The sequence below is a fragment of the Phocoena phocoena genome, chromosome 19 (genome assembly GCF_963924675.1).
Source record: "Phocoena phocoena chromosome 19, mPhoPho1.1, whole genome shotgun sequence".
Classification (NCBI taxonomy): Eukaryota; Metazoa; Chordata; class Mammalia; order Artiodactyla; family Phocoenidae; genus Phocoena; species Phocoena phocoena.
This window is the reverse complement of record NC_089237.1, coordinates 17,597,433-17,738,357: the sequence shown is the minus strand read 5'-3', so window position 1 is coordinate 17,738,357 and position 140,925 is coordinate 17,597,433. Positions and strand designations below refer to the sequence as shown.

General features: G+C 48.0%; 5 protein-coding genes and 1 non-coding gene across 8 annotated transcripts; 5 read left to right on the top strand and 1 right to left on the bottom strand.

The window, feature by feature from the left end:
• The first annotated feature begins 47,192 nt into the window (after positions 1-47,192).
• Positions 47,193-62,109, top strand: MEIOC (meiosis specific with coiled-coil domain). Its single transcript, XM_065897768.1, has 8 exons — positions 47,193-47,258; positions 47,811-47,945; positions 51,672-51,829; positions 53,849-53,953; positions 56,109-57,978; positions 58,483-58,617; positions 61,264-61,444; positions 61,880-62,109. Exons 1-8 carry the CDS (start codon positions 47,193-47,195, stop codon positions 62,107-62,109), a joined length of 2,880 nt encoding a protein of 959 aa, XP_065753840.1.
• Positions 54,164-54,293, top strand: LOC136139605 (small nucleolar RNA SNORA11). The gene has a single exon (XR_010657125.1). It is a non-coding gene; the product is annotated as a small nucleolar RNA SNORA11 (small nucleolar RNA).
• Positions 62,110-66,496: 4,387 nt separating the features above from the next.
• On the bottom strand, positions 66,497-75,567 carry CCDC43 (coiled-coil domain containing 43). 2 transcript variants are annotated; one of them, XM_065897589.1, is made up of 5 exons: positions 75,293-75,567; positions 71,331-71,418; positions 69,522-69,657; positions 68,159-68,217; positions 66,497-66,990 (listed from the first exon to the last, which is right to left on the bottom strand). In XM_065897589.1, the coding sequence occupies exons 1-5, from the start codon at positions 75,494-75,496 to the stop codon at positions 66,803-66,805; spliced, it is 675 nt and encodes a 224-aa protein (XP_065753661.1). In that variant the 5' UTR covers positions 75,497-75,567; the 3' UTR covers positions 66,497-66,802. The 2 variants fall into 2 exon arrangements, with proteins under 2 accessions (XP_065753661.1, XP_065753662.1); XM_065897590.1 differs by lacking the exon at positions 68,159-68,217 and having other exon boundaries at positions 66,954-66,988; positions 69,520-69,657; positions 75,293-75,496.
• Positions 75,568-86,911: 11,344 nt separating this feature from the next.
• On the top strand, positions 86,912-87,433 carry LOC136138261 (protein tyrosine phosphatase type IVA 1-like). 2 transcript variants are annotated; one of them, XM_065896903.1, is made up of 2 exons: positions 86,912-87,247; positions 87,305-87,433. In XM_065896903.1, exons 1-2 carry the CDS (start codon positions 86,912-86,914, stop codon positions 87,431-87,433), a joined length of 465 nt encoding a protein of 154 aa, XP_065752975.1. The 2 variants fall into 2 exon arrangements, with proteins under 2 accessions (XP_065752975.1, XP_065752976.1); XM_065896904.1 differs by having other exon boundaries at positions 86,921-87,016; positions 87,110-87,433.
• Positions 87,434-90,296: 2,863 nt separating this feature from the next.
• Positions 90,297-116,548, top strand: DBF4B (DBF4B-CDC7 kinase regulatory subunit). The gene is made up of 14 exons (XM_065897968.1): positions 90,297-90,324; positions 90,763-90,954; positions 91,446-91,508; positions 98,860-99,002; positions 102,235-102,420; positions 103,043-103,093; positions 103,883-103,970; positions 105,151-105,224; positions 107,217-107,250; positions 108,697-108,742; positions 111,049-111,165; positions 114,406-114,514; positions 114,653-114,777; positions 115,609-116,548. The coding sequence occupies exons 1-14, from the start codon at positions 90,297-90,299 to the stop codon at positions 116,546-116,548; spliced, it is 2,196 nt and encodes a 731-aa protein (XP_065754040.1).
• A 6,483-nt stretch (positions 116,549-123,031) lies between these two features.
• ADAM11 (ADAM metallopeptidase domain 11) lies at positions 123,032-140,170 on the top strand. Its single transcript, XM_065897699.1, has 26 exons — positions 123,032-123,098; positions 123,560-123,735; positions 131,928-132,004; positions 132,153-132,219; positions 133,220-133,305; positions 133,387-133,462; positions 133,849-133,915; positions 133,984-134,051; positions 134,395-134,469; positions 134,550-134,621; positions 134,822-134,988; positions 135,531-135,615; positions 135,739-135,829; positions 135,946-135,997; positions 136,513-136,612; positions 136,695-136,766; positions 136,875-136,967; positions 137,340-137,420; positions 137,964-138,014; positions 138,113-138,176; positions 138,402-138,501; positions 138,710-138,829; positions 138,921-139,089; positions 139,179-139,293; positions 139,381-139,471; positions 140,122-140,170. The coding sequence occupies exons 1-26, from the start codon at positions 123,032-123,034 to the stop codon at positions 140,168-140,170; spliced, it is 2,331 nt and encodes a 776-aa protein (XP_065753771.1).
• Positions 140,171-140,925: the final 755 nt, after the last annotated feature.

Here is a 140,925-nt window from a genome sequence, read left to right as displayed (position 1 = left end):
AGTGGACATGTAAGCAGGTAATTGCAATGGAATGTGACACAAAAGGCAGACACTAGGGTTGCCAGGAAGAAGACAGGGGTCCTCTATGCAGAGGGAACAACGTGAGCAAAGCCATGGGAGAACATGGCTTCCTGATCAGGAAACAGCGAGGACAGTGGGCCTGGGGCATAGGCTGAGTGTGGAGGAGAATGGCAGGGCCCATCTAAGTGAGGATTTGGGCTGATCCCCAGCAAAATTTAAATCTCATGGTGGCTTGGGCCTGTAGCACATGTCTGAGCCACCCCTGCTTGGTCTTAACACCAGATCTCATTTCTTTGGTGATGTAAGCCAATCAAAATCAGGAAACATTCTCTCTCTCTCTCTCTCTCACATACACACACACACACACACACATACACGACATGTTTAACAAGACATGTTAAAGTGAAATGTTAGTGGGTTTGGGATCTATGGCCTCTCTCAAGTCAGAGACTGGTTCCATCCCTGCCAATACCCCCTTTTGACACAAGTAGGAGCAAGAATGATCAGTGAATTAAGGAAAGAACTCTAGGGCAGGACTTTGGGTCTCATCTAGAGATGGGGGAAGGCATGGCTACATGTATGTACCAGATCTGACAGTGTGACTGTGCCTGTGTGTGTGTGTGTGTGTGTGTGTGTGTGTGTACATGTATATGTGTGAGTGTACACATGCCACACCTCTGGGGAGGGGTAGGAATTCATTCCCTTGAAATCTCAGGAGATATCATTCCAGTTCCTTGTCAGAGAAAGAGCGATAGACTGTTCCATTGATGCCCCTCTAAGGTTTATATGGGAAATTTACTTGGGGCTTGAAAAGTGAGGTGACTTTAATACATAACTTCAAGTTCTTTGACACTCCTCTTGAGAGGTGGAGTCTATGTTTCCTCATCTTGAATCTGGGCTCCTTTGAGCAGTTGAGTGTGATGGAAGTGATGTTCTGTAACATGCAAGTCTGGGTCACAAAAGACCCCTTGCCTCTTGAGTGGCCTGAGCTGCCATGCAAGAAGTCAGACTAACCTGAGGCCGCCATGATAGAGAGGCCAGATGTAGGTGCTCTGGTTAATAGTTCTAGCTGAGCCCAACTTTGCAGCCATCCCTGACACACCAGACATGTGGGTACAACCACCTTGAATCCTCCAGGCCAGCCTGTCCTCCAGCTGGATATCATCGTGTCCTCAACGATGCCATGTGGAACAGAAGAATTACCCAGCCAAGCCCTGCCCACATTCCTAACCCATAAAATGGGTGAGATATACTAAAATGGTTGTGGTTGTAAGCTACTAAGTTTTGGGGTACTTTGTTATGCAATGGATAACTGAAACAAGTGGAAATAATAATAATTAAGTTTATTAAGTACTTACTATGTGTCTGGCACTAAGTATTTGACATGCATTAACTCTTTCTTTCCTAAGAAGAGGATTCCTAACTCAAGGGAACGGCTTGTACGTGGGATCCCTTAGAATTGAACCCAGGCAGTCTGAAACCAGAGCCCATGCTCTGAACCCTTACCTTAGACTGTAGAATAGTAGAGATTAAAAGGATCTGAGGACTTCCCTGGTGGCGCAGTGGTTGAGAGTCCGCCTGCCGATGCAGGGGACACGGGTTCGTGTCCCGGTCCGGGAAGATCCCACATGCCGAGGAGCGGCTGGGCCCGTGAGCCATGGCCGCTGAGCCTGCGCGTCTGGAGCCTGTGCTCCGCAGCGGGAGAGGCCACAACAGTGAGAGGCCTGCATACCACAAAAACAAAAACAAACAAACAAAAGATCTGAAAGATCACATGACCGAACTCCTTTATTTTACAGATAAAGAATGGAATACCATTAAATTCACCCTTGTAATGTATATAATTCAATGATTTTAGTATCTTCATAGAGCTATACAACCATCAGCACTATCTAGTTCTGGAACATGTTCATCACTCCCCAAAAAGAAACCCTGGATCTATTAGCAGTCACTCCCCAATTCCACTCTCTCCTCCTCGAGCCCACTGACATACTTTCTGCCTCTAGAGCGAGCCTCTTCTGGACATTTCATATGAATGAAATCATACAACATGAGGCCTTTTGTGTCTGGCTCCTTTCACATAGTATCTTTCAAGATTCATCCATGTTGTTTCATGTATCGGTACTTCATTTATTTTTATTGCCCAATAATATTCCATTGTACGGACATGTCACAGTTTATCTACTTAAGAGATGGAGAACCAGGAGAATTAAAAGAAGAACCCTAGGATCCCACAGTCTCTTTGTGCCAGGTCAGGACCAGATCCCAAGTTTGATGACTCGGTCTATGGAAAAAAACAGAATGGAACATTCTTCTATCTCAAAACCCCCTTTCTTCTGGACCACAGCAATTGCCTCCTATCCCAGGGTCACCTTACCAAAAATCTTGGTTTCAATCTCTGCCATTCACTGTAGATGTGCAAAAATGACTAGCTCCTTCTCAGGACTTCTGGGTACGCACGTGTACACGTGCACACACACACACACACACACACACACACACACACACATTTTCATCAGAGCTAGGTAAAATCTCTGTTGATACCATCTCAGTGATGAAGATTTTTGCTTTCAAAGGTATTAACCTGGTTCAAGGTCCTGCACTAGGAATTTCTCTTGTCCTTCTCTTCTTTCCCATTCTTTCCTCATGTCATTTAAAGTGGAAAAACTCTATGACTACATGTGGTTGTCAGCTTCTAAGTTGGCCCCCACTGATCCCTGCTTCCTGGGGTTCATGTCCTTGTGTAATCTCTTTCCTGAGAGGGACTGAGGCATGTGAATGAGCTTGGAAGCAGATTCCCTTCCCCCAGCCCTGCCCTAATCAAGACTTTGAATGAGACCACAACCCCAGCCAGCAGCTGGACTGCAACCTCATGAGATATGCTGGGCCAAAAACACCCACCTAAGCTGTGCCCAACTTCGTGACCCACAGAAGCTGCAAGATAATAAGTGTGTGCTGTTTAAAACTACTAAGTTTGGGGGATTCCCTGGCGGTACAGTGGTTAGGACTCGGTGATTTCACTGTGGGGGCCAGGGTTCAATCCCTGGTTAGGGAACTAAAATCCCACCAGCCGCATGGTGAGGCCAGTAAAAGGAAAAAAACAACTACGTTTGGGGATAATTATTTACATAGCAATAGACAACTATTACACTGCATATTGAAGAAACTCGGGGGTACAAGTGATGTATATGCTAAGTAAGAAATAGATATAAGAGAATTCTTTCCTCAGTCCATCTATCCATTCCTTCACTCATTCTTTCAACATGCTTTACTTGCTTTACCTCTAGGGACACAAAGATGAATGATACCATTTCTGTCCCTGAGGAACTTCCAGTCTAGTGGGGGAGGCAAACTTTAAATGAATTATTAAAATTTTAGTAAAAAATGCTAATAGAGGAAGGTTCAAGTTACCAGGGCAATACAAAAGAGGAAGAAAATAATTCTCCCTGGAGATATGAATAAAGCTTTGTAGGAACATTTGGTTGGTGTTTTGAAGAATGAGTAGGAGTTTGCCAGACAGGCAATGGGAGGAAGAGCATTCCAGAAAGCAAGAGCTATAAGCACATATACTGAGAGACCAAGAAAGCCCAGTATGTCTGGGGACTCACAGGTCATCCCATGTGGCTGGATATTAGACCACTAGGTGACAGGGAAGTCTGGCAAGGGAGGTTGACCAGGCAGTCAAGGTCCTTGGTACCAGCCTCAGGTTTTTGGCTTTTATCCTGAAAAAAAAAAAAGAAGAACAGGTGGAAGTCTTTAAACCAAGGCATGTTGTGGTCAGATTTGTGTCTTAGAAAGAGAACTCTGAAGGGTATGGAGGGTGGCTGGAGAGAGGAGGCTGAAGTCAGAGAGGTCAGGTAAGATGCTGATTCTAATCCAAGGGAAGGGTGATGAGGCGTAGATGAAGCATTGTCTGTGAAATCAAGAGGAAGGCGAAGGAGAAAGGAAGAAGGAGCTTAAGGTGGTTTCTAGCTGGGATGACTGGGTGGATGATAAACCACTTACCAAGAGAAGGAATAAAGATTACAATGGGGCAGTGGAGAATCTCTTAGCCAGGATCATGTAGATTATGCCGCAGTAACAAATAACCTCAAAATCTCACTGGCTTAACAAAACAGAGGTCTCTTGTTTCCGGCCTCATATTACAGATCCCATGTGGTCAACAGGGGTCTCTATTCCATGTGATCATTCAGAGATCGAAGCTGACAGGGGCTCCCCCATCTTGTAGCTACGTCATGTGGAACACGTGGCTTCTTCAGACACCTCTTCAATTACACGGCAAGAGAAGAGAGAGATACTAGAGAACTGTGTATGGGTTTTTTACTACTCCAGCCCAACAATGATGCACATCCACTTCCACTCACATTTCATTGGCCAGAACAAGTCTTGTGGTCTCTCCTAACCACAGAGGGTTGGGAAGTACAGGAGAGCACGTGGGATACTCGGTGAGCACGATCATCTCTGCCACGTGGAGGTGAGGAACTCAGTTTTGAACACATTTACTTTTTGTTTTTTGCGGTGCGCGGGCCTCTCACTGTTGTGGCCTCTCCCGTTGCGGAGCACAGGCTCCGGACGCGCAGGCTCAGCGGCCATGGCTCGCGGGCCCAGCCGCTCCGCGGCACGTGGGATCTTCCCGGACCGGGGCACGAACCCGTGTCCCCTGCGTCGGCAGGCGGACTCTCAACCACTGCGCCACCAGGGAAACCCTTTCATTCTTTTCTTTCTACCTTCCTCCCTTTCTTTCTTCCACCGGTGTGTGGTTAGTATATACCTTGGCACGGGCGTTCAGGAAACAGCGGTGAGCAGGGCAGGCTTGGTTCTTGCCCTGTTGGAAGTGTGCGCCCTACTGGGCGGGACGAGGTGAAGCACCAGGTCATGAGCACCGTGCTTCTCAAGTCCAGGGTGCTATGGGAATTCATAGAAGAGGCATCAAACCCCAGCTTTACGGACCCCAGAAGACTTCCCGGAGGAAACATCTAAGCTGAGGCTTGAAGGATGATTAGAGTATTGTGAGCAGTCACCTGTGTAAAAGCTACAAGGCAAGAGAAAGAATAGTGCTTTCAAGGAACTACAGGAAGTTCAAAGTACTAGTTCTGCTTGGCTGGAGCACAGAGTGCGAAGTGGCTGCAGGCCAGGCGGGGCAGATCACGAAAGGCTTTGTAGGCTCTGTTAAGGAGTCCAAACTTTATCTGGGAGCACTGGGCCATCACTGAGGCGCTTTCATTAGAAGAGCAAATGAAGTCTTGGTTTATTTTATCTATTATTAAATTTGATTGTGAATCATTTTTTAAAAGGCATTTTAGTTTTGGGGTAGGTACACACATGGTACAAAAGGGCACATAATGTATAGAAATGCATACCTTATTATATTAATTTAGGTTTTTTTTTTTTTTGCGGTATGCGGGCCTCTCACTGCCATGGCCTCTCCCGTTGCAGAGCACAGGCTCCGGACGCGCAGGCTCAGCGACCATGGCTCACAGGCCCAGCCGCTCCGCGGCATGTGGGATCTTCCCGGACCGGGGCACGAACCCGTGTCCCCTGCATCGGCAGGCGACTCCCAACCACTGCGCCACCAGGGAAGCCCTAGTTTTTGTTTTTGTTTTGGGGCCCCCGGGAAGCCCTAGTTTTTGTTTTTGTTTTGGGGCGGGGCATGCCACGCAGCTCGCAGGATCTCAGTTCCCCAACCAGGGATTGAAGCCAAGCCACGGCACTGAAAGCCTGGAATCCTAACGAGTAGGCCACCAAGGAACTCCCCTGTATATTAATTTTGTATCCTGCCACTTTACCCAATTCATTGATGAGCTCTAGTAGTTTTTTGGTGGCATCTTCAGGATTTTCTATGTATAGTACCATGCCATCTGCAAACAGTGACAGTTATACTTCTTCCTTTCCAGTTTGGATTCCTTATTTCTTTTTCCTGTCAGATTGTTGTGGCGAGGACTTCCAATACTATGTTGAATAAAAGTGGCAAAAGTAGGCCCTTGTCTTGTTCCTGATCTTAGAGGAAATGCCAAAAGTGCATGTAATGAAGCACAGTTCTCCCTGGCTCTCCTGTTCCTGACTCCCCATAGGTGTGGCTTTTAGAATGATCGCTTTGGCTTCCAGGTTAGAGAATTTTTAGGAAGGTATTGAGCATTCCAGGTAAGAGAGGATGGTAGCAACCACGGGAATGATTAGAGAGACGCTGAGGAAGCGGAAACAATGGAACGTAAGCATTGATTAGACATGGCGTATGAGAGAGGAAGGGATTAAGGATGACACACCAGGAAGGAGGAAAGTTCCCTTCAGTGAACCAAGGGGGAACGAGAGGGGGCACAGTTAGGGGAAATGTGGTGAATGGTCTGCAAAAATGGCCACCAGCAATGCCTTCCCCGTGCTTTCATCTATTTTTCTCTCTCCTTGAATCCAAGTGACCTTGGGACTTTCTTTGACCAACGGGATGCAGCAGAATTGATGCCCTGACAGTTCAGGTCTAAGTCTTAAAATGCTTGGCACAGCTTCCTCTTTTGCCCAGTCACCATGTCAAGAAGTCCAAATACCCTGCAGGAGAAAGAGAGGCTACATAGAAAGAGAGGGAGAGAGATACCCTCTGGAGGATGAGAGACGATGAAGAGAAAGAGAGAGGTCCAGCCAGCCCCCATCTCTTCCAGACACACCAGCCCAGGCTTCAGCCATGGAGCTGTGGTGAGCTGTACATACCAAATCCCGCCTGAACTGCAGCATTGTGGGCAAATAAAAGATTGCTCTTGTTTTAAGTCACTCAGTTTGGGGTGGGTTGTTATTCAGTAGACAGCTGAAAGAGGTAGGAAGGGGTGGGAGAGAGAGAATATGAGTTCAGTGTCTTGCCCGTCTCTACCTTAGAGTTCCATAACCATGGTCAGCTGTTTTCTTCTTTTCATTTTTAAAATCCCCACTATCTCTGCCGAACACCTGCAGCTTTTTTTTTTTTTTTTTGCTGTACGCTGGCCTCTAACTGTTGTGGCCTCTCCCGCTGCGGAGCACAGGCTCCGGACGCACGCGGCATGTGGGATCTTCCCAGACCGGGGCGTGAACTCGTGTCCCCTGCGTCGGCAGGCGGACTCTCAACAACTGCACCACCAGGGAAGCCCCCACCTGCAGCTTTATAGTCTGGAGCCTTGGTCTAGGAGGTTCAGGTGTCCTGGTCTGTTGTTTCTCCAGTGCTCACATCAACAACTCTGACATCCATCGCAGGTTGATTACTGTTTCCTTAAGTCAGCCTAGGGTTGGTTCCAACTCCACCTTTGGTTTTGGGGAAGGAATTTTTTTTTCTGACATCATACCCCTGGAGGAAATGTTATTTCTTTGTATTCCTCATTTTCGAATGCAGGACTGAATACAAAGTAGCTGTTTGCTAAATGCTAGATGAATGACTAACGAGGTTCCCTTGGAGACCGTCCTAAACGCTGTCCAATTCCTGAGTTTCTGTCCCCAACCCAAACCCTTCAGTTTCTCTGTTTATACGAGGAGAAGGTCTCGCCTCTCCCTCTCGCTCCAACTCAGGAGCTGGTCCCATAGCTGGGGGTGGAGAATGGGGTAGGAGATGCGTAGTAAGGATGAGTTAAAGGGCTCAGACACAGTCAGAGAGCTGTCCCCTCTGTGGCCCCGAGGAGAAATAGCAGGGGCCACGAGGAAGCAGGTGATGTGACGTGGGCAGGTGATTGATGGGGACAAAGACCTGAGAGGTCTGTCTGCATTCCTCAGCAGGGGCCCGAGGAGGAGAGCATGTGTGTTTGCTGTGTGTACATGACTGACCCCAGGCTCTCTGTCTCAGGACCCTCTTCTCCCCTAACACAGGACTGCCACCAAGAACTCAGCCAGCTAGGAGACAGTCTGGCATTATCTGCCTCCCTGTCTAGTGGTTCCCCGGGGCAGGGACCACCCCACTTTCTCCGAATTGCCCCTCCAGGGGACCTTCCAGGCAGTCCCTGTTGACTGCTCTTTGTGGCCTGCCCAGATCCCATTTCTCCACAGCTCTGAAGGGACGGAGCATCTTCTTTGTGTCCTCAAATCCAGCTCTAGTCACAGTGGAATCTAAGCAGGGACTCAGGTAAGACTAGTGCAACCTTCTCATATTCAAGATAAGGAAACCAAGGCCCAGGTCAGGGAAGTCACCAGTCCGAAGTCCCCAGCTGGCTCATGGCAGAGCTGAGGCCAGGACCCAGTTGGTTCCCTTGGCGGCCTCCAGCCTCTAGTGGGGCTCTGCTCTCTCTGAGTTCCCTTGTCTCTTTACCACTCTTTCTTCTCTGCTTCTCTCTGTCCCATGGCCCAGGAGAGGGGCACTTCCCATGGGGGAGGGAAGGCCAGCAGGCAGCCTTTCCTAATCAGTGTGGAACTTACGAACCCCACTTCTGCACACTAAGAGGTGGATGTGTGCATGTGTGCACACACTCGTCCACCCGCAAACACCATCAATAGTGCCATTTAACACAGCTGCTCGAGCTTGGGCACAGAGACACATGCACGCCCAGAGAATCATACACACGCCTCTACTGGAGTCACCTGTGCTCTCCACAGTCCCCCCCCCACCCCATGCCCATGGACCCTGGCACAAACACAAGTCACAGGACTCCTCGCCTGGCCTCAGCCCCTGATGTCCCTCCAACTGGCCCAACTGGTGGCCCCTGAACAAGGACAGCTGAACCATGGGTCCTGGCCCCGGATCCAGAGGTGGGAATGAGAAGACAGGTGCAGAGCGGTCATCAATACAGGCACGGCTTTGTCCACCCAGGACTCCTGCCACTGGGTCCCTGAATGTCCCTCCCTGAGTGGATAATGAGATGGTGAGGACTCACTTTCCTTCTTCTTCCTGCTCCCTTTGCCACCCCCTCCCGCTTCTTGATAAGAATCTGTGAATGAAGCTCCTGCCAGGACACAGCTGGATCTCTTAAAACACAAGGGGAGATGTTTACCTTTCCTCTCAGCCTTGCCCTGTCACCTCCCCCTGGGCACTGCCAGCCAAGGGCACTGCCTGGTGAGACAAATTAGGTAGGACAGAGCTGGGCCCCTGGAACCTAGGGCTCAGAGTGGGAGCCGTGTTGGCGGGGGAGGGTGGGGGAGGGTAGGCAGCAGAGCGGGAGAGGGAGGACAGGTAGGGCAGGAACTCCTGAGGTGTCCCTTCAGAGTTTGTTCACCTCTTCCCACCTCCTCTCCTCCCCAGCCCAGCCCAGCCCAGCCCCGGCCCCAGCCGTTCCAATGCCCCCCACCTCTGGAAAAGCCGAGTTGGGATTCGATCCCCAGCCAGTTGCTGGAGTTCCGGAGCAGCTGTCCCAGGCTTGTGGGGGAGGGGGCCAGGAATGCTGGGGCTGAGGCCTGGGCCACCCCAGACAGAGCCGGCTCTGAATTCTGGGAATGTTTGTGCAGCTGGAGCCCATTAGGGGAGGGAGCCGGGCTGCTTATTAATCCCAGCCTTGTTCCCCGGGAGGGGCCAGGGCCCTGCACACGAGTGGAGGGGGTCGGGACTCTGCTCCAGGCAGGGTTGGGGGGAGGAGGCCAGCCCCCAGTCCCCTGCTTGGTTGAGTCTCAGACAGGAGCTTGGAGATCTGGGGCCCTGCACCTCCTTGTGTGTATGGATGGGGTGTGGGCACATGTAGGGGGCCTTGGGGGCCATGGTGAGGCTTGACCGAAGTGCTCCTACCTGGGGAGCTGAGAAGCACACAGTGGTCCTGGGAGGGGCTGCTGTGTACTCCTCAGGGGTCCTCACCAGCGGGGGCAGGAACTCCTGCTGGCTGGCACCCTAGCTAGTGAGAGAGGAAGAGAAGGAGGGGATGAATCCCTGATGCCCCAAGTTCTTGAATGTGTGCACAGAGGGCACTGAGGCGTGAGCGTGGAGGCAGCCACGTGAGTCACATCCTGCCACAACTCCAGGGGGTGCCATTTACCAAGGAGCACCTCTGGAACCGTGCGGTGTGTGACCTGCTCAACCACGCACGGCGATCCTGTGTGTAGGGAGTCTGGGGGCCTGGTTTTGGTTCCAAGCTAGCACTGCTATAGGATATGGTACCCAAAAAGGCCTGGCGTGGTGTTCCATCTCCACTGACTAGCTGTGGGGCCTTGGATACAGTTTCTACGTCTCTTTATCCACAAGCTGGGATAGGGTCTGTCTTATGCACCTTGTAGGGTTATATATAGATTGTATGCCTTTGCCTGTCTGTGTATCCATCCATCCGTCTATCCATCCATCCCACAGACCTGATGGCTACCATATGTCGTACACTCTGCTGGTTACCAAGGTCACGAAAGTGAATAAGGACCCTGACCGTTAAGAACTCACCCTTAATAGCATGGGCTGGGGTGGGGTTAGTCACACACACACACGCACACGCGCACGCACATACGCATGCGCGCCCACACGCACAGTGTGAATGTGGGCAGTGCTTTAACTCTGCCACAGACAGTGGAGGAGGAAGCAGTACTAGCCAGCCTGTCACCTACTCGTTCTCAGGATGACATCAGTGAAGGTGCCCCGTGTGCTGCTGTAAGGCCCAGCACGGTGTGGGAAGAGGCTCTGGCCGGACCCTCTGGGACGGAACTGAGCTCCCCCGTATTGACTGCTCTCACTGAGGCCGCGCCACATCGCTGGCCTGAGGCTGGGGCTGTTAGATGCACAGGGTGATAATTCCAGAAAGGTTCCAGAATGAACGCTGCTAGAGCTTTGGTAGGTTGGGAGCTGTGACAAAAATCCCAGCACCCTCTTTAGGGAGCTGGCAGGAAGGCTCTATGATCGATTCCTTAGAGAGGGTTAGCTTTGATGTCTTTGCTGAACTATAGTTGCAACTCACCAGTCATGGGAGATGGTGGGGAGGGTCTGGGGCAAACGAGAGAGGGAAGGTCACTGAGGGGCAGGGGCCTGGGGAGATATGGGGAGGGGTCATCTGCCTCAGCCATCCCGAGGCCTTGGCCAAGGGGAGAAAGGAAGACCTCTCCTCTCCCCCTCATTCCCCACCGGACTCCCTCAGTGTACAGGGTCGGCAGCTTAGGTAGGGTGAGCTCCCTTCAAAGTGTAGAGAATTTCCCGGGAGGGCTGGTGGGACAGGAGCCACAGGACACCAGAGCTGGGAATTCGTGTGACAAAAATTTGGAATCTGGGGATGGGCAAGGAGTGAGAGCAGCTGTCTGAGAATTCCCGGGTCCCGAAGCGGTGGCCCCAATGGCTCCAGATGCCACCAGCCATTTCAGGCAGGGATGGTCTGTGAACGGAGTGCTTCTTATCCAAGGGCCTCTCTGTTCTTCGGTCCCAGACCACATGGCTAAGGGACTAACACCAGGCTGTGTGTGTTAAAGAGAATCATGGAAGTGAGAAGGAGGCCCACAGAATTCTGGAGGCTCAGTGTCTGCTTTGAGGAAACCCCATTCTAATAGGGGAGACGGCCCCTGCCCTCAGGGCCCCTTCCTGATGGAAGGGAAGCATTGTTTGTCCTCTAGGAATGCCTAGACTGATGGCAGAGACGTAGGCTCTATCCTTGGGAAACCCTCAGTCTGATGGTGGAGGCAGTACACACACACACACACACACACACACTCCTAAGCTACAAAAAGTTATAAACATGGAGTGAATACGAGATGACCTAACGAACTTAATATCAGTCGTGGGCAGGCAGGAGTAGTAGAATGAGTGATAGGGGAGAAGAAATACGCAGTTCACTCAAGGAAGACCCTGTATGATGAAGTGGACTAGGGTCGGTTGGGGGACGACGCTTTCCGACGTACAGGTACCCTGACTCCCTCCCCCTTCTGGGGGAGGGGTGTAAAATGTCCACACTGAACTGGTTGATCCCTGAGATCCCTTCCAGCTCTAACAGCCTAGACTTCCTGACCTCAGCCCTCTCACCCCTGTTTCCTTTCCCTCAGAGCAACCCCACCCCTGCCCTTCCTCTCCGCCTTCCATTTGGTCTCTCCTGAGGCAGGTGGTCCAGCCAGCTGCTTGGCCTGTGTGGAGATGAGATCCCACCCACAGTGTGGGGTGGCGTTCAGTGGGGGTGGGCTGTGGCCTGAGGAGCTGACAGCTGGGGCTGGGGCTCAGGCTGGGGGCACTGGGGTGAGGACATGGCTTGTGACAGTTTTTCCCAATCCCCTCAAGAGGGGAGGTTTGCGGGGAAGGAGAGGAGGGTTTGGGAGATGTCATGGGTCCAGGCTGTGGTAGGTCTGGGAGGGTCATCAGGGAAGAACAGGTTGAACTCCACTTCCCCGGAGCTCGGGGACGTTGGGGTTAGAGCTGGGCCAGGCTGGGCGCTTCCTGCAGCTGCTGGGTGAGCTGGGGATGGGGGGGGCGTGTGAGGTGTGGATTGGAAAGGACAGCTGGATCTGCCAGGAAGCCTCGCCTGCCACCCCTCCTGAGACATTTCCCCTCCCCCACCCCACACACATGGGCTAGGATGGGGGGGTCCCAGAACAAGAGGCCAGACAGAGGCAGGGGAGAGGCTACGGTGTTGGGGGGAGCGCGCTGGGCCTGAGGGAGCCACATTATTTCCATCTCTGTGCCTTTCCCTCAGAAAGGCTTCCGTGAACAGAGTATCCAGCAAGACGGGATGGCTGGATGGCTGACCCGATGGACGGATGAGGATTCGACTCCTATTTTCACAGATTCAGCCTAGAGCACTTCGCACCCCTCTATACTGCTGGCTTTTAGACTTCAGCAGTGCCTAAGAGTCACCTGCTGGGGTTGTTAAAACAATGCCGCAGAGGCCACCTCGCTTCAAGGTTTTGCTTCAGTAGGTCAAGGGTGGGGCCGAGAATTTGAATTCCCAGCAGCTTCCAGGCGAAGCTGATGCTCCTGGTCCGCAGGCCCTGCTTTGAGCAGCGCTCTACTCCTTCTTTCTCCCTCCCTGCTCAGCTGTCTCATCCTTCTCCCAGCCCCGCCCCCAGCACAAGCCACTCCAGCTGTTAGGGGCTAAGCACATGGCTGGGGTGGCGGAGGGCCAGGGTCAGACGCTGCGGGAGGAGAGTGTGTGGAGCTCAGCTCAGCTTGGCTTTTTCTGTCTGACCCAGACGCTGGCAACACACTGAGGTGATTCTCTACCCCTTCCTTTCCTCTCTTCCCCAGCACAGTGACCTTCAACCTGTGGGTGCCCTGGGAATTCATAAGCAGACCCAACAGAATCTGTAGATTGCAGATTTCCCACTGTCTCCCAGATCTGTGTACTATTTTTTTAAAATAAATTTATTTATTTATGGCTGCATTGGGTCTTCGTTGCTGCACGCCTGCTTCTCATTGCGGTGGCTTCTCTTGCTGCGGAGCACAGGCTCTAGGCGTGCGGGCTTCAGTAGCTGTGGCACTCCGGCTCAGTAGTTGTGGCTCGCGGGCTCTAGAGCGCAGGCTCGGTAGTTGTGGCGCACGGGCGTTTGCTCCGCGGCATGTGGGATCTTCCCAGGCCAGGGATCGAACCCGTGTCCCCTGCGTTGGCAGGCAGATTCTTAACCACTGCACCACCAGGGAAGCCCCCAGATCTGTGTACTATTGTTCTTCAAATATGTGTGGATGTTGTTGTGGTGAAAAAACACAAAATCATTTAAAAGTCTTAATGAATGTGTGCTTTCTTAAACAATCATAAAATATATCATACTTACAAAGCATAGTGGCATTTTGTCTAGACAAATGATCCTTGACACAGCCCAGGAGAGCATGCCCAGCTTGCTGCAGCCCCGTCTAAGTTCCCTCTCTCTCCTCACCACACAAGCCTTTCTTCAGTTACACAAATGGACCTCACTCCCTCTGGCCTCAGGGCCTTATCACACGCTGTTCCCTCTGCCTACAACAATCCAATAATCTGTCTCACTCCACACCCGCTCCCTCCACTCCTTGGCCTGCTTAACTCTTACTTTTCCCTCCAACCTAGACTAATCACTTCCTTAGTGAATCTTTCTCATCCCCTGACCATGTTAATTCCCCCATTAGAGGCTCTCACAATACTTATATGTACTACGTATTCCTCTCTCCGAAGCCCTCAACGGTTTTTTTGTTTGTTTCTTTCGGCTGCGCCACACAGCTTATGGAATCCTAGTTCCCCTACCAAGGGTTGAACCCCGGGCCCTTGGCAGTGAAAGCGCAGTGTCCTAACCACTGGCCCGCCAGGGAACTCCCTCAACATTGTTTTAATTTTATATTGTCTACGTGGCTTTGATTAATTTCTGACTCCCCTATCGGTCTGAAATTTCCATGAGGAAGAGCTCATTTGTTGTAGTTCTAGAGCCAACCATAGTGCCTGGCACAAACCAGGTGTTTAATGAACATCTGATAAGTGATGGAGTCAATTATCAACAGAGAAAAATCCCCTGCATTGCTGGAGGCACCAGTCAGGGGCTTCTTAATAACAACTGGTACACCTGTACTGCTGCTTATCGGGATTTTCTGACCACCTGTTCTCATAGGTGGACCATGGCTTTGGCTTCTGCAGTGGAGGTCAGAGAGAAGCAGAGGTGATTGGCAGGCAGCCAGAGTAGCAGGAGTGGGGAGGAAGAGAGGAAGTTGGAGGGAGAAGGGCAGAGAAGGGAGAGAAGAGTGATGGAAAGGAGAAAAAAGATCTGAAGAGAAGCAAGAGGACAAAGCCCTCTTAGGACAAAGTGAAAGGAAGAGAATTTCCAGAGATCAGGATGGGGTCATCGGGTGGGGTCAAAGGGGTGTCATTTGACTACCTTGCTCCGTGACCTCCTCCACCATGCTCAGCCACCTTCTCTCTTTCCCCATGCCCCGCTCCCTCCCCCTTTGCCCCAGGAGCTGGGCTAGTTTATTTTCCTTGGGAAGGCTTCCTGAAAGGGGAGCCTGGTTTTCCTGACACATGAAAAGTGTCTCAGACTGCCATCTGACCCTTCCTGCAGAGCCCCAGCTCCAGGGAGTTTGTCTGACATGCAGTCACACACGTGGACACATGCGCATATCCTGGCATATGGCACCCACATACACCCAGGGACCCCAGGGTAAGTCTGGAAGTTGTGTGACCACAAATGTGTATGCACACAGGCACCCCCTCGCGTATAAGATGTAATGCACATACACCCAAATCGTATCCCCCGCATGCGTGCCTGGGACCTGTGTTTGTATGCTCAGCACATCATCTCGCTTGTTCACACCTAAGACGTTACTCCAGACACCCTGAGTGTGCCCATTTCCACTCTTTGCTGTACTACTGGGGCAGGAAGCGTCAGAGTGATGAAGACGTGGCGTGGCTGGTGGTGTGAGGGGCTCGTGTGGCCCTGGGCCAGCTGCAGCTTCTCTCTGAATCAAAGGAGGAGCTGGTCCAGGAGACCACCCATGGCGTTGCAGTGGGTCCTCCCCCTGCCTGTGGGTGGGAAGTGGGATGTCTGTGTCCTCAGGGCTCCCTGACTTCAGGCTCTTTTAGAGTCCTCTCGCCATCTGTACTTCCACAGAGGGTCCCTGGGAATTGGAAGGGAGTTCTCTCCGACACACGCACACGTGCGCGCGCGCACACACACACACACACACTGGCTTGCTGACTCCGCCTAGCCTCATTGCCCCCCCTAGCCCACTCCACTGGGCCAAGGGCTCCGGCCCTCTTGAGAAGACCCTTGTCGGGGAGTGGAAAGCTCGGGGATTGCTCTGCCCCCTACCAGTTATGGGACTGTCCAAAAATAATAATCTCAGCATCTACTACATACCTCTTCCCACGTATTTCATGAACCATATCTTACTTAATACTTCCAACAAGCCTCTGAAGAGCCTTATACCCTTCCTTTAGGGATGGGGAAACTGAAGCTTTGGGGGATAAAAATCTTGCCCCAGTCAGAGAGCTCATGAAGCCGAGAGCTGGGATTTGGTCCCAGGTCTGTCTGCTGCCTAAGTCCATGGTCTTGAACCCTGTGCCATACTACGTCCAACTTTGCTTGCCTCACCTTGTCTTCGGCTGTAAAGATACCTATTTCAAAAGCTTTCCAGGAAGGAATTGAGATGACTTTTGTAAAATGGCCTAGCACAATGCCTGGCACATAGGGTGCGTTTGAAAACTCAGTTTTCTTTCTCCTTTGGGTTCCTGTATGGAGAAAACACTCCCCGGACTTGTGGGAGGGGGCTTTGGCAGCAAGGAGTGAGGTGGGCAGGGTAAGCAAAGAGGCAAATTAGAAGCAAAGCCCTCCCACCCACCCTCTGACCTCCAGAACCGGGCCCTGGTGGGAAGCCGGAGAAACCAATGGTCATCATTCCGTGCCCGCCCACCCGCCATGGAAGGGACATGGCTGGAGAGGACAGGGAACCTCCCAACCCACAGCTTGTCCACCTTCTCTCTGACACCTCCAGGGAAAAGGAGGCATTCCCAGACTCCCAGACAGAAGGATGAAGGGGAGGGACTGCGGGGGAGGGGAGGAGGGGCCACCACACACTGAAACCTTTGTGGGATTCCCAAGCATAGAGGTGGAAACACTTCATATATCAAGTGTGTTTGTCCCTCCCTGGGGAAGGTGGAGGCAAGAGGGAGGGAGGAGGGGGTGGAGGCCAGGCGATCGGGCTAGGGCTTAGGGCCTGAAATAGGAAACACCAGTGTGTAACCCGAGTCAGGGGAGAGGGGTCCGCCCAGAACATTTCTTGAGGAAAGGACCTGTTCTTGGCTCCTGGGATCCCCATTCGAGGCTTTCACTCCCTTTCTCCAGGCCTCTAATCACTGTGCAGAAACACACACACCCGTCACTCCTTCCAGATCCTGTGCTCTTCCTGCCAGGCTCCGTAGCTCCCTCCCCTGCATCTTACTTTGGCTAACTCCCTGGCCTGCCCCTTGGTCCTCCCAGAACTAGCTCTTTCCTCCCCTCCCCATCCGCCACCCTAAGCCTGGGTCCCCTCCCTCTTCCTCTGTCTTCCAAATCCAGCTCTGGTTGAGCCTCTGAGACCCCTGGCCTCCATCTCACCTGGATCTCCTCCTGGACCTCACACTCTCTTCAACCACAGCCTTGCCTCCTTCTGCCCCCAACCGGTCCAGGATCCTTGCTCAGTCTCCTCTCTAAGTCTTGACACATTCCCTGCCTCTGTCCTCTGACTCATGGCCTTGACCCAGGCGACAACAACGTGATGATAACTGGGGTGCTGGGGCTGCACTGGGAGTCACTGTCTCAGGAACCTTGTAATGGATATGACTGTGATTGGTTTTGGAAGTTAGTGCTATCCATTTGCTTATTCAAGAAGTATTTATTGGGCTTCCCTGATGGTGCAGTGTTTGAGAGTCTGCCTGCTGATGCAGGGGACGCGGGTTCGTGCCCCGGTCCGGGAAGAGCCCACATGCCGCAGAGCGGCTGGGCCCATGAGCCATGGCCGCTGAGTCTGCGCATCCGGAGCCTGTGCTCCGCAACGGGAGAGGCCACAACAGTGAGAGGCCCGAGTACGGCAAAAAAAAAAAAAAAAAGTATTTATTGAGCGCCTACTACATGCCAGGTCCTCTGCTAGATGCTGGATGCCTCGTGGAGCTCACAATTAGTATACATCACCCTTAGGCTCTAAAAAAGAAGGTCCTCTGTTCTGGGAGCCTCCCGTTGCTCTCTACCCCACAGAACAAAGAGTCCATGGGATGCGCCTACCCAGAGCCTACAGGGCCCCCTCTACGCTCCCTTCTAGATCATGCTCTGGGTTCCTGGCCAAGCCCTGTGTGGAACTATATTGAAACAGAAAAAAACAAAAAAAAAAACAGTAATACCGATCCCATCTTTATTAAAAATTTTGATATTTTGTTTATTATGGGTCTTTTACATTAATTTTGATATTTAAAATATCGCATGAAAGTATTATTTATCATTATTACTGAGTTTCTTGGCATCCTTAAATTTTGTCCCTGAGCTGAGGGCCTCACTGATCCCCAGAATTTCCTATCTAAGTGACCCCAGACTGTTTCCAAGGCCTGCAGAGCTCCTTCCCCATCCATCCTTCCCACGAAGGGCAGGCCAAATACAAGTGTGGATACCCTCAGGGTTGATGGTGGTCAAGGGCCGGCTGGCTATGGGGGTGGGTGGAGCTTGCACATGTGGGCTGTGGAGGTGTCCTCACCTGAGCAGAGCAGAAAGGAACTGCTGGTGGGAAGAGAAAGTAGGTAGGCGGGGCAGCGCCACCACATCCCAGCACTAAACTCCAAAGTGATTTTGAAAGTAGGTTTGTCAAGGTAAGAGATAGGTCTTATTTAACATTTGATTTATAATTTGTATTTTTTTAATTTTTATTTTATATTGGATTATAGTTGATTAACAATGTTGTATTAGTCTCAGGTGTACAGCAAAATGATTCAGTTGTACATATACATGTATCTATTCTTTTTCAAATTCTTTTCCCATTTAGGTTATTACAGAATATTGAGCAGAGTTCCCTGTGCTACGCAGCAGGTCCTTGTTATAACTTTTATTTTGTTTTCTTTTTATTTATTTGTTTAGTTTTTGGCTGCGCTGGGTCTTCGTTGCTGCGCACGGGCTTTCTCTCTAGTTGCGGCAAGCGGGGGCTACTCTTCGTTGTGGTGTGCGGGCTTCTCATTGCAGTGGCTTCTCTTGTGGCGGAGCACGGGCTCTAGGTGCGCAACTACTGAGCCCACGTGCTGTGCAATAGTTGTAGCACGCGAGCTCAGTAGTTGTGGCACACGGGCTTAGTTGCTCCGCGGCATGTGGGATCTTCCCAGACCAGGGATCGAACCCGGGTCCCCCGCATTGGCAGGAGGATTCTTAACCACTGCGCCACCAGGGAAGTCCCATAACTTTTAAATATTTAGAAATTTTGTTTGCAGCTTTTTATTGGTCCTCTTGCCCCAAGATTCGCAGATGTTAAGGGCAGGCCTGCTTACGGGGATGGTGAGTGGGCGGACAGAAGTTATCAGGATGGAGTAGACCAGTCTGATCTCCTCACTGCCACTGAATTCCCACCTGTGTACCTTTGCTCCTGTCCTTCCCACCACAATTCTTACCCACCCGTTAAATCCCTTTCCTCCCTCTGCAAAGTCTTCAGGCATTCCTGCTGTCCTTGGTGGCTTCTCCCTCCTCCAGACTGTGACATTTACTGCCAGTACCACACCCTGAGCCCTCCTTGCATGTAGTACCTGGCATCAGCAGCCCTCCAAAAGCTATTTTGCGCTGTCACCTAACTTTTAGTGTGTGTGTGTGTGTGTGTGTGTGTGTGTGTGTGTGGTGCCCAGGGTTATCAGTGTTTTACTGGTGCTGACGCTATATTATTTTATTCCTTAAGTTCCCTACAGTGTCAGACTGGAAAGAATGGGTTTGAAATTAACCAGAGACCTAGGGTTGATGCTGGCCCTACCCCTTATTAGCTCTATGACCTTGAGCAAGTTAACCTCGCTGAGTCTCAGATTTCTCCATATAAAACAGGATAATAAGGCTTGCTTGGCAGGGTGTTAGGAGCACAAGAGTTAATCTATATAAAGGGCCTGACAAAGTAGGCAGTCAATAAAATGTTAACCGTAATGATTATATTATTACACGTAATATATTACTATACAGTTTATATTTATTATGTGCCTGCTGTTATGCAGTTCATAGGACAGTTATAACTGTGTATTATTAAAGGCATTACATAAACCAGATGATTGAATGGAATGATCGGCAGGCCCGAGAAACCTAAGGGAACGGAAACAGAGCCCTTTTGACTTGAGGCTTTCCTGACTGAGAGGGACTGAGGACATCTCCGGAACTGGGCTGCTTTGGTAAGGGGACCCTTGGAACTCACGGTTCCTCTCCGGGCATCAGGCATAGGAGTGAGCAACACGGGGCTGAGAATCAATCCTTCCGCGTGGCTAAAGCCTCTCGACCCCGAGGCGCTTCATTCAGCTCCACCAGCCGCACCCTTGGCACAATCCTGTCCCTGCCCTGTTAGCAGAGGCAGCTGTGTACCAGGCACCACCTCCATCTGCTGCGAAGTTGGCCAGTCTTACCAAGTGAGTCCCCTGCCCCAATACACCCCAGAGTGCCTGCCTAGGAGAAACCATGGGAACGGAGGGCTGGGGGAGCAGGAGACATTGGATCCTAGCTCGCAGGACCACCTACCCTGACCTCCTCCCCTATGATTATTAAAAGCATATTTCCAAAGGATTAGCAACTATGCCAGGGATGTTGAGCGCTAACCCTCAGTCCAAGCGACAGTTTTAATCACTAGCTGTAGCCACATTAACATCACTAACTAATGAGAGTCTGCAAGGCGGGGTGGGCGTAGAGTGGGGTGGGGAGGGAGGCACCTGCTATACCATGGAGCCAAGGGGACCACCCTGGGACAGAGTGGCTCAAAACTGCATCCCCCCCAATCAGAAGACCAGCTCCTTAGAGCATTGAAGACACTGGCTTAGGGATGGGGAGCCTGTGTCTAGGCTCTCTGAATTACCACATCCCGGGGAACCACCAGTTAGGCTCCCTGTGGGAGAGTCCACGGAGCAAGGAGGTCACCTGTGCTCAGCCAAGTTCTTAGACTGGAGCTCCTGTAAAGACCTAGCTCTTTGCTCACAAGCATGTGCAGAATGCAGGAGATTCAGACTCAGAGACTTTGCCATTGTCCGGTGGCAGGGATGATGGCTAAGTCTACTCCTAGTCTTACCTCCACCTGTCCCAGCTGGGATCCCATTTTTAGCATGTGATTGTGATGGTAAAGAATTTGTCCAATGAGGGTGGGGGCACTAAAGGTGGCCATTGGTGCACTCAAGTTAGTTCCCTTTGAGGGAGCAGATGGGAAGTTAAGAAGGCAGGAAGGGCATAGCCCGGGATGATGATAGGAGAAAGAAACAGAGGTAAATGAGGTGGTGGAGAGAGAGTAGATAGGTTAAGGAGGGTCTGGAGACCCCTCTGGCTCTTAGGAACACCCCAGGAAGAAGGTAGTTGACCCAGAGAGGACTTTGTCCTTGTAGCTCATGGTTGGAATTTTTTTTTTAATAGTGATAGTTTCTTTTAATTACATTTTTGGCTATGAAAACATCTTACTTCTCTCTCTCTCTTTTTTATTTTCCGCACTGCACAACTTGTGGGATGTGGGATATTAGTTCCCCGACCAGGGATTGAATCCAGGCCCTCAGCAGTGAGAGCACTGAGCCCAAACCACTGGGCTGCCAGGGAATTCCCCTGGTTGGAAAGTTTTCTGTTCAACAACTGGTTACCAAAGACCTGGCCCTGTTACTGTCCTCTTCTCTCTCTCTCTCTCTCCCTCTCTCTCTCTCACCTTTTGTTCATGCTCGGGCGAATGGCTAAGGCCTAGAGTTGGCTTCCTCTTCACTCAGTGCAGATTTGTTCCCGGGGCCAGTCCTAGGAGCTTACCTCCACCCAGGCCACCAGCCCTGCATCCTTTGCTATCAGCTTCCCTGAAAGCAGCACCTCCAGGCTTCCCTGGTGGTGCAGTGGTTAAGAATCCACCTGTCAGTGCAGGGGACACGGGTTCAAGCCCTGGTCGGGGAAGATCCCACATGCCGCGGAGCAACTATGCCTGTGCGCCACAACTACTGAGCCTGTGCTCTACAGCACGCAAGCCACAACTGCTGAGCCCGCATGCCACAACTACTGAAGCCCGCACGCCTAGAGCCTGTGCTGTGCTGCAAGAGAAGGCACTGCCATGAGAAACCTGCGCACCGCAACTAGAGAAAGCCCACGCACAGCAAGGAACACACAACACAGCCAAAAATAAAAATAAACTAAAAAAAAAAAAAAAAAGAAGCAGCGCCTCCATCCGCTGTCTGGACAGAGCATCCCTCTTCTCCGTGTGCACACACCCTGCCAGGTGCTGGAGAATGGGCCATAGGAGGGAGGGGTTCTGCTCTAACCTGCAGGAACTCAGAAGTAAGAAAGGTGCGGATTCAGAGCCTAACGGAGCCAAGCGTCTGTCAAATAGCTGAGTACACATTCAGCCAATCAGATTAAAAGAAAAGCCGTAAAGACTTAAAGAAGGGGAGGAGGTGTTGAAGGAGCTGGGCTCCAGGCCCGGGTGCGGAGGGGCTGAGATGGTGAGGTGTAGAGGGGAGCGCTGTTTGCTTGGAGTGAGCCTGTGGATTCTCAGGTGAGGGTTGGTATGGGGGTTGTGCTGAGGTGGTGTAGACTTGACCCCTGGAAGCCCAGACTGAAATGTCTGGCATAAATTTGAAGGGAATGGAGGCTTCTCTGCGGGGCCCTGGGCAGGTGAGAAGGCAGCTACCCCTTGTGCTCTCCCCAGGCAGAGGCAGGCATGGGAGACACAGTGTCCCGGGGACAGTTGCCCTAGACACTCTCTGGTAGCCCTCCACCCAGGCCAACCCGATGGCTCTGAAATCAAGGGCCCCAGCAGCCCCTCCTGTCCCACCCCGCACAGCCAGTGACAGCAGAACCATCTCTGAAATAAACACCATATAAGAACAACAACCCCCAGAAACTCCAAAGGGGCTTTGATGTTGGGGCCAAGGGTTTTGACTAAACAAACTGGAAGCGATTTAGGCCAGAGAATGCTGGCGGCGGCTCTGAAGCCACTGCACTAGAGAACTGAGTCAGGTCGCTGGGAGCTAATAGGGGCCTCTAGCCTCCCCACCCCCAATCAGCCACCCTGGGACCTCAGAGACCAGTCCAGAGAGGCGAGGGTGTGTGCATTTCCCCTGCTTCCCTCCTTCCTCCTTCCAGAGGGGCTGGACCATCTAAGGACAACATATCCACCCAGCGAATGCTGGGCTGTGAAGCGGACCAGTTGGAAGTCTCCCCCTCCTCCGCCTCCAGCCCCAGCGCACACAGTCACTGCCCTCCACTTCCCCCCACGTCTTCTCTTCCCCAGCCAGTCCTTATCTCAAATGTCCTTATAAGGAACAACTAATTCTAGGAGCAAATCTTGCCCCAGTCCAAAAAATCCCTGACTCTCTAACAGCCACGTTGCTCTGGCACTGAGTGGGATCAGTCCCAAATAGAGTGACGAGTTCAATCCTCAGAGAGTTACTGACTCCCTCCCTAGCGGGTGGCCTCCAGGAGGGCAGAAGCTACATCTGGCTCGTCTGTGTGCCCCCCATGATACCTAGCATCCTGCCTAAGGAAGACAGGTGTTCAGTACCTGTCTGTTGAATGAACAAATGGATTATCACTTGGGGGGAATCATGGAAGGTTAAAGAAGAAAAGAGTCCTGGTTCTCTCATAAGCCTCAGTTTCCTCTGCCAAGAGGTATGATCCAGCTCATAAGTGGTTCTATGAAATCATACATGCATACACACACACATATACATACATACATATATACACATAGTGTTGATACAAAAAGTATGCCCAGTGTTGCAGCCCAGGGTCCAACATGCAGCAGGTACACAATGACCGGGTGCAAGTGTTATGACTTAGGCTACTTGCCAACTGGTCTGTATCTCACCTGTAGCCCAAAGAACTTACATTGGTGAATGTGCATAGAAGGGCTTAGAAGAAAGTGGCTGATAATCCTTCCAGGGTGGCGATTCGGGCAGGAAGGCACTAGCAGCTCCCTCCCCTGCCCAACCGTGGAAGTGTGGAGAAAGCTGAACCTCTCTGGAAGTGCACGGTGCCTTTCTCTATTAGAGAGGTTGGGGGGAGGGGCTGGGGTTTTATCTGTACCCCTTAAAAGAGAACCTCTGCTCTCCCTTCTGACTCTACTCTGGTTATTTCTATCCCTCATACCCTTTCCCTGAAGGCCATCTGCCTTCCTGCCTTTTATTTTCTTATCTTAATTATTGTTTTACATTTAATCACCAAGTCTTGAGTAATAGGATCCTAAAGAGTTAGTGAGATCTCCCCAGGCTGAACTGACTCTCACAAAGGAACAAAACAAAACAAGGGAGCCACTCACAGAGAGCCAGACGCGTGCTTACACACTTTCTTACACACACACACACACACACAGAGTCCTATACACGAACAAAGAAGTACAAGGAACATGGGCGTGCCGCACACTCAGACACATGCACTTAGAGGCATACACACGCTGTCTCAAACACAGATGTCTACACACACACATACATTCACCACTAACAAAGAAACTCCAACAAAGCAGCGCACGCGCACGCACACACGGACTTACAGGAGACCGGATGACTGTACTTCAAGCTTCACCTCCCCAACCCAAGCCCAAAAATCTGTCTCCAATTATCTGGCCCGTGTTGGGAGCAGCAGGAAATCCAGAGCTGCCTCTGTCTTCTGGGGCAGATGCCGGGATTTCAGCCATTTCTCCATCTTTGGAAAACAAAAGCCTTCTGGTCTTGCCTCCTTCTCCCTGCTTCCAAGGCAGCTGGGGCTAGGAGGGTGTGGGGTGGAGGGAAGTGTAAAACTCGAGCCTAAGAACCTCTTGGGAAGAACAGCCTGGGAGAGCGGCCAGGGGTCTCTGAGCCCTGAGTATGAGCCATTCCAGCTTCCTCCCAAACACTGAACAGGGCAGCTGTTTGGGTCAAGGATAGGGGCCTATGGTGGGGACCTCGGAATCAGCAATGACCCTAGGCACCAGCCTCGTGGGGTGACAAGGCACAATAGTGCCACAACCACTAGGCTTCCAATCAGAAGGCCTGGGCTTGTGTCCCAAATCTGCCGTGAGGCCGCTGCCAGCGCCTTCACTTCTCAGAGCCTCACTGGGAAAATGGGGGTAAGAACACGCCTTACGGGGTGGCTGTGAGCAGGCAGCGAGCTGGTCCAAGTGCCTGTGTAGCTCTTGCTATGAGATGGTGTCCCAACACGTGTTAAGCGGCCGACCTCCTCCCCAGATAGGAAGCTCCTCTTTGTCTCCCCCAGATACACTTGGCTATTCCCATAGAAGAGAAAATACTGTTTCAAGAAACCTGAATCGGCTTCTTCCCCCCCCCCCCCTTATTAGGTAGAGCAAGTCTTCCCATCTTGTAGCTTTCCTAGTTGACCGCACAGCCCGTCTCCCACCACGTCCACTCCCAGGTTTCCTCACATGATCTGAAGGCAACGGAAGTGGCTTGGGGCAGGGGAAAGACCGCTGGATTCGGGGATCTTGTTCTTTATACCTGTATTTATTGATTTATTTTTGGCTGTGTTGGGTCTTCGTTGCTGCGTGCGGGCTTTCTCTAGTTGCGGTGAGCGGGAGCTGCTCTTCGTTGCGGTGCACGGGCTTCTCACTGCGGTGACTTCTCTTGTTGTGGAGCATGGGCTCTAGGCACGCAGGCTCAGTAGTTGTGGCTTGCGGTCTCTAGAGCACAGGCTCAGTAGTTGTAGCGCACAGGCTTAGTTGCTCCGCGGCATGTGGGATCTTCCTGGAGTAGGGCTCGAACCCGTGTCCCCTGCGTTGGCAAGCAGATTCTTAACCACTGCGCCACCAGGGAAGTCCCCGGGGATCTTGTTCTGAAAGACACCTAACCCAGGGACAGCTTCCCCAGTGCAGCCCAGAGTTAATTTCCCTGGATAATGGACACTCTGCCTGGCTTTGCTTAGGGAGGGTTAGAAATTGTGACCGCATACATGGGATGGTTCCCACGAGGGCTTTAAGGAAGCCTTTTGAAGGACTCTTGCCACCATCTCAACCACTTTCTGGAGCTTCAGTGTTTTGTAGGCTTTGCAGCTGGGAACATACTGCTCTGGGAAATAGTATTTCACTATTTTCATCTAAGTTCCTCCACCAGACAGGGACTTCTGGGTCACCCTTTCAACACCCCAGTCCGCTCCTAGCCCAAGCACACAGGGAGAGTGGACTTGTGATGTGCTAGAATTGCAGAGGGAAATGATTCAGCAGCCCGTCCCCAGGCCCCTGAGGTGGGACCATCTTTTTGGAGATCCAGACGTCAATGGATGCTCAAAACAGAGGGAATCCTAAACCAATTGAGTAAGATAGACGTGGAAGGCATTCCCCCCCTCCTTATTATTATTTTTTTGTCCACTAAATGCAACTGCAAACACATTCAAATTATGATTTATTGTTTTCCACTTTTTTTATTGGGGTATAGTTGTTTTCCCCCTCTCTTAAATCTTTATTTATTTATTCCTGGCTGTGTTGGGCCCTCCCCAGCTGCAGCGAGTGGGGCAGGCTCAGCGGCCATGGCTCATGGGCCCAGCCCGCTCAGCGGCATGTGGGATCTTCCCATACCGGGGCACGAACCCGTGTCCCCTGCACCGGCAGGCAGACTCTCAACCACTGCGCCACCAGGGAAGCCCCACCTCCTCTCTTCTTTATATTGTGAAAGATCTGATGGGCTGATGTAGTGGATGGGAAACAGTAGGATGATGGGGAGGAGGAGAGAGGAGAAGAAAGGCATGTGAGTGCCACAGGTCAAGAAATAATCTTGAACATGGGGAAGAAAATAATGAGAGAGTGCCTTGTGAGGGCACGGGAAGCGGTCTGCTCGATTCTCACTAACTCCAGAGCTGGAGTCTGTGTCCCCACAGCCAGTCAGCAGTGCCCAAATCTTTTTTTTTTTTTTTTCCGTGCGCTGGCCTCTCACTGCTGTGGCCTGTCCTGTTGTGGAGCACAGGCTCCGGACGCGCAGGCTCAGCGGCCATGGCTCACGGGCCCAGCCGCTCCGCGGCATGTGGGATCTTCCCGGACCGGGGCACGAACCCGTGTCCCCTGCATCCGCAGGCGGACTCTCAACCACTGCGCCACCAGGGAAGCCCCAGAGCCCAAATCTTTTGGGGAGGAAGATCAGGAGCTCAGATAGGTCCCCCTCCTCTGTTGAAAAGCACAAAGAGGACACCTTTCCTTGCGCCTTTCAGGCTCCCAACACATGACCTTTGAACATGTGGGGTCGAGGGGCGTGAAACAGTCCAGCTCGGGAATAAAGAGATTCCAACTCTGCCAGCCCAGCCTGGCCCTCAAAGGCTGACTCAGGGGGTCCACCCACAGTCCGAATGGCCCTCCTTTGAAGGCCAGGCTGAGAGGTTCAGCTTTCCAGACTGCGGTGCAGCCAGCGTCAGCAGCGGCGGTGGGAGTGAGTCACGGTCTAACAATGTGATCTGTCAAGTGCTGCAGCTCTCTGGGCCACTCGTACCCACAGCCTCCCACCGCCTGGATCCTCACTGGGCATTTCTCAGTCTCACAAAACTCCGAGATCATGCCCTGGCTTTTCTGTGCCCTGTGCACCATCCCCAGGTCCAGTTATTCCTTTCGGGAGAGGCCACCTAACATGGACACCAGCCAAAGAGATGGGTCAGAGATGGAAAATCCTGGAAATACAGGGCAACTTTTCCGAATATGAGTGCAGACTCTTACGACTGGTTCCTTCAGAAGTATTAGGGTGGAGGGAGAGCAAAGGAAAAGGAAGCAAGCTGGTCCGGGGGGCAAAGAAGTTCCGGCTAGTCTGCTGCTCATTACCAGAGGCTTAGAGGGTCTGTATACTAAAGCTCACTGAATGGTACACTTGAAAAGGGTGAACTTACGGTATGTATATTACATATGTCAATAGAGCTGGTTTGTTGTTGTTGTTTTGCGGTACGCGGGCCTCTCACTGTTGTGGCCCCTCCCGCTTCAGAGCGCAGGCTCCGGATGCGCAGGCTCAGCGGCCATGGCTCACGGGCCCAGCCGCTCCGCGGCATGTGGGATCTTCCCAGACCGGGGCACGAACCCGTGTCCCCTGCATCGGCGGGCGGACTCTCAACCACTGCGCCACCAGGGAAGCCCTGTTGTTGTTGTTTTAAATGAGTGTCTAAGTGGGACAGGCAGGTGGGTCTGTCCCCAGAGGGGGATAATGCTAGTTGCACAGGGTGGTGGGGGTGGACAGATGGTTAGAAGGACCTGGCTGCCTCCAGGTTCAGGTGGATCTGGGCTGGACTAAAGCAGTAACATCTATGCAGAGGGTGAAGTTGGGACCAGTCCCTGTCCATGGAGATCTGGGGCCCATCCAGAATGTGTAAGCCCTGCTGTGAGGGTTCAGTCTCCATGCTGGACACCCTGAAACACCACCACCCAAGCAACCCCTTTCACAGATTCAGATAACACTTCCACAAGATTCAGCAACCTTGAGATCCACCTGTAGCAAACAAGGGATGCATTTAACCTCATTTTGGGCTCATTATGTTCTCACTCTTTTGTACCTCTGCTAATCACACTTTTAATTTATGCTAGTTTATGTCTTCTGTATCTTTCAAGCCTCTTGGAAGTCCATTGCCCAAAATAAGGCAGGGCATAAATAACATTTTAAAAACTACAACTTGCAAAACACTCTTGGGTACATTTTCTCTTTCGGTGCTGAGAATAGCCTATGTGGAAGGTAAAGAAGGTGAAGCTCTTTCTATTTTTAGGCTAAGAGAGATGAAGGCACTTGGTCAAGGTTATCTGGCTATTGGATGTGGAGTAAGAATTAAAACTGGGCTCTTGGAACTCCAAGGTACCACTCTTTCCTCTGTGGAAGGCACCAGAAGCAAACCCTGGGGAAGGCCCAGGTTGTCTTCCTCCAGCCTGGCCAGGGCACACACCACCTCCCAAGGATGCAGATGGGACTTTTTCAACAGACAAGTGCCCCAGCCCATCTGCTTAGTGGGGGAGACCAGGGCCGCAGGGCAAGGGGAGATGACTTTCCATTTCCTTTTCCTGGCCTCGTCCCTTCCACAGACTGGAAGCGAAAAAACGCTCCTCCTTCCAGTCAGTTAGACATGTAACCATGATAACTTCCCTCAGGAAAAGGGCAGACAGGACAGTTTTCTCCCAAGTCCCAGGCACGGGTGCCCACTGTTCTCTGTAGGGCTTGTGTCAGGAGATAATGGGGTGACATTATCCCCTGACACTAGTGGGGCAGCTCTCAGCCAAGAGGAAACCCCTTTTAGAGGAGGGTCTGAAGGGATGGTTGCACAGGTCAGGGTGACAGGTCCCAAACTCTTCCCATTTCTCATACTCAAAGTGGGAAAGAGGGAATTCCCTGGCAGTCCAGTGGTTAGGACTCTGTGATTCCACTGTGGGCTGTGCGTGCAGGAGTTCGATCCCTGGTCAGGGAATTAAGATCCCACATGCCACACAGCTCTGCCAAAAAAAGAAAAAATGTACACAGATTGGGCAAGATAGAGCTTCATGAGAGATGTATAGACAGCAGTCTGACTGGGGAGCTAAGGTGTGGGGGTAGATGATGGTGGATCGATCTGAACAGGAGTCTTTGGGGGCAATTACATTTTGAGAACGACCTGGAGAACTCCCTGGAGGTCCAGTGGTTTGGACTCCATGAGTCCACTGCAGGGGACAGGGGTCCGATCCCTGGTTGGGGAAATAAGATCCTGCATGCCACACAAGGTGGCCCCCCAAAAAAAGAAAAAAGAGGACCTGGATGGTTATGTAAAATTTATTTTCTTTCATCTTTTTAAAAACCAATGACGCTTACTTTTTGTTTGTTTGTTCATTTAAGTTTTAAAATATTCTTCCTTTTTTCTTTTATTGAGGTAAAATTGATATACAACATTACATAAATTTCATATGTACCACATTATCATTTGACATCTGTACACACTAGAAAGCAATCAACACTAAAGGTCTAGTTACCCTCTATTGACACACAGTTGATCCCCTTCACCCATTTCGCCCACCCCCAACTCCTTTTCCCTCTGGAAACCACCAATCTATTTTCTGTATCTACAAGCTTGTTTTTTTTTGTTTTTTGTTCACTTGTGGGGTTTCTTTCGTTTTTGTTTTTTTTTGTTTTGGTCACACCAAAGCATGTGGGATCTTAGCTCCCAGACCAGTGGGATCTTAGTTCCCTGAACCTGTGCCCCCTGCAGTGGAATCTCAGAGTCCTAACCACTGGACCACCAGAGAACTCCCTGTTCATTTGTTTTGTTTTGTTTTTTCAGATTCCACATAGGAGTGAAATCATACGGTGTTTGTCTTTCTCGGTCTGACTTACATCGCTTAACATAATACCCTCAAGGTCCATCCATGTTGTCACAAGTGGCAAGATTTCATTCTTTTTTATGGCTGAGTAGTACTCCATTGTGTGTATGTCACAATTTCTTTATCTATTCATCCATCCATGGGCACTTAGGTTGTTTCCATATCTTAGCTTTTGTAAATAGTGCTGTAATGAACATAGGGGTGCACGTGTCTTTTCAAATTGGTATTTTTGTGTTCTTTGGATAAATACCCAGAAGTGGAACACTGGATCATTCAGTAGTTCTATTCTTTTTTTTTTTTTTCATTTATTTATTTTGGCTGCGTTGGGTCTTTGTTGCTGCGCACAGGCTTTCTCTAGTTGCAGCGAGCAGGGGCTACTCTTAGTTGTGGTGCGCAGGCTGCTCATTGCAGTGGCTTCTCTTGCTGTGGAGCATGGGCTCTAGGTGCACGGGGTTCAGTAGTTGTGGCTAATGGGCTCTAGAGCTCAGGCTCAGTAGTTGTGGCGCACGGGCTTAGTTGCTCCACGGCGTGTGGGATCTTCCCTGACCAGGGCTCGAACCTGTGTCCCCTGCATTGGCAAGTGGATTTGTAATCACTGTGCCGCCAGGGAAGTCCCCACCTATGTTTTCTTCTAGCAATTTTGTGGTTTCAGGTCTTACATTCAAGTCTTTAATCCATTTTGAGTTGATTTTTGTGTATGGTATAAGACAGTGGTCTAGTTTCATTCTTTTGCATACGTCTGTCCAGTTTTCCCAACATCATTTATTGAAGAAGCTGTCATTTCTCCATTGTATGTTCTTGGCTTCTTTGTTATAAATTCATTGATCACATATGCATGGGTTTCTTTTGGGGCTCTCTATTCATTTCCATTGATCTGTGTGTCTGTTTTTAATGCCAGCACCATACCATTTTGATGACTGTAGCTTTGTAGTATAGTTTGAAATAAGGGAGTGTGATACCTCTAGTTTTGTTCTTCTTTCTCAAGACTGCTTTGGCTATTTTGGATCCTTCATGGTTCCATACACATTTGAGAATTATTTGTTCTACTTCTGTGAAAAATGCCATTGGAATTTTGATAGTGATTACTCTTACTTTTTAAACAAAGGGTGGGGTGGGGAGAGAGACAGAAGAGGGCATCAGTGATGGAAGGCAAACAAAGAGGAAAGCGTTCCAGGCCGAGGAGGGCTGGCAAGGGCACAGGCAGGGGGGTGGAATGTGGGCACGCTTAAGAAGCATTGAGTAATTCCTCTTGATTGGCGCATGAGGTAGTGGAAAAAAGGGCTGGAAAGGTAGACTGGAGCCATATCACCACAGACGCCCTTAAATTCCAGGCTAAGGAATATGTGTTTCATTTAGTAGGCCACAGGGCACCCCCACAAGTGACTGGCTTAGCGTGTGCTTTGGGAAGAAAACTCTTTGGCAGCCAAACACGGGATGAACTGGAGGTCCCTCTAGTTAAGCTATTAGAGAATGGTGCAGGTCTTCGCGAGGATGCTATCCTTCAGAACTGGAAGGCAGGAAGATATTCATTCAAAATTCCCATGTGTTATTCTGCCTTTATTCTGAGGAGAGATACAAAGATGAACAAAGACACAGACTAGTTGATTTCTAGCCTTGCGGAGAAGGCCGGCAAAGGAACAGCTACCCTACGATGAGGTCAAGTGTGCTGGGACCCCAACAAAAGGAGCATTTGAGAAACAGTTCAGAGGTTTCTCTCTAAGAAGAGAACAATGATCCTAACATCGTGTCTTCCTCGCTTTAATCTAAATAGTCCTGCTCTTAACCATATTTTGCATTTAGGAGGCACCTAATCTGAGGAATTTCAACCAGCCAGTCATGAAGCAAATAATACCCACTGAATACAGACAAGTGTCCAGGTACCTGCTCTTTGTTTTCCTTTCTAACACCCCAGAGTGTTAGGCATTGACTGACCCATTGGACTGGGTGGGTCTGAGAAGCCCAAGGACTCAGGGCTAACTCTGACCTCAAGACACATGTCCCCCATCTCTCAGCTTTGCTTAATTGGGTTACAGGAATTAGTCTCGAGAAACAGAGAAACTACATTCTCCTCACTCCTAAGCCTCTAAAGAAGAGGTCAAGCGAGGTCGCCCCTGCTTGACCTGGTGAGGATAGCCAAGCAAGGAAAATAGCTTCTTGGAGGATATGATAGGGCAGGCCAGCGCAGGGTAGACAGGAAAAGACAACAGAAGTCAGATCTGGGACAGCTGGAGGAGGAGGCGCCCAAACGGTGCCTGGCACATAGGAGGCACCTGCTAATTATTTACGGATTGCATGAATGAATCTCAGAGGTTGGGGGCAGGGACTCATTTTCAGAGAAATGCAATTAAAACTGCAGTGAGAAACCATCTTTCACCTACGGGATAGGCAAAGACCAGAAAGCTTGAGAAGATTTTGTGTTAGTGAGGGTGTAGGAAATAGACCTCTGCATGCCCTGCTGAGGCAGCGATAAATGGGTAGCTTCTGTGCAAGGCGATCTAGCAATATCGATCAACATTATAAATGTGTGTAATTTGCAGGCAATCAATTTCACTTCTGAGGATTTATCCTGCAGGTACACATGTGTGCAAAGTGGCCTGTGTACAGTTGCTTATAATTGTAGAAGATAAAAAATAACAAGGCGCTGGCAAAACTGATGATGGTTTATCCATCCAATTAAGTATCATGAATTATAGTGTGGACGGATCTGCAAGATAAATTACTTCAAAAAACTAGAGGAAGAATAGCTGGTGTAGTATGGTACCATTTGTGTGAACAATAAAAAACAGTGTGTGCATGTTTGTAGGCTGTCATTTGTGTGGGAAGAAAAATACATATTTGCTTACATAACATTGAATATCTGGAGAAGGAAACAGGAGAAAACTTCCTCGGTTTGCCTCCAGGAGCGCGATCTGGGTAGTTGTGGAGCAGGTACATTGTATACATGCTCATTTGTACCTTTAAAATTTTACACTATGTACAAGTAGTACTTAGTAAAACTTTTTTTTTTTTTTTTTTTTTGCGGTACGCGGGCCTCCCACTGTTGTGGCCTCTCCCGTTGCGGAGCACAGGCTCCTGACGCGCAGGCTCAGCGGCCATGGCTCACGGGCCCAGCCGCTCCGCGGCATATGTGGGATCTTCCCGCACCGGGGCACGAACCCGTGTCCCCTTTATCGGCAAGCGGACTCTCAACAACTGCGCCACCAGGGAAGCCCACGAAAACATTTTTAATATAAACAAATTAAAAAGAAGAGAGAGAGACTTATGGCTGTTTCCTCCAACAGGGTTCCCGGGGCAGCACGGTCCCTCCGAGCTGGTCTACAGCGCCCCCTGCTGCTGTTTGTGAGTAAGTACTGAAAAGTGGGTGTAGGGGGGTGACCCGCAGTGGATTCGAGGAAACGTGAGGCCTCTTGGGGGAAAAACAAAGGAGAAAGAATAGTGTACGCTGTTGGAGCTGCGGGAGGTGAGAAAGGAAGGACAGGGTGTGCCCTTTGGCATCTGAGGTATAGCAGGAGGGGCACGGGAAATGAGCAGTCCTGGGTTCAAGTCCTGATTCTGCCCTTGCTGGCTGTGTGCCCTCGGACACACGACCCTCTTAATAAGTCTCAGCTCTTGCCCCGTAAATAAGGCTAATAATTTCTACCCCTAGGGTTGTTGTGAAGATCAAATAGGGTACAGAATGTGAACAGTGGTTTAGAATTGGAAAAGTGCTATAAAAATGCTAAGGGATTATTTTAAATTAGCCCCCCTCATTTTATGAGAAAATGAGAGGTAGTATAGGACAGTGGTTAAGACAAGGACTCTGGAGCCAGAACTGCCTGAGCTGTAAGCCCAGCTCCACCGCCCACTGGCTGGAACCATCTAGGGTAAATTACTTGCTTTGAAGACCTCCGTTTTTCCATCTGTGAAATCGGGTTAACAGCATTTCCAAAGGATTGTTGTGAGGATTGAGTGAATACGAACATGTAAAGCATTTGGTATCGTGTCTGGCACACATTAAGTTCTAGGTAAGCATCTGCTACTACTGATTTCTTATAATGTATGCAGTGCTTATGTGCTTCATGTAGGTGCTTGATAAATGTTAGCTAGTCTTACCATTTTATATGTAAAGAAATTGAGAGGGGAAATTGGAGAGGGGATGTGACTTGCCCAAGCCACCCAACTAATGAATATAATAATCCCAGAACCTTCTGGACATGAGTGCTCTAGTTTAGAGGGCATTTCCAGGTGGGGCTGTGCTTAATCCTGGCAACCTGAATTAGAGCTGGATGGATCCCTTAACCACTGCGCCACCAAGGAAGTCCCTGTGTTCAGTTATTCTTTTACTGAATCACTGGACTATAAGAATCTGAGGGCAAAATCAATGTCCCTCTAGAATAGCAGTTTTTAGACTTTAAAAAATAATAACCCAGGGCTTCCCTGGTGGCGCAGTGGTTGAGAGTCCACCTGCCGATGCAGGGGACGCGGGTTCGTGCCCCGGTCTGGGAAGATCCCACATGCCGCGGAGCGGCTGGGTCCGTGAGCCATGGCTGCTGAGCCTGCGCGTCCGGAGCCTGTGCTCTGCAGCGGGAGAGGCCACAACAGTAAGAGGCCCGCGTACCACCAAAAAAAAAAAAAAAAAATCAACCCATAGCAAGAAATACATTTTACATATGTCCCAGATCACATATACTTATAAAAATATATAAGTGAAACAGAAGTTTCTCAAGACAATACTTACGGGCTTCCCTGGTGGTGCAGCGGTTAAGAATCCGCCTGCCAATGCAGGGGACACGGGTTCGACCCCTGGTCCAGGAAGATCCCACATGTTGTGGAACAACTAAGCCCATGCACCACAGCTACTGAGCCTGCGCCCTAGAGCCAGCAAGCCACAACTACTGAAACCTGCACACCTACGGCCCGTGCTCCACAACAAGAGAAGCCACCGCAATGAGAAGCCCGCACACTGCAACGAAGAGTAGCCTCCGCTGGCCACAACGAGAGAAATCCCACACGTAGCAACGAAGACCCAATGCAGCCAAAAATAAATTAAAAAAAAGAGAAGACAATACTTACTCTTCCTACCAGCCATGCACTCTGATCTTTCCTATTTGATTCTCTATTTTCTTTCTAAATGCCGGTTACATCTCACTAATTGATTTTACAACTCACTAATGTATTGTAACTTGCACTTTGAGAAACTGTTAACAAGCGTGTGAAAAGGTATAAGAACAAAAAGCTGGGTTTGAGCCCCACTTCAGCCATTAGCTGTGTGGCTTCAGGCAAATTACTTTGTCTCTCTGGGCTTCATTTTTCTTATCTGGAAAATGAGGAAATTAGACTTAATGATTCCTTAACTTCCTTCCAGCATTAAGGTCTTTTAGCTCATCAATACCCCCAGTGCTCCACACACGCCCTCACCCTCCAAATACACTCAAACATAGCGCCCAAGATTGGGCTCCTGTTATCATTGATGGAATGAATATGTCACCTAGGAGGCCAGTCTGATAAAGTGTCATCTAATAAAAATAGTTATTGAAGTTAGTGCTCATCTAACATCCACTTGGAGAGAAAGTCTTATAGCCATTTTACAAATCGTCAGTACATTTGGTCATTATCATTACTTATTACCTCTCCGAAGTCTTTATCATGCAGTTAAATGATGATAATGGCTTGATAATTTACAGCGAACTGTAACCATGATGTTATAAAAAACTTATAAGCAGGTAAGAAAGATGCTATCATTATAACCCCCCCTCCTTTTTTTAACAGATGAGGAAATGTACTAGGACCAAGTGTCTTGTCTGGTCACAAAAGTCACACGAGCTGCTAAGTGGCGTTGCTGCATTATGAACCCATGCCTTCTGCTTCCACATCTGGGGCCTCTGTCCTTGAGAACACAGATCCAGGACCACACCATCTCAGAGGTGGCCTGTCTTTCTGCACCTGTGAGGGAGAGGCGAGGCTGTGTGATTAGGGTTTGCTGATGTACCCCAACCCTGCCATGCCATACTCTGAAGCCCATCTGATCTGTGTTCCATTTATTTTCCTTTCCACTTTAAAATGTGAGTCTCCTCTGAGGGAAAACCAATCCACGTGTTTCTGAATTGTTTACACTTAATTTCTTCAAATAGCATTCTCTGACATCCCTGAGCTTCACAGCTTCTAGAAGACAGGACATTGGGAGATGCTGTGTGAGCAGACTGAGAAGAGATGGCACTCCCAAACACCCCCTTAGGAGCATTATGTCTCCCTTTCTTACAGTTGAGACTGCACCTGTCTTCAACTCCAGATACCAGCTCCAGCTCTAGCCAAGGAGACAGTTAAAACAGCTGGGCCAGCCAGCATGGGACTCCGTCCAGAATATAGATTATAATGGAGCAAGGAATGACATTGGTCCTTGATAGCTCGGTCAGGGCATGAAATAAGGTCCTGTGTGAGAGAAGAGGTGTTCCTTTGGTGCTTATTGGCTATCCTAACCATATACTACAGCAGGAGGGCTTAGATGTTTCCTCTAAGCAAACCTGACTATAACAATAGAAGTGAACTGGGATAACATGACGGGTAGCCCTTGATGGAGGGAATATATGGAGACAGCACAGCACTCTAGAAAGTGCTGTGTAGTCAGGCAAACTTGACTTCAAAGCTTGGACCTGACATTAAGCCCAGGCACTTTAGGTAAGTTGCTTTACCTCTGTGAATACATAGCATCAGTAAACCACCACTCCAGACTGTTGTAAGAATTAAATGGCATGACAAGACAGTTAATAGACACTTAATAAATGACAGCTAATGGTTTCATATTATCTGAAATTAAAAGACTGTGTGTTGAATTCCCTCTTAATTTTCATTTAAATCATGCTACAGGCAGTCTCTATTGGACCCTGCTGAGCCCAATACGGAAATTTTGATAACCATCAATCAACAATAATTTAATGAGAACGTGACAGTGTAAATCCAGAGCCAGATGCTCTGAGGGTGGACTGGAGAAGAGAAAAAAAAACGTAGCAGGACTACAAGGCTGTTGAGGAGACATAACACAAGTCGCAGATGCTTGAGAAAAATCACAAAGCAATTTAACAGATTAACAGAATCCAAGTTGAGTTTGGGCTACTGGGGATACAGAAGCAAGCTTGGAGGATTCAGACGCAAGCTTGGGGGATGCAGAGGCATGCTGGAGTAAGGTCTTAATCAGGAAAGTCTTCTCTATGATTCTGAACTTGGGGTTGAATTTTAAGCTTCCTTAATACACGGTAGACATGAAGCCTGAGGTTTTATAATAAAAGCTCAATTTTTTGTGTTAAAAATTTATGGATGGGGGAAGGGGGAAAAACTGTTTAGTGGGATAGGGTTTCCTTTTAGGGTGATGAAAATGTTTGGGAACCAGATAGAAGTGGTTGTTACTCAACAACGTGAATGTACTAAGTGCCACTGAGTTTTCACTTTAAATTGGTTAACTTTAAGTTACATGAATTTCACTTCAATTTAAAAACTTGTGGAGTAATAACCTAAACGAGAAAAGAATTTGAAATAGAACAGACATATGTATATGTATAACTGAATCACTCTGCTGTACATCTGAAACTAACACAGAATTGTTAATCAACTCTACTCCAATATAAAATAAAAAATTTTTTAAAAACTTGTGGAAATAAAAACTAATATTTTTAAAGGAGTAGCCCTACCAGATATTAGAATTTTGTTTATTTATTTATTGGCCACACCACGCGGCTTGCAGGATCTTAGTTCTCCTACCAAGGATCCAACCTAGGCCCCCGGCAGTGGAAGTGCAGAGTCCTAATCACTGGACCACCAGAGAATTCCCTAGAAAATATTTTTAAGCTACAGAAATTAAAACAATGTGTTATTGACACAGGAATAGACAATAGATAGATCAAGGGAACAGGGTAGAGTCTAAAAGTAGACTCAAATGTACTTGGGAAATTAGTATTCACTAAATTAGACAGTTAAAATTAGTGCAGAAGAGACAGACTGTTCAATTGTTCAATAAATGCTGTTGGAACAAGAGCTAACTATTTGGGAAAAAATTAAAGCTAGGCCCATACCTCACAGTTTATACCAAAATGAATTCCAGATGGATTAAATGCAGGAGAATGGAAGCATGAGAGTTCTAGAAGGAAAATATGGTAGCACTTTATATAATCCTGGGGTGAGTTTGTTTTTTGTTTGTTTGTTTTGTTTTTTAATAGGCTTGACATGAAGCCCTGGAACCAAAAAAAAAAAAAATTGATCAATTTGACTACACACACAAAACACAGGAATGAAAGCACATTCTGTATAGCAAAAATTAATATAAATAAGTTGGAAAGACAAATGACAAATTGGGAGAACATTTGCAACTCTTATGATAGATAACTAATTTCTCCAATATACAAAGACTTTTACGAGTTAATAAGAGAAAGCCAATCATTTCTATTGAAATAAGCAAAAGAATGGATAATTTTTAAAAGAAAACCTGAAAGGTCACTAGATATTAAGAATATGTTTCACCTTATTAGTAATCAAAGAATTATAAATAAAATCAAAAAGGAAAGTGTATTTATTCCTTACCAAATTGATGAAGAAAAAAAATTTATTCCCAGACAATAGATCCTTTCTGCACATTTTTTTTTTTTTTTTTTTTTTTTTGCGGTACACGGGCCTCTCACTGTTGTGGTCTCTCCCATTGCGGAGCACAGGCTCCGGACGCACAGGCTCAGCAGCCATGGCTCACGGGCCCAGCCGCTCCGCAGCATGTGGGATCTTCCCGGACCAGGGCACGAACCCGTGTCCCCTGTATCGGCAGGCGGACTCTCAACCCCTGTGCCACCAGGGAAGCCCCCAATTGTTTTATATTCTAATTTTGTGAGAAAGAAAAATTACTAACAAAGCTTTCAAGAAACAATTTTAGGTATATATTATTAACTCACCCCAATCTTATCTATAGCTCCAGTGCTGTACAATGGTTATAAGAGTTCAGACTCTATTCTGAAGGCATTATAAGAGGATAAACCAAAAATTTTATGTAATGGTTATCATAATTCTGTTGTTGGTATTTCTGTTCTAATTGCATAAATATTTGCTAATGCATATATGGTATATGACAGCTTTCATTTAACCACCATACGGAATAAACTGTAATACTCTGTTACCTGCTCTCTCTGATTAAGAGGGAGTTCAGTGAATCTCTCTGTCTTCTGGGGAGCTCAACAAGTTTTTATTTCTGGCAGTTCATTAACATTACTCAATCTTTGGATTGCAAGGATAGAGACTATTGTCTCTAGGTTAGAGATGGGGATGTGGAATCAGAAAAACTTAGAGCTATAAGGAACTTTAAAGCTTGACGAATTGGACCCTTTATTTTACAAATGAGAAAACTGAAACCAAGAGAAGGTAAAAGACAGAAATTTGGAGATCGTCTGGACAAGAGCTGGAATAAAACACTAAGCCACTTGATCCCCCAGCTTATTTCCCAACAGTAACCCCTGATAGATTTCCCTCTTGGTGCCCAATATTTAAGATGAGCTAGATAAGAAAAGCCAGGTTTGTTTAGGGTTTACCCATGTAAAAGGATTCCTGCCTCTTCCCATCCTCCGTCTAGGGTCTAAATTAAACTCAACTATAGAATCTAAGACACTTGTCCAAAGCGAGAGTTCTTTTTTTTTTAATTAATATTTTTGGAGTATAGTTGCTTTACAATGTTGTGTTAGTTTCTGCTGTACGGCAAAGTAAATCAGCTATATGTGTGTGTATATATATATGTATACATATATGTGTGTGTGTGTATATATATATCCCCTCTTTTTTGGATTTCCTTCCCATTTAGGTCACCACACAACACTGTGTATATGTCAACCCCAATCTCCCAACTCATCCCCACTTCCCCCCTTGGTATCCATATGTTTGGTAGACGTAGAGTGAGAGTTCTTAAATGAACAGAGATGCAAGACCTCTTCTTAACTTTGACAATGAAGTGTGGTTGAAATGAGGGGCAACATCTCTCAGTGAGGCCCCTTTAGTCATTGATGCTCACTTCATAACACTGTTCAGGGAGTTTGCTTACAAACTATCTCATATTAGAAAGTTAAACAGCCCTAGGTGTAATCCATAGAGCAAGGAAAAAAGGAATGAAGGTGCGTGTGTGTGTGTGTGTGTGTGTGTGTGTGAGAGAGAGAGAGAGAGAGAGAGAGAGAGAAGAGAGAAACTCCTGACTGGTGCCAATCTACTAAGGAATGATGTTATTATGGGTGGAAGGAGCAGGTTAAGGAAGGAAAGCCAGAAAGAACATGGTTGCCAAGGACTGTTATCAATTAACATTCTGGAAACCACAGCCATACTTTTCTTTGGGGAGACTATAAAATGAGACCATAAAGATTCATTGAGCCAACAAGGCTTTGCTTGCATATTGGTGTGGGCAGTAGGGAATAAGGATCAAGAGGCTCACAAAGGGATCCAGACATCTGCTTTATTGGAGTGGAAAAACCATCATAGCAATTTCCACAATATACCTGGCAGGACAACGTGTCATGGAAGCCAACTAAACTGGCTGAGAGTAGCCATAAACTTCATAAAGAGAGAGAGAGTTTTAATTCAAGAGGTGCTGCTGAGTTGTGAAAGAAGCGGGCCAGCCCTATATCATAGGCTCACATCTCAGTCTGATGGAAATGTCAATCCTGGGTTCTCTTGTTTTCTGAGAAAGAAGGACCCACCTTTGGAGAAACAAGCTATTGAACATCTCCCTGTTCCTTTTTGCTGGTTCCATGAATTCTTTGTGCCGCTCTAGAAGGCAATAACATTTTTGGCCTGCCTCTTTGTGGCCTAAATAATGCAGAGGTCAAATCTTGTAACCCCAAAATACTACTGAGATTTGGGCATAATGGTCAAGGAGTTGGGCCTAAAAGCTTAGCAAATGTTGGGAACAAAGAACAGGGTCAAGTTAAAAGCAGGGCCCTCTCCCAGGGAGTAAGTGGAAGCTGATAGTCTAGACTAGGAGCCAGCAAATTTTTTTCTGTAAAGGATCAGGTAGTAAATATTTTAGACTTGCAGGCCATAGAGTCCTAGTCACAGCTACTCTTCTGCCATTGTAGAGCAAAGGCACCCGTAGACAATACATAAATAAATGAGTGTGCCCATGTTCCAATAAAACTTTATTTATGGGCAGTGAAACTTGAATTTCATATAATTTTCATACCATCTTTTTGTAAAATTTATTTCCAACCATTTAAAAATTTAAAACCATTCTTAGCTCATGTGCCATACAAAAATAGACAATAGATTTGGCCCACAGGCTATAGTTGCAGACTCATCTAATGTGGTCCGATAGATGTATGAGAGCCATGTATGTAACCTAAAATTTCCTAGTAACCCCATGTCAAAACTAGACAGAAACAGGTGAAATTAATTTTAATTATATATTTTATTTAACCCAATATATCCAAAATGTTGTCATTTCAATGTTATCAGTGTAAACATTACCAATGAGATATTTTACTTCCCCTTTTTTCATACTAAGTTTCTAAAATCTGGGGTGTATTCTACACCTATAGCACGTCTCTATTCATTCTAGCCATATTCTAAGAGCTCAATAGCTACATATGGCTGGAGGATACCATGTTGAACAGTGCATGCCTTGAACAGTGTTTTCAAACTTTAGCTTGCATCAGAATCACCTGGAGATCTGTTAAAATACAGATTTCTGGGCCCCATCCCCAGAGCTTCTCATTTAGTAGATTTGGGGAAGGCCCCAAAAGTTGAATTTCTAACAAGTTGCTAGGTGGTGTTGATGTTGTTGGTCTGGGGACCACACTTCGAGAACAAATTGTCTAGAAGCTGAGCAACAGGAGATAGTAGAGAAAAGCATTAGGAGCCAGGTATATGTAAAAGCAAGAGGTAAAAAAATGAACATTAAACAACAATGAGATACCACTACACACTAAAATGGACAGAATTCAAAACACTGACATCACCAAATGCTGGCAAGGATGTGGAGCAAAAGGAACTTACATTCATTGCTGGTGGGAATGAAAAATGGTGCAGCCATTTTGGAAGACAGTTTGACAGTTTCTCACAAAACTAAACATACTTTTACTATGCAATCCAGCAGTCATGCTCCTTAGTATTTAATTTTGTAGGTGTCCTAGGAAAGGGAAAGCTGGAGAACTCTGCCTAATCAGGAGTCAGCTCAGAATCTGAGCAGGTTTTTAAAGCTTTTGCAATGGCACAACTATTTCCAGGCTCTAATATAGAAATTCGGCTGCTGAAAGATTGCAAAACGGAGGTGGGCTATGTGTTTTCAGGAAGATTCTATAAATCCAGAATCTACTTCCCACCTTAAGGATACAAAATCATTCAATTTGAAAACCACATCTTTTGAGGAATGTCCTTTAATTTTTTACCTTTTAGAAGGAAGCTTGCTTGCAACAGTATATCACAACACAAAGCTTTAATGGAACTTTAAAAAAGGACCTCTAGTAAGTTCTCAAACTCTGTGGTCTAAATTAAAACTCTGGATATTAATCAAAAAAAAAAGAAGTTGTTTTCCAGTCCCTTGGTGTCAAAAGACCTTTCATTCGATAGCCAGGGGATCCCTCAAATTCAAGAGAATATTAAAGGCCTAAAGGAAATTTATAAAGACATCTTTTTAAAAATGTCTTTTTCTGGTGGCACTCGTTTATGAATCTTTTCTAACCTCCGGTTCCAATGAAACACTGAGAAATAGCAACTCAGTTTTGGAGAGCCATGTAACAGAGGTATTCAGAACATTTCAATTTACAATGAAAACCCTAGTTCCATGCCTAATTCATAGCTTAAATATCAAATATACCCCCATTAGAATCCATCCAAGAAATAAATGTGATACTTAGAAAAAGATCAGAATATTAAAAGATGAAAGAGAACATTAATTCTGACCTTTGAAGGGATAAGAGAAGTATTTGCCATATGAAATGCACATTAATGTTATCTTTGATAAATATCAACTCAAGTACCTCCCCCCACTCCTAGTAGAAACATTTGCTCAGCAAAGGTAAACGCATGAATTTTTCAGGGTCTCATCTCAAACTAAGCAGAAACCCACAAGTTTCCTGGAGCACAGATTAAGAGAGAATGACCTAGAACCCCATCTAACCAGAAGGGGAAAAGCAGAAACAAGCTTACTACCTACCAAGGAAGAAGCTCTAAAACTAATGCTAGAGATCCAGAAAAACACTAATTTGAGTATACGAAAAAGGAAACGGAGTTTTTTTTTGCGGTATGCGGGCCTCTCACCGCTGCGGAGCACAAGCTCCGGACGCGTAGGCTCAGTGGCCATGGCTCACGGGCCCAGCCGCTCCGCGACATACGGAGTTCCTCCCGGACCGGGCTACGAACCCACGTCCCCTGCATCGACAGGCGGACGCCCAACCACTGTGCCACCAGGCAAGCCCGGAAATGCAGTTTTAAATAGCTCTAATAAACAGCATTTTGTAAGCCTCCCAACAAGCTATTAGAGGTTGAGAAATAGTATCTGGCAGCCCAGTTAATTTCGAAAGGTATAATTTAAGGAGTTTAGTCCCTCAAATCAGAGAAGCCTGTGAAGAATTGCATGGTTGAAATCACAGCAGGTTTGCAGCCCATTTGAATCGTTGGACCAAGAGTCCATTGAGAAGCTGGAAAAATTCATTTAATACAGATGTGAGCATATATAACAATTCTGCAGCGATTTAATTATATACTGACTTGAAATTATATGACGGCTTTCTATGGATTAATTCAGAGTTCTCTCTTTGGCATTGAGGTTGTGCCACTAATATTACACTTTGAATTTTCAAAAATAAGCACTTGGGGGCTTCCCTCGTGGCGCAGTGGTAGAGAGTCCGCCTGCCGATGCAGGGCACACGGGTTCGTGCCCCAGTCCGGGAGGATCCCACATGCCGCAGAGCGGCTGGGCCCGTGAGCCATGGCCGCTGAGCCTGCGCGTCCGTAGCCTGTGCTCTGCAACGGGAGAGGCCACAACAGTGAGAGGCCCTGAGAGGCCCGCGTACCGCAAAAAAAAAAAAAAAAAAGCACTTGGGGACTTCCCTGGTGGTCCAGTGGCTAAGAATCTGCCTTCCAATGCAGGGGATGACGGTTTGAGTGGGGAACTAAGATCCCACATGCCGTGGGGTAACTAAGCCCACGCGCCCCAAGGAAAGATCCTGCACCAGCACAACTAAGACCTGATGCAGCCAATAAATAAATAAATAAATAAATATTGTGAAAATAAGTGCTTAATTTGAGCTGAAAGTTTTTCTCAGGAGAATAATGAAATACTATTTATTACTCAAAACATTTCTACAGGGCAGGCTGATTTTTTTAAATGAAACCAACAATTTATTTTTGTTACAAAACAGAAGGTTTAAATATTTGTAAAAGTATAAAAAGGGCTTCGCTAATGTAACTGAAGAGTACCACATTGTACATTGTCTTCCAGGGTTGCAAGAAGAAGAAGAAGAAATTAACCTTTAAATATATTTTGGAGGAGAAAGTCTGCATTCTGCAATAAGTTTTCAGGATGGAATACAGTTAAATTGTTCTTAAAGAATGTTCTTAAATATCTTTTAAAAAAATCATAAATTCAGATTCACTTACTTATCCCAAAAATAGCAAGAAAAAAATGAATTTATTACTTGAGGGCACCATAATTCTGAGCTGGATCAAAGTTACTGAAATGTGGTCATCTTATGTAAAGATCTTCCCTGGTTGCTCCTATATAGGAATATTCAATAAATGGAGACAGGTCACCATTTCCCCCAAAACTTTAAATTCAGATGAAGGCAGAGAACACATAAAACAATTATTTGAGTATTTGTAACCCCTTCTCATTTTAGTCTGAGGTTTGTGTATATCTTTAGGTAATATTGTGAAACCAATCCCATCTACCTCTCAACATACCCATTCAGAATGAGATCTTCCAAAAAACAAATACAAGAGCTGAAAGAAAGAACTAACTACACACTGAATACTTGTTCTGCTCCGTAACCAAAATGTTCCCTTTACTAATGTATTCACTTGAGTTCAATGGAGTGTTACATTTTCCTGTAATATTCATTTTCAAAACAAACCATATCAATACTAAACAAGACAGTACAACCTCAAAAATGAGCAAAGGGTCTTCCCTGGTGGCGCAGTGGTTGAGAGTCCGCCTGCCGGTGCAGGGGACACGGGTTCGTGCCCCGGTCCGGGAAGATCCCCCATGCCGCAGAGTGGCTGGGCCCGTGAGCCATGGCCGCTGAGCCTGCGCGTCCGGAGCCTGTGCTCCGCAATGGGAGAGGCCACAACAGTGAGAGGCCCGCGTACCGCAAAAAAAAAAAAAAAAAAAATGAGCAAAGGACTTAAATAGATATTTTTCCAAAGAATGTACACAAATGGTCAAGAAGCACGTGAAAAGATGCTTAACATCATTAGTCATAAGGGAAATGCAAATCAAAACCACAATAAGACACGTTACACCCTCTAGAATGGCTATTTTTTTTTAAAAAAAGGAAAATAACAAGTGTTGGTGAGAATGTGGATAAATTGGGATCCTGGTGCATTGTTCTGGAAATGTAAAATGGTGCAGCTGCCATGGGAAAGTTTTGTGTGGAAAATGTTAAACAGAATTACCATATGACCCAACAATTGCACTCTTAGGTATATGTATATCCAAAAGAATTGAAAAGGGGAATCAAATAGATATTTGTACACTAATGTTCATAACAGCATTATTCATAACAATGAAAAGGTGAAAACAATCCAAGTGTCCATCAGCTGATGAATGGACAAAATGTGGTATACACATAAAATGGAATACTATTCAGCCATAAAATGGAGTGAAGTTCTGACACGTACAACAACATGGATGAACCTTGACATTATGTTAATAAGACAGTCACAAAAGGACAAATATTGTATGATTCCACTTATATGAGGTACCTAGAATAGGCAAGTTCATAATGATGGAAAGTAGAATAAAGCTCCCCAGAGAGTGGAGGGAAGGGGAGATATGAGTTATTTTTTTATTGGGTACAAAGTTTCTGTTTGGGATAATGAAAACTTTCTGGAAATGGACAGTGATGATGGTTGTACAACATTGTGAGTGTACTTAATGCCACTGAATTTTACACTCGAAGGTGGTTAAAATGCTAAATCTTATGTATATCTTACTACAATAAAAAAGATACATAAGAGGATTCACAGCTTTTCAAAATCATTCTGGGTGTTATGGGAGAGAGAGAAAAGACAGTACGCTCTGTGAATGGCAGGGTGGAATATGCTCCACGTCAGCAACTTTAAGGGTGAGGTAGGGAAAGAAATGTAATTGGTACAGCCACGTCACCTAAACAGCTTTCTTAACTCAAAGCTGAGAAGAGAATCCGAAATAACTCTCAGAATAATACGGGCCAATAAAACGTGTCCCCCTATCCTATTTCCATTTGTGCCGGAGTTAAAAAGAACATCTTCCACTTAATTGAGCGCTTCTCAAATTTTTATTTTAAACATACGTGCCCTAAAGGTGGCTACTGTGTTTACTTCGATCGTCTTCAGTATTTCAACGCACACGAAATTGTTTAGCATTGTCTGGGGACAAAACCTTGAGATATCACATCCCCAAATGGGACCGCCGATGTGAACGGCCTGTCTGGTACAGGTCAGAGTAAACTTTGTTCAGGAGTTCCATTAGCACCAAGATGCCTTCACCCCCACCGAAGTGTGGGGCCTAGGACAGAGAAAAGCTCTCTCCCCCCTCGGAAGGGGCTCTCCCAACAACACCCAACTCCATAACTGTTTCCTCACACTCCGTTAAGCGGGCCCAAGTCTATCACTCTCCGGGTGGCTCCAAAGGATTCTGGGAGTTAGGGTCGGGACCAGGGACAAAAAAGAAATGTTGGCCCAAGGTGAGCAGCCGATAGGTTTAGGATTATCGGTTGGTTGCTGAGCGATTTCTCAAATCTTCCGACCACTTGCAACACTTCTCCCACTGGGTACGCCCACGCTCCTTCTCTTCCTTCCACGCTCCGCCCCCTAGGCTGCCCTATTAGCCAATCATCAGGAGGGTGCTTGACGGGCCGGGCCAATCCCGAACACGTTTACTTTGAGCGGGAAAGTCGCAGAAGCTCCGGGAGAGAGAGGTCGCCTAACTGCCGGTTCTTGGCCTTGTCTCTGGGTAGGAAAGTGGTAACAGACCCCGGAGGCAGCCGCCCATTGGCCGGGCAGCGGGCCAATGAGGGGTGCGAAGAGGGGGGGGCGGCCCTGCCATAGGGGGCGGGGCCAGGCGGGCAGGTGTCAGGTCGCGTGCTGGTAGCGAGCCGGTGCAATGTAACGGCCTTTCCCCTCCACCCCGCCCCTCCCTCCCTGCTCTGGTCTCCGCACCCACGGACCAGCTCCAGGCAGAGCTGTGGGCGGCGGCGGCGGGGTGCGGGCTGAGGAAACCGGGCCTCGACGCCTCCTCACCCCCGTACCCGAGGAGCTGTGCCTAGTCCAGGAGGGGCTGGGGGGCACCATGGAGGTGAGCGGCGGAGACGCCCGTCCGCCCTCTTACCCCCCAGGCCTGAGGGAGGGACCTGAGGTAACCCGCGGGGACGGTCCGGGTCCGGGTGTTGGCCGGCCTTGGAGGACGGCGACGGTGAGGAGAGACTGAGGAGCGGGCGCGTCCCTGGACGCGGGTCTCTGAGGCGGCCAGGCCGGGCGGGAGAGGCCGGGTCACCAGCTAGGAGCCCCGACGGGGCGCCCGGGCCGCGCCGTGGGGGTGAGCGGGGGGCGCAGCGGTCGGTCAGGCCGGGGCCTGGGGGCGCGGTGCGGGCTGACAGGAAGGGCGGCCGGGCTGGGGCGGGAGGTGACGGCCCGCGACGCCCGGGCTGCCGCTACCTCCTCCACGTTGGGCTGCGGCGGCGCTGAGGCGGAGGCCGGCGGCGAGGGCCCGTCGGGTGGGCGAGGGCCGCGCCTCGGGGTCGGGCCGGAAGGTGGAGAGGGAAGCCGGGGCCCCCAAATGAGTGTCCTGGGAACTGATTCCGGGTGGAGCTGGGCGCACAGCCGACGTGGAGCCGTCGTCCGGCCGTTTCGGTCCTGGCTCTAACCTGCGTGATGTCTCTCTCCCGTTTCCTATCCCCGTTTCGTGCAGCGGAAAGTCGCGTTACGTGGAGGTGCGAATCGCTGCTGGAACCTCAGTGTCGACGCCAGCAGTCGGCTAACAGATGTCTTCAACAGCGTGATGTTGACTGGCTCCCCTTCCTTCTATGATTGCTACAAGTCGCAGGTCAGTTACTCGGCTCTGCCTTTGTTAGAGGATTTTTTTCTCCATCAGATCCAGCACCACCCCCACCCCCACCCCCCAGGCCATTCACATAGGTGTTTAAATTGCTCCATGTTTAGGACCAGACACCCGGTAACAATATATTTTTTTTTAATAACTTTATTTATTTATTTTTGGCTGCGTTGGATCTTCGTTGCTACGCGCGGGCTTTCTCTTGCAGCAGTGAGGTCTATTCTTCGTTGCGGTGCGGGGGCTTCTCGTTGCGGGGGCTTCTCGTTGCGGTGGCTTCTTTCGTTGCCGAGCACGGGTTCTAGACCTGCGGGCTTCAGTAGTTGTGGCACACAGGCTCAGTAGTTGTGGTGCACGGGCTTAGTTGCCCCGCGGCATGTGGGATCTTCGCGGAAGGAGGGCTCGAACCGGTGTCCCCTGCATTGGCAGGTGGATTCTTTTTTTTTTTTTTTTTTTTTTTTTTTTTTTGCGGCACGCGGGCCTCTCACTGTTGTGGCCTCTCCCGTTGCGGAGCACAGGCTCCGGACACGCAGGCTCAGCGGCCATGGCTCACGGGCCCAGCCGCTCCGCGGCATGTGGGATCCTCCCGGACGGGGCACGAACCCGTGTCCCCTGCATCGGCAGGCAGACTCTCAACCACTGCGCCACCAGGGAAGCCCGGCAGGTGGATTCTTAACCACTGCGCCACCAGGGAAGTCCCCGGTAACAGCATTTTAAATACAGAGTCTGCAGAATACACACTGGTTTCAAAAAAAAGTTAAGGAATAAGATTTTTCGTTGATTCTTATTTTTGTCTTGTCCTCAGCATGACGTGATGCCAGAAATGTAAGAAAAATCTGTATTTACTAAGACCATAAAATATTTCTTCCTTCCGGCGTTTATTGTAAGTCGGTGCAAACATACGTTTTATAATTTAAATTTTTCTTTACTCTTTTATTCTCTGGCTCTAACAATGTCTTTGATGACATGCTGCCTTTTACCTCACGTAAAACATTTAGTTTTGTTGTTAATCGTGTTAAATTAAGCTTAGGTTAATGTAAGCCATTTTCATTTGAAATTATTTAACCAGGACATCACTGTTGATATTGTTATACTTTGAATAATAACAATATCCTGAAATCAATAATTTTATTTAATTCACACTACAACATTGTATAGTATTATACCCACTGTACAGATAGAGAAACTGAGGCTCAGAGCATTTGACTTGTGCCCTAAGTGACAAAGCCCAAGTGGAACCCAGCTCTTTTTCACTGCCAAGACCAGCATTCCACTGCTCTCTGTAATGTTTACATGACTACTAAAATTTACTTGGATTTAATTTCAGTTGATTAAGCATAGCAAGGATAAAGTGATACATTTTGCAGTTATCTAGACTAATTAATATGCCAACCCTAAGCATTTGCATATTTAATTTCCAGAAATATTTTGACTGAGAAGGATCCAGATATTTAAAGTATAATTGTTTGAATCCACCACATTACTTTAGTTGCTTGTTTTATCCTGGCATATTACAGTTAAATCAATCTTTTAAAAGGATTTTTTCTAATACTCAAATCTTACTTTAAAATATAAAATATACTTGAAATAATACTCCCAAAATACATTTAGTTTCAAATACTGTTTACTTCATTTGATATTATATAATCTGAAGATGCTTATTTTGTTTAAGCAACTCTTTCAGAAAATGAACAATTATTTATGTCACTTTGGATACTTCAAACCTAAAAGAGAGTTAAGGGGGTCTGTGATAAAAACTGCAGAACTAAAGGAATAAAATTATGAAAGGTTCTAACAATAAAATCCTTTATAAAAGTTACTGCTAACAAACAGAAATTTTGGAAAGGCAGTTTTTAGTGGCACTCTTAGGAAAATCCCTTCTGTGCCTCAGTCTCTCCAGCTTCAGAATAGTCAACAAAATATAAGCTATAAACGAGAAAATTATAATGTGTAGGTTTCAAATAGTAATCATAACTGGAATTTAAACAAATGGCTGTAAAATATTTGAGATTCTTGAAGGTGAGTGATTAGAAGGTATTAATTTTCATATATTATTGGTATAAACTCAGTGAATGTTTAAAGTGTTGTTTTTCAATCATCATGTCTATGAAGAACAAAAGTTTAGGAATGTTTTGATCTAAACATGTTTTATCTCTTTTTACATAAATTTCGATTAAGAGAATGAAAGCAATTAGAAAATATTTTTAACCAGGATTATATATCTTCTATATTTATAAGAAAATACTATTTCTACTGTGTTTATGCCTGGATATTTATAGTTATTACATCTCACATTTTACTAGCTCCTTATTTGGAGAGTTAAAAATTGTGAATCTGGGGCTTCCCTGGTGGCGCAGTGGTTGAGAATCCGCCTGCCGATGCCGGGGACGCGGGTTCGTGCCCCGGTCTGGGAAGATCCCACATGCCGCCGAGTGGCTGGGCCTGTGAGCCATGGCCGCTGAGCCTGCGCGTCCGGAGCCTGTGCCCCACAACGGGAGAGGCCACAACAGTGACAGGCCCGCGTACCGCAAAAAAAAAAAAAAAAAATTGTGAATCTGGGCTTCCTTGGTGGCACAGTGGTTGAGAGTCTACCTGCCGATGCAGGGGACGCGGGTTCGTGTCCCGGTCCGGGAAGATGCCACATGCCGCGGAGTGGTTGGGCCCGTGAGCCATGGCCGCTGAGCCTGCGCGTCTGGAGCCAACGGGAGAGGCCACAACAGTGAGAGGCCCGCGTACCGAAAAAAAAAAAAAAAATTGTGAATCTATACTTTCAGACTATTTTAAGTATTTAAAATTTGAGGGGGCAGTATTTTCACTGTACCTCAATCCCTTTGGGAAGGAGGCAGGACTTTTAATAATTCATTAAAATCTTAAAACTCAAACTTTTTATCTTATTTACTCAAAATTCATTATAGAAGTGTTAAGAAAAAAGGAAATGAGCTTGTTTTTTCTTCTAATTGTAATATCTTTAAAATTTCTTAAGATATAACATCTCATCTCATTTTTACACTTTCTCTTGGAAATACAAACTAGGCTGAAAATTAAAGATATTGTTTTAAAAGGCCCTAATGTAGGAGTAAGAAGGCCTTGAGATTGGGTTTTAGTTTTGTCACCTCTTAGCTCAGTAACTTTTAGCCTCCATTTCCTCATTTTTTTTTTTTTCCTCATTTTTAAAATATAGAGAATATCCATGTCATAAGATTGACTGGATACAATAATGTTTGTGGAATTTCTTTGAAAATTCTATGTAAATGTACATTCACTTTTTTTTCACAGATTGGGGGCAGTAAGACTGAGTTTTCTAAATGATTTATCAAAAATAATACTGCTATAGTCCACACAATGCTCATCTGTTCAAAAAATTAAAATTGCAATAACTGTAGGTGTTTTATACCAGTGATAAGCAACAGGCACTGAACGGGACCAAAATTTTCTTGGAATAACCACGCCCACTTGTTTACATACTGTCTATAGTTGCTTTGGTGCTAGGACAGCAGAGTTGAGGAGTTTCAATAGAGACCTTAACACAGCAAACGCTAGAATATTAATTATCTGGCCCTTTACAGAAAAAAATCGCCAACCCCTACTGTAAAGTAAGCTTAAGTGGCTAAGTCTAGATTTGTCTCCCAACTCCTCAAATTTCCTATTATTTGGCTAATATTCTGTAATAAATGCAGTTTTGATTGTGTCTGGTATACAAACATGTCTTTAAAATTTCAGAGTGAAGACAGTGTTGACCTAAGGCAGACCTATGCTCCACTTTCTTCATCAACAGAATATGCAAGTTCTGTAGATTCTTCACTTTTCTATGCACCATCGTCTACGTATGGAGATGATATTAAACAGCCCTCTAATTCTCAGATCAGTGTAAAGAACAGGTAAATTAATAAATTAGATTTCTGAGGCTAAATGAAGTGTTTTTAAGTTTGATTACATGGGAACCTAGTTGCATTAGCTCTTTGTTCCCTATATCAGCATTTTTATGTTATGGCATTATAATTTTGTTTATCAAACTTTTAGGAAATCTTAAACGGGATAGTTACGTGTGTATAATTTTTTCTTATTACTTTTTTTCATTCATCAGAGGCAACCCTGAGTAAATCTTAAGTTCCTCTTTCTAAAGATAACTTATATAAATGAGTTACAGTTTTTCAATCTATTTTTTTAATCCAATTCTAAATTTTCGGTAATTTTTCCTTCACAAGTATACAACAAACAGGATTTTATCAAACATAAGATACTTTAATTATTTTTCTGTTCAATTCCAGTAATAATAAGGGCCTACTCTATGTCAGATTCTCTCCTACTGGGGATATTAGAATTAACATGGCAAAAATTATCCCTGCCTTTATAGATCTTACAGTAATGATGATGATGATGACGACAACTTGTCAGGCACTGCAAGTATAGTGAGGTTTAAAAGAAGTAGTATAGAATATTATGGGAGCTTACTGCCAAGAGAAGCTTAAGGGAGTGACACTACTTTTATGTTAATTATAATAAGGGAGCAGTTAATAAAGGCCGATGCATCTTTAGTTTAACCAGGACATAATTATTTTTTAAATCTACTAATTAATTAAATAATTGTTAAAAAAATTTTAATTTGGTAAGTTCTCTAAAATAGTGATTTTATTAGAAGGACTATATAACATATAATTCCACAAAAAACAAAAATATTTTTTAAGTTGGTACATGTTCATTGAAAAACTTCACACTTTACAGAAATATATAAAGGCAAGCAGAATTTTACCATAACCTTGCCTCTCCACCTCCCAGTAACAACTATTAACAGTTTGGCATATATTACATAGAATATTTTTCTAGATATATACTAACATTATTAAACAAAAAAACTTTATATTGAGTCTTTTTGAAATAACAAGATGTAGTGGAAAAAGCATTAGACTTGTAGGCAGACCATTTATTCAGCAAGTGTATAGTAAGGCATGGCAAATCACATGCCCTTGCAAAATTCAAGTTTCTTAATATCACACATGATCATTTATTCAACAGCTTAATGATTACTAATATCTTCCCTTCCTGTCTTATGAAGATCAATGAAATTTTGAATGTTATGCAAATATAAGGTATTTTTATTTATTTCTAAAATGTCCTAACACTATGAAATGATAGACATAAAATATGAAAAAACAAGAAATTACAATTTAAAACAACATATTACTTCTAGGAACAAATTACCCCAAATCCATAAGCGGTAAAAAGGCACCAATTTTCCATCTCCTTGTGGCTTTTACATTTTGTATTATTTAGATAGTTTTAGTCACTAGGTAGGATTTCAGGTACCTGGAGTACCAGTCACTTCTTTGGCAAAGACTTAGGGGTAGCCTCCAAATCTTTTACATTTAAGGGACAACTGCAATGTTGCTGTGATATCTAGGATGACCATATCACATTTCACTTTTTAATCCAACGTTTAGTATGAAGAGTCACAAAATAGAGCAACAGGTTCATATGGTTTTCAAATCACAAATGGAAAAACTGAGCAAGTGTTGTTGATGTAATGATGTATACTAGGACTAAACATGATTTCAGGAGCAGCCATGGTACCAACCGTGTCTGCAACATCATGGATCAGAGATTTGTATCTTGATCACCTAAAACGACTAGCATGTGTTTTGGAGAAATAAGAGGTAAGCATACATTGTGAACTAGACATAGGATTTGGAATGAAGGAGAAATACTTATGTAACATAAACACTATGCTAAAGTGGAAAATATTCTGAGTTCCTGTTCCCTTTTTATTTGAAATGATGGTATAGAGTCAATCCAAATATTTTATCGCAAAATAATGGCAGAATAAGTCTGGAAATAGAAATCAATATATTGTATTTCAATATGAGCAAAAGTATTTACATGTGATATTCATTTATCTTTAGGATTCAAACAGAAAGAAATGACTATGGTAGTGAAACAGACTTATATGGACTTGTGTCTAACATTTTGGAAGAGCAAGATAAATCACAGCCATATTTCACTGAGGGGTTAGTATATTATATAAGCTATACAGTGTGTAGTAAACCTTTAAATTCCCAGGTACTAGATTACCCTATTAACTTTTATTTTTAGTTAATAGAGGATCATCTGACAGTAGACATCTTAATTCAGATATTTGTTTTGAGAAGCCTTGATTTTGCTGTGGTGCTTGCCATACAATTCAAAGTTTAATTTGCTATTAAGAACTTTCATTTGTTGGGGTGTGCTTAGAGCAGGGGGTCTGAAGAAATGGCTCGTCTGTTTACAACATACCTGACAGGAATCTGGGTTCATTGTGACAAGGGGCACAAAACTTGTGGCCTTCCTATGAACAAATACCCAACACGTATCCCCCTGCACCTCCATGTGGCTGCTGGGCAGGACCAGTGGGACAGGGCTCAGTACTGGAAGGAAAGCTACAGCATGCAGTGGGGGAGTTTGCCACCTGGAGCCTGTCTGGTCCACGTGTGGGTGGGCCATGAATGGTCTTATAGGCATAAAGGCTTTGAACCCCTCTCTTCAAAAAAAGCAGAAAAATAGATTCCAACTATATGCCATTCTGGAAAAGGCAAAACAATGGAGACAATAAAAAGATCAATGGTTGTCAGGAGTTTGCGGGGAGAGGGGAGATGAATACATAGAGTACAGACGTTTTTATGAGGGGTGAAAATACTTTGTATGACATTATAATGATTTTATGTCATCATACTTTTGTCCAAACCCATAGAACATGAAACACTATTCACTTCGTAAAGTGAACCCTAAGATGAACTAGGGATGTTGGTGATTATGATGTGTCAATGCAGTTCGGCCTTGGTTAAAAAAAAAGTCTTAAAAAGAATTAACACTCGGGGTAGACGTTTTTGGCAAAACTTTTGTTTCACTTTTATATATGTATACACATTATATATGTGTGTGTTTGTTGGATTGTGATGTAAAATGTGCTTTTTAGATTAAAAAAGTTTGCAGGCTACTGTAGTTATACTGGCAAATAACAGACTAATTTTTTTTAAAAAAAGAACTTTCACTTGGAAACTTGCATAATTATTCTTGCATAATTCAGAGCTATTTCCCTTGAGTTCATGAGCTAAAATTTGGCTTAAAAAATATACATTCCAAGGACTTTTATACTTATACCTACAAAAATAAAACTATCATTACTGCTGTGCAGAAGTATGTATGGATTTTATTCATACGGTAAAAAATTTTTAAGTATGCTTTAATTGTTTTATTTGGGTGTGGAAGCCATGTTATGCGGCACGTGGGATCTTTAGTTGCAGCATGCGGGATCTTTGGTTGCGGCCTGTGAACTCTTAGTTGTGGCATGTGGGATCTAGTTCTCTGACCAGGGATTGAACCTGGGCCCTCTGCATTGGGAGCACGGAGTCTTAGCCACTGGACCACCAGGGAAATCCCAGCACATCTTTTTTATTTAAAAAAAATTGAGGTCAACAACACTTTTGTATTATATAATAACTTAATTAAAAGAAAAACTTATTTTGGTTTCTACTTACTATATATAAACAATTCAAGTGGGGACTTCCCTGGTGGTCCAGTGGTAAAGAATCTGCCTTCCAATTCAGGGAACACAGGTTCGATCCCTGGTCGGGGAACTAAGATCCCCCATGCTGCGGGCAGCTGAGCTTATGCGCCTCAATGAGAGAGCCCGCATGCCACAAACTACAGAGCCCATGCGCTCTGGAGCCCGTGCACCCCACAACTAGAGAGAGAAAACTCACACGCCACAGCTAGAGAGAAGCCCGCGGGCCGCAACATAAAAGAGCCTGCGTGCCTCAACAAAGATCCCACGTGCCGCAACTAAGACCCGACACAGATAAAAAAGAAAGAAAGAAAAATAAATTAAAAAACAAAACAATTCATGTAAGACCATGTAGTCACCAGCCTCAGGCCTTAGTATATGTCTCTTGGGAAAGTACAGTGAAGACATATTAAGATTAAAATGCATATTTATATAGCATATAGCACATTTCAAGTTATAGTTATTTGGATGTAATGGCAGCTTATAAGACAAAGTTGGAAAGGATTAGAGGTTGGTGAGGTGGGGCAATATAAATGTTTTTGAAAGCCTTTCCTACCTTCTCCACTAAGAAAATAAAGACTTTTAAAACCTAAATTGTAATTAAATGTATTTACTTGTTCTAGGACCTGCTCCTCCAATTTAAAGTCAGTTTGGCCTGTGAACACAAGCAGATTTGCAGATCACCATGACCTCTTAACAGAAACCAAAAGGCCAATAGATACAGCCATCTCTCAGCAAGCTTTTTATACTGGTGAATCTGTGTCAGCAGTGGAAAAGCAGTACCTGCATAATAGTAATCTGATACCACAACAAAAAATAGATGAACTTTATCATGGATTTACTGGTTTAGACCTTGAAGAACAATGGATGTACCCCTCACGAAGTGATCATTCTAACTGTTACAGTATTCAGACAAATGATACAGCTAAGACGACATTTCAAGAATATCTATCTATCAAAAACTGTTTTACACCCCACATTGGTCTGTCTGACATCATGAAAGAATCAGGAGTTGATACCTACTCTTATGGAAGAGAAAAAATATGTGCTAAAGGTCTTGAAGCACCATTACAGCAAAAGAGGGCAGAGATGTTTCTTTCCCAATTTAATAGATACAATGAAAATGCAGATTATTGTAGATACCCAGAATATGCTTATCCTAATAAGGCTAAGCTGAATAAGTGTTCAAATTTTAGTGTCCAAGATAGTAAAAAATTAGCCAGCAGCACACCTGAAACACCAACTGTAGAAGCAGACACCCACACAAAGTTATTTCAGGTTAAACCAGCAAATCAGAAAAAAATGGAGGCGACAATACCTGACCAGCAGAATTTCACATTTCCAAAAACTATACCACATCTGACAGAAAAACAGTTTGCAAAGGAAGCATTTACTGCTGATTTTGGCTTAAAATCAGAATGTGGACTAAAACCTCACACAGCTTGTCCAGCTAATAATGATTTTGTCAATGTCACAGAAAAGCAACAGTTTACTAAACCTGACCCCCCAAATTCTGAGTATTTTAGGTCAGTGAATTTACTAGCAAACTCAGCAGCATCTTCAGGCAGTATCAACTTAAACAGACCAACTTGGATGAATGTCCAAACAAAAAATAACACTCTTATTCCTTATCGAAATCAAGGTAACTTGATGAAATTAAATACTCATTTAAGTGCAGCTTCAAAAGGTTCTAACCATTCTTCAGATTTCCTGCAACTACCATCTACAAATTTAACAGCAAATAGCAATTTATTTCAGAAGTATTGCCAAGAAAACCCTTCAGCATTTTCTAGTTGTGATTTTGGTTATAATGGTGCAGAAAGAATTCAATCTGTCAGTCACATGAAAGGACTGACAAAGACTGGAGAAGAAAATCTCTTTGAATCTGTTACCGATAAAAAAATAAAGCAGCCAAATGGATTTTATGATAACTATTCAGCTCAGCAGTATGGGATCATTGAAAATGTAAACAAACATTATTTTCAAGCTATGCCCCAGAGTGGCCATTATGACCCTGAGGAAGGGCCAAAGCATTTAGATAGCTTATCTCAAAATACATATCAAGATCTGCTGGAGTCACAGGGTCCTTTTAATAGCCACAGACAGGGAAGTGGAGAGAACAATATTAATAGCCGTGTGAATCGCACACAGGTGTCATGCTTTTCTAATAATTATATGATGGGAGATTTAAGGCATAATCAGAGTTTTCAACAACTTGGTTCAAATGGGTTTCCCCTAAGATCCACACACCCACTTGGCCATTCAGTTGTTCCACTGCTGGATTCCTATGATTTGTTTTCTTACGATGACTTAAGCCATTTAAACCCGTATTTCAATGATATGATGTATGGTGATAATTCCTTTTCTGGTTTTGTGCCAACTTTTGGATTTCAAAGACCAATTAAAACCCGTAGTGGACCAGCCAGTGAACTTCATATTCGTCTAGAAGAGTGCTATGAACAATGGAGAGCATTAGAAAAGGAGAGAAAAACGGTAACACAAAACTATCCATTTAGGTGTAACTTACTATATCCCCTTTGCCTGTCTTCATTTTATTTACCTTAGTGTAGCTTAAGAAAGAGTACTTGCCTTATTTTTAAGTTGCATTCTTCTATAATGTGTAGTATTTGTTAAGTTCATGACTATAGAGAATTAATTAGGTAATTTAGAGACTAAAAATGCTTGGGGTTTAAAAAAATTTGTTATTTTAAAGTTTATTTTGCCTATTAGGTAGACTTTTTCCTTAATGGGTTAAAAGTTTATTTCTTTGAATTTTCTAAGTATTAAACTATTGGAGTGTTTAGGTATTTTATGCATTAAGTGTGACAGAAAAGTACTGTGGTACTGTGGTTTGTATTTGTTGCCTTTTGATACCAAAACAATTTTTATCTAAAGGAGTAATTTTCAATTTACTTCTTAGGCCTATGAGAAATATTATTCATGATTGAATCATATTTAGAAAATTTAGCATCTAAAAGTTATATAATTTTTTTACAGACTGAATTGGCCCTTGCCAAAAATTATCCAGCGAAAAAGGTATCGAGTACTAATAATACTCCAATTCCAAGGCTAACCTCCAACCCATCTAGAGTTGATCGCTTAATTGTGGATGAACTTCGAGAACAAGCCAGAGTAAGCTGTGAAAATATCCAATAGCAGATTTTTTAAACTGATAAAATTTTAAAATGCTTCAGCAAGTTAGAATTCTGAAGGATTTTAAAATCACATTTATGTGTAACTCTCTGAAATGTATTCTTTTCCATGTTTGGACCTAGAACTATTAGTTATTTAGGAAAGGGAAAATAGCCCCACTCAGTCATTGAAATAGTAGGTTTAATAGTCTAAGTGGTTCCTCTTCAAGAAACCCAAATTAGCAATGGAACTAATCCTCAACAGAAAGAAAAAATTTTTTAAGCAAAAATCATTTTGCCTTTTACAGGGAAAGTCCCATTTCTTAGTCACAAACATTTGTTTCCTAGCTTCATGAGCAAACTGCTTGCATTATACAAGATAGTAAATTAACAGGAAATTACCATATTTCATTTTCTTAACTCTGTACTCTTAACTTTATTTTTGGCTGCGTTGGGTCTTCGTTGCTATGCATGGGCTTTCTCCAGTTGTGGCCAGTGGGGGCTACTCTTTGTTGCAGTTGTGGCCAGTGGGGGCTACTCTTTGTTGCAGTGCATGGGCTTCCCATTGCGGTGGCTTCTCTTGTTGTGGAGCACAGGCTCTAGGAGCATGGGCTTCAGTAGTTGTGGCCCACGGACTCTAGAGTGCAGGCTCAGTAGTTGTGGCAGACGGGCTTAGTTGCTCTGCGGCATGTTGGATCTTCCCAGACCAGGGCTTGAACCTGTGTCCCCTGAATTGGCAGGCGGATTCTTAACCACTGTGCCACCAGGGAAGCCCACAGAGTCTTATTTTATTGAACATTAGTTTCTTACTTGTACCATGCTGTCTTTAAAATACAGATATGAACTACTTCAATGGAAAAAGATTGATTTTACCTAGCTTTCAGCCTCATTCAGTTGTAATTTTTAATCAAATTTGTAAATTTGTACAATGGAATTTATCAGTGGTATAGTCAGATACTGACATGGGTTATAGCCAAACGTTATAAAAACTTAGTTCTTCTGTTTTTTTCTTAAAACTGTTCCAAGTTAAATTTTCTTTTTCTCAGTAATACATTTCTAGGCAATAAATCAAAGGATTGCTAACTGTGGATATTAAGAAATATACTTTTTCTAGCCTTACTTAGGCTTCACCCTAATTTAGAAGGTTATGTTTATAGCTGTTATAATAATTTTGTTTATCTATATTTAGCAACATTAGATCAGTAATACACAAAGGGCAAAAATATTTTTATGTGTACCACTTTCTAGTTTGCTGGTTTTGTGGAATTCTGAAAAAAATCTTTTAAAAGTTTATTAAGGGCTTCCCTGGTGGCGCAGTGATTGACAGTCCGCCTGCCGATGCAGGGGACAAGGGTTCGTGCCCTGGTCCGGGAAGATCCCACGTGCCGCGGAGCGGATAGGCCTGTGAGCCATGGCCGCTGAGCCTGCGCGTCCGGAGCCTGTACTCCACAACGGGAGAGGCCACAGCAGTGAGAGGCCTGCATACCACAAAAAAAAAAAAAAAAAAGTTTATTAAAAATCACCTGTGTAAATTTCTTTCTTTACACTTATCATTTATTCAAAATGATTGTCTTATTTTAAAAATACATAATTTGTAGTTCACTGGAGTTTTTTCTATGGTATTTTCTTTTGTTGTCTTATTTTCCCCTCAAGAATCTGGCTGGTTGTACAGTTGGGAAGAAAATATTTTATACCTGTACACTTGTGTTTTCTCCATGAGCTTAAACTGGGATAGACTTATTCCAAAGAAACTTGATAGGAGTGTGAGGTTAGAGGCATCATTCAGGTGCTTATTAATTGAGAGGTATTTTTCTACTCTCTCCAATCACTGAACACCAAGTTCTTAATGTGAATTTTAAATCATTTAGCTCCCAAAGGCAATTATTGTATTTATTTGATGTCCAAATCCTACTTACTCAAAAACTGCTCTTTCCTTACACCTTCCAAGTTTAGAATTTGAAACAAGTTAGGCATATACAACTATGAAACGTACTACCCTTACTGATATACAGTGCTCTTCTTTAAGCTTAATTAACCAGAAGATTGAGACTTCCTGATCTTCCTTAGCAGTTTTGACAGTTATAGGATTTATTCTGTATTAGTTCAGCATAAGTTTAAATTGGTATTTTGTGGATTATGGATTCCTTAAAACTACCGCTAGCCAGTATTATTTCTGATTTCCAAAAGGAGAACTTTGGAGGCCCAGAAAGGAATTGCTGAAGTCAAGATTAATCAATCTAGGATTTCTCCTTTTTAGCTCAGTTTTTTTCCCTTTTAATTACAGTAACTCCTAATAATGCTCTATTTGCAGGCTATTCTCTTATTTGCCAAAAAGAATGTCATATCTTATATTTGCACTTACTGTTAATAACACGGAAATATTTGAATGTTTGACTTTTTCATTGTTGCTTATTCCCAGTAACTGACTACCCTTAAACCTTTTAGAATTAACATACACAAATAGGTACAAAAGACTGACTTTCCATCTTTGTTTCCCCCAGCATGGTGTCAGGACATAGTAAGCATTCACTTATTTATTGATTATTACTGCTCTCATCTCTATTCTGCTTCATTGAAGATTTGTTTTAAGTTGCTGACAGGGCAATGTGGTTACATGCCTCATCAAAATTTAAAATGTTTCCCTCAGGTTGTGACTTTACTGGGCAAAATGGAACGGCTTCGAAGCTCTCCCCTTCATGCCAGTATCTCTACAGCTCTTGATAGACACTTGGAGTCCATTCACATTGTACAGTCACGTAGAAAGGACGAAATTGTTAATGCTTCAAATCGGCAAAGGCAAGGTGTTCCTAGATGCCAAGATGACAGAGGTACAAACATTAATGCATATTCTTTTGATAAGGCACTGAGATAATTTGAATGTTAATAAAATCAGACTCTAAAGTTAAAAGGTTGAATTTCTAACATTTATACTTATCTAAAGAATAAATTGTTAAATGGTGCCCACATAATTTACTCCAGAAGTACTTTGATCTATTTTGCTAATATTACCCATTTAATTATAATAACTCTGTTAAAGTCTGTGTTCTACCTAAAGCATAGTCATGGTTATACAAGTCAGAAATAAATACAAGTATCAGCACTTTTAAATATTAAGTCAAGTACTTTGGTTAGCTCAGTCAATAGCTATCCTTCTTTTATAAAAATAATGTTTGATCATTTAGTAGCACAGCACGGGGTTTTATGAGTTAAGGGTTACTTAAATGGCATCTGATATGAACTGACCCCAAATATTTCTTTTACAGATGTTTTTGCCCTTGCTTCAGCAATTAAAGAGATGTGTGTGGCTACTCGGAAAGCACGCACTACCCTGTGGTGTGCACTGCAGATGACCTTGCCAAAAACTGCCAGTACAGCCGGCCAAACAGATGTGGAAAAGGCTTCACAAGATATAGTAAACTGTGAAGATAAAGTCCATGAAAGCCTAAATAGTAGCAATCCAATGAACCAGAGAGGTGAAGCAAACAAACATTAAGGAAATGCCAGCAGAAAGAAGAATAAAAAGCTGATAAGTAAATGTATCAAAACATGCTAAAAAATGTTAATGAACTTGTCAAACTTGAAAATTTCATTACATTAATTTTCTTTCAGATTTAAAGGTAATACCTTAATGAAGTCTAACTTCTATTTAAAAATCTTCTATTTGGAATGAATCAGATGTAGTTTAAAGTGAACTCAAAGCTAAAGTTGACTACCCTAGGGGTTCCTGGGTAGTCAAAGATAACAAGTTTAAGTAAATTAAATATTTCCTAACAGCTAAAATATTGCTGAAACCCATTCTGCAGTGCAGGTAAATGCAAATGTGAAATTCTTCTAGAAGATGTTTCATTTAGGTCTGCCTTAATAAGTATAATTCCAAATAATGAATCTAAGTGACTGTAACCCAATTATGGCTACAGTCTAGTAACCAAGACATAGTTTTGATTGTGATATAAAAGTGTTTTCCTTACAAAACTGGATAATACCTAGGGAACGAAGGAAAACAAGGATGAACCCAATATTCATGTAAAAATTTAATATTTAAAATACTACCATATTTATAAATTTGAAATCTTACTACCTAAGTATATGGAGGAAAATGCATCTGATTCTCCTAAAGCAGGGATAAAAGTGCCAGTGAAAAGACCATGCAAGTTACTGAATATAAAGCCTGTTCAAATCATTTGTGTATATTCTTTAAAATTTAATTATACTATCAATTATTAAATATTTCCAGTTTTAAAGTATTTTAATTGAATCAAAAACAAAACATTTCCTTTATCTGGATCTTTTAGACTTGATGCACAGTAACTAAAATAATGAGTATTGTTTTAATATCCTTAGTTTGCTGCCTTTTATGAGGGTATCACGAAGTTCTAAAATGTATTTTAAGGTTAATCTTTAACTAGTTTAGTTTGCAATTGGTTAGTGTATATTTTGTGTAGTTCTGTTCATTAGTTTGCTTCTGTATTTTTTTAAAAGCGTTCTTGAAAGCTTGGCTTTTTCTGTTTCTCATCACTTAATATCTTTGTATGGAACCTGAGTAATTCATTAATATGAAATGTTGGTATTATGTGACTCAGAAGATCTTGGGTTTTAACATTTCTAGCATGAGTTAAACTATAATATAATGTATTGATGAAATTTAATTGAACTATCCTTGACTAGAAACACTAATGTTTCAAATGTTGGTGTTTTTCCTAGTTTTAGAAATCCTGGTATTAAAAAAAAAAAAAAAGTGTAATCACACCACATAAATTTTCTTTAGATGATATTCAGAAGAAACTGATTGAGAATGCAGGATTAACTGTAGGGAGAAACACTTTGATCACTGAAATGCCTTAGAACTACCCAAATGAATTACATTGAGGGTAGTCAAATAAAATAGATCATCCCACCACAGTCACTGCATAGAAAGTGGTTAAGTTTGATGTAAGACATGTTGGGTGTTATGAAAACAAATATTGAACTGAATTTAGTCTCTCAGGAAAAATAAATAAATTACTTTGTTGAAAATATTTAGTTTCGTTTTTTTACATGTTTGTATTAGTTTTTTTAAAATATTTATTTATTTTCTTTTATTCTTTTTTGGCTGCGTTGGGTCTTAGTTGCAGCACGCGGGATCTTCCCTTGTAGCGCGCCAGCTCTTTGTTGCGGTGTGTGGGCTTCTCTCTAGTTGTGGCTTGTGAGTTTTACTCTCTAGTTGTGGCACACAGGCTGTCCAGGGCGCGTGGGCTCTGTAGTTTGCAGCACACGGGCTCTCTCGTTGAGGCGCGTGAGCTCAGTAGTTGTGGGAGCCGGCTTAGTTGCCCTGCGGCATGTGGGATCTTAGTTCCCCGACCAGGGATCAAACCGGCATCCCCTTCATTGCAAGTCGGATTCTTTACCACTGGACCACCAAGGAAGTCCCTGTATTAGTTTCTAACATTAAGAGTCACTCATGCCAGAAAACCAATTAAATTTCATTTAACTGATAAGAACTGGTGGTAAGTTTTAAATTTCATTATTAACACATAAATAATAGTGTTAGTAGATAATAAACCAATGCCATTCAGATATCCTTAGATCTAACCGGACCTCCTTCAAATAAATTTTTGTTCTGCCTTTGTGCTAATCCTGGCAAACCAGAATAAAAATTCTGGGGAAACTTTTACATGACAGTGGTCAGAAATTAAACACTAGTCCATTAACAAAATACAAACACAAAAATTCTTTGAAATTCTGTTAATCAAGTCACGCTTTGGATAACTCAAGTTAGTAGGTTGTTCCTTTCTATTGTATACCCTCTAATGGATGGTTCTTAAGCATTGTACTTCTGAATTACAACCTATGAATAATCTGGTACTATAACATTTTAGAGGGTTGGGAATTAATGTTATGACCGAAATTCCAAATTTGGCCTAAAATGTCAATCGTACCACAGAAAATATGGTTGTTTAAAATTTGCCTTTTGCCGTATTGAATATTTTAGACATAAAGGATTTACTGGCACCTGAGTTAACTGGATAACCTTACTCAAAGACTAATGAGCTGATCCTCTTTTTCTGTTTAAGCATTAGTTCAAGTGTACACTAACTATAACCTATGTAATAGAGTCCCAGAAGAAAGAATTGCCTACTGTTATAACAGATTGAAACTAGAACCCTTCAAGGGTCTATGGATATAACTTGACTCTGCTTCAGAGACCAAAATCAAGGTGAGAACCAACCAAAAGTCCAAAATATGGGTTATTAAATTAAAATAGGCTCTCTCATATGCTATCTGTAGCCACAGCCACATATGAAACTAAGACTCCAACAGTACTTCAGAGACTTCAAAGCCAATCTACTGACTGTCCAAAAGAGAAGGTAATCTTTCTGATCTCTTAATATCCAACTCATAGAAAGGAAAACTGAGGCAGAGAATTTATGGATTCCAGGAAGAGGTTCTACTAGCAGAAAAGATAACTGGGCTAATCAAAACATAAGTAAAATTCAAACCCATTCCTAAGTGACTATCCACACAGAACTCACTTCCAGGTGGAAGGAATCAGAATAAATCAGAAGACAGTGATTTAAATAGTTTATTTTTTTAAAAGGTGGTTATTTAAAAAAAATTTTGCAATGCCACGGTTATAGGAGTGTATAGAGGTGACACATCATTTCCTTAACCATGCGTTTTACCTTCCACAGAAAGGTAAAAAAATTTGTTAATCTCATAGTTAATGGTATAAAACAGAGGTCAGCAAACATTTTCTCCGAAGGGCCAGGTAGTAAATATTTTAGGCTTTAAAGGTCACATAAGGTCTCTGTCACATATTCTTTTACAGCCCTTTGAAGATGTAAAATCCGTTGTTAGCTTGCACCACACAGAACCAGACTGGGCAAAATTTGCTTGCTGGCAGTTGTTTGCCCACCCCTGGTATAAAATCTACTTTCTGTCTTGACAGAGGAATTGCTGTCTTCAGGCTTCTTGACAGTCTACTGCCTGAAGTAGGGAAAGGCCTATTTACAACCGAATGTGGCTTGTGACAAAAGTAGACATAGAGGAGAGTTCCTACTCACTTTTGACTCTCCCAAGCAGTTTTTCCATTCACTCACTCATTCAATAAATTTGTTGCACCTACTATGTACACTCTTAAATATCTTTGTGTTAGCAGAGATTTCCAGTGTTTCTTCCTTAAAAGGGTTTCTTTAAACTTGTAATTATCAGGTCCTTATATGTTTTAGGGCAGATCAGGATTAAAATCTCTACAAGCACTCAAGAGGATTCATGATTATAAAAAATGAATCTAGCTAACAATGATATCCTTGCACTCAATACTGACACATCCTTCTTAAAATCACAGCCCAGGGCTTCCCTGGTGGCGCAGCGGTTGAGAGTCCGCCTGCCGATGCAGGGGACACGGGTTCGTGCCCCGGGCCAGGAAGATCCCACATGCTGCGGAGCGGCTTGGCCCATGAGCCATGGCCGCTGAGCCTGCGCGTCCGGAGCCTGTGCTCCGCAAGGGGAGAGGCCACAACAGTGAGAGGCCCGCGTACCGCAAAAAAAATAAAAATAAAAATCACAGCCCAGATAGGGAAAAATATATAACTATCTCTTATTAAAAGACACTTTGTTTCCTACCATAGGCTGAAACTTTTAAAAAATCTCAAATGTAGAACATCCACCAAATAACTTCTCATTTTCCTAGTTTGTTGCCATGTAACATAAAGTCTGGATCCAGGTGGGGCTCTTCATCAGCTTCCTATTTCAGCCATAAAACAATACATTTAGGGGTGAATACTACTTCTGAAGCAATTGACACTCCTACATTTCATCTCAGGGAAAGAGTGGCCATGATTCTGCTCCTTCAGGACAAAAACTGTCAGCTTTCTGAATATTCCTGCTCTTTATCCCAGGTGAGGGAAGACTTTTTAAAGTGGCCAAAAGGAGTACAGGACTTCAGTATTAAAATATAAAGGTTGCCCCCATTCCAGATCTTTGGTACAGACATCAACTACAATAATCTGCTTACCCACATCACAGAGACATGGCACATTTTGTAATTAGAAGTGTTTGTGATTTTCCTTTTGACCATGTAAACAAAAGGGGAAATGCCTTGGGAAACCACTTTTGCAATGTTTTCTCATTTCTCTTAAATACACAAGTGCACAACCAGTTCTCCCTTTGACCAAGTTCATGAGGAGAAAGAATAGAGTGGACCAAGGTTATCGCTTTCGCTCTCCTCTTTGAGTCCTTTTCTTTTCCTTTTCCTTGCGCTCCTGCTTGGCTAGCTTGTCCCTCTCCCTCTGCAGCTTGTCCTGTTCCTTCTTCCTTTGGGACTCATCCCGAAGAGAGTCTCGCTCCAATTTTCGGGCATTAAGGACATCTTCCACGTTGGTGTTTCGAAACAGGGCTACAGGTGAGTTAAGGGATGAGGGTCCAGGTCACACAGGTCTCAACTACTGCTCTCTCCTCATTCTTGCTGTCGTCTCTCTACATGCCAAGTCTTCAATACTCTCTACCTATCCCTAGTCTTAAAAAAAAACCCTTACGTTTATCTTTGGTCTAATGGGAAATCCTAAAACTACCATTAGTAAAAAATTAGAATAAAAATCTCATTCAGACTTATCTGAGTGTTAAATATTTCATGAAAATGAAATTTCATAATTTCAATGAAATTAAAATTACTATTTCAATAAGTACTTATTCACTGATGCAATATTGTATAGTATCCAGGCTAGTTTTAGTAACTACAGTATTAAACTAACTGGCAAAATTTTTATGTACTTGGCATTATTAAAGTGCTTGAAAAGAGTTAAGTTGTTTAACCGTACTAAACTTTATCAGGTTGCTTTTGACCCTAGACCGCTAAAGCTTAAGTGAAAATCGTGTTCTAAGGAAATAAGTTTAACCAGTTAGAAAACACCTAGCCAAAAACTTTACTCTTCATTTCTTACAACTTTAAAACATAACCTGTTACTACCAGACAAGCTCCTCTTTACACTTAAAACATAATTTTTTTCTGCTTTAGTGCTTTAAAATGAGTAAGTCTCACTGAAATAATCCCCCTTCTCAGATAATCCACCATACTCCTCACCTTTAAGGCGGATTTCTAAATCCACGTTCTCTAGGAAGCTGCTCATAAGTGATTCTGTTGGTAGGGATTTTCCTCAGCACGTATGTTTCAATCTGTCCGTATTTTAACTTAAAGTCTTCAGTGTTTGTAGTCTCTTTCCACTGAATTATAAGATCTTTGAGGACAAAGACCAAAACTGCAGTATTGTTCTATTTGCTTCCACATTGCTCGGAAACCCAGCGCCATATGCAAGGAATATAGATTCTCATTTTCCCTTAGAAATCCTTTCTCTAACCCCTTCACAGTTCATGTTAACGTATTTTCTTTGGGGAAAATTCTTGCTAAATTGACTATTTAGTACTGTCCTAGGACTGAGGCTCACAATGCTGGCCTGACCTGTGTCATTGGAGGTAAATGGAGCCCCCAGCAAGGACAGTAAAATAAAAACTGACCCACAAGAATATTCTATGGAGAAACACATGGGGGTGGACACAGAGAAGGATACATTTCTCAGAACCAGTGCTCATCATGGTGGCACCTGAATCATCCTTCCCATCTGCTTCAGTGAGTGACGTTAAGGAAAGTCAGATGGAAAACAAAGGTTAGCACATCCCAACCCAACATCAGAAAATAGTGACTAAGGTGATGGGTAGGAAAAGCGCGCTGAATGGAAGGACTCTGTCAGGGATATGACGGTAGACCCAGGAGAGTCATCTTGGGAAGTCTCAACTTGGGGAAGACTGCTCAGAGCTTCTGTAAAATCCTTATCTGTCAGAGGCTGAAAAGAAACTGAAGCTGGTCAAGGTGGACTGCCACATTACCTGGGAGCCAGGGGATGGCAAGATAACCTCAAAAACAGTGGTTCTCAACGTGTGGTTCCCAGAACTTGTGAGAAACACACATTCCTGGGCCCCACTCTGGATCTACTAAATCTAAAACTGTGGGGCATAAGGCCCAGCAATCCTCCAGGAGAACCACTGCTTAAAACATTCTTTTCTAGCCCAAGAAATGAGATTTTGTAGTTGGAACCTCAGCTCTGCCAAACCTGGCAAGAAAAATCATGAGGGAAAACTAGAAGAGGAGTTGGCCCCAAAGAGCCTGAGAATTCTTTCCTAACCTAGTGACGTTTCTGGTATGATGTCCACTCCATTCAAGCTGGCTCAGTAAGCTAGGCATTCCCTAAACAGACTTCAAATTCACAGGGAACCAGATCTGCCCCCACCAGCAACACTTGCTTTTCACACAGTCCCCGCTCAAATTCCAGGTTTATTCTGGTGTTGCTTTGGGGGGTTCAGTCTCACTTTTATTAATTATGTGGTCACTGGAATATTAAAAAAAAAAAAGATTCAAATGAAATTGCTCCAAATTTGGGAATCCAAATTCAAATCCAGGTTCTAGTCCTGGTTTTGCTATTAATTCTTTGAATGTCTCTGATCACCCATTCATCGCTTAGTGCCTCAGTTTCCTTATCAACTGTGAAAAAATATAAAGATGGATTATACATGTAACACTGTACTTCACAGAAAGGTATCATACAAATGTAAAGAATCGTAAGTGGAAATCAGCTATAAAGAATCACAGCTAGAGCATATTTTCTGAAAACATAATAACAGTGGTCCATTCAGGCATTATTTGTTTCACACTGAAGTTTTCAGGAACATATAGATTGTGTCTTAAAAAATGTAAGTCCAGTATCAACCATTCCAACATCATTTCTCACGCCCACCGAGGGCTACAGATCACTGCCATTTCAAAGGAGAAAATTAAGCTATAGAGGGGGATTGGCAGCTTCCCAGAGCTCACTGTAAACCAGCAAAGGCTTTTGGCTCAAGCCTCAGGGAATGGCGCTGAGACTCCAGAAAGGATATTCCTCTTCGTCTGTCACGTCAGCATACTGCGCCAGGAGCGCAGCTTTCCTCTGCTTCTCCTCTTCTGACACCATCCTGGGCTTCACCACAATCTGCGCCTGCTTCTCAATGAGGGTGGCAATGGCCTGGACCTCATCTGGGAGGTGGTGGGAGGGAAGGGAGGGACAACAAGGTTGTATGTGAGAGGAAACACGCTCACCGAACCACTAGTCCACCACCCTGGCAGTGCTTGGAGTAAAGGCAAGGGCATCTGCTGACTCCTTAGAGCTCTGGGGTGCAAAGGACGTGCCTCGGGGGCCAATGAGAAAGGCAAGGAGAGGCCGTGAAGGCCAGGCTTTAGGTCTCATATCCGTCTTCAATCAGAGCAGCCCTGCTTTTACTTGTTTTATATATTGAAGTTCTGCTGCTTTAAAAAAAAAAAAAGGTTAAAAAGCACTGCATGAGAACCATAGACAATGAAGCCTCCAAACATGAAACTTTCTCTCCTCTCAGCTCAGAAGCCAAAGAGGGAATCTAGCACCAACTTAAGCTGGCCTATTTCATGTTGATAATTATGCTAGGTGAAATTCTTATACTATTTTAAAATAAAATCATCTGTTAACTTCTCCACTCTCAAAGAAAGGAGGCAATGGTGTAAAGCAGTGATTCTCATGCCTGGCTGCATATCAGAATCATCTGGGGGAGCTTTAAAAAAGAGCAATGCCTGGGTCCCCACCCCAAAGATGTTTATGTAATTGGTCCTTGGTGCAGCCCAGGCACAGGCACTTTTATTTATTTATTTTTAAAATTTATTTATTTTATTTTATTTTTGGCTGTGTTGGGGCTTCATTGCTGCACGTGAGCTTTCTCTAGTTGTGGCGAGAGGGGGCTACTCTTCACTGTGGTGCGTGGGCTTCTCATTGCAGTGGCTTCTCTTGTTGCAGAGCACGGACTCTGGGCACATGGGCTCAGTAACTCTGGCATGCAGGCTCAGTAGTTGTGGCTTGCGGGCTCTAGAGTGCAGGCTCAGTAGTTGTGGCGCATGGGCTTAGTTGCTCCGCGGCATGTGGGATCTTCCCGGACCAGGGATTGAACCCGTGTCCCCTGCATTGGCAGGTGGATTCTTAACTACTGTGCCACCAGGGAAGTCTTGGCATTGGCACTATTAAACGTACAGCAAGCAATTCTAGTGTACAGCCACGACTGAGAACCCACATGCGGATGGCTTAGAACAGATTCTGTTCAAGTTTGGATTTATGATTTGAGCTTTCTGCAGCTGATTTGTCATCCTAATGGTAACATCTCTTTCATTTTAAAGGGTGGAGGGTTTAGCTGAATAAAGTAAAAGACCAATCATAATTTGTGTTATGAAATGAGAATATGAAAAAGATGGGAAAATATAGTTGACCCTATACCTGCAGAGCAAATCTACAAGGGGGAGTGGGAAGAGGAATGAAAACGAAAAAGGAAAAAACCACAATGAAGAGAGCCATGGTCAGCTGAAGCGGAAAAGTGTAAAAGGAAAAAAGAAAACCAATGTTCAGTTAAAAAGTTAAAGTAGGACTCCCCTGGTGGCGCAGTGGTTGAGAGTCCGCCTGCTGATGCAGGGGACACGGGTTCATGCTCCGGAGCCTGTGCTCCGCAACGGGAGAGGCCACAACAGTGAGAGGCCCGTGTACCGCAAAAAAAAAAAAAAAAAAAAAAGTGAAAGTAAGCTGCTCTGTGTTTGCCAGTTTAACTTATTTTAGGGCAAATGAGCATCCACTGGAGAAAACTAAAAACTCTTTCTCTAACAGCTGTAGAGATTAGACGTAAAAACTCCAACTCTACCTTCTTTTTTCACTTTGGTGACAACATTCTGAGTTTCCGACCATCGTTCCACAATCTCCTTGCAGATGTTAAGAAGGGAATCTTCTTCCTGGTTGGAAAAGTAGACCAATTAATTTCCGGAGAGCCCTCAACCTGAACAAAGTCTATGCAGAGGGCAGAGCTCCCCCTGCTGGTGATGAGAAGAAATCACAGGGAGGGTTTGGGAGCCACAGAATAGAGATGATGTTTCTCTTCTGAGGCTCCAAACACAGAGGTAATCTCCTATGTGTGAGTCCCAGAAGCCACACCTGCTAGGTCAAGAGCACCCACCCCATCCTGTCAAGCTCCAAAGGAAAGGATTCTCACCAACTCAGGGCAGTCCTTCTCCTTTTGGGGCAAAAACCTGTTGCTTGAGTCAAAACTCTATGAAATCTTCCTTGGCCAATTTACTCAACTCAGAACACTCTCCAAAGTTTATCAACTTTCTTGCTGGAACATATCCACGAGCTTGCTGATCCATAATAAAGAGAAGTTAAGTGAGTAGATGGTCTCCTATACAACCATCCCTCTGTCCATTTTTCATAAGCAGACATATTCTCCACACCAACCAATCTTCCTCCTTAGCATGGTATGACAAAAAGGATGTTGGCTTTGGTGTCAGACTTACTTAAATTCAAATCCCAGATCTATGCGCAAGTTTCTTAACTTTTCCAAGCTTCACATCTTCCCAGGATTTGAGAGAGGACGAATGTGTATAAAGAGCCTACAGTCCTAACCGCTGGTGGTCCAGCGGTTAGGACTCTGTGCTTTCACTGCCGTGGGCCAGGATTCAATCCCTGGTCAGGGAACTAAGATCCCACGTGCTGTGCACCGCCAAAAAAAAAAAAAAAGGCCTACACCACTGGGCAAAGAACAGACATTTCAACAAATATAGGTCTTTCCCTCCATCTTCATTATGGCTGCCTTCACCACCTTCACCTTCTAGCCCTCAGGATGAGTTGTCAGTGTTCACATTTCCTAATGTGTCAGGCACCGTTCAAATACATAAGAACTCTCAGAGTTCTTAAAACAGTCTCAAGAAGCACTCTCAATTTAGAGGTGAGGAAACCAAGGCACAGAGGTTAAGTAACTTGCCTAAGGTGATACAAGTAATAAGGGGATTAAACAGGATTTGAACCCAAGCATTCTGGCTTTGAGCCCACGTTCTCAACCGTTATATTACACCATCTCTCAGAGAAAAGTAAGGAGAGGCAGAACACAGACTTACTGTGGATATCCTTACTCTGTACCCAACAAAGGATTCCATCCTCTACCCTGCATACTTTTAGCATGCATGCCAGACATACTGGACTTCTTTGGTCCAGAGTTCCTGACTTGCAAGGATCCCCAGCAGGAAAAGCGAAGGGAGAGGAAAAGAAAAAAGGGTAGGAAAAGGAATGGAGAGGCAGAAGAGAAAGGGCACTCTTGGAGGACGAGGTGGTTTTTTCCCCCAATCTCCTCATCCAAACCAAAGAAGTTCATTCCTCCATTCGTTCATTTATTCATCCAGATGGTTCCTGCCATATTCAAGGCACTAAGATGAGTGCTAAGAGACGAATGAGAAACAGTCACTAGCCTCATAACACTTACAGTTTAGAAGGCCGGTATATAAACAGCTGTGACGAAATGTAATATCCTGTTTACTAAACTCATTGTGATAACCATTTCATGATGTATACTGTACACCTTAAACTTATGTAGTGCTGTAAGTCAGTTATATCTCAATACAACTGGAAGAAAAAAATGTAACATCCTCCTTAATGCTATGATCCTACTTAAAGCTGCTCACCCCTCCATTCCACTCCTGATCCTCTTACAATGCTCCTTTTTTCCTAGCACTAATCATTTTCTAACATACTACATAATTTACTGATTATGTCTTCCCTTACCGGAATATAACCCTTTGAGGGCAGGGATTTCTGTCTATGTTGTTCCCTAAAGTACCCCAAGCACTTAGGGCAGTGCCTGGCCGATGGATATTTTTATCCATCAATAAAAATTTGATTAATCAGTCAATCAGCGCGGGACTTCCCTGGCAGTCCAGTGGTTAAGACTTCGTCTTCCAGTGCAGGAGGTGCGGGTTAGATCCCTGGTGGGGGAGCTAAAATCCCACATGCCTCACGGCCAAAAAACCAAAACATAAAACAGAAGCAATATTGTAACAAATTCAATAAAAGACTTAAAAAAAAATCAATCAGCGCCAGTGCAATCAGAAGGAATAAAGGGAAGGATGGCAGAAGTTTTTGTTTACTGTCATTTGCTCCCAATTATATATACTATTCTTGAATCTTACCTCAAATTGTTGCTGACAAACTTCTAAATTCCTAATATTGAATCTAGCCCAATATGGCAATTGATTTGGCTATGCCTTTTGTTTTTCCTAGAATGGGATCTGGTACAATAGTCGGGAGCTTTTATATGCAGCCCAACTGAGAGACAACAAGCAGTGCTATGAGTGATGTGTTTGGTCTATACCATATTCATTGGCCTTGCTGCCCTGTAAAGTTGCTCCTCAGTTTTCATGGACAGGACCCCTGCCTCCCCATATCATTCCTGGCCAATTCTTCCCAAAGTCATTTTCTACATAGAAGGGGTTGGGGAAACTGTGAGAAAATTAAGCATGGTGTGTGAATTGGGCAGAGGGGGGGGAAGCCACCTTAAAAATGAGTTTGTCTTCTGCAGTTTATGCAAACAAGAGGGAGACACAAAGAACCAAATCTGGTCTAGATAACTCTTCTACCAAGAGACTGTTAAGAGTCTAAGGCAAATTCATGCCTGCCTTCATCAGCAGACATGCAGTTCTAAGTAATGATACAATGTAAAGAACAGGTTAAGGAGCTGGTACCAATGAGTACCCAAATTACTTCAACTTCTTTTTCATGGAGTCTTTAGAAACTTCCCAGTGGGAAATTTTTTAAAAAGTAACTTAAATTGCTTGCCTCCTACTCTTTCCCTCTATGACCGGCAATGTAATAGTTCAAGGAAAGAAGTTCTTCCACTGTGTTGTATTTCCACTGAACTTACGAGTTGCATCACAAGCTGTGTTAAGGCTTTCCCATTTATAGGTCAATCTCACCAGAGCAGGCTCTGGAACTAAAAGGGGGCCCTTGCCAGGAGGCCCTGGGACAGCTGCACTAGTGTTATGTTTTAACCACGTGACCAGTCAATGAACTGCACTTTCACCAAGTAAGTGTAGGTAGAGATGAGGGCAGGAGAAATGATTAGGTTGGAAAAGTGGACATCTTGGTGACTTACCACTTAAATACAGTTTAAAGCACAATTTCTGGATTCTTGAATCTGCTTCTAAAAGGCTAAGTATCAAGTTTATCTCTCTTCTTTAAAACTCTGATCTCTCTTACTCCCCAACCTACTCCCCCCAATGATTACTGCATTTCTAAATACAGTAAAGGATCAAGCACAAAATTTGTTTCCATTCTGCCTAGGCGTGAAAAGACCTCTACCGCCTAAACGGACCTTTTTTGGACTCCTACCTCCAAAATAGGAAACCGAGAGGGTACCTCCTGCAGGCTTTTGTCAGGGGCACTGCCTCTTAAAGGGCACAGACATCTCAGAGCACTTAATTCCCCCCTCTGAACACTGTCAGCGGATGGGAATGAAATTGGTTGTTAGACGTTTATGATAAAACTCATTTAGACATTTCAACGCCTTTGGAAGAATACTCACCCAGCTCATCCACAGGCATCTGAGAGGGCCTTGTCCTCAAGAATAAGGTAAAGCCTTTCCTCTCTATGCACCTGCAACCTTCCGGCTCCCAAAACCCTGGATGGGGAGCAACCCCCTTCCCCCGAGGCCCAGGGCTCAGAAGAGTATTCCTCTCCCAGGTGAGACCACTAATCCTCTGGGACACCAAGTAGGGGAAAGGGGATACGAAGTACTGACAGGGGCCGGCAGAGAGGCTAAAGGAATGTGTCCGGGCTTCTCACCAGGAAAGCAGAGAGGATACCCTGCAGAGCGTCCAGCTTCTCCTCTTCCTCCTCCTCCTGAAGGACACCCAGGATGTAGGCACCGTAAACGGCTCGGTCCACTCCCAGCGCCTCCAACCGTCCGTCTAGCCACGATTCAAAGCCGCTGCCCCCTCCATCGCTCTCGCCGGAGGCAGCAGCGGCCACTGCGCTGGGCGCCGCCATCTTGGGGCCAGGGTCCTGCCAGCCCCCAGGGCGCCTACCGCAGCGCCTGACGGGCCGCGCCACGGGCTCACTGCGCATGATCAGAAGCGAAATCCACGCCCCGGCGCGCGGGGCGTAGAACCTCGTCGACCCGTAGTGACCTGCCGGGTGTTTTGTACCTTCTAAGTAGAGCGCGTCTTGGTTTACGCACGGTCATGTGTTCTCTCAGGAATCCTGGCTGGTGAGTAGTCTTAACCGACTCTTTTTTTACAGTTGGGGAAGTTCGGAGGGGTTCAGTGACTTGACCAAAGTCACGCGGCTAATAACTAAACGGGACTGGAACTCACCTTCGATTCTAGCGCCTCGACCGGCCTCACCAAGCCGCCCTTTCACGCCACTCGTGGGAAGCTAAGCCACCCACTCCCACACAGCTTTCAAGGAGGAAACAGCTGGCTCTGTCCGGAATGCCCACTGTCTCTATCAACTGCTACCACCTGCACCTTTCCATGCTCCTCCCGTATGAAAATTCAAGCTCCAGAAAACCTTCCCTGATTCCCTGCAATCTGTGTTAAGACCACTCCAGTGTGCTGCGGTTGCTTCTCTGCATTTACCATGCTGTGCTTAACGCGCTACCGGACACATGGTGGATGCTCAATAAATGAACAGGCAACCTCGAGTCATTTCTTTCATTCACTCAGTCAACACTTACACAGAAATAACTCCGAGGAGCCTTCTTTACCCATGGTCAAGCATTATCTAAGAGCTTTTGGTACATTATCTCTTTAATCCTCCCAACAACCGTGTGAGGAGATGCTTTTATTGTCCACATAGTAAAGGTAAGGAAAATGAAACACAGAGTCACACAGTTACAGGGAGCCCAACCAGAGGCAAGTGCGCCTGCATAGCAGGCAGAGCCTCAGATGGCTCTGAAAACACCTGTCTCTGGGCTGAAATGAACTACCCGAGAACCCGGGTTAGCTTTCCCTGAACTGCAGAGGGGGCTGGCAGGTCACTGGCCTGACTTTTTCATTCACTAAATATTTATTGGCATTGCTGCTAGGCACTGATATATAAAGATAAATGTCACAAAAGCTCTCCCTTCAAAGGATCTTCAGTGGAAACAGACATGTTTAATCATGACAGTACAGTGAGATAAGTGTTTCAATATCTAATGGAGATTGCAGTAGGTTGCCTGGAAGAAGATTAGGTTAACATTGCCTGTTGGATGGGAGTTGGAAACTGGAGATGGGAGATCTAGGAAGGCTTCTGGTGGAGGCGATACTTTCACTTTTTTGAAGAACAAGTGAGAGTTTTTTAGGCAGAAAGACTAGAAGAGAAAGGGAGCAGACCCAGATGCATGGCACTGTGTGGGCCCTCCAGAGAATCATGGATGGCTTGAGCAGCAGAGTTCAGATAGAAGATTTTCAAGGGATGACAAAAGGAAAGGAAGGGTCTTATATACCTGGCAGAGCGCCTCCTGAGAGAATCCTCTACCCTTATTATCGTTGGGATAATGTAAATGAATGAACATGGAACATTGTAAAGCTCAGTAGAAATACAGGATACTGTGACTATTAGCCCCATGGCTTCTGTGTGCTCCCTGAGTTAGAATGTGACAATAATGGAGTCAGAGGCCGGAGTCAGCCCCCAAAGACTTGCCCCTATTTCAGATCCTCAGATGTACTTTCTAACCCAGTGGCTGTCTTGCAGGTGGGGTTTGTTGGTTAACAGACTTGGGAGCCATCATGACTCAAGGATCATAGTTTGAGGTCAGAGCCCCCACGATCAGAAAAGGAGCACAGGGGACTTCCCTGGTGGTTAAGACTCCCAATGCAGGGGGCCGGGGTTCGATCCCTGGTCAGGGAACTAGATCCCACATGCATGCTGCAACTAAGGAGCCCACGTGCCACAACTAAGGAGCCCACGTGCCGCAACTAAGACCAGGTGCAACCAAATAAATAAATATTAAAAAAAGAAAAAGGAGCACAAAATTTTGTTCCTTTTTAAGTTTTCACTTTGAAATAATTACAGACGCACAGGGAGTTGCAAAAGTAGTACTTAGAGACCTGTGCATCTTCACTCAGTTTTCCCCAATGGTAACATCTTACATAGCTATAGTATAATATCAAAATCAGGAAATCGATATTGGTACAGCGCACAAAGGCTTTTTGAAGACATCCTAGAAACTTCTTACAAAACTGAGTGAAGGCTCTACAGACCTTGCATTTTACAAAATCCTCATTGGCTATTTTATTACAAAAGTTACAGCTCATAGTTCAAAAAACCAATTCATACCACTGGACAAATGACAGAAAGCTTACAGAAAAAAATCAAGATGGCTTTTTACACTGGAAAAAAAAGAGTCATTTATAACTTTTAAAATATGCAAATTAAACGTGCAATGAGATAACATGTTTTCTTCTTAGATTTAAAAGTCTGATAATACTGTGTTGATCTGACATTGGGTAACAGGCACTGGAAAATGTTTCTGCAGAAAGTAAATCGGTACAATCTTGTTGGAGGGCAATTTGAAAAGACCCAGCATTTATCCTTCTGGGAATTTATTATAATACATGCATGTGTGCAGAATGACATATTTATAAGGATATTCGTTGCAGTGATGTTAATTGTAGTGAAAAGACAGGAATAGTCTACATTCTATCTATAGGAGACTGACTCAAAAAAGCCACAGAAGGAAGTGTTGTGCAGCCATGAAAGTGGAAGAAGCTCTTTATGTAGTGACATGTAACAAAATTCAAGATACATTGTTAAAGAAAAAAGTGAGGCTCAGAACAGTATGTAATGTTTGCTACCATTTGTGTTTAAAAAGTTGGAGGGATGGGGAGAAATACGCACACATATCTGACCTGGCATGTGCATAAAATATCTCTGGAAAGATACACAAGGGAATGTGAAGAGGGTCGTCGCTGAGGAGGAGAACTCAGGGAGACTAGTTTTAGAACATCTTGTTTTAAAAGTATGAGCTATTTGTTATATTAATTTACCTTGCATCTTTTTAAAATATTTATTTTATTTTTGGCTGCATTGGGTCTTTGTTGCTGCATGTGGGCTTTCTCTAGTTGCGGCGAGTGGGCACTACTCTTCATTGTGGTGCATGGGCTTCACATTGCGGTGGCTCCTCTTGTTGCAGAGCACGGGCTCCAGGCGTGAGGGCTTCAGTAGTTGTGGCACGAGGGCTCAGTAGTTGTGACTCGCGGATTCTAGAGGGCAAGCTTAGTCGTTGTGGCGCATGGGCTTAGCTGCTCCGCGGCATGTGGGATCTTCCCGGACCAGAGATTGAACCTGTGTCCCCTGCATTGGCAGGCGGATTCTTAACCACTGCGCCACCAGGGAAGCCCCATCTTTTTGTTTTAAAGAAATAATGCCTCCAATCTCCTTTGCTTCCTTCCCTACCAAGAGGTAACCTCTATTCCTGAATTTGGTATTTGTCCTCCTCTTGAATGTTTTTAAACATAGTACATATTACTACATATGTAATACATATTATAACATATGTGTGTGTGCATCCATATACAATATATCACATTGTTTTGCATGTTAGACTTTTCATTCTACAGTATGCTTTTTTCACTTAAGATCTTGAAAATATTTACCCATGTTGATACATGTAGCTCTTATTCATTCATTTAAAGCACGGTATAGTAGTCCAGTGCTTGAATATAGCCCAGCTGATCCATTTCTCTGCTGATGGACATTTAGATTATTTCCCCGTTCTTCAAACAGTGCTTCAAGTCACATTCCTTTTTATGTCTCCTTGCCCACCTGTGGAAAAGTTTCTCTAGGCCAGCAAGCATCAAACATATTTTTGCCACATCCTCTTAGCAGGAAAAATATTTTTGCTGTGCACCCCTAAAATATGAATATGTATTTATTTATGAAATACATATGTGAACCACTATTCCAAATTAGTATGTCCATCATAAGATATACAAAAAGATAACTGTAAAAAGGGCAATTGAAAAAAGAAGGGAATAATATATTACAAATATTTATTTATTTGTAGTACAAAAATCATTAGTGAGGGACTTCCCTGGTGGTCCAGTGGCTAAGCTCCACGCTCCCAATACAGGGGGCCCGGGTTTGATCCCTGGTCAGGGAACTAGATCCCGCACGCCGCAACTAAGACCCAGTGCAGCCAAATAAATATTTTTTTTAAAAAATCTTTAGTGAAAATAATGTGGCTAAATATGCTTCATTACTTTCCCACTTATTATTTATTTAAAATTTTAATTGTGGCAAAATTTGCCATCTGAACCACTTTTAAATGTACAGTTCAGTAGTGTTAAGGATTCATTATTGGCAAGAGTTTCTCTTGAACTTCAGTGATTTTCTCACCCATTGACCAGCTGACTCTCTTACTGAACCTGAGAGTTTGTACTCACACTTGTGTGTGAGTCATTAGGATTATTTGTAATCTTAATCTTGCTTCTTTGGAGGAATCTTGTTAAGCCTCTTGTTCACTTTTGGGGGCTAGGAAAATCCAAATAGCATAATCTGTAATTCCATTTATCTGGGGATTTGTAAACTGTGGAGAACAGTGAAAAACACGTCTCCAAACCCTGAAAAGAAAACACAGACAACCCCTCCAAATATGAAGCTCCCTTACCCTTTACCCATATAACTCACTTGCTTTACTTCATAACCCAGGATCTCTGACAAGAGCACAGGGAGGGCGCCAGCATCAGTCTGTTTCCTAAAGATTAGTAAAACTTACTTGTTTTTCTTTTGGATAAAAAAATATATTTAAATACTAATGCTTCCTTTTGGCACCTCTGTGATTATCTTGTGTCTGAGGGGTGCACATCTCTCTTTGGAGACCAGGATATACCTAGAAACAGAATTGCTGAGTTGAAGGGCATAAACCTTGTGGATATCACCATATTGCTCTCCCAAGGGCTTGTCCCAGTTTGCATTCCCACCCTTGCCTTCACATTTTTACTAAAACTTGCTTTTAATATACTTTAATTTTTGCCAGTCAAAGGGGTGTGAAAGAGCATCTAATTTAACTTGCATTACTAGTTTAATTTGCATTTAACTACTAGTGAGTCTGAGCACTTTTAATACATTTATCAGCCATTAAAATTTCCTCATCTTTTATCAGCTTGATGCTTTGTGACAATCTAGAGGGGTGGGATAGGGAAGGTGGGAGGGAGGCTCAAGAGGGAGGGGATATAGGGATGTATATAGACACATAGCTGATTTACTTTGTTTTTTTGTTTGTTAATTTTTATTTATTTATTTATGCCTGTGTTGGGTCTTCATTGCTGCGCACAGGCTTTCTCTAGTTGCAGCGGGCGGGGGCTACTCTTCCTTGCGGTGCACGGGCTTCTCACTGCAGTGGCTTCTCTTGTGGACTGCGGGCTCTAGGCGCTCAGGCTTCAGTAGTTTTGGCCCACGAGCTCAGTAGTTGTGGCACATGGGCTTAGTTGCTCCGCGGCATGTGGGGTCTTACCGGACCAGGGATCAAACCCGTGTCCCCCGCATCGGCAGGCATATTCTTAACCACTGCACCACCAGGGAAGTCCCAGCTGATTTACATTGTTGTACAGCAGAAACTAACACAACATTGTAAAGCAGTTACACTCCAATAAAGATACAAAAAAAAGAAAATGAGCAAAAGACATGAAGATATTTTACCAAATAAGATACACAAGTGGCAAATAAGCACATAACAAGGTGTTCAACATCATTAGCCATAAAAGAAATGCAAATAAAAAACACTCTGAGTGAAAAAAGTAAAAAAAAAAATTTCCTCATCTTTGAATTGCCTGTTTATATCCCTTGTGGGTTTTTCTATTGGATCATTTGTTTGTCTTTGCCATGCTAATTTGTAGGAGTCTACTTTTTCTTTTTTCTTAAGTTTTTCATTAATTTCATTAATTTTTCTTAATTTCTATCCTTTATTATTTCTGACCGTCTGTAATCTTTGGGTGTAATCTTCATTACACCATCTGACCATCTGTAATCTTCATTTTCTGACCTCTCAAGGTGAACACTTAGCTGATTCATTTTCAGTCTGTCTTATTTTCTAATATAGCGTATACATTTAAGGTCATACATTTCTCTCTGGTTACTTAGCTGAATTTTACAACTTTTAAAAAGGAATCTCGCAGCTTTTGATATATCGTTTTTCATTGTTGCACTTCTAGATATATTACAATTTCCACTGTAATTGTTTTATTCTCCTATCATGAATTATTTAGAAATGTGGTTTTTTAAATTCCAGAATAGTGCATTTTGTTTTATCCTTTAACAAAAAACTTACCTTTTTGTTTTTGATTTCTAACTTCATCATATTGTGGTCATAGGATGTGTTCTGTATGATGTCGATTTTTTGGTATCGGTTGGTACTTTAGTGGCATAGTATGTCAATTTTTATAATGTTCCATGTGTACTTGAACATTTTTTCTAATATTTATATATTAATGTTTGTTAGTTATATCATTGAATCTTTTATATGTTGCTAATGTCGTTTTATTTTTGTTTCATCTATCATCTGTTTTTTGGAGAAAAGTATCTTAAAATGTCCAGTATATTTGTAGATTTTTACAGTCTTCCCTTGTATTTCTGGCTTAAATATTTTGATGTTGTTAGAGTCATATAAGTACCAGGTTATTTCGTCCCTGGCAAATTGTTTATCGTCAAGAAATGACACCTGTATTCCTAATAATCCTTTATCTCTTGAAATCTATCCTGTCAGATTTTAATATCACTGTATCAGTTTTCCATTTTGCCCTACACTGAGAGGCAGCAGAGAGCAATGTTAAGAGCATGGACTCTGAAGTCAGGCTGCTGGGGTTCAAATCCCAGCACTGACACCTTCTAGCTGTGTGACCTCAAGCAGGTTTTAACCTCAGTGTTCCCATGTATAAAATGGGTGCAGTTACTACCTATCTCAAAGGATTATTATGAGGATTAAACTAATTACTATCTTTTTAACCTAATTACTATTTTTAAAGCACTTTGAACATCATAGTAAGCACTCCATGTGTATTTGTAAAATTAAATAATTAAACATATATATGTGCAGCCCTTTTCTGTGTCACTATTTTATAGGTATTTGTCTGACCAACACCATATAGCTGCTAGATACTGTAATGCTGCAGTAGATACCTTTATTACATAAGTCATATCCCATATGTCTGAGTGTATCTGTAGAATAACTCCTAGAAATGGGATTGCTGGGTGGAAAGATATGTGCATTTGTAATTTTGCTAGATAGTGCCAAATTGCCTTACATAGGAGTCTGGTGCAACCCCAATGTAAGGCAATTTGGCACTATCTAGCAAAATTGATCTTTGCCAGGCTGTTAAGTGAAAAATGGTATTTCAGTATAGATGTAATTTGCATTTCTCTTATTTTAAGTGAGGTTGAGCATATTTGAATGCTCTTTGTATTTCCTTTTCTGTGAATGTGCCTTTACCCATTTTCAATTCGGTGGTTGATCTTTTCTGGATCTATTTGTTAAAGTTTTTTAGATATTGGGAAATCAGTCCTTGTTCTATGATATAAGCTGATTTTTTTTTCTAAGCACTTCCTCTCAGGAATCAAGAAAAACAATGAGAGAGAACAACTTGAATTATTATCTCAAAATATTTTTGCCGAATGGTAAATGCTCCCTTTTTCTGTTCACAGACTTTGTGCTAAACACATCTTTAATCTTTAAAGCCTCACTTCCTGGTAGATATTATCTTCACTTTACAAATGAAAAAACTGAAGATCAGAGAGATTCATTTTTTTTTCACTCATTCAACAAATATTCATTAAGAACCTACTAAATTGGGCTTCCCTGGTGGCGCAGTGATTGAGAGTCCGCCTGCCGATGCAGGGGATATGGGTTCGTGCCCCAGTCCGGGAAGATCCCACATGCCGCGGAGCGGCTCGGCCCGTGAGCGATAGCCTCCGCGTCCGGAGTCTGTGCTCTGCAATGGGAGAGGCCACAACAGTGAGAGGCCTGAGTACCGCAAAAAAAAAAAAAAAAAAAGGAACCTACTAAATTCTTGGGGCTTCCCTGGTGGCGCAGTGGTTAAGAATATGCCTGCCAATGCAGGGGACACGGGTTCGAGCCCTGGTCTGGGAAGATCCCACATGTCGTGGAGCAACTAAGCCCGTGCGCCACGACTACTGAGCCTGTGCTCTAGAGCCCGTGAGCCACAACTACTGAGTCCGTGTGCCACAACTACTGAAGCCCGTGCACCTAGAGCCCGTGCTCCGCAACAAGAGAAGCCACTGCAATGAGAAGCCTGTGCACCGCAGCAAGGAGTAGCCCCTGCTCACTGCAGCTAGAGATATCCCGCGCGCAGCAAAGAAGACCCAATGTAGCCAAAAATAAAATAAATAAAATTTTTTAAAAATTAAAAACAAAGAACCTACCAAATTCTTTATTTAGGGGATATAGCAGTGAGTAAAACAGAAAAGATCCTTGTTCTATGGACTTACATTCTAGGGCGGCAATATAGACCACAAACAAGAAAACAAATTAGATACTTTCTGATAGTGGTAAGTGCTGTGAAGAAAATAAACCGAAATGGTGTAACTGACAAGGAATGGGGGCGCTACTTTTAGGTTGTGTGGTCTCAGAAGTCCTAGCAGGAAAAAAAATGAGATTTGATCCGATGCCTAAAAGGAAAGAGAAGATCTGGGAAATGGAACTGTTAGTGCAAAGGCCCTAAAGCAGGAACGAGCTAGGCTTGTTCAAGACTCAGAGAGGTTTGGTCTGAGGAGCAAACTGGGAAAGCCGCTCGGAGTTTTTGAAAAGGAGAGTAATATGTGATTTTGTCAGTGAGGATAAGGTAGGTTCTGGTTTTAGGCCCTTTTCCATTTTTTAAAATGGAGAATGCTAGGGCTTCCCTGGTGGCGCAGTGGTTGAGAGTCCGCCTGCCGATGCAGGGGACACGGGTTTGTGCCCCGGTCCGGGAAGATTCCATATGCCGCGGAGCGGCTGGTCCCGTGAGCCATGGCCACTGAGCCTGCGCGTCCGGAGCCTGTGCTCCGCAACGGGAGAGGCCATGACAGCGAGAGGCCTGCGTACAGCAAAAAAAAAAAAAAAATGGAGAATGCCAAACAGCTTTTGCTTATGTGTGTATTTGTTATTTATTGCTGTGTAACAAATCACCCAAAATTTAATGACTTAAAACAACACTAATCATTTATTTTCTCTGGGTTTCTGCGGGCCTGCAATTTGGGAGCAGCTTGGCTGGAATTTTATGACTTGGGATCTCTTGTGAGGTTGCAGTCATCTGAAAGCTAGACTAAGGCTGAAGGATCTGCTTGCCAGATGGCTCAATCACAGGATGGGTAAGTTGGGGCCAGCTCTTAGCAGGAAGCCTCCATTCCTCTCCACGCAAGCCTCTCCACAGGCATACTTGAGTGTCCTCATGTCATGGCTGCTGGCTTCCCCCATATCAGGTGATCTAAGAAACAGCAGTACAGATATTGAAATATCTTTTATGACCTAGCCTCAGAAGCCACACATTATTATTTCCTCAATACTCTATTGGTACATAGCCCTGTTGGATGTGGGCATGCTATCAGGAGTCGAGGATAGTCAATGCAGGCCATTTTGGAGACCGGCTACCACAATGTGGGTATCTTTAAATTTATACTAATAAATATATTTTATGTATTTGTGTGTATATATATTCTTATAAAATCATATTTGATATTTACCATCTTAGGAATTAAACCAAAATTTTAAAATACTAGTTTGTTCATTTAAAAATAAGCCCTCTGAGATGGGATAGGGAGGGTGGGAGGGAGGCTCAAGAGGGAGGGGATATACATATAGCTGATTCACTTTGTTGTACAGCAGAAACTAACACAACATTGTAAAGCAATTATACTCCAATAAAGATGTGAAAAAAAATAAAAATAAAAAATAGGTGGGGCTTCCCTGGTGGTGCAGTGGTTGAGAGTCTGCCTGCCGATGCAGGGGACATGGGTTCGTGCTCCGGTCTGGGAAGATCCCACATTCCGCGGAGCGGCTAGGCCCGTGAGCCATGGCCGTTGAGCCTGCGTGTCCGGAGCCTGTGCTCCGCAACGGGAGAGGCCACAACAGTGAGAGGCCCGTGTACCGCAAAAAAAAAAAAAAAAAAGGGACTTACCTGGTGGCACAGTGGTTAAGAATCTGCCTGCCAATGCAGTGGACACGGGTTGGAGCCCTGGTCCAGGAAGATCCCACATGCCACGGAGCTACTAAGCCCATGTGCCACAACTATTGAGCCTGCGCTCCGAGCCCTCGAGCCACAACTACTGAGCCTGTGTGCCACAACTACTGAAGCCCACACGCCTAGAGCCCATGCTCTGCAACAAGAGAAGCCACTGCAATGGGAAGCCCGCGTACCACAACGAAGAGTAGCCCCCGCTCGCTCTCGCAACTAGAGAAAGCCCACATGCGGCAACGAAGACCCAATACAGACAAAAATATAAATAAATAAATTTTTAAAAAATAAAAATAAGCCCTCTGAGGGACTTCCCTGGTAGCACAGTGGTTAAGAATCTGCCTGCCAGTGCAGGGGACACGGGTTCAATCCCTGGTCCGGGAAGATCCCACATGCCACAGAGCAACTAAGCCCATGCACCACAACCACTGATCCTGTGCGCCACAGCTACTGAAGCCCGCGCGCCTAGAGCCCGTGCTCCACAACAAGAGAAGCCACTGCAACGAGAAGCCCGCACGCAGCAACGAAGACCCAACGCAGCTAAAAATAAATAAATAAATAATTTTTAAAATAAATAAAAATAAGCCCTCTGTGTGTTAACATAGATGGTGCATTTTTAATGGAAATAGAAGAATGGCATTATTGTACATTTCTGCAAATCTCTTTAATACCTGATTTAACAGAAGAGTGTTGGAGTCTCATTTTTGCCTCTGCATACTCCACTGAACATTCATGAGAGAAAGAGAGCAAAAATGGTTAATGAGCATTTGGTGTCCTGAGAGTGAAGCTACAGGAGTGGACCTTTCTTGGGATAACCAAACCTACGCCAAGAGAACAGGCTGGAGACAGGTTCTGTGGTGCTCTTGGTCACCCATTTATGGAATTTCAGAAGGGCAGTGGAGATTACTGCCAGGCACAGCATGACCTCTGTGCAGACAAGTGAACTGTAGAAATTCATTACTACTCCACCGAGAAGCCCCCATAAAAGTGGTTAACCTGGACACGGAAGCGTGGAACTGAAATCCTCAGAGCATTGTACTTCCTTTCTACTGCCTCAGTATCACTGGATTGAAGAATTGCTGCTTTTTGTTAGGAGGTTCATTTCATTTCCCATTACTCCCAATTTCATACTCAAAAGCACTGAGAATTTCAAGTGGAGTATATTGAAGTAGACTCAGTTTCTTTGCATCATTTCTGTATTCAATTTTTTAAATTCTTTCATAAACTCTATTGAGTGTTTTAAAACTAAATTAACATGGCTCAGATGATCCATGCAGCTCCTGTGGAAGTCACTTACAAGAACATGAGATTTCTTATTACACACAATCCAACAAATGTGACCTTAAGCAAATTTATAGAGGACCTTAAGATGTATGGAGTTACCACAATAGTAAGACTATGTGAAGCAACTTATGACACTACTCTCGTGGAGAAAGAAGGCATCCATGTTCTCGACTGGCCTTTTGATGATGGCACACCACCATCTAACCAGATTGTTGATGATTGGTTAAGTCTTGTGAAAATTAAGTTCCGTGAAGACCCTGGTTGTTGTATTGCCATTCATTGTGTTGCAGGCCTTGGGAGAGCTCCAGTGCTTGTCGCCCTAGCATTAATTGAAGGTGGAATGAAATATGAAGATGCAGTACAGTTCATAAGACAAAAGCGGCTTGGAGCTTTTAACAGCAAGCAACTTTTGTATTTGGAGAAGTATCGTCCTAAAATGTGGCTGTGCTTCAAAGACTCCAGTGGTCATAGAAACAACTGTTGCCTTCAGTAAAACTGGGGTGCCTGATGCCATTGCTTGGAAGTGGAAACTAGACGGGATGGAATTTGTCATACGTGTTATCCAGCACCTTGGCTTGGTGAGGTCTGATGAAGCTTCCATAGGAGTGTTGAAAAGCAGTTTTACCAGGCCAGAAAACTGGCAGAATTGCAACCTCTATGTTTGGGTTATGATCAACCTCCTTGGACACTTAGCAAAGGATTCTTGCTGTTCAGCATTTAAAATGTGCTTATCGTTTGTACCAATTGACCTTTCCTGAAACCATACAGTATTGAGTCATGTCTTTAAATCTGTTTCCATGCCAGAGTTGTATCAATATATAAGAAATTTAGAAAGACTAGGTGCCAAAATACCCAGGACAATACTTACATATTTTTTGTATCATATAGAACTGAAATCCCAGGAACTATGAACACTCTGGACCTTGTGTGGTTTATTCCTTCCATCATCTCAAACATAGAAAGTAGGGCCTGTAAGGTTCTTTGCTCGCAGTTCCCACATTCATACCAGTATACATCAGATTTGCTCTTTTTTTTTAATTAACCAAGTCTTACAGTGATTATCTAATGTCTTTCTGTAAATCTCATTTTGTGCTGTTATAGAAGACCTCCATTTTGAAAATCTACATTGTACAGAAGCCCATGTTTTTAATGTCTCCAGACAAAAAAAGCCTTAATTTTAATGTTTGCGCTTTGGGGTGCAACTTACATGGGGGGGCCTGATGAAAGAATGGGAGGAGGCTATTAAGTACTTTTAGTAAAATGTTGCCTTTGTCTTGTGCAGGACGTAGAGAACATGCCCTTTAACTTAGTAAATATTTTTTAAAAGGTAGAAATACTTTGTTATTGTAGCTAAAACAATTCTTAATCATAAAATTTCTGAAATTCTTGTAATTATTTTTCAAACTTATCTGAAGTTGTTTACCAACTTAATTTTGTTTGAAGTGTGATTCCCAACCTCTCTTGCAGAAAAAAAAAACAAACAGAAGTGGGTTTACATTTAATACTTTATATGCCTTTTGAGCTGTGTAACTTAATATTTGGATACTTGACAATTTGTTTTATTATGTAATTGATAATATGGTGATGTGTATTAACCACATCACCATATATTTATACTCAACCATATATTATAGCTCAACCATATATTTATACTGCCCGGGAACATGTGGTTATACTTCTGTGGGAGAAATAATTTGTCAGTGTTCACCAGCTTGTAAAAATCTAGTGCGAGGGCTTAAACCTTAAATAAATGATGAAATGCATTTATCGTCATTGAAAAAAAAATGGGTAATGATGTTAATATCACTGTAAAAAGTTTCAACCTCATGGAACCTTCTGAAAGGGCTGAACCACACTTTGACAATCTTGAGCTAGAGTCTGATATGGTAACAAATGATGCCCAAATCTCAGTAGGTTACAACAACAAAGGTTTATTTTTTTTTAAGATGAATGGCTTTTTTTTTTAATTAATTTATTTTATTTCTGGCTGCGTTGAGTCTTCGTTGCTGCATGCAGGCTTTTCTCTAGTTGCAGCGAGCGGGGGCTACTCTTAGTTGTGGCGAGCGGGGGGCTACTCTTAGTTGTGGTGCACGGGCTTCTCATTGCAGTGGCTTCTTCTGTTGTGGAGCACAGGCTCTAGGAGCGCGGACTTCAGTAGTTTTGGCTCATGGGCTCAGTAGTTGTGGCTTGCGGCTCTAGAGCACAGGCTCAGTAGTTGTGGTGCACGGGCTTAATTGCTCCGTGGCATGTGGGATCTTCCCGGACTAGGGCTGGAACCCGTGTCCCCTGCATTGGCAGGTGGATTCTTAACCACTGCGCCACCAGGGAATCCCTGTTAATCATGCTACACATCCATTATGGCTTGCCCATGGTTCTGTTCCAGGTACTCTTCATCAAAGAACCCATGTTGACAGGGCACCCTTTGGCTGGACATCGCTAGATAGGGGAAGAGAGAACTTGGTAAACCAGCCTGCCTTTTAAAACTTATTCTTGGAAATGATGTGTCACTTTTTTCCTTGTTTCATAGCCAAAGCAAGTCACATGGCCAAGCTGGATTCTTCAGAGCTGAGATGTATACTCTTCTGCAGGGAGAGGCCCCATGGGAAGGGATACCAAGTATATGTGGTATATAAACTTCTACCATGGTGCTTAAAGAATATCACTGGTTGCTCATGGAGAATGGATTATACTGGGAAGAGGTAGGAAGCTATTCAAGAGTAGAAGTATGTTAGGAATTGACTGCAGTACTTTAGGCAAGAAATAACCGTGGGTTGGACTACAGTTGTGGCAGTGGTCTGATTCAAGATGTACTTTGGAGTTGGTAGAATTTGTTCTGGGAGTGGGGTGGGGATAAGGGAAAGTACTGAAAGATAACTTACAGGTTTGAACAACTGAGTGGATGATGTGACATTTACTGAGATGGGACAGGCTGAGAAAAGGATAGATGAGGTTTTTTTGGGGGGGTGGAACAAATGTTAAACATCTTAAGCCTGAGATGCCTATTTTACACCTAAATGGAAATGTCTAGTAGGTACTTAATATATGTCTGGAGATCTGGGGAGATGTCAGAACTTGGGCGTTAGCATAGAGCTGAATTGTAAGGCCATGGAGTTGGAAGAGATCTCCTTGGGAGAAAGTGTTAATAGGGAAGAGAAGAGGGCTGAGGGTTAAGGGCTAAAGCCTTGGCCTACGCCAACATTTTTAAATGGAAGTGGCTTTGGATCCAGCAAAGGAGGTTGAAGAGCCATTGAGGTAAGATGAAAATGGGTAGAAATGGAAGCAAAAAGAAGAAAGTGTTTCAAGAAGGAGGGAGTAGGCTGTTTCAATGTTCTGTAAGTCAGATAGGATTGGGGAAAATGCAAGTCACAGTTGATAAGTGGAGGGGTGAGGATCAAACTCTAATTGGGTGAGTTGAAGAAACGAAGGGAAGTGAGGAATGGAGACACCACTTTTGAGAATTTTTTTTGGGGGGGGGTTGGATAAGTGGAAAAAGGGAGACAAAAGATGTGAAGATGAAATTGTGTGTATGTGAAATCTTTATGTAAACTATAAGCTTTAGGCTTATTTTGTTAGTTATTATTGAACTCCTAGGAATTTCAAACTAGCTTAGTGTGAAGAATCACTAAGATGCTACTGCTAGTCTCCAGCTTGCTGGCTATTAAGCCTCAAAATATCTCCAGCCTATGAAAAGCCGATACATGAAGAGACAGAAATAGAGAACAGAGCGGAAAACGAAGGGGAAAGGGGGAAAAGGTTTGCTGAGTTAATATTGTCCTCCCAGGGCCCCCGTAGGGCAGTCTCGCAGCTCTTACGTAATTTTAGAGGCGGAGACGACAGGAAATTTAAACCGAAGCCGCGGCCCTGGGCACCTAGAGAATGATGTTATAGTTGCAGAGAAACAGCCGGCGCACGGGAGGCTGAAAGCTCATGGAACCCGCGAATGTGATACGGCGGCCTTAGAGGAGTACGGAGGCCGAGAAAGAGCCGAGAATTTGAGGAGGGAGCCGGGAAAGGGTACGGATGCCGGGAAGGGGAAGCAGGGGTGAGAAGCAAGGCGGAAAGGGTCCTAAGAGTTAAAGAAGGGTGCGGGGTTGGGAAGTGGGCACAGGAATTGGGGAGCAGATAGGTCCGGGAGCTGGGGAGAGTAGAGGGACCGAGAAGGGGTCACAGGAATAGAAGGGATAGAGATCTAAAGGGGGCAGAAGGACTGGGGGGACAAGAGCCTGGAGGGAGGCACGGGAATTGAAATGTAAGACAAGGGGTGGCGAAGAGGCCACGGGAGTTGAGGGAGCAGAGTGTGAAAGCGGGCAGAGGGACTGAGGGATAAGAACCTAGAAGGAGGCGCGGGAATGGAGAGGGGACATGGGTTGGGATGGAGTTGAGTCTTGGGGTTCCTGGGACCCTCGATGGGAATTGTGCGGGGTTTGGGAGGCGGGAGGAGGGGATGATGGAAGGTCGAAGGCTAGTGAAGGTGGTTCAGCTGCTGTTTTGTCCTTCTTTTTCAGGCGACGATTGCCTTGAACTGGAGAGTTCAATGGCTGAGAGTAGGCTCCGGGCTCCGGACCTAGGTGGGTAACAGGTCAAACCTAGGGATGCGAGGTCACAGTTGCAACTCCCGCCCCAGAGTCTCTTGGGAAGAAAAGGCCGAGAAATGTTAGTTCTCTTAAGGTTTTCTAATTACTTTGTGTGGCGGAGGGGGAGTGGGGGAGTGGAGTATGTGTTGAGGGATGTCATGGATCATTTAGGAATTCATGATAAAGGTCAAACAAGAGCTTTCAGTCAGATATTATGAATAAGATTAGAAGACTTGCTAATTATTAACTTATAAAACCCGTATCCATGGTTATTTTTACCATACAATTCTTAAAGTTATCGATAAACGGCCCCACCCAATTAGATAAGTATTCCAGCATGTAGTCACTTCCCTCGGTACTGCCTTCTCCCCTCTTAGCATCATCTAGTTTGAGTCCTGGATTGTTACACATATGCCATTTGTTTGTTGCCTTTCAAACAGTGATACACCTCACTAAATTATTTACTCTCCCTTCCCGTGTCTGTTGCTTTCTTCTGGATCTATTTCTCTTTTTGCTGATGAACTTTCTCCAAGAGTGTTTTCAAAAGGGGGCTTTATGTGATAACCTTTCTGAGGCTTGTATGCCTGAGAACATGTTTATTTCACCCTTGTATTAAAATTCTTGAGTCAAAGTTTTTTTTCCTTCAACACATTGAAAAATGACGGTGGTTTCTTCTTGCAAAAAGCAGGTGCTGTTGAAAATTGATGTCGATCTGATTCTTGTTACTTAGTTTGTGACCTGCTTTTCTCTGTAGAAGATTTAAGATTATCCTCTTTATATTTGTTCTTAAAATTCACTATACCATAACCATGTGTGAATTTTGGAGGGTTTTAGTTTTCATAAAAATAAAATTATGAGAAATGAAAACAAAAATTACAGTTTTATGCTTACACAGTTTATTTTTTTTAATTTATCTATTATTTATTTTTGGCTGCGTTGGGTCTTTGTTGCTGCACGCAGGCTTTCTCTAGTTGGGGCAAGCGGGGGCTACCCTTCATTGCGGTGCGAGGGCTTCTCATTGCAGTGGCTTCTCTTGTTGCGGAGCACAGGCACTAGGTGCACAGGCTTCAGTAGTTGTGGCTCGCAGGGTCAGTAGTTGTGACTCACGGGCTCTGGAGTGCAGACTCAATAGTTGTGGCACACGGGCTTAGTTGCTCCGCAGCATGTGGGATCTTCCCGGACCAGGGCTTGAACCCATGTCCCCTGCATTGGCAGGCGGATTCTTAAGCACTGCACCACCAGGGAAGTCCCTATGCTTGCACAGTTTAAAAGGCCAAGGTATGTCTCACACACACACACACACACACACACACACACACACACACGAGTGGGAGTTGCTCCCCCTTTCATAACTCCTGATTCCCACTCCCTAGGGTACAACCATTTATGCTCTTTTAGCTATTTCTTCTAGTATTACCTTCTTATTTCTAAATAGCGAGATCATACTGCTTTTGTTGTTTTCAATTTTCAATTATATCTATTGACTTTCTGATATAGAGGATAAAGAGATTTTTCTGGCCCCCTCTCCTCTACATCACACATAAACACATACACATTTCCCTCCTCTCCTCCCATTCCCCCAATATATATGTAGTAATTTTTGTTGTCATTTTTGTATTTACATTATGATGATATTAGCTGAGCCATATAGCAAACCGAAGTAAGCTTTGTTTTCTGTGTATGGATCACTAATTCATGTCTAAATATAAACCAAAAATATAAACCTTCTCTCAATACTTTCAAGCTCATCAGAGAATCAGTTTCTTCTTTGTGGGGGACATACCTCCTGAGACCATTTGTCTTAGTACTACAGTCTGGTCCAGCTCTGCACTAGGCCTGTTGCACTGATTCCATCCTAGGCTCTCCCTTCATCATTCTGTGGAATTCCCTTTGCCGCTTTCCTCTGTAGGGTTCCCTGTGTTCTAAATTCCATATTTTCCTCTCTTTGTTTACATCCTCATTTTGGGTGAGTACATCTTCTAGTATAGCTTCCTGAGAAAGGGTATGTGACAAGTAAAGTTTTTGAGACCTTGTAGGTATGACAGTTCTTTATGCCACATAAAGAGTTCTAGGTTGGAAATAGTTTTCTCTGAGTTTTGAAGACACTTTTCATCTTTTAGCTTCCACTGTGCTGTGGCAAAGTCTGATGTTGTCAGTATTTCCACCCTCGTCCTGCACACTGACTGCAAGGGCCTAGACCCCATGTGCTCTGAACCACCCCTACCCCATCTAGCATGATTGCTGTCTAGCAACAATACTGCTGTTATTATTGTCTCTCCTTTTTACTTCCGAATTAGTCGTCATTATGATTGTTTTACACAGTCAGTGATTGTTTAGATTTATACATATTTTTACCAGTTTGGGGACATTTCAGTCCTTCCTTCTGGGTTCAGTTTCCTTCTTTCCAAAGTATACCTTTTAGAAGTCCTTTAGTAATAATTGGTTGATGATAAACTGTTTGGGCTTTTGTTTAAAAAATGTGTTTAGTTTACCCTCATTCTTTATTTAATCAGATGTAAAATTCAAAGTTGACATTTATTTTCCCCCAGCATTGTAAATACTTATTTTAATAAAATTTAAGTATTTAATCATTTAAATACTTATTTTATAGTCTATGCCTGATCATTCTGTTTGAAGCTCTTGGGGATCCAATCTTGCTGTCTTTAATTTCTGCTGATTCTTATCCATGATGGTTTGTTTTCTTTGTGTGTTTTTTAATGTTGGAGTGTGAGCTAATGTTTGATGATGGTTTTTTTGTGGGGTTTTTTTGCGGTACGCGGGCCCCTCACTGTTGTGGTCTCTCCCGTTGCAGAGTGCAGGCTCAGCGGCCATGGCTCACGGGCCCAGCCGCTCCGCGGCATGTGGGATCTTCCTGGACCGGGGCACGAACCCGTGTCCTCTGCATCGGCAGACAGACTCTCAACCACTGTGCCACCAGGGAAGCCCCATTCCCTTTTTTTTAATTAAAAAAATTTTTTATTGAGGTACAATTGACATACAACATTCCCTTTTATTGTTGAATATTATTCTGTTGTGTGGATTACCACATTTTATCCATTCAACGGTTGATGGACATGAGTTTCCACTTTCTGGCTATTATGAATAATACTGCTGTAGACATTTGTTTCCAGGTTATCGTGTGGACATATATTTTTTTCCATGAGTGTACCTAAGAGTCATGTTGCTCGGTCATATGGTAACTCTCTGTGTAACCTTTTGAGGAACTGACAGACTTTTCCAATTGGCTGCACCATTTTACATTCCCACCAGCAAAGAACGAGGGTTCCAATTTCTCTATGTTCTCACCAACACTTGTTATTATCTGTCTTTTTTTGTTAAAGCCATCCTAGTGGGTATAAAGTGGTATCTCTTTGTGGTTTCAATTTGCATTTTCCTAATGGCTGATGACTTTGTGCATCTTTTCATGTGCTTATTGGCCATTTGTATATCTTTGGAGAAATGTCTGTTCATGGCCCATTTTTAAATTGGATGTTTTTTTTTTAATATTTGAGGGTTTTTTTAACTATTATATTTTTACGTCCATTATCTCCAATTACTTCTTTTCTTTACCTGCTGTTCCTATTTTATGTTTCTAGTATGCTCCTTGCCGTCTTGAGGATATTTATTATGCTTTAAAATTCTTTTTTCTGTCTGGTCCATTACTTATGAGAGAAAGACAACCTATACCAGAGAAAGCATCTTTTATAGTACTTGCTTTCTTCAGTTGCCTCATATTTTCTTAGAAGCTAATGTTCTCTTGAGACTGTTAGCCACTCTGATTGGTAATGTGCTCCTGGAAGAAGATGCAAAAGCTTAGGTTCTCATGTTATGCCCCTCCTTTGAGTTTAGGGCTTGGGGGTTGGATAGAAGAGGAAAACCACCCCAAGGTGGGGAGCCCCTGGTTCCAGTGTGGACTCAGTCACCCCCCCCTTTGCAGCAGCATTCAGAGCCCCCCAGTACACACATGTTGCTTTGTACTACTCATTTGCAAGAACTGTTTCCTTGAGATATAATTACCAAACTAACCAAATGGATGGGGCAAGGGAGGGAGGCTCATTCGTGCCATCTTGACCTCTTGTTAACTGTTTCTCTTTCACGCACAAGCATATTCACCCCAAGGTAGGCTCCACCACTGCCCTGATGTTGCCCTACTGTGTCTGGTTGGTGCTGGGCTGCTCATCTGGCACTGGCAGTGACCCAGTGAGCACAACTAGAAGGCATTCTCCAGTCTCACCCTCCTGTGAGTCCTGGCATTCCGCTCTAGGCTTGCTGTTCACCCAGCCCCCCGTTTCTGACTCTGGCATCCATCTAATTCCCTCTTCAGTGGCTTCCCTAGGATTAGGTCCTGTGGAGAAAGTCACAGGCCTTGTTTGAAAGTCAAAAGGGCTTATTCTGAGAAAGCCGTCTATACAAATGTTGAATCTTTATGTTGTATCACCTGGAACTAATATAATGTTGTATGTCAGTTATACCTCAATAGAAAGCAAAAGAGGGACTTCCTTGGTGGCACAGTGGTTAAGAACCTGCCTGCCAGTGCAGGGGACACAGGTTCGAGCCCTGGTCTGGGAAGATCCCACATGCCGTGGAGCAACTAAGCCCGTGCGCCACAACTACTGAGCCTGTGCTCTAGAGCCCGAGAACCACAACTACTGAAGCCCGCATGCCTAGAGCCCGTGCTTCGCAAAAAGAGAAGCCACCACAGCGAAGAGTAGCCCCGCTCGCCACAACTAGAGAAAGCCCCCGTGCAGCAACAAAGACCCAATGCAACCATAAATTAATTAATTAATTTTTTTTTTTAAAAAAAGCAAAGAAAAAGAAAGCCTTCTGGAGAAGGTGGCCTTGGGGAGGGAACCAAACTGGCTACAGTTACAATAATTCCCCTGGCTGACATTCAGCGCATACTCCTGGTATGGCTGTATCAGATGTTTCTGGCCAGTCTCCATTCTGAATGGTTGGTGCCTGTTTTGAATAGCTCCTCAGTGAGGGTGGGTGTTTATCATTATCACTATTTCAGAAGTGAGGAAATAGGGTTTCATAGACACTAAGTGAGATTATTGTGACTTACCCAGGGTTACACAGCTAGTAGGAGGGTGAGGCAGGACTCAGAACAAAGGCCTTTTCTGTAAAATACCAAGCTGACTTTCCAGTATTTTCTGTCTCTATATACCTAGGACTTTCAGGAAAAGGGTGGTTTATGGGACCAGAAGGTAAGTGCTTGAGGGTCAGGTGCCAGCTGAGGATGGGAGAGCAGGATCTGGTTTAAGCATTATGGGAATGATAATGATGTGTAAGTCAGAGGACTCTTCCCAAAATAGTTCCCAGTCTACTGGGGAGGTCAGAGGTGGACCTGAAGGAGTGAGTAAACAAGAATATGAAGCTGAAAATACTAAGAGGACAGACAATCAGTAATGTGGAACTCAGAGAAAGAGAAACAGTATCTCATCAGGGCAAGCAGGGTTTAACTGAGGAGGTTCAATCAAAAGTCTGTCTGGCTGGTAGATAGGAAAAATTCAGGAATTCATGGAATCGAAGAGTTTTAGAAGATTTTAAAAAATACCAGGTCCATGGGACTTCCCTGGTGGTCCAGTGGCTAAGACTCTGCGCTCCCAATGCAGGGCGCTCGGGTTCAATCCCTGGCCAGGGAACTAGATCCCGCATGCCTCGACTAAAAGATCCCGCACACGGCAATGAAGATCCCGCGTGCCGCAACTAAGACCCAGCGCAGCCAAATAAATAAATAAATATTTTTTAAAAATAAAATCAGGTCCAAACCCCTCATTTAAAGTCCAGCAGTTTTACTAACTATATCTTGGTATCAGCTATTCTGGGTCAATTTTTTGAAGTATGTGTCATGCTCTTTCAATATGTTAGTTTCAAATATGTATTTTTATTTCAGGAAAGATTTTAGAGTTTTTAGTATTCTGGGTGTTTTTGTTTGTTTTAGTTTTTGTCTTCAGAGACTCTGATTATCTGTATATTAGAACTTCTGTGCTTATCTTCAATATTTGCCACCTTCTCTTGAATCCTTTTTATCTCTTCAAATGTTAACATTTTGTTGTGAAAGTTTTCAAACCTGCAACAAAGTCGAAAGTAACAGTGAGCACAGACACACCACTTAGATTTTACCATTGACATTTTATTTGTTTTGTGTGTGTGTGTGTATGTGTTTTTGTTTGTTTTGTTTTGTTGTTTTTTTGGCCGCACCACGCGGGTTTTGGGATCTTAGTTCCCTGACCAGGGTATGAACACATGCCCTGGCTGTGAAAGCACCAAGTCCTAACCACTGGGAATTCCCTATGACTGACATTTTAATACATTTGTTTTATCACATATCTGTCCATCTTTTTTTGATACACTTCAAGTAATTTGTAGACATTATAATAATTCAGCATGCATTTCATTGACCAGAATTCCATACTTGTTTGTAGTTTTTTTCCTTTTAATGTAAAACGTGTATACAATGAAATGCACAATTCTCAAAGGTATGTTCATTGAGGTGGGGTTTTTTTAGCTTGATCGAGTTATAATTTACATACTGTAAAATTCATTTGTTGCAAATGTACACTTGCAATGCTTTTTAGGTAATTTACAGAGTTGTGCAATTAACACAACAATCTAATTGCAGAATATTTCCATCACCCCAGAAAGAACCTCATGCCAGTTTGCAAACACTCCTCATCCCCACCCCCAGCCCTAAGCAGCCACTAATCTAATTTCTGTCTCTAATTTTCCTTTTCTGAACATTTCATAAAAATATAATTTACAGTATGTGGTCTTTTGTGTCAGGCTTTTCTTACTCAGCGTATTTCTGAGGTTCAGAACTGTAGCCTGTTGCTGTAGCCTGTGTCCACAGTTCATTTGTTTTTATTGCCAAATAATATTCCATCGTATGGATAGACCACATTTTGCCTACCATTTTATTTACATTTGAATTGTTTCCACTTTGGGGCCAAAATGAATAATGCTGCTGTGAACATTCTTGCCCAAGTTTTATTTGGAAGTATGTTTTCATTTCTCCTGGGGGTATGCCTAGGAGTGGAATTGCTGGGTTTCGTGTTAACTCTATACTTAACCTTTTGAGAAACTGCCACACTGTTTTCTAAAGTGGCTGCACCATTTTACATTCCCACCATCCATGTATGAGGGTTGGGTTTCTCCGCATCTGGGCTTCCCGAGGACAGGAACACAAGTCTCACGTCCACCTTGGTGGATGGGTGCCCGAGGCCTGGCCAGGTGCCATGATGCGGGGGCTGTTTGCGAGGGCTGACTGACCTGCAGGACTCTCTCTTACCTCAGGCTTCTCACTTTGCTCCCCTTTGTTGTTGTTTTCTAGGGGCTCAGCTAGGAGTTTCCAGTTGTCTGGGAAAATGCCAGAAGAGCTCACCGGATGCTGGGAGGCAGCCCTTTTCTGGAAAGTCCTTTTACTTGGATCTGCCCGCTGGCAAGAACCTCCAGTTTTTGACGGGGGCCATCCAGCAGCTGGGTGGGGTATGTAACCTGCTTCTCTCCTGTGGTACCATGTGCCTTTGTGCGTTGTAGGGCAGGAGCTGGAGAGGGATTATATCTGTGACCTCCAGGTATTTTCAGGGGTATCACTACATTTTCCCAAGCAATTTAAGTATAAACCATTTTTTAAAAATAAAGTTAAATTTGTTCCCTAATTGGAAAAGTAATATCTGTTCATTCTAGAGACTTTGGAGAACATGGAACTGTTCAAGTAACAACCATCATTGTGATATATTTATTTTCTTGTGGATTCATTTCTCCCTTCCCTCCCCTCCCCTCCCCTCCCCTCCCCTCCCCTCCCCTCCCCTCCCCTCCCCTTCCCTTCTCTTCTCTTCTCTTCTCTCTCTCTCTCTCTCTCTCTCTCTCTCTCTCTCTCTCTCTCTCGTGGCTTTATTGAGATATAATTCACATACCATACAATTCACCCATTTAAAATATACAGTTCAATGGTTCTTAGTGTATTCACAGAGATGTGCAAATTGTGTGATTACACAGTCAATTCTAGAACATTTTCATCAGCCCCCCCCAAAAAAAGACCTATGCCTATCATCAGTCACTCCCCATTTCCCTCAACACTCCCAACCCTGTATAACCACTCATCTACTTTATTTTATTTAATGCTTATTTTCTGTGTGGCTATGATCATGAATACATTTTTGATTACCAACTTTTTGCCCATAACCTTAAAGCATTAGCACTTTCCTATCATTCTTACCCCTTATGGACATTCTTTGTAATGAGTATATAATATCCTTTTGAGTAAATTATTAATTTATTTAACAGTTAACCTATGGGCATTTAGATTATTTCTGAATTTTAGCTCTTATAAATAGTACTGTGGTGAACAACTTGGGTAAAAGCATTTGCTGTATCTGAGTCCATTACAATATTTTCTAGAGCACATCATACAGTACTTTTAGTAAGGGGTTGACAGGGGTATTTCTGTGTTTAGAAAATAGGATGGTAACACTTGGCCCAAAAGAGGCAGGTAACTGGGGAAATTGCATGAATAGGATCAGAATGCAGAGGCTCTTTGCCATCAAACGAATGGAAACTCAGGGATATAGAAACTCAGCAATGGGGATGGACAGAATGATGATTATACACCCAAACCAGCCCAAAATTACATGTTGAACTTTCAGTCTGTTCTTTCATTTAGCCTTTGCTGTGTAAAAAACCACCCCAGAACTTAGGCTTAAAACTATTTATTGTTTCTCACTGTTCTGTGTACTGGCTGAGTGCTTTCTCTGCTGGTTTCATAAGGGCTCACACCTGCAGCTGCGTTCGGCTGCAGGGTCAGCTGGGCTGGAAGGACCAGAGATGACCTCACTCACACAGCTGGCTGTTGGTGCTGGCTGCCTCTATGTGACTTCTCATACATTGTATGAGAAGTGTCTTACATACGTCATATGTATATACACCATCATATGTACATACAGTGAGCTAGACCAGCTAATGTACAAGGTGGTCTTAGGGCAGCTTTCCCAGAAGATGAAGGGAGAAGCTATAAGGTCTCTTGAGGCTGTAGAACTCACACGTATTACTTTCATCACATTCTGTTGGTCAAAAGGAGTCCAATTCAAGGGAGTGGACAGATAGGCTCCATCTCCTGATGGGAGGAACAGCAAAGTCAAAGGAGTGGGTTTGTTGGGATGGGAGGAACGTGTGGCCCTGAAATCATCTTTTTGCCATATTACAGAAGATAGGCACACTCCTTCAAGCCATAGCTTTAAAGATTTTTTAAAATTGTGATAAAATGTATATGACATAAAATATGCCTTTTTAACCATTTATAAATTCATTCTTTTAAGTTCATTGGCATTAATTATATTCATCCTGTTGTATAACCATCACTATCTGTTTCCAAAACTTTTTTCACTCCAAACAGAAACTCTGTAACCTTTAAGCAGTAACTTCCCATTTCACCTCCCCCTAGCCCCCGTAGCGCGAATCTACATTATGTTTCTGAATTTGCCCATTCTAGATACCTCATATCAGTGGAATCACTGATGTTTGTCCTTTTGTGTCTGGCTTATTACACTTTAGCATAAAGTTTTCAAGGTTCACCCATGTTGTAGAATAGATCAGAGCTTCACTTCTTTCTCATGGCTGAATAATGCTCCATTGTATGGATAAACCACATTTTGCTTATCTATTCATCCATTGATGGACACTCCGGTTGTTTCTGCTTTTTAGCTATTATGAATAATGCTGCAGTGAACATTGGTGAACAAGCATCCATTCGAGTCCCTGTTTTCAATTCTGTTGGGTGTATACCTCGGAGCAGAATTGCTGGGTCATGTGGTAATCCATGTTTAGCTTTTTGAGGAACCTAAACTTTTTTTTTAAACCTAAGTGTCAGGTTTCTCATCCAGTCACACTTCAGAGAGATCATCCATCCTTACTTTCACAGGTGTGCTGGAGCTGGCAGCTACTGGCTCACGGGAACCAATTGTTACCATCTCTTTCCAGTTCCACATTCGTTGATGTCATCTGGTAGCTTGCAATCAGCCACAGTAGTATCTTAACCCCACAGAAATCGGCAGATGCTACAAAGCGGGTTTTTTCACCCGGAGAGTTGGTCATTAAGCATTTGCCAGCTCACTACTGCTCATTTCCGTCTTTTCTTCTTCCCACAGACATGAGTTTTGTCATTGCGTTTCTGGCACTGTGTTGGGTTCTTGGGATGCAAGATGAGTCAGAGCCTCTCAGTGCCGTGACGGGCTCACAGGTAGGATGAGCAGGTATTTAGGCAGCTGAGTCATAGCCAAAACCCATTTTTGTTTCAGGCTCCTTTTGGTAGGGTGGTCAAGATTACCGATGCAGCGTCTGGATGTCCCAGTGTATCTTCACAGCAAAATCATGGCTTAGCCAAGTTCTTATCTTCTCCGATCACTTCAGTGTGCTCTCACTCCATGCAAACTCAAACTAGTCAAATACTCAGAGCCTCCAGGCTTCTGCTGCTGGGTCAGGAGGAGCTGCAGTTCTGGAGACAAGAACCTGTGTTTTATATATATATATATATATATATGTAAACCCTGTTGTATTTCAGGATGATGTCTTCTTGGGGGCCTGGCACTGAACTGCATTTGGTCTATTTAAAGACATTGATTCTAGAACTTCTGGCAGCCAAGATTTCCTTCCCCTACCTCTCGATATTGATGATTCTACTTCTGCCTTTTGGGTTTTAGCCACCTCTGTGATCTGGTTTCAGGTAATTGAGGGGTTTCTGAGCAAAGAAGTAAGTTACATCGTGTCCAGCCGCAGGGAGGCAAAGGTCGAGAGCAGCGGGACAAGTCACAGAGGCTGCCCCAGCCCCAGCGAGGTCAGAGTGGAAACACTGTCCGTAGCCAACCCAAAAGGCAGCCGTGCCAGCCCCGCACAGAAAGCTGTGGACTCGGTAAGAACCTCGTGGGGAAGGAGGTGTGGGTCTGATAAACGAAGGAAGCAGGCCTCGGTGAGCCCGCTCCGGCAGTTTCTGGTTTTAGTTTCATCTGGTTTATTTTAATCTCATATTTGAATTCAGGGGCTGAAACTGTCTTATCACAGCTCTGGATCCACACACCTCAGCGACATGCTATCCCCATGCCCTCCCTTCTGTGATACACGGTCACTTTTTCTGGGACTTCAGAGTCTGAGGCTCAGAAGCGGTAGGAGCGTCCTCTGTAAACCAGAGAGGGCTTGTTGGATTGGCCGAAGCTTGTCTGCTGGGGAGTGCGGGCTCTTCAAGAGAGGTCTCAGGACATTTGTAACGCTTGATCTTGGGTGAATTCAGAATGCCCTTCACCAGGCTCCAAGCTGCCTGGGCTGCAGCTCCCTGTGGGTGACCTGAACTTGAGTGTGGCTTTACCTTTACCTCTGGAAGGTTCTCCGGGCTCTCACTTCTGCCACTCCTCAGCTGTCACTGCTCCCAGCTTTCCGAGGGATGTGACTCCCAGACGTCCTTGCCAGCCCCCGTGGAAACATCTGTTTGTGCACAGGTGGTCTCCACAGCTGCCCCCATGGCTCCTCTCTTCCGCCAGGTGCCTCTGAGCAGAGGGAAGGAGCTCCTGCAGAAGGCCATCAGGAACCAGGTGAGCTGAGGGGGATGGGCTGGAGGCCGGTGTCTCTGGCACAGGGACGGAGTCAGCCTTGCCTCCGGAGGTTCTTCTGAAGCACTAACACAAAAGGCACACCCAGGCAGATGTGTAGAATTGTCGAGATTTTCTCCTTACAAACAAGGAAGTGGGGCTCAGAGAAGTTAAGTAATCTGCCCAGAGTCACCCAGGGTGGAGGTGGTAGAGCCAGGATTTGACTCCATGATCTTTCCAGCTCCAGGGCCTCCCAAGAGAACTTGGGAGAAACGCTGTGGCACGTGTCAGACTTTGTACGGCTTTCACAAGTAGCTGTTTATCCTTTTTGTGAGAATCCAGGGCCATTACAGTGAAGTGGCAGGAGGAGGAGTTAAGGTGACCTTGCAAAGGAGTAGTTCAGGTGCCATCAATGGGCGCCTTGGCTGTGGCTGTGACGCGGGAGGGTGGTGTCGCCGGACTCGGCCAGCCAGCGTAGTTTCCTGCTCGATGATGGTGACTGTCACTGGTGTTTATTGTGTCCTTCTGGTCCCAAGGTGGCCAGAGCAGAGCCTATAGGCAGATCAGCAGTCCGTGCCCTCCCCATGTGGCCAGCCCGTGCAGAGGAGAGGGTCTTCCCAGGGGTTGGGATCAACTGTCCAGGCCCTGTGCTCTCGCCCCTGTCCGCCCCGCCCCACACAACAACCCCGCACGTGGATGACCCGGGGCTCCCAGAAGCCAGGCCAGCCTGTCCCCTTGTGTTCAGGCCTTGGGGGGTCTCATGCTCCTGCCTGACTTGGCTTGTCTTTCCAGGGCAGCAGCGGCGGAGGCGGTGGCGGGCGCGGCAGCAGCCTCCTGAGCAACGCCCGCTCCTGGGGAGTGCGGATTCTCCACGTGGACGGTACCCTTCCTGCCCGGGGCCTGCGGAGGGGAGGGTTGCCAACTTTGTCTGGGAACCTCGGCTGTGATGGGGACCGGAGCCGTGTCCTAGTTGAAGCCAGATGTCCTCAGTTACTTACCGTGCGGCTCTGCTACGGCGGGGGGTAGGGCGTGGGGAGCAGCACGAGCAGTAGCAGAGCGCGGGCGCTGGGGAGGCTGCTTTGTTTAACCCACCGGACAGCCCTCCTCAGCTGCTGTGACGATCCTGTTTTACAAATAAGAAACAAATCCTAATATCCATGACCCCTTATCAGGTATTTCCGCTGTGCTAGGAATCGCCTTATTTAATCCTCCTCACCGCAGTCTTCTGCCCATTGTACAGATGAGGAAATTGAGCCTCAGAGAGTGGATTAAGTAAATTATCCATAGTCTCACCAGGAGTGAATAGTGTGGCTCACATTCCCACCTATTTTGGCTCAACTAAATTTCATGTTCGTTCTTTCCTCTAGGGTTGCCTCACACTATAACCACCTGTTTGCAGGTTATAGTAAATTTACATGAGAATAGCTGTCTTGAATCTGCAGCCAGCCCTCACACCCAGCTGCACTTTGAGTCTGGGGTTTTTTCTCTGACCCATTGAAGGGGGATGGTCCAGATCCAGCCCTAGATCTGTGGTCGGTTGGGGGGGGTGCGGGTGGTCGGGAACTGTGCTGGGGAAGATCCTGGTCTGGGGTGCTGGGGGGTTCCATCGCCGCTGGAAAACCGGCCATTTCTGACTTGATCTAATTTCCTGCCTTCCGTGTATTTGAGAAGCCGCAGCATGTGTAGCCCCTGCTGGGTCTGCCACCTAAGGGTGCATCTGAGAAACTGCCATGGCTTGGTCTCCCCCACAGAAGCCGCTCTTCAGTAGTACCTTAAAGCTCTTTATGGGTCATAAGGCACCTCCTGTTCAAGACTTGTATTCAGTGCTCCAAAGGAGCATGAAGCCAGCTTAGGTACTTTTCCAGGGATAGAGGACCCAGCCCTCTCTTTTATTATCAGCAGGTGCAGAGATGACACGTAGCCAGAAGGTGGCAGGCAAGGCTGGTGTGATCCAGCACGCCAGGCCGGGTGAGAAGTTTAGTCCCCCAGCCCCACGGTGGGGCTGTGCTGGGGAGATGAGGAGAGGGAGCCTTGGCTGCAGCCCTCTGTTTCCTCCACAGCGATGGTGATGCACGTACAGCAGCTGTCTCTTGACGCGCCATGTGTGAAGAAGCAAGGGCCAAAGGAGCCAGAGGTAGGTCATTCCCCTGAACTGAAGGGCAACAGTAAAGTCTGTGACAACGCTGGTAAACCCAGGACCCACTCCAGCCACCTCCTTCTGGCCTCGACCGAGAGGAGCTCGGCCTCTCGGTCAGCTCATCCCTGGTGCTCACAGCCCTGCGTTGCCCTGTCTTCTCTCTTCCCTGTGCTACCTGCGCATCCCCCATGCTACACTGAGGCATTCGTTGCAGCCTGGGCTGTGGACTGCCTGCGGGTAGTCCTGGCCTGGATAAAACATAAACACTCCTGGCCTGCTGGCCAGCCTGCCCTTCTGAGGATGGCTCTTGGCCCGGGAATGAGCCTACAGATTGCACGGGTGGCGGCAGTGGGGTGATGGTGTTGGAAGTAGCTGCCATATTCCCAATTCTTGTTTGGCTTTTCCTTCCTTTGCTGGAGTTAGAAATTGATGTGTATCACGTCAAGAGAGCCGGGCTGATTTAAAGCCACGGGGTGTTCACCCAGCCTGAATCCGAGGAAAAGTTAAGCCCTACAGGTCCATCCAGGGCCTGATACCCAGGAGCAGAACCACATCCAAACCAGATGGCGTGCTCAGCCTCGACGCCCCTCGCCCCAGCCCCTCTGGTTTGGGCATCTTTAGGGTCTTGGCGCCGCTGCTACGTAGATTTACATTGCTCGCATTTGGGAAAAGTATACAATGAAAGTCTCGTTCCCCTCCAACTCCTGCTCCCCTGCCACCGAGCTCCCTCCCTGAGGTCCACAATGTGAATAGTTTCTCAAATGTCCTTCCAGGACTCCAAGCATCTACAAGCAGATACGTCAAAATTCCCCCCTTTTACGCGAATACATAGTATTTTTACTTTGTTTGCTTAATAATCTCTTTTGTAGTTACTTGGGACCCTTTCGGAGCAAGTTCTGGGTGCAATCTGCTAATAGGTGAGGGCAGGTGGAAGGCTTCTTTGGGCTGTGTTTGCCCCGGCAGTGTGGCCTGGAGGAGAATCTGGAACCTCCTCGGGCCCAGAGGCGCAGACAGTCATGGAGCCATTGGATCTCTCATCCTATCCGCACCCTCCCAACTCTTTAACTGATTTTTAAAAACTTGTTCCATTTGGTTTTTAATATTAGCTTTGTTTGACCTTGGCCTAAAAGTTGGTTTGTTGTGGGTTTTTTTGTTTATTTTATTTATTTATTTTTGGCTGCATGGGCCTTCGTTGCTGCATGCGGGCTTTCTCTAGTTGCAACAAGCGGGGGCTACTCCTTGTGGTGGTGCACAGACTTCTCATCGCAGTGGCTTCTCTTGTTGTGGAGCACGGGCTCTAGGCGCACGGGCTTCAGTAGTTGTGGCACATGGGCTCAGTAGTTGTGACTTGCAGGCTCTAGAGCACAAGCTCAGTAGTTGTGGCGCACGGGCTTAGCTGCTCCTCAGCATGTGGGATCTTCCCGGACCAGGGCTCAAACCTGTGTCCCCTGCATCGGCAGGCGGATTCCTAACCACTGTGCCACCACGGAAGTCCCCTAAAAGTCGGTTTTGACAAACACAGTCAGGGTATGCAAGGTAGGGCACCGTAAGCAAGAGGTGTTGTCTTCACCCTTTTCCTATCAGCTGCCCTGAAATGGTAGCCATGCCTAGAAAATACAGGCTGCCGTTAGCAAGCACCTACTCTGCGTCAGGTCTGTTACCTGCTGGAATTTCATCTGTGCCACATCCAAAGAGTTAAGTGGGAACTCCGCACATCGGCCCCCTAGCCCTTGCTCTTTGCTCTGCCCTGCATTCCCTGTACAAAGTCAGCTGCCGTTGAGATTCACGCACAGAGTTCACCACACTTCAAGTCCCTGGGGAGGTGGAGGGAGCCGTGGTGCTGAGGTCTGCTCCAGCTCACAGTCCAGCCGTGGGCAGGAAGCTAAGTGGGGCAGACTGGTGGCAACTCGGCTCACTGGGCCCAGTTCCTCGACCCCCCCCTCCCCCCGGCTGCCTCACATCCTTAACCTATTTTCCCTTTCCATTTAGGGAACATGTCCAGCAGAGTCAAGAACACGGAAAGGTCAGTGTGATAGCTCTTCCTCATTTAATTGCCATCCTTCCCTCCCTAAATGCTTCCCCACGACTCCCTCTGTGGCAGCATCTGCTCACTTTTCTGCGGCAGGAAGCAAGTCCAGGTTGTATGGCCCCATCGTGTTTCCAGGGCCTGAGCTTCGGAGCGGAGAGTGGTGGGAGAGAGGCCTCCATGAGCGAGTCCCGGGCTGCTGGGCTGGGCCTTCTCTTTAGAGCCAAGACCTCAGGCGGTCGCTCTGGCTCCTGCATCCTCTGGCTGTTCCCGGTCACTGATCGCAGTTCAGCATCCTTTTCCTTCTGATTCAGGAGCAGTTTGGGGTGGGCACTTTGACAGTTGCCTACCACTTGCAGAAATGCCAGACTCCCTGAAACTGACAGAGAGGCAGAATGATAGGCCCGGCTCCTCTTGGACAGCAGGAGAGTTTCTCCCCCTGGATGTTCCTCCCAGAGATGCTCTTTAAGTGGCATTTATTCGTGCACAAACAGGAGCTAAGAAAAGTCACTTGGCACCTCTCACGTTTGAAATCCAAGGAAATCTGTAGGGGAATTGATTTTAATCACTGCCTCAGTTAATTAGAAAGACGAGAGGTCGCCCCAAAAAGCAATTAATGGGATCTGCTGCTTCGCAAGGAGAAAGGCTGCTTCTGTTTGGGCACTGGTGGCCTGGAGCGGGTCTGGGAGCTGAGAGGGGCCAGCCTCTTTGGGGATTTGGTTCTGCCCAGGCTTCCAGTGCCTTGGCTTCCCCTTTGACAGGACTTCCGGTCATTGTGGGAGCGTGGAAGTGGTTTATAATGCCTAAGAGAGTCTGTAAACTGTGCAGATAGGCAGCTAGTAGGGGATGAATCTCTTGATTAATTGACTCCAAATCTGTCTTCTCAGCACCCCTTTGCCCTGTTTTTTTCAGGAACCAGATTTCACTTTTGATGTTTTTTTCCTGCCCTTCTGCCAAGACCTCGAAACACTCTTTAGCTCCCTTCCTCACTGCTCCTCCCCTCAAAAAAACCCAGGATCCTCATGGAGAATTCTGTCTAGGAGCTGTTCTCAGGCCCCTTGGGATTCTGAGACACCAGGAGTAAAGGTCTGGGAAGGAGCTGAGGCTTTTAGCAGAAATCAACAGGGGCTAGGTTTCTCCCACGCAGCCAAGTTTCTGACGGTCGAGGTTGACAGCCTCCAGCACCCACTCCTAGGACCCCGGGCACCCTGCAGCCTCTCCCCGCAAGAGTTGCTGCCTCTCTCCCAGGTAGAGGCTGGAGGAATTAAGAGTGGGTGCCTCGCTCTGCAAATGGAAAGGCGCACCTCGGGGCGGCGAGTGTTCCAGCTCCGAGAGCCTTTTAGGCTTTGGCAGAGCCTCACCTCCCTGAGCATTTCCTGCATGTAGAGCTCAGGCCCCACACCGGAGCAGACAGATGGCTAACGGGCACACTCTTCCTTCCAGTGGCCAGACTGAAGGCACCGTTCCTCAAAGTCGAAGATGAGAGCAGGTGAGTGGGCCACCAGACACACATGGAGGAGAGGTACTCGGGGGCCCCAAGCTGCCATGGGGACATGGAGCCCCTCAGCCCTGCACTTTTGTCTTCCCTGGAAGCCCCTTTGTCCCCTCTGTCATGGAAAAGTCTCACACGGTGCCTCTCAGGAGGCACCGTGCCCAGCCAGCACTCCTCTTGGTCATAAGTCAGAGGTCAATGATCCTGTGTGTGAATTCCCTCCTTTTAATGCTCTGCTTTTGTGAGTCCATGGTGTCCCATCCGGGCTCAGTTTTGCTCCTCGTTTCCCCCCACATGTACACTGACAATACCGAATCATTGCTGGTATTAGTGCTAGTACCGTCTTGGATGAAGTGAAGATCTCTGGGGTGATATTGGGGTTCCCTTGTCAGATCACCTTGTACTTGATGAAGCCTTTCTGTCTGGCTGTGTAAAACCCTTTCCTGGTACATGTTATCTTGTGACAGCCCTGGGTAAAACTGGCATGAGGAGAGTCCATTCTCTTCCCAGTGGGGAAAGTGAGGTCAGAGAAATTAAGGGACATGAACACGGCCACTTTCCTAATGAATCTTAGCCCAAAGCTAGAATCCACATCCAGCCGGGCACCCTCTCCACTCTGCCCTGTCTGCCCCCACGAGGGCCCCTTCTTACCTAGAGCAGGAAGGTCACATTGATGATAACCTGATGAGCTGTTAGCCACCTGGGTTACCACTGACTCTTCCATAGAAACTAGATCAGGAGTCTGTGAGAATCTAGAATTAACCCAAAAAGTTTTTTTAAAAGAGAAAAAGCCCACATGTACCCAGCAGCAACTCCTGCACCAGAATTCTCTGTGTCCCTCAGCTCAGGTAGGCCAGCTAGAGACCCAGGCCCAGGAGCCTGGCCTGCCTGCCCGTCCTCCAGATGGCACCGGTACACAGTACAGAGTTGGTTCTGGCAGCTCGAAAGCCAGTAGAAAGAACACAGGGATGGAAGGATGCCCTCTCGTCTGCTGTTCCAGTGGGCCGGGAGGCACGTCCTTCGCACTCAGCCCCTTCACAACCAGCTAAGTCAAGTAGTCATGACTCCAACGCAGTGGCTGAGACACCACCAGGGCCTCAGTATCTCTGCACACGGCATGCACAGGCCGTGTCACTGGTAACCGGAGCAGGGTACATGGGTTTGTGTGCCCCTGGCATCGTAGGCAAGATCCAAGTGGAGCTGAGCTTTCTCACGATCCTTTTTTATGTGTGGTTCTAAAGCAGGCGGTCTTCAAAGCCCAGCATAGCCACACCAAACTCAACTTTCCAGACTCCTAAGCAGGAACAAAGAAACATGGAGGAGGCGAAAGGCGGGTAGCAGGACTGTGAAGGGCGCCTCCTTCTCCTTCAGGGTCCAAGAAGACTTTTTTTTTTGGCTGTGCCGCATGGCTTGTAGGATCTTAGTTCCCCGACCAGGGATTGAACCCGAGCCCCCTGCAGTGGAAGCGCCGAGTCTTAACCACTGGACCACCAGGGAAGTCCCCGAGAAGACTCATTTGTTAATTCACTCCTGAGCCCACGGGGCTCTTACTGTGCCACCCAGCAACCCAGGGCTTGCTCTCCTCTGGAGTACCGGCCACTGCAACCCAACACGGTGTGCCCAGGGTTTGCTGAGTATCCACAGATCGCCAGATCTGGCTCTGAAAGTCTCCTGAACGTGAGCAACTTGAAGCAAACCCCCCAAACCACTCAGTGTAGGTCTGACTATCCAGAACCTTCACTGTGCCTCTCTTCCTTCCAGAGCACCACCCCTCAGATAGTACAAAGGACCAGCCCAGAGCAGAGATGTTCCTCTTCATGGAACAGGAAGATCACTGCTCTGGGTTAAACATCCTTGCATTTAGATTCTGCCAGGCTAGAGTCCTCAGAGGTCACGTGAAGATCGAGAAACAAAATGAAAAGATGGGAGGAACTAGATCAGGATTTGGGAGACGTGGCTTCCCATCTGGACCTGGCCACTTATGGGTTGTGAGCCCTCGGGCAAGTCACAAAACCTTTTGGGCTTTGTTTCCTCTTGTGTAAAACAGGGTAACACCGTTGTCCCGCTCAGCTCAGAGGTTACAGGATTCAGGGGAGGCAGTAAGTGTAAACAGTCTTGGAAAGTAGACAGGAAGAGTGTTAATTTAAAATATTAATCTAACCTAGTAAGGCAGATGAGAGCATTGTTCTAGAATTTAAAAGTTGGGCAGGTGAGAGTGGAATTCTCGGGAGTTGGGCCAGCCCCCCTTCCTCACCCTTTCCACTTCCCCACTGTAGTCAAAGTGGAAGTTTTCTGTGTTTCAGGAAGTTTCGTCCTTTCCACCATCAGTTTAAATCCTTTCCCGAAATTTCTTTTCTGGGACCCAAAGACGCAAGTCCCTTTGAGGCCCCGACGACTCCGGGCATCTCACACCATACCAGGTGGGTCTTTCTGGTTCCTGAGTACCAAGAGCTGGTTCCAGGCCAAAGTCCTCCCCGTTGGGCCTGCTGGTCAGATTTGGGAATGGCCATGTGTTAGCTCCTTAGGCGAGGTCTATTCCGGGAACTTAGCCCAGAGAAGAGAGACACCAGGAGTGTTCATCCATTTTATTTGGTGCTTTCCATCCATACTGAAGAATTTGACTTGTGTCCAGAGGGCAAGAGGCCGTTTTCTGAAACTCGAATTATAGACCACCTTCATCAGAGTCCCCTGGGGTCCCTTTAAAAATGCAGGGTCCTGGACTCCACACTCACAGAATCACAGTCTCTGGTGATGGAGCCCCCAAACCTGCATGTTCGTGGGCTCCCCATGTGATTTCAGTGCACATCAAAGTTCGAGGCCTTTTGGGCTAAACATGGGGGCAGGGGATCTGGGGGACCTGCCACACCATGTGGTCCAGAGTGGCTTGTATGCTGGTCGGTATTCCTACTCTGCAGATGGGTGAGAGTTTGAACCTTCACTGACCAAATCACAGAAGGAAGGTGGTTCGGGTGATGGCCTGGACACCTTCTCAGCCCCTTTCTAACTTGTGGGCCGCAGGGTTAGTTTACAGACCAGGAGAATAGAAGGCAGATGTTCAGCCCGAGGGTCCCCAGGGCCAAGGAGGACCTGTGGCTTCCACCAGCAGAAAAGGGCCACGTGATCAGGAAACAGTGCTAATGGTAAGAAAAACAGAAAGGGAATGTGGCAGTAGATGGAAAGCAGAGGAAGGCAAGAACAGGCTGGGGTGAAGTCCAGGTGCCCCTCATCCCTTTCCCAGAAGGTGCAAGGGACAGCAGAGAGGAAGTCACGAGGCTGCCCGGGCTGGGCCTGGGCGGGGTGCTCGGCCTGGGATGGCCTGGGGATGGCAGAGGAGCCGACAGGTTGTAAAGGGAAGACAGTGAAGCAGTGAAGCTTTGGTGACCCGATGTGAGGAACAGAGAGGGGGTAGCACAGCGTTCTGGGGGTGTGCATAGAAAATCTGTGGGAGGAAATGTTAAATTTTTTTTTAATTTTAAAATTGTTATATTTTGGTTCAAAATTCAAGAGTTACAAAGGGTTTAAAGTGAAAAACCTATATTCTACACCCATCCCCCAATCTCCAGACTGTGAGTCTCTCTCCAGAGAGAGTTTATGGACATAAATACATTGTGTATCCTTTGTTCCCTCTTCTCACAATATTCTTCCCTGTGCTGGATCTTGCTTTTCCACTTAATATATCTTAGATTAATTTCTATTAGTACCTAAAAAGCATCTTCATTCCCTTTAATGGCTGCAGGGTATCCCATGGTATGGATTTGCTGTATTTTATTTAACAGACACGTAGATGATTTCCAGTCTTTGGCTATCATAAACAGTGCTGCAGGGAGTCGTCTTGTTCAGAGTAAATTTGTGACTGTTCAAGCATATTTGAGGGATAAATTCCTAAAAGTGGAAATGCCAGGTCAAAGGGTGCTTACATTTGTAATTTTGAGAAATGCGGCCAAATTGCTTTTCATGGAGGTGATGCCAGGGTACACTGTCACCCGCACTGGACCAGAGCCCGTTTCCCCATCCCCTTGGCTAATACTGTGAGCTGTCAGACCTGTTGACTTCGGCCAATCTTATAGATTAAAAACCGTATCTCAGTGTAATTGTAATTTTAATTTTTTTTCTTTTTATGAATGAGCTGAAGTGTGTTTTCCTGTGTTTGATCATTTGAATTTCTTTTTGTGTAAACCTTTTTCATATCCTTTGCCCACTTTTCTATTCAGTTATTGATTACTTACTGATTTGTAAGGAGCCCTTTGTGTTTCAGAGAAACGAGCCCTTTGCTATGTTATTAGTTATAAATGTCCTCCCCAGTTTATGGTTTGTGTTTTAACTTTGTTTATGTTTTCTGCCATGCATATATTTTTAAAAATTGCATGTAGTTGAATTTTTCAGCTTTTTTCTGTTTCCTGGGTTTTGTGTCATACTTAGAAAGTCCTTAGGGGAATATTTTGGACCCGTTGAGTTTGCTGGGACGGCCAAATACCAATACCCTACAGGCTGTTAAAAATGCAGGACTGACTACAAATTATAAATGCTGGAGAGGGTGTGGAGGGAAGGGAACCCTCCTGTACTGTTGGTGGGAATGTAAATTGGTGTAGCCACTGTGGAAAACAGTATGGAGTTTCCTTAAAAAACTAAAAATAGAGTTTTAGTTTTGATGCCATATGATCCATCAGTCCCAAGACATGGAAGCAACCTAAATGGCCATCGACAGATGAATGGCTAAAGAAGATGTGATGTACACACACACACACACACACACACACACACACACACACAGTGGAATACTGCTCAGCCATAAAAGACACTGAAATAATGCCATTTGCAGCAACATAGGTGGACCTAGAGATTATCATACTAAGTGAAGTAAATCAGGTAGAGAAAGACAAATACCACATGATAGCACTTATATGTTGAGTCTAAAGAATAATACAGATGAATTTACTTACAAAATAGAAACAGACTCAGACATAGAAAACAAACTTATGGTTACCAAAGGGGAAAGGGGGTGGAGGAGGGATAATTTAGGAGTTTGGGATTCACAGATACAAACTACTGTATATAAAATAGATAAACAAGAAGGTCCTACTGTATAGCACAGGCAACTATATTCACTATCCTATAATAAACCATAATGGAAAAGGGTATGAAAAAGAAAAAATACACACACACATATATATAAACTGAATCACTTTGCTCTATAGCAGAAACTAACACAACATTGCAAATGAGCTATACTTCAATTAAAAAAAAAAAACTCAAAAAAAAAATACAGGACTGAAATTCAGAGGAGAGGTCAGGTTCGAGAAAGATGTGAAAGTCCTCAGTGAAGGTGCAGCTGTGCGGGTCAAATGAACATGGGTTTGGGTGTGCGCGCAGAGCTGGAATGTCCTCAGGGATTCTTGCTGCCAGTCATCAGCCGTCCTCACCTGTGGTTTGAGATGTGGGGGCAGGGACAGGACAGAGCTAAGAAGGGGTACTCACAGGGAGGCCTCGCCTTCCTTGCTGCCTCTCCTGAAGCCAAGTGTAGGCAGGCCAGCCTGTGCCTGCCCGGCTCTGGCCATTTTGGTCCACCCCTGCCCTGGTCTGGGCTCCAGGCCCCGGAGCAGCAGTTCCTGCTCTGAGGGCCCCAGCAGTGACCGCTTTCCCCCACCCTGTCCCCTCGCCAGAGAAGCCAGGGACCAGGAGCCAAGCCGGCGATCGGCCGCCTGCACGGTGCCCAGGAGGAAGAAGGGGTACTGCGAGTGCTGCCAAGAGGCCTTCGAGGAGCTGCGCGGGGTGAGCTCCTTCCCCACCACACGCAGCAGCTCCCAGCCTGTCCTGAGGCCGCCTGCCCCGCCCGGTCTCTCCCACCTGGTCCGCTTGTCTCCCGCCCTGGTCTGGTCTAATGTCCCTGCCTCCTCTCACCCTGGGCAGCATCTTCAGAGCCCCCAGCACCAGGGCTTTGCCCTGGAAGCCCGCCCGTACGCCGAAGTGGATCGGATCATCGCCCAGCTGAGCCACAGCTTCGCGGACATCCCCTTCCAGGCCAGCCTCCCCGGGTGAGCGCCGCCGTGCCGCCCTGCTGCGGGTGGCGGGCACGACCACCCTGAGGTGGGAAGGACCCTCAGGTTGGCGGCAGCAGGGACCAGGCTATGGCGTCCCTTCCCTTTCTTTCCCGCCATCTCCTGTCCGTTTGTTTCCGGGGGGTTGGGGTGGGGGAAGACCTCCATTTGTGGCGTCAGCTGATCAGATCAGGATGGGCCCCGATCAGAGTATGGCTCCCTTTTTAACGCCCGGGCATCGCCACAGTTAGGGGCACAGGAGGAGCCGTTCAGCTGCTGTTTCCCGCCATGTGCCTGGTCGTGGGCCTTTCTGCCTCCTAGAAGTGGGGAGGGGGTTCCTGGGTCCTTCCCAGGTGGGTGAAGAGGAGGATCTTAATGCTTCTCTCGACGTTCACCCCCAGAAAGGACTGCAGGGGACTCAGCAGAACCCCAGGGCCCTCTGAGCCCCAGCTTCCCCCTGCTGCCCACCAAGGAGCTGTGGCTTCACCTCCCACCCCAAGTCTCCACCCCGGGCAGCCTCCCTGGGCTTAGGTTGGACACCCGGGACCTGTGCTGCTTTCTCTAGCCACCAAAGGGCACAGCCTCCTGTGTGAAGTTAATAAACGGAACAGCCTCTAACCTGTTCCTCCGGCCAGCCCCGAGCACAGGCCGCAGAGCCAAGAACGGGCCTCTCACAGGGACCCAGAGTGGCCAGCTGTCTTCAGCACAACCGGAACACAGAAGGCCCCCGCTCTGCCCTCGGCCCCAGCCTCAGCCCAGGGGGACCCCAGCTTGCCACCTGCTCTGGAGTTGAACGCTATGGCCCGCTGGGTGCTTTTATCCCCACAGGCAGCCAGGCTCCTTGGCTTCGGATTGTGACCCTCCGTGTCCTGAGACTCCGCCTCCCAGCCAGCCGTCCTATCTCAGGGCAGCATCTCCCAGGAGGAGGAAAGAAGACGATCACCAGGCCCCAGGTGCCTCAGAGCAAGATGGGACAGTGGACGGCATGAAAGCACCAGCTGAACCTGTGGAGGCTGGCAAGATCCCTGGACCAATAGCAAGCCACCAGGAGCTGGGAGGGTCGGCTGATGTCTCTGTGGACCCCCAAGAGACACCAGTGTCCAGGAGCCCTGCTTACCAGTGCCTGCTGACCAGCTCTGGATTTGCTGAACTCTCCTCTGGCCCAGACCTGGCACTTGTTGGCCACAAGCGGAAGGTTCAGTTCCCCAGTGGCAATGCCGAGAAGAGGCCAGGGGTGTCCTGGCCACAGGCCTCATTCTTCGTCCCGAGAGCCCCCAGCCCCTGTGGCACCAGGACAACCAGTGGCAAGCATCTTCCCTCCCTTCCCCTTCCAGGCCATGAGCCCAGGCCTCTGGCCTCCCTCCAGCCCGTGTGCCACCAGCAGACCTGCCTGTCCCTCCCGGGCCCCTTTCCCGGGCAGCCCACAGACAGGCCAGCAGAGTTCTGGGCCACACAGGCCCCCTGGCCTGGGGGAGGATGGCCCCCAGGATCTAAGGATTCTGAGTGCGCAGGCTCTGGCCCTGTCTCCCAGCAGGCTGAGCAGCTCCCCGGCGGCCCCGCAGCTTCAGGCCAGCTGCCAGCCCACCTGCACTCAGCTGCGGGCACACAGACCCCAGGAGGACCTGCAGAGAGCCAGGCTACCTCTCTGCCCCCGCCCCTTCCAGCCAGCCGGGGGGCCAGCCGCTCCCGATGGTCCTGGACCCCCCAGCCTCTCCCTGTCTCCCAGTCCCAACCCCAGCCCAGTGCCAACAGAGAACTACTCCTGTGAGTCCCCCCAGGCACGCAGCTCTGGGACCAGACAGCTCCTGACTCAGGGCAAGTTCCACCTCTGCCGAGTGCTGCATACCCAGCCCGGGCTGACCGGGCACACGGGGAGGAGCTGCGCCTGGGGCCTGGCCCTTGAAGTCCACGTGAACAGGTGTGGTCATGGCCAAGCTCTGTGGGGTTGACGGGGCCAGTCCTCACACACGCCAGGTCTTCAGGTGGGACCAAGAGGGTCTGGGCTGGGGGCTGCCCTCTCCCCTTCCTCCAGCCATGGCTTGTGCAGCCACGGCCAGCTGCCCAGGCCAGGAGGCAGAGGCAAGGTTGGCATAGGGAGGGCCCACAGGGAAGCTAGAGCAGCAGGCGCCCTGGCCTGGCTTACCGTCCCTCTGCAGGCACTTGCTCTGCAGAGCCAAGCGGGTTAGTTGTCGGTGTTCACAACCCCCCCCCCCCCCAGCCTCCTTTCCCACAAGCGTGTGGCTCTCCTGCTTTCTGAGTTGCCTGCGTGTTGTCCCCTCCCCCAACCCCCCACGCTGGTGCACACAGATCCTCAGGAACATATGAAGCAGAGGAGGGGCTCGGCTGTGCCACTTCCAGAGCTCCCTCCCTGCTGCACTTAGTGGGGGCCCAGCACTGACCTCTCCCCTGAGCCCAGGATGTAGCCAGAGCCCACTCTGGGGACCCTCTCAGCTCTTCCCTGCCGCTCAGCTCTGGCTGCCCACCCAGAGTTCAGTTCCAGTGTCAGTGGCTCACCTGCCAACTTCTGCAATCACCCTCCTCCCTCTCTCCTTCCCCAAGGACCTCCCCCCATTTCTTTCAGCCAAGCCATTAATCTGGAGACAGAGATGAGTTTGCTATCGATTCTTTGGCCACTTTTTTTTTTTTTTTTTTAACATTTTGTACTGTGGTTCTTCTCACCCTTCTCTGCCTCTGTGTGTTTCTCTCTTTAAATGTGGGAGCTACCAGAAGGCTGGTGCTATTCTGTATCTCATTTTGGAGGAAGAAAGGGGGGCCTACCTGCAGGTGAGGACCTGAGTTGTTAGTTTGGAAATAGAGCAACTATGTGTGCAACCCTCATAGAGGTCATGTTTGTCCTTTTTATGCCATCCTGTTAAATTTCACAATTATCTTGGTTCAGGAGATGTAAAATAAATTTGTTAATAACAAATAGCAAAGATGGGGGGCTGGAGTATGTGTGTTGGGCCTTGATCTCCCCTCCAGGGACCTGAGCAGTCTGACAGCCCAGCAGATACAGACAGAACAACTGGTAAAAAGGACGGGTGCCTCCTGCAAGTGGGAGAGCATGTGTGGGTGCCACCACCCTCCTGAGGGCTACAGGGAGGTGGGGCCGTGCCTGTCCAGTCTGCTCAGGTCACTCACTGGCCCTGCTGCCCACTGAGTGGTCGCCTGCCGAGGGCATGCTCGCCGCCCACTCCCAGAGAAACTCCTTCGCCCTAATGAGCGTTCTGCTCCAGGCCCTCTCCCCTTCCCTGGGGCCCAGACAGTAGCTTCCTTCTGAGCTCCCTGATGGGTGCATCCCTTTCCTTTTGTGACACATGGGCGTGCCTTGTCCCCCATTGCCTTTCCCATGACTCTGCCACTCTGGGTGGGGAGCTCCCCCACCCCTTTCTGAGACCTCTGATAGCCTCACATGCTACTCACTCCAAAACCGATGCACCGGGTCCTAATACCTTCATCACCATCTGCCCAGGACCTCACATCCAACTGTATGGAATTCCCCTCCCATTTCAACAATTTCATGTGACCTTGGACATCACATCTCTGCCAGGTCAAGCCCCAAGGTAACATCTCTCCACAGCCATGTCTCTGTTCTGGCCTCCAGGATATAAGTTGAGAGGAACCCAGGACGTCTGAGGTCCGAGCCAGGACAGGTAGGTGCTGCTTGACCTTGATCTTTAAGTGAGGGGGCTTGTTTGAGATGATTTCAAGTGTCCTTCCTCCGATAATAAAATACCATAACCTCCTAGGAATCCCTGCGTCCCTCCTGTCCTGCTGCCACCACAGAGGGACTCTGGTCCGAGCCTGGATCCCCTGCCCACTTCGTCATACGTCTCTCCTGTTTTCTCCGCCAGCCCCAGGGCCCTCCTGTGCACTCTCCCTACTGACAGTGCTCCCTGCCTCCCTGTCCTCTCCATCCCCTCCATCTCAGACCCTGTCCAGCCAGACCATCGCGGGCAATGCAGCCCCGTGTCCTCACTCTTCGGCCCTGACCTAGAATGACCCTCCAAAACAGCCAGAATGCCCACTCTTCAAGGCACAGCTTTCATATTTTCCACGAACCCTGTAGCCTTCAGGCCACGCAGGCCTGAGTTTAAATCCAGATCCTGCCACTTTGTGACCTTGGGCAAACTCCTGAAAGTCAGTTTTCTTAATCTGAAAAATGGAAGTAATTGTCATTGCCACGTCAGCAGGACGTGAGAATTAAATCTTGTGTCAGCGAGGTACTTAGCACGTGGTAAACACTCAGCAAACTAACTTACTATTACACCCCCACCAGCACACACACCTGCGAGGCCTGACTTCTAGACATTTCACCAGGGATGAATTTCACTCCTCTCCCACCCCATGATGGCTCTCTGACCCATAGCCCCGTCTCCAGTGTAAATTTGTGGATGAAGCTGCTAAGGGGCTCTGTGAGACACCCCACCCCTGGGCGCCCCACTTTCCAACAGCCGGTTCCCCAGAACTCCAGGAGGATCCCTTGCGTGGGACAGGAGGGGCAGCGGGGTGGGCGTACTGTTGGCCCCCCAGGGGCACGACTGCATTTGTGCACTGTGAACCTCTCAAAGGATGGGTGTCCCCAGAATTCTGGCACCCTAGGCACCTCCAACTCCTCCCTGAGGCGAGGCCTCAGAGCTTCAGAGATTAAAGGAGGGGGCCGCCCAGACAACCAAGAGGGAGGAGCTGAGGCTTCCCTCGGAAGGATATTCCGACGACAAGAACGGTCCTCTCCTGGTGGAAAGGACACAGCACTGGGCGGGACCTGGGAGGAAGCAGAACGAACTTCTTGTTCCACCCCCCACCCCTCAGTATCATGTCATTAGGCACAGTCTCCCCACATGCTGGGTAGAGAGGACCCCGAGGCCCCCAAGCCATAAAGGAGTCCTTTGGGTCCTGGACAACGGCCAGGAGCTGGTTTCCTCCTTGGCACCGTAAGGGCAACATGAACAGTGCGAGCCCAGGGTGAGTGAGCCCTTCTGTCACCAGGCACTGCTCTGAGCACCTGAGGCCCATCCACTCATTTATCTCCCCTGCAACACTGCGGGGAAGACTTTTTACCCCCCATTTCACAGATGAGGAAACTGAGGCTCAGAGAGGTTGCGGGACTCGCTCAAGGTCACACGGCAATTAACCAGGATTGGGACCCCAGTGGGTTGCCTGGAGCCCTGAGTCCTACTCTTACTCACCTCACCACCCTGCCCCCTTGCCTGGCGTGGTCTCTGCTGCAGGCCTCGCAGACCAGGCAAGGGGCCTAGACTGCCTCTGTTGGCAGGAATCCCTGCCCACCATGCCGCCCCAGGGCGGAGGCAGCAGACACCCCTCCCTTACCTGCAGCTGCTGCTGGGACTAGGTCTTGGTCCCACATAAGCCCAGCTTCGCCCCTGTGCAGGAATATTTGAGGGGAAAATTGGCTGAAGGGCAGGAAGACTGTACAGGGAAGGAGGCCGCAGCCTCCTGATGGTAGGGGGGCTCCTGAGAGAGGACTGGGGGTGGGGACCAGAGCCTAACATCTCCCCAGAGGGTGGCCCGAGGATGGCATCAAGACAGCGGTGGCCACCAACCTCTGATTTCTGCTGCGTGGGGAAACAAGTGGTGGGCAGAGGGTCCAAAGGAGCCCACCATAGCTGTGGGGTTAGGGTGAGCACTCCCCCAGGGAAACCAACCCCTGTTTGAGGGGGAGACACAGGCCCTGCCCTCAGGGGCCCCCATCTAAGGAGAAAACCATCCTTGCTATCAGGGGCCAAGTAGGATGGGGCGGCAATCCCTACTCTTGTGAAGTCCCAGCCTGAGGAGAAGCTGTCTACAGCCGCCACCCCCGACGTCAGGCAGGAGGTTGCATGAGGGAATTGAAGCAAGCCTCCTGCTTGGGAGTGGCGTGCAGCTTGTAGCAGAGCTGCCACTGAGGACAAGATGGGGAGGAGGGGACTTGGGTGGGGAGTGGAGTATGGTCAAGGGAAGGTCAAGCTGTCCAGCTGGGTGTGCTCAAAGCTGGGAACCCAGAGAGATAAGGGGCTGTTGGAGGCCAGTGGGGCCTACAACTGAGCTCCAGGGGAGCTGGCCCAGAAAGCCACGGGAGACGTGTCACTCAGGACCAGCAAGATCTCCCCACCAGGAAGACCAAGGAACCAGGGCCACAGAAGTTGTAGGAATGTGCTTCACCCTAGGAGGTCCGGGCCACAGACTGGGGTCTCTGTGTGGTCTTGGGCATGTTGCAGGAGGGGATCCAGACTCCCACAGGCCCAAAGCCCTCCATGGTGAAATGAAACCCTGGGAGGCCGTGTAACGTGGCGAGGGTAAGGTAGGACAGACTCACCCTGGTGGTGTCTGGGGTGCCAACCAAAGGGGTAGAGGGTGGGATAGATGGACCAGATGGGCCAGTCCCTTCTAGGTCCCAGGTAGAAGGCAGGGGTGGGGATAGGGGTGGCCAGGGAGGAGGGGGACCCTGGAATATGGGATGTACCTCTCACCGACCAGCTGTTTGACTTTGGGAGGCTCGCGTAGCCTCTTGGAGCCTTAGTTTCCCCACCTGTAAAATGAGAAACACAGTCTCCCCCTCCTGGATAATTGTGGGCTTCCAGGGAATATCACACAGTAGGTCCTAATTCCTCAGAGCCCCTACACCCCGGGGGAGGTTTCCAAGATGTCTCCAGGATGAAGGAACAATCGACTCAGACTTGCTGAGCATCTGGGTCTGGAATGGCAGGTGGTTGGATGGGGGGGAGGGGGAGTCACCCTGTTCCCAGCATTGATGTCAGCGCCTCCTGGGAAATCACCTTCTCACCTCTCCTGGGCCTAAAATAGAGCTGGGGGGGCCTGTCATGAGCCAGAGGCCGCTCCCTCCCTGGCAGAGGCCCTGGGTCCCTGGGGAAGCAGAGGACCCAGCAAGGGGATCCCTGCCTCCATTCCTGCTCCTCAGTGATCTGTGGTCTCCCAGGGTGGGTGTGAGGATGCTCTGACTTGGGGCACAAAGTCAGGGTGAGGCCTCACCAGCGGGGCTCACGCGTCTTACCACACCTTAACCCATCACTGACTCTTAGGATTCCTAGCAGGGGTCAGAGATCCCAAGCCCCCAGTGTGGGCACCCACCTTGCCCAGGAACCTGGGAGCTGAGCTGAGGGCACAGCTGGGGAGGTAGGTTGGGAGGCCAGATGGTCTATAGACAGGGCAACCTGGTTTGGCGAGAGAGGGGAGGCTGGGGCTGCAGAGGTATCTTCTGCTCCTCAAAGATGTGGGCTGGCAAGGGAGGGACAGAAATTGGACATGCTAACCTCATGTAAATTACCTGGCTAGTTTATCTATTTAGGGGAAGGGGAAAGAATTGAGGTGTCCTGTGTGAGGGACTCAGCCCAGTGAGGGGAGGACCCCCCGGTGACAGCAATGCCTGAAGCCCTCCTGGAGGCAAGGGCATCATTCGCCCAGAGAAGGAGGCTGCTGGATGGAAAGGGGTCTGGCCCAAGCGTTTGAGAGGACCCAGCAGTGCCCTACTCCACCGAGAGAGATCCCACAGGCACTGAGTTGGGTTGGACGCAAGAGCCCCTGCCCCTCGCTTCCATCCCTGGGGCCTCAGCCTTCCCAGCTCCAATAGCCTTCAGTGGAGCAGGGCTCTGGGGGCTGGGTCCAGGGAAGCCCTCTCCCGGGTACGAAGCCAGAGGGGTGACCCCAGGCGGGGCAGCCACGCCCCCGCACCTCGATCGCGCGGGTCCCCAGAAGAGCCGTCACCAGATCAGAGCCCGGGGGTCCCTCTGTACCCTGCCTCCCTCCCCCTATGAATCGACGGGTCCTCGGAGCTCCCCAAGCAAGGGCAGCCGAGGAGGGGATCGCGAGGTGGAAACCGCGTGCGCCCAGCCCTGCACCTGCCGAGGGGGCCGAGGAGGGGCGGGAAGGCTGGTCCCGGGCGGCGCCTCTTTTGTCCTCCCGTCGCGGCGGCCCCGGCCCTGCCTAGCTGGGGGTGGGGGTGGGGGCCGCGGGGGGCGGGGGCGGGCCCTCGGCTCACGTGCTCGCCGCTCGGCTCTTAACCCGGCCCGCAGCCCCGCCGGGATGGCCGCGGCCGGAGCGCGCTGAGCCGGGCGTCCTCCCTGCCGCCGTCGCCGCAGCCGCCGGCCCGCGCACCGCTCCCGCCCCTCTCCCGACTGCCCGGCGCCCCCGCCCGCGGCTCCCGCAGCCCGCGCCTCCCCGCCCGCCCTTCCTCCCGCCCGCGCCGCGCAGCTCGCCGCCGCAGCCCCCGGACCCGGAGGATTATGAACGAGCCATGAGGCGGCTGCGGCGCTGGGCGTTCGCGGCGCTGCTGCTGCTGCTGCCGCTGCTCCCCTCGCCCGGTGAGTGACCCCCGCCTGGCCCGGCCTCGGCGCCCCCTCCCTGCCCCCGCCCCGGGTTTTGCGGCGGTTTCTGCTGCAGCCACATTTTCCTGCAGTGCTCGGGGTGACAGCAGGTCCAGAGCGCGGGAGGGCGTGGGGGGGGGGGAGGGAGGGAGGGTGCATGCACCCACCTGTCCACATCTGCCCCCCACCGCGGCCAGCCCCCTGCCGCCGGCCGGCGGACTCTGCAGGTCTCTGAGGCTTTGGTGGGGGGGCAGTCGTGACGGTCGGGCTGGAGTGCAGCTCCTGGCCCCCTCCCCATCGGGTTCTTGCCTCGGCAGAGCAGCAGATCCTCCCACCCAGATCCCCCCAGGGTTCCAGGGGCCACATCAGAGTGGGGGATGGGCGTGCCGTACCCACCCCATTCCCGTCTCTTGCCCCATGGTGGGCATCTGTCTGCAGCTATGCCCTTTTCTCCCCAGGTGTGGGGACCCGGGGTTCCGCCGGAGCTCTGCGCTGGAGGGTCTCTCCCCCGTTGGGGGGCCCGGAAGACCCGGAGGTCACAGAGCCCAGCCGTCTGGTGGGGGAGAGTTCCGGGGGAGAGGTCCGAAAGCAGCAGTTGGACACCAGGGTCCGCCAGGAGCCTCCTGGTGGCCCGGTGAGTGGGGCCGGCAGTGAGGCCAGGGGGCTGGAGCAGGCCTTAGAGCCCAGGGGAGACCACGGGGCAGCCAGGGCTTGGGCGCCTGCCTCCCCAGCACCCGGCTCCTGCAGCTTCCCCTTCTGTACAATGGGCTACCAAGGGGGTGCTGGAGCCCACTAGTGGGAGCACACACCTGCCCCTCTCCAGGCCCCCTCCCATCAGGGTGTGGATCCCCTGCCCTCAGCGGACCCAGAAGGTCCAGGGCTCAGTCCAGCTTTGGTCAGCTTTCCGCCAGCCCCCTCTCCTGCCAAAGCAAGCCGTCCTACACCAGATGGGGCTTGGGGAGGGCAGTGAGAGGCAGGAAGAAGCAGCTAAGAGGCCAGTCAGGGGTTAGGGCTGCTGGGTGCCCGCCACAGCCACCCTCAGTGGGCTTTCTTGGGGACCAGCTTAGTGCTTGCTTCTGCCTCAGTTTCCCCCTGTGCCCTGATCGAATTGTTGTTCTCCTTTCTGTTCTCGCTGTGGGTGGGCCTTGGGAAAATGTTCGAGGCCCCAAGCTCACTCACAAATGCCCACTCCACTCACCCGCTGTCCCTTTCAGCTGCCAGGCGCCCCCTGCCTCCCTGAGGAAGGTTGGGAATGAAGGAGATTAATTGCAATTAATAATTAATTAATATCATGTGAATAATAATCACCAGATGGAATATTCATTCAGCATGCCTAGGCTCTCCAGGAGCTGGAAGCTGAAAGTTAGCCAGGCCAAGGGGTCGGCGAGGGCAGGACGGCAAAGGCCTGGCAGAAATAGGAGGAGGAGAGAGACTCAGACGAGTACAATCAAGGTCTGGGAAGTTTGGGCAGCTGGGAGTGGTGGGAGGTAAATTGGGCTGGGCTGAGGGAGGAAGCAGGGAAACGGAGGCTAACATTGCGGACATCTGTCAGACTGGCTTCTGGCCCTGCCTAATGTACTTGGTTAAAAGCCCTTGGGGGGGTGGAGGGGGCTGTGGCGTTGCCGGGTGTGGGGGGGGGCGGGGGTACTCGGGGAAATGGAATGGAGCAGGAAGGCGGCATGCATAATAGATGGACCATCACTCAGGGCAGTGTTGAGTGGGGGAGGGGTAGTTAATGGTCCTGAGCGGGCAGGCCTGGTGAAGATGGGGAGGGGTGGGGGGAGGTGGGCTGGGAGGAAGGGGAAGGCGGTGGAGGCTGCCTTTGGGGCCTGCCCAGGCTCCCTGGCAGGTGATAGATGGGCAGTAGGGATGGTCCCAGGGCCAGGGATAGGGTGTCCTGGCTGGGTTTGGCCCTTGGTCTGACTTTCTTCCTTGGTGGCCCCCTACCTGTGAACCGTGCACCCCAAGCCTGTGTTGGCTGGGAGTTGGCTGCTGTTCCTGGCTGCTGGGAGTCTGACTGGTGTCTTAGGGGATGTCCAGATTGGAGGATGGGGTGGTACCACAGTGGGGTCAGAGGACAGGGATGAGGGAAAGCCGGGGGGCCAGGGAAGGATGAAGAGGGGGTGCTCCTTCAGCTTAGTCCTTCCTGAAGAGAAAGAGTGGGGGCAGGAGTCTGAGGTATGGTGGTACCTGTGACGGTGGGGAGATGGGGATCGGTGCGCTGGGACTGGATGGGTTGAGTATGCAGAGGATGGGGGAGTCTCTCTGGGTGTCTCTGCTGGGTGAGTGGGTGGCATGTGTGCATGTGTTACAGTGTGTGAGTGACCAAGTCTGAATAAGCCCAACCGGGTGTCTGGAGGGTGGGAGTGGAGCTTCTGTGGAGCTGTGGGGCAGTGGTCACGGTCGCTTCCAGCGGGGATCTCTCTGGGGCTGAGCCTTCCCTGGGACCTCCCTGCGGCCTCCCGATGAGGCTCACTCATTGTCCTGACTTGTCTGTACACCACTTTCCCCTGGGGTGGAATTCTTACAGCTCCGTCAGGCGGGTAACTTTTGTCTGCCCATTTTGCGATGAGCAAACTGCGGCTCAGAGAGATTAAGTAACTTGCCCAAAGTCAATGAGATCTCAATCAGTGGGGTGATCTTCTCCAAGAGCAGGGCTCTTCCCGCAGTGCCATTCTGCCTCCAGGCACTCTCTGGGTTTTGGCACGGGGGTGGGGGTGGGGGGGCATTTCCCAACCTCCCCCCCCCCACCGCCCAGCCCAGCACAAGGTGGAGGAAGGCCAAGGGAGACAAAGATATGTCCAGAATATTCCCACCTGCCCGGAAGGAGGCCCCTCTAGCTCCCACTTGGCATTTCTCCCTGGAGCACTTCTGGCCTCAGAACCTCAGGGGCCGATGGTGGAGCCCGTGCAGTGCTGAGCCCAACGTCCCCACAGGAAGTGTCCCACCCTGCTGCCGTGTGGTTTTGTCTGAAGTTCTTGCACCCATTTGGGATCTCAGGCCAAACAAGGTCTTGGGTCAGCAGCAAGATCTCCATCTGCTGTGGGTCATGTGACAAGTTTGGGGGCACATGCTGGCCGGCAGGGCTGGGATGGTGGGAACCAGGGTGCTCACCTGCTCTGGCCTTGGGCCAGCACCTTTCTGAGCCCGGATCCCTCAAATCAGGATGATGAGAACATTGATCTCAGACCCACCCACTGCCAGGAGGTAGTGATGGGGAAAGACTCCTGGCTTTTGTGAGGGGGGGGACCAGGGAGAGCGAAGCAGTCCAGGAAGGAGTTCGAAGCTAGAGAAATTACAATTTACTGGGCCCTCAATGGGACAGGCACTGTTCTACCTTTCTATGTTATTAATTTATTTCATCCGCATCACAACTCCAGGAGGTGGGGCTATTATTATTCCCATTTCACAGATGGGGAAACAGGCACAAAGAGGTGAAGTAACTACCCCAGGTCACTCAGCACTTAAGCAGCATGGTCAAGCTTGATTTTCAGGGCAGCCCTCTTAGCCAGTGCATGCCGGCCCCTCGCGCAAGGGTACAGCAAAGAAAGGCCCAGGGGACTCTGCCCTCCTTGCCACGGCTCTCAACATCTCACTTCTGTCCAGTTTGGAAACAGGCTAGGCCTGAGGCCGAGAGGTCGGGGAGCTTCTGGAAGTGTAGAAACCTGGGATCACAGGGAGCCTGCAGCTGGGTGTGAGGCAGAAGAACAAGCAGGGCCTCAGTGTTCACTGCACAAGGGTGCCCGGGCCAGTGGGCTGAATGGATCGGAGGACTCGTGAGGCTGCATGTGTTCTGAAGGGACCCTTTTTCTAATCCACACGAAGCGGCTGTGCAGGTTGTGCCTCCCCCTGAAAAACCCAGCCTCCTTCAGAACCAAGGAGAGGGCAGGATGTGAGTTAGTGAACGGGGGCGTGGAGGGTCCCAGGCCCAGGAGTCAGCTGGCAGAGGGGACCTCAGTAACTGGGTTGAGCTCCTGTGAGAGCTGCCCAGACCAGCATTTGCCACCTGAAAGCCCTTAACCGAGGGCGTGTGCTGTGGTGTCTGCGTTTTCTTGCTGAGGAGGAGTGGGGGGCAGTTAGGCAAGGCTCAGTCCCCAGCCCCTTGCAAGATGGCAGTCACGGGCAGGAAGCCACAGGGCCTGTGCCTGGAGCCCTAGTACCTGACCTGGGCCAAGGTCACAGCTCTGACCTGGGATCAGAGGCAGGAGGGGGTTCCTGGGAGGGGGCTGGTGGCTGGAAGGATTTGTGCTGGGCCCAGCTTGCTCCAGGGTGGGCCCTGAACGAGCCCTGCCATGAGGTTGGGCAGAGGGAGAGTTCATGCAGGAAGCTCAGCTTCCATTTGAAAGGCTGTACCTGTGGCTTTGGCGCGGGACAGCCTCAGTGGGTCCTGGCTCCCCTGCTTCTGACTGAGTGGCCTGGCAAGCCTTCTGAACCCCACCTTCCCCATCCATGAGGTGGGGGTAACAGTAAGTCTCTACTTCGCCCAGGCTGCTGTGAGGATTAGAGGAGATGATGGGTGGCAGGTGTCCTGCCTGGGATCCGGCAGGAGCAGATGTTCAACATCTGGCCTCCTGAGTGTCCGGGGCCAGGTGTGGCAGGAGGGCTGGGTGTCAGGAACAGGAGCCAGGGCATTTGGGGTTACCTGTCAGACTCCGTGCAGGGTTGGGGGAGAGGCAACGTGGCAGGAGTCTTGAGCCCTCCCCAGCCAGACTCCAGCCTGTGGGCTTGGCCTCACCAAAGCACCCCTCCTGGCTGCCTGGAGGGACCCAGCTGCCCAGAGTCTGTCCCCAGAGAGACTAATGACCCTGTAAGGAGTCCCTCTGTCCTCAAGCATTTAGGTCAAATCCCATTATCGGAAGTTGGTCCAACTGTTCTCACTATCTGGGACTCCCGCTGTCCTGCCGAAAAGTGCAGGCTCGGTGCATCCTGGGGGACCAGGGCTGGGAAGGCAGGGATTTCTCCCAGGTGGGGCTCCTGCCTCTCTGTCTCCTCCCCCTCTGCCACCAGCAGCCCACGCGGTTTCTCCAGTGCCTCAAAGCCCTGTTCAGCTGGAACATTTACACTTCCTTTTTCATTGATTATTATATTACTAATCCTTGTGAGAAAAACACATTTAAAAGGGCTTTCATTTAGTCCCCATGACAGCATCATGTTACCAGTGGGGAAACTGAGGCTCAGAGAGTGTAAGCGGCTCACTCGGGCCTTCTGACGCCTTTCCTCCAACATAAGTGTTGAGCCCCTGGGCAAGGAAAAAGGTGGGTGTAGCCCGAACCCCAGGGGACTAAAGGCCGCCCCTGTGAAGAATTGAATCAGTGACCAAAGAAATCGATGTGCCCTAGGTCCCAGGGATAGAGAGGGGCCGAAGCCCTGTCAGGTGGGGTAGGGGGGTGCACGCCCTGTGGTCGCAGACGAGGGTGAGGAGAAGGTCCTGGGAGGAGATGGAAGCTTGGGAGGAGGGATTCAGGGTAACTGTTTGAGGGGTAGCGCCTGGATGTTCAAACTTTCTGGGGTGTTTGGGAACCCGAAAGATCTTTAGGCTTCCCCTTCCCGAGACTGTGATTCTGTAGGTCTGGGGTGGAGGCCTAGCATCTGTATTTGTGATTCTGGGACTTCAGCGGGGATTTTGCCTCCTTGCCTCCACACTCATATCTGGTGGGGGGCAAGCAGGTGCCTGGAGAGTGGACCAGCTGGCGACAGGGGAGGGTGAGGTCACCGCAGCCAGGTGGTCACAGCGGCCATGACAGACAGGAACTCCGGCCCGAGGGTGAGCCTCGACCCAGTGTCTCCCAAGCGTGGCCCTGGGCCAGTCACCTCCAAGTGTCCCTCCCTGGCGTTTATAAAATGAGCACCAGACTGCCCGGGCAGGTTGAGATCGAATGAGCCTGAGCACGTGAGAGCCAGTGGCCGGGGAGCGAGAGGCAAGCACGGGGCACAGGGTGGAGGCCCGGTCGGCCGGTCACCAGCAGCGCTGAGCTGGGCGCAAAGGAGGGCAGCAGTCGGGGACAGAAGGGGCTCCCGAGGGAGGGACTGAGGGATAGCGAGAGAGGTCAGGGACAGGTCTGGCAGGATGCAGGCCAGGAGCAGTTTGGATTTGATAGAACATGGGCTGAAAGCTTGGCTGGGAGTGTGTGGGTTGGTGGGGGGAGGTTAAGACTGGTGCCAGCAGGAACCCCCTACCCGGGCGCCTGGGGTACAGAGGGCCTGCGGACTGAGGTGGCTTTGCCTGATCTTTCTCTTCCTGCAGACAGGGGGTGTCCCCCCGCCCAGTGCCCCTGCATCGGGCCAGGTTAGGCAAACGTGCCCCATTATCTACTTTCCGTCCTCTTCTTCCCATAGCCTTTGGTGGTTCCCCCAACCCCTCCTGGGCTTGCCTCCCAGTCCCAGCAGCTGCCCTTGCACTGCCCCAGGATCCTACCTGGCCTGACCCCTGTGTCCCGCTGGAGAAGGGGGCCTCCCAGCCCCACAGTTAGGCCTTGCCAGGTAAGGAGAGGGATGAGGCCTCAGCAGGCTGCAGGAAGTGGTGGGGACAAAAGCCACCTGGTGTCTGCTCCCGCATCGGTCCGGGCTTTACCCGGAGTTGGGGTCAGCTTGGTCTGCACAGAGAGTGGGGAGGCCAGATGGGTTAGCTCACTGACTTTCTGAGTGGGGGAGATTCTGCAAGCACCAGGGTCGACTCTTCCAGAATCCTCCAGGCCCAGGACAACCTCTGCCACACAAGGCAACCTTGTAGCCTTGCATCTGGGCTCATCTTACCATTTTCAGTGGGAAAATCTGAGGCTCAGAGAGGTTGCTGGATTATCCCTGAGGCCACCAACTTTAGAGAGCGGAATCAAGGCAAGGGGCCTGGACAGGCTGCTCTCCTGGGTGGCCAGCATAGGGGCCGGGATAGAGGCTTGTCAGTGGGGGCCAGAAAGAACAAGCAGGAACAGACCTGAGGGCAAGAGAGGGCAGAGGTGGTCCAGACAGGGATGGGTGGGGAAGGCAGAGATAGTCCAAGCCCAGGAGGGGAGATGGAGGGCAGGGGTGGTCCAGACAGGGGTGGGTGGGGAAAGCAGAGATAGTCCAAGTCCAGGAGGGGAGAGGGAGGGCAGGGATGGTCCAGACCAAGGAGTTAGGGTATTGGGGACAGAGCTGGTCGAGGCCCAGGGGCAGGGGTGGTCCAGACCAAGGTGGGGAGAGGGAAGCAGTGACTCCTTGTCTTTGACTTTCTTTTTCAAATCTGGTTGATGCTCTAGGAGCTCAGGATGGAGCTTGGAGCCTCGGTCAGCCTGGGGTGGGGTGAGTCAGTGTCTCTGGGGCTCAGAGGGCTGCCTACCTCACCCTGACTCCCAGGGCCTCTCATGGACACTGGGCCGTTTCCATCTTACCTCACCGTTGAGGGGAGAAGGCCCTAGAAGCTGATTCCCTAGGCTTGAATCCCAGCTCTACCACTTCTTAGCCTTACGACCATGGGCATGTTAGTTAACCTCTCTGTGCCTCAGTTTCCCCATATGTTAGATGAGGATAACGTTAGTATCTATCCCATTGGGTTGTAGTGAAGATCAAATACGATGATACTTGTAAAGTATTTAGAACGGTGCCTGGCGCATACAAGCGCTCATGAAGATTAGAAATCTAGGTGGCTGATCAGGAAGCCGACTTGCACCAGGCTGTGGAATTTTGTGACATCGGGGCTCCCCTCCATCTTGTAACCTGCTCCCCCCAAAAGAAAGGCAGCCAACAAACTTCCTCACATCTGTACAGCCCAGTGGTGGGCCCCTCATCTGGGGATCTGGATTTCAGTCTCCTTAAATGGATGGGGATGAACAGAAAGCTCCAGCCCCTCTCAGGCCCTTCCTGTGCTTTGAGATCTTTTGTAAGACCTGAGGCTTGGGCTGGGGACGTGGGAGCCGAGAAGGCTGACTTCTCCTCAGCCCAGACTCTCCTGCCCCTTCTTCTCTTGGGGTCGCTTTCCCTCCAGACACCTAGCGTCAGGTCTGGAATCCGCACCCGCTACAGTAGCTGGGCACCCAGGCCTGGGAGGGCAGCCATCTTGCTCAGGCCTGGTACGTTGCCATGACAACCTGGAGCCTCCCAGCCCCACTGCAAAGGCCCCTCTGAAAAATTTATCAGGAAAACTTCCGTGTTTAAAAATTAACCATGGGATTGAAATATCAAAGATGAGCTGCTTTGGGCGAGGCAGAGGGCAATGGACTTGGGGGTAGAGGAGCCACGTTCTTTCCCCCTGACAGGATGGCATTTGCCCATCATCCCAGCTTCCAGGAGCCCTGCGATCATTTCTAACCCATTCCACCCCTGTCTGCAGCGTACGAGGCCTCCTCCATAAGTTGAGGCCAGGGCCAAGGTAGGGGGACAGGAAGGGAGAGGCCTGCTTCAGCAGGGCCCTGGGGTCACACTGCACCCCATCTCCTGTTTGCCTTTTTCCCGTGATACTTCTCGGGGCCTCCCTTTAGTTCACCTGTGGGTGAGCGTGGCCCTGCCAGCAGCAGGGAGGGCCTGGCGTGAGGCAGTGGGCAGGCTGAGCTGCCCCTGCCCATCCCTACCGTAGACTGGCCCCAGGGCCACACCAGAGTGGGTGGGCTGGCACCCAGAGAGCCGGGAGGCCTGTGCCCCGGGATGCGTGCTCCTGCCCCTCCCCCCAGGAAAGGAACAGGGTCTTGGAGGAAAGCATCTTCCCCCTAGATCAATGGTACCCACAGCTGCTGGGACTGGGCCATCCCCTCCCCAGGGCTACTCCCCTTACTGGGGTTTGGCCAGTCCCCCCAGTTCCCACCTTCAGGCCTCCCCAGGTTGACTCCCCTTCTGCCTTCCCCCACTTTCTCTCAGACCGTCCACCTGGCCCAGGTGAGTTTCGTCATCCCAGCCTTCAATTCAAACTTCACTCTGGACCTGGAGCTGAACCAGTGAGTGTGGCCTTGAGTCTGGGGGAAGGGCAGCAGGTGGGCAGGCTGGCTGGGGCAGGGCACCTGGATCTGAGCTGTGGTGGGACCCAAACAGGACCCAGCCCCACTGTGACCCGCTCCTTCCTCCTGCCCTCTCTGTCTGTTCTAGTCACCTTCTCTCTTCGCAATATGTGGAGCGCCACTTCGGCCGGGAGGGGCCCACCAAGCACAGCACCGTGAGTGCCTTTGGAAGGGGATGGGGAGGTGGTATGAAGGGACAGGTGGCCGGTGGAGATGGGGTCTGGGGTATATTCTACACTCGGGTTGGGCCTGGCTCCTCCAGGATTGGAGTCGGGGTGGCCTGTCGAATGGCATGGAGCCCTCAGCTCCCCTCGCCCAGCTCCAGAGGGCTGACCCCCCAGCCAGCCTGTCTGCCAGCATGGAGACATTCCAGGATCCCCACTGCTCCACGCCCAGAATCTTCTGGCAGGGGGCGGTTGGGGCAACGCCCGTCTTGCTCAGCACCAAGGCCCTGGGAATTCCGGGCTGCCTGGGACCCCAGGGTCCCAGCCCTGAAGGCCCAGGGGTGCAAGCAGAGATGAATGGTTGTCTATATATAGCCTCGGCCCTCCCCCTCCAGACTGTTCAGTAACTGGAGCACCAGTAATTCTGCAGGAAGCAGAGGGGAGGGGGTGCTCGTCCCCTCTGACCTGTGAGCCTGGCCAGGAGGACACACGCTGCTCACATTTCCTCAGCCACAGACCATGCGTCCAGGGGTGGTCCACAGAGGCTGTGGCGTCTGTGAACACACCGCGTGTGGAATGGTGTGTGTGTGTTGGGGGTGAGTCCATAGCTTTCATCTGATTAAGTGAGCTGATCCGTGGTAAGTGCTTAGAATGGTGCCTGGCACCCAGTAGGTGCTATATGAACGTCAGCTATTCTTCTCAAATGAGTCTGCGATCCCTGTACCAGCCCCAACTCGTGGTTAAGAGCCACTGATGTGCCCCGAAGTCCTCACGTTGTAGGTGAGGTAAAGCAGGCCCAGAGAGGGCTAGGAACTTGCCCAAGGTGAAACAGCAAATTAGGAGCAGAGCCAGAGCAGAGCTGGGCTCCAGATCCCCAGGTGTATCCAGGGACCGCAGTCCTGCACACGGGGCAGCTTCAGCGGCCCTCACCCGTCCTCCTGCCTTCATGCGGGGAAGGGAGCATGTCCACTCACGCTCTCTGCTCCCCCAGGGGGCTGGAGACCACTGCTACTACCAGGGGAGGCTCCGAGGGAACCCCAACTCCTTTGCTGCCCTCTCCACCTGCCAGGGGCTGCAGTGAGTATGGGGAGGGGCTGGGCGGCCGGGATGAGCCTCCAGCCCTGGGGACGGTGGGGAGCTGCGTCTCTCTCACTGCAGCGGGGTCTTCTCTGACGGGAACTTCACCTACATCATGGAGCCCCACGAGGTGGCCAGGCCTCGGGAAACCCTCCAGGTGAGCCCCTCCCTGGCCCCTCTGACAGCCCTGCCACGCTCGTCCCAATGGCTGTCACTGCAGTGGCCACTGCTGCCTCCTCATCCTCCTGCCTTGGTAACCTCAGCCTCACTGCCCTCCCCCGTGCCCCCAGCTCCAATGTCCCCTCTGTCCCCCAAGTAACCTCCCATCGGGCTCCAGTGTCCTTTGCCCCTGTCTCTCAGGGTGCCCCCAGGTCTTGACCCCGGAATCTGAGCATCTGGGAGATCAGATCCGACATGGGAGCTCTGGCCAGTTCTGGGTCACCCTGGGGTGGGGTGGGGGGAAGGGCTGGAGATGTTCCCCCGCAACTGGGCTCAGAGCAGATCTGGTCGGCCTCCCCAAGAACTAATATCCCCTCCTTGCAGGGACCCCTTCCCCACCTCATTTACCGGACCCCTCTCCTCCCAGCCCCCCTCGGATGCAGGGAACCAGGTAAGGGAGGGAAAATGGGGCTAGGGAGGGGTTCGACTGTGCCCCCCTCACCGGCACCCTCCCCCCAGGCTGCCTGTTTGCTGCCCCTGCCCATTCTGCTTCTCCGAACCGACCAAGGCTGAGAAGGAAAAGGCAGGTATGGGGGCCCGCACAGACCTCCTGCTGCAGAGGCCTGAGGCTGTGGCCGGGAGCAGGAGGTCACCCCCATCCATAGCTGGGGCAAAGGAGGGCTCAGACTGATGTGGCTGGAAGCCAGGGAACCACCTCTGGCAGGAAGCGCCCACCCTAGGCCCTACCCCTAGAGTCTAGGCAAACCGAGGCTGCCTGCCCTGGTACCAAGGCTGGATGGGACCCGCACCAGTGGGGAACCGACACTATCTCTGGCTGGAGTCCAGCCCCTCCTTGAGTCTGTCTGTGGCTTGGCCACGATGCCAGGCATGGAGGGGCCTGATTCCAAGTGCCCACCTCCCCCCCGCCAGGTCCGCCGGGGCCACCCTACAGTGCACAGTGAGACCAAGTATGTGGAACTGATTGTGATCAACGACCACCAGCTGGTACAGTCCCAGGCTGGGAGTAACTTTGGGAGGAGGGGCTGGAAGCAGACTGGCCCTCCGCCCACTCTCTTCTCTCCCAGTTTGAGCAGATGCGACAGTCGGTGGTCCTCACCAGCAACTTTGCCAAGTCCGTGGTGAACCTGGCAGATGTGGTGAGCAGCCCTCCCTTCCCTTTCCTCTCCTCCCGCCCCCCATGCCACCGCACGCATCCTCAGGGTGAGCTCTCAAGGGCACCGTCAGCCTCTGACCCCCACTTCCTGGAGGGACAGATTGAGACCTTCCTCCGGCCCTGTTCCCCCACACCCACTCCCACCCTCCAGCCCCCTCCTCATCTTCTCCCCTCCCGGCCCAGATGTACAAGGAACAGCTGAATACCCGCATCGTGCTGGTTGCCATGGAAACGTGGGCGGATGGGGACAAGATCCAGGTGCAGGATGACCTCCTGGAGACCCTGGCCCGGCTCATGGTCTACCGGCGGGAGGGCCTGCCTGAGCGCAGTGATGCCACCCACCTCTTCTCGTGAGTCCCTCGCCCCATGATCCCTGCCAGCCTCTGCTGGTAGCTGTGGTGCACAGGGTTACTGAACGTGGCTCTGGGCCAGGCACGCTGGCAGGGTGTGGGGACTGGGCTCCCCTTGTACCTACTCCCAGCCATTTGCAGCAGTGGCTGGGCATCTTCCCCTGCATCTTAGGCTCAGGCCCCTTTTTCCTACCACCCGTGGTCTTCCTCTGCCCATAACCTCCCCTTCGTCCCCTCTTCCCCTTTCAAATGGTCCCAGCATCCCTTCCTCAGGGCATCCCTTCCAATGCCCTAGTAAGAAAAAATCTGATAAAAGGTCCTTGCAGTTAGAGATGATCTATTAGGAATCCCTCATTTGGCTTAAGGGCAAATGAATCCAAAGGGAAGGGGATTGCCTGAGGTCACACAGACTGACGTGAAGGGCAGAACTCACCTCCTCATGGAGGGCGGGGTGGGGGGGGCTCACCTGTCTCCCCATCAGAGCCCAGGGGAGCCACCACGGGGAAGGCAGTGGGTTCTCCTGACAAGCCTCTCCCTTCCAGGGGCAGAACTTTCCAGAGCACCAGCAGTGGCGCTGCCTACGTGGGGGGCATCTGCTCGCTGTCCAGGGGTGGGGGTGTGAACGAGGTGAGCAGTGTGGGGGGCGTGGCTGGGGTGCCGGGTGGGAAGGAGAGGGGCTGCGAAGGGCATGAGCCCTGTGCCTTTGGGAGGGATGTAGACATCTTTGTGCTCCATCTTCCTCACCCCAAGTATGACAACATGGGGGCCATGGCGGTGACCTTGGCCCAGACGCTGGGACAGAACCTGGGCATGATGTGGAATAAACACCGGAGCTCGGCAGGTATCAGTGAAGACCCTCACACCCCGCCCAGACGCACACTCTAGAGATGAAGAGGCTGTCCACGGGAGGGGGGCGGTCCTTCACCCTCCCTTATATTCACCTGGCTCACCTCTCAGGGGACTGCAAATGTCCGGACAACTGGCTGGGTTGCATCATGGAGGACACTGGGTGAGTTCTTGGGGACAAAACGGGGGAGGATCTTGGGCAAAGGGAGTCCTAGAGCGAGCACTGGGTGACATTCTGGACCCGGTGGCCTCAAGAGACCCAGCTCTCTCTCGGGACCACTCAGAATTCCAGGAAGCACAGCTGTCTGTGGACACTGCATAGGGAGACGCACTGCATAGGTTCCCCAGGCTGACGCCCGAATTGTTCAGGCTTGTAGTGCGCACTGTCGCCACTGGGCACCGCCAAAGCCTCATTTGGAGGCACCTTCCCTCCTTGGCGCACAAACCTCCGACTCCCGGAGTCCTGAGGTTTCGGGGAGAAGCCAGGAGCGGCGTCCCCTGCCCACTCCCCCTTGATGGGCAGGCGGGAGGATTCTCATGCAGTGTCCAGGCACATAGATCTTCAGCCTCCTCGAGATGGTGACCGAGTCCGCCGGTGCACCCCATCCCAGTCTTGAGAAGGGACGAGACAGTGGGCTGGCGGGGACTTAGCGGCACGGTCCCCTCATCCCTACCCAGGTTCTACCTACCCCGCAAGTTCTCGCGCTGTAGCATCGACGAGTATAACCAGTTTCTGCAGGAGGGCGGCGGGAGCTGCCTCTTCAACAAGCCCCTCAAGGTACCAGCCCCAGGGCTGGGAACGTGGGAGCGGGGCTTGGGCAGGGTCCCGGCCAGACTCCCGACACCCCTTCCCCGTCCAGCTCCTGGACCCGCCTGAGTGCGGGAACGGCTTCGTGGAGGCGGGGGAGGAGTGCGACTGCGGCTCGGTGCAGGTGCGAGACTAGTGCTGGTGCCAGGTGGGGGGCGGGAACGCAGGGGTGAGTGCGAGGGAGGGTCTGGGTGGGGAGGGTCAGGGCTCGCCGTCTCCCTGCGTCCCTCAGGAGTGCAGCCGCGCGGGCGGGAACTGTTGCAAGAAATGCACCCTGACTCACGACGCCATGTGCAGCGACGGGCTCTGCTGTCGCCGCTGCAAGGTGAGGGGGACCCGCCGCTGGGACGGGAAGGAGCGGGGACCGGGAGGGACTGGGCTGCGGACGTCCAGATAGGGGGCGGGACTTAAGGAGGAGGAGCCGCTGGAGGCAAATCTGTAGGGGCGGGGCTTGACGCGAAGAAAGCGCCAACGGGGAGGGAGGAGCTGGGCGTGCGGCCCTCTCCGTTCTGTTGAAGGCGGAGCTACGGGGAGTGGGGCGGAGCACCTGCTGAGAAGTAGCGGGGTGGGCGGAGCCGTGAACGGACCTGGGGACGGTGCTGAGTGGGCAGGGAGCGGGCGGGGGCCGGGCCGAGGAGGCGGGAAGACGAGGGGTCAGTGGTTCTTGCTTGAGCCCCGCAATACATCTCTTCCCTAGTACGAGCCGCGGGGTGTGTCCTGTCGAGAGGCCGTGAACGAATGCGACATCGCGGAGACCTGCACCGGGGACTCGAGCCAGGTCCGTCCGTCCCGGCCGCCCTAAGGAGTCCCGAGCGAGGCAACCACTATCCCTATCCGTTTAGCTCTGCTGGGTGACTGTTCTGCGCGCCCCTCCTCTCCGCTGCTGTAGTCGCCGCCGCTGATCAGCCTCAGTTTCTCATCTGAGAAAGGAGTTCTTCATGCCTTCTGGCTTTGCTCCTCTAATCGTTAAACCAGTATTTATAGTCTAGCTGGTGTTCCCAGTGCCTGGCGCAGTGCCTGGTGTCTACTAGGGATCACAGTGGATAATATTATTTAACCTCTAAGTCCTTATTACATACCAGGCATTCAGTCCTCCCAGCCCTGTGAAGGAGGTGCAGGAAACTGAGGGAGACTGGAGAAGCTATGGGACCTGCCAATCCATGTGTGGTCTGAGTTCCCTCCTCTTGTCCTTGACCTGGAGGAGCCCTGTGACCTGAGCCCCCACCTGGTGGGCCTTTGGCACCCCTTTATTCTTCCCTGGAGCCGACCTCAGCTCCCAGTCCTGGGTCAGCTCTACTCAGTCCAGCCCCTTTCTCCGCAGTGTCCCCCCAACCTGCACAAGCTGGATGGTTACTACTGTGATCATGAACAGGTATGATGGGGTGGAGATTCTACCCCCTCTGGGTCTCTGGCTCAGTGCAGTCTCTTGTCCTCAGCGTCTGTGTCCCTTGTCTCCTGTCTGTCCCTCAGGGCCGCTGCTACGGAGGTCGCTGCAAAACCCGGGACCGGCAGTGCCAGGCCCTTTGGGGCCATGGTGAGTCTTTGGCTGGAGATGGGAGAGGGACTGTGGAATACCTGGAATTGAGAGGCTGGAGCGGGGACAGGCTCTGGCTGAAATGCCTTCCACCAGATGTGTGGCTCCCCAGGATCTCAGGGACCCAGCTGGACTTGGGGTCAGGCCAGTGTTGGAGGTGCAGGCCTGAGGTCCCAGGTGGGTTCTGGAGTGGGTGGGGTGATGCCTGGCATCATCTCCCTACAGCGGCTGCTGATCGCTTCTGTTACGAGAAGCTGAATGTGGAGGGGACAGAACGTGGGAACTGTGGGCGCAAGGGGTCAGGCTGGGTCCAGTGCAATAAACAGTGAGTAGTCAAAGCTCCTGGTTGGGCTTCCCCAGTTTTGGGGCTGGGGCTCTGGGGCTGGGCAGGGTTTTTTCAGAGATGGGGCGGGCTATGAGTCCCAGCGGGAGACTATGTGAAAAATCAGGGGATGGGGAGAGGGCAGATATGAAGTCAGTTGTTGGGTCTGAGGTCAGACTTGGGGCCCACTGTCTCCACACTACCCCAACAGGGATGTGCTCTGTGGCTTCCTCCTCTGTGTCAACATTTCTGGAGCTCCTCGGCTGGGGGACTTAGGGGGAGACATCAGCAGCGTCACTTTCTACCACCAGGGCAAGGAGCTGGACTGCAGGTGTGGGCTGGCACCATGGCCGGGGAAGGGGAGGTTGCAGCCGTGATGGGGTCGGGGGCAAGGGCAGAGGTCGGCTGTGCTGTTCCCCCAGGGGTGGCCACGTGCAGCTGGCCGATGGTTCAGACCTGAGCTACGTAGAGGACGGCACGGCCTGCGGGCCCAACATGCTGTGCCTGGGCCATCGCTGCCTGCCAGCCTCTGCCTTCAACTTCAGCACCTGCCCTGGCAGCGGGGAGCACCGGATCTGCTCCCACCACGGGGTGGGTGCCTGGAGGTCAGGGAGCAGGCGAAGGGCTTACAAGTGGGGACAGGGCCCTGCTCACCTCTACTGGCCCCACCCCACCTCTAGGTCTGCAGCAATGAAGGGAAATGCATCTGTCAGCCAGACTGGACGGGCAAGGACTGCAGTATCCACAACCCCCTGCCCACGTCTCTGCCCACAGGGGAGACGGAGAGATATAAGGGTGAGGCTGGAGCTGGCCAGGGTGGGGCTCCATCTTTCCTGTCCTCCGTGACTGTCCCTGCCAACTGAGCCCTGCCCTCCTCCCTAGGTCCCAGTGGCACCAACATCATCATCGGCTCCATCGCCGGGGCTGTCCTGGTTGCAGCCATCGTCCTGGGCGGCACGGGCTGGGGATTTAAGTAAGACACACACACGGCCCCTGCACCCCCTGGCATCCTCTGGGGTTATCAGAAGCCCAGGCTGTTGGAATTGAGGGGGCCTCCCTGAGAGGTTAACCAAACCGGAGCTCGCCTATCACAATCCAAGCCAGCCCACAGCGTCTTGTCTTAACATTTAAAAATATTGGTTGCTCACATTTAAAAACCCAGGAGATTTTACGTTAAGAATCCTGATTTCCAGCTTCTCTTGAAATGTGAGAAGATGGGGGTCCCCTGTGCTTCAGTGCATCCCAGCCTGGCCACAGAGTGGAGCTGAGCAGGGAGCTGCCCGAGTCCTCAGTCCCCAGGCCCCACCCAGCCTACGGTGCTCTGTGGGCACCCGTGTCTGGGGCCCTCGAGCTGGTCTAACCCCTGAGTGTACAGAGGAGGACCTGAGGCTCAGGGTCCTGTGGTGAGTTAGTTGCAGTCGACTCAAACCCAGGACCCAAGTTCAGTAGGTATTCCTGGTAGCGCTCCCTGGGCCTGTCATTAGCATCTAGGTCCCGGGGCCCCTGGCCCATCTCTGGGGCAAAGGGTCTCCCGGGAGCCAGAAGGCCCCTCCCTGGGAGAAGGAGAAGGTCACAGATGGCTCCTTTTCCTTTCTCTGCCTGTCCTCTCCTTGGCTCCTGAAGAAACATCCGCCGAGGAAGGTATGACCCGACCCAGCAGGGGGCAGTGTGACGCCGGCCACGCCATCCCTCCTGCTGTCCCTGTCTCCTCCATCTCATTCGTCACCTCGCATTCTGTGGATGGGGAGCTGGGGCTGGTTCCTCCACCCTTGCTGTCACTGCTGTCACTACAGGGGTGGGAGAACCCCACTCCAGGAAGTGTCCTCAACTTGCCCCTTGCCCCTTCCTCCAGTCCACCCACCCCCTCAGGCCTTGGTCGTTTAACTCCTGCCCTTCCTACGGCCAGACCACCTCTGGCCCCGTGGACCCTGGAGCTGTGCCCCCGCCCACACAGGCCCCAACCCCTGGGAAGGGAGCCTACCTCTGCGTCCCATCTGTTTTGTCTTTCATGTCACCGCTGTCTGACCTCCCGTCAGATCCCCTCCCTGGCCAGCCTGTGACTTGCCGTCTCCAGGGCCCAGCACTGACCTCCCGGGGCCCAGCTCGAGGGCTCTCCTGGGCCCTGCCTTATATCCTCCCCTGATGCCCCCTCTCCATTCCAGGTCTGGAGGAGCCTAAGTGCCCTCCCCCTCCCTCCGAGCCTGGCGTCCACCATCTCGGCCCTGAACCAGGAGTCTGCCCCAGCCCAGCCACGGAGGGAGGCGTCATGCAAATGTCTTCCGGGCTCAGCCCTTCAACCCCCGGCCCTACAGGGGCTTGGGGCCGGGTTGTGGCCCTGCCCTCACACCACCAGGGTGGACCAGGCCTGGAGGGCATTTCCCCCATGGTCCCCCACCCCACCTCATGCAGCTTTGCCTTGCACACCAA

What these genes read in the sequence shown, in the direction of transcription:
- LOC136138261 (XM_065896903.1), top strand. Translation starts at nt 86,912, where the DNA reads ATGGCTCAGATGATCCATGCAGCTCCTGTGGAAGTCACTTACAAGAAC. An exon ending in CAGGCCTTGGGAGAGCTCCA is followed by an intron (nt 87,248 to 87,304) that starts GTGCTTGTCGCC and finishes GATGCAGTACAG; the next exon opens with TTCATAAGACAAAAGCGGCT.
- MEIOC (XM_065897768.1), top strand. Translation starts at nt 47,193, where the DNA reads ATGGAGGTGAGCGGCGGAGACGCCCGTCCGCCCTCTTACCCCCCAGGC. An exon ending in CAGATCAGTGTAAAGAACAG is followed by an intron (nt 51,830 to 53,848) that starts GTAAATTAATAA and finishes ATTTATCTTTAG; the next exon opens with GATTCAAACAGAAAGAAATG. An exon ending in TAGAAAAGGAGAGAAAAACG is followed by an intron (nt 57,979 to 58,482) that starts GTAACACAAAAC and finishes ATTTTTTTACAG; the next exon opens with ACTGAATTGGCCCTTGCCAA.
- CCDC43 (XM_065897589.1), bottom strand. Translation starts at nt 75,496, where the DNA reads ATGGCGGCGCCCAGCGCAGTGGCCGCTGCTGCCTCCGGCGAGAGCGAT. An exon ending in GTATCCTCTCTGCTTTCCTG is followed by an intron (nt 71,419 to 75,292) that starts GTGAGAAGCCCG and finishes TTTTCCAACCAG; the next exon opens with GAAGAAGATTCCCTTCTTAA. An exon ending in GACGTGACAGACGAAGAGGA is followed by an intron (nt 68,218 to 69,521) that starts ATATCCTTTCTG and finishes AACGTCACTCAC; the next exon opens with TGAAGCAGATGGGAAGGATG.
- DBF4B (XM_065897968.1), top strand. Translation starts at nt 90,297, where the DNA reads ATGCAAGTCACAGTTGATAAGTGGAGGG. An exon ending in CACAGAAAGCTGTGGACTCG is followed by an intron (nt 102,421 to 103,042) that starts GTAAGAACCTCG and finishes CTCTTCCGCCAG; the next exon opens with GTGCCTCTGAGCAGAGGGAA. An exon ending in GCGGATTCTCCACGTGGACG is followed by an intron (nt 103,971 to 105,150) that starts GTACCCTTCCTG and finishes TTTCCTCCACAG; the next exon opens with CGATGGTGATGCACGTACAG.
- ADAM11 (XM_065897699.1), top strand. Translation starts at nt 123,032, where the DNA reads ATGAGGCGGCTGCGGCGCTGGGCGTTCGCGGCGCTGCTGCTGCTGCTG. An exon ending in GGCTGAGAAGGAAAAGGCAG is followed by an intron (nt 134,052 to 134,394) that starts GTATGGGGGCCC and finishes CCCCCCCGCCAG; the next exon opens with GTCCGCCGGGGCCACCCTAC. An exon ending in TGGGTCCAGTGCAATAAACA is followed by an intron (nt 138,502 to 138,709) that starts GTGAGTAGTCAA and finishes CTACCCCAACAG; the next exon opens with GGATGTGCTCTGTGGCTTCC.